The following is a 144,179-nucleotide window of genomic DNA, read 5'->3' on the forward strand; positions in this document are numbered from 1 at the left end:
AGCAGTGTTGGTTTTGACTGGAATGGGGACTCATTGCTCCGAAAGTCTAATGTATGATCTTCTGGGATTGGCGAAGAGGTGTTGGCTGCAGCAATGGCAGAGCAGGGACTCCTGGCTCTGGGTGGTCTAGAGCAGAGACTTGCAGAGACGTTGCATAAGTCCTGGAGCCATGTTTTGGACCTGGCTGATTCTTTTGTACTTCAAAATGGCGCCAGATTATAGTGATAGAACACTTTTCACTGTATCTCCCGAGAATTATGTGACAATAAATCATTCAAGCAAGTACTTGATTTACAAAATCAGATTTCATAAGGAGAATTAATCTTCATTTGACACATAATAAGATTCGATGCATGCCTTTTGACCATGGTAACATTAAAGGGTTTGAATGAACGGTGAATGGACTGTTCAAAGATGATCAGTCATGAGTAACAAATAATATTACTTGTTAAAGAGCAGACTTTCTGCCTAATGCTATCTGTGTACAATGCATTGTTGAAGTAGACATTAAGAAATTATTCAACCATTGGATATATAGCAGTACTTATGTTTCCTCTCTCTATATATATATAATATGTGTGTGTGTGTGTGTGTGTGTGTGTGTGTGTGTGTGTGTGTGAATATATTTGACATGAGCACATAAGACCACCCCATACTAGATGCTGGCACTGGACCAGGGCCCAGTCTTCTTGGTTTTTCTTCATTTTCAGCCAACTTGTGGATGTGCAATGTGACAGGTCTGCAATGGAAAGGCTGTACAGTTTTAAGGTCCCAACTGTTCCCACAAAAGCATGTTTGATAAGCTCAGTCCAGATGCAAACAAGCAGTTAATAAATCCTCAGGGTTTAGGATTCTCACAGCTTTGGCCATTAACAATCTCAACACTTTCCAAACAAGAGAAAACCAGCAGTAGGTGAGAATAATAGTCCCCATAGAAATTGGGAACAATATCATGCTTGGAGTTTCTTTAAATGTGTTCTCTGTTTACTGACATCCAATCACTGAAAGTACAAAAGCACTGCCTGCAACAGGGCAGGGAGATTCTCAGCCTATGACTCCTCACAAATTTACTCACTTCACCTTTTTAGTAATCACTTCCACCATGGGCAAAATATGGACCCATGAGAGACACTTAAATGCATCACTCCATGTAGATATTAAATGGTTAACTACTGTTAAGAGTAGATCTCAGAAGACATTACTGGGTGAAATTAAAAAAGTACATCAGTGGCAACTTTAGAAATCAGTTACATAGTATTTCAGATGTTATCTCAGACCCAGCTTTAAGGAGCTTAAGTGCCAGTCAAGTGATTAGAATCTGGAGCCAGAGGATTTGCTAAGATCTCTGTGCCATTCAGTTTAAAGGTGATTGTGGAAATTTGCTTCAAAGGCAATGCTGTCTGATTGTCTAGGAACTCGGTGTAGATAGTCTTGGGAAATCCACAGAGTAATTTAAAAAGTGAAAAGCAATTTCACATGCTGGAAATCTGAAATAAAAGCAGAAAATGACGGAAAACCTTTGCAGGCCGGACACTATTTGTGGAGGGAGACACAGAGTTCAGGTCAGTGAGCTTTTATCAGAACTAAGACAAGTTTATTTGACTTTAAACGAATGAAGGGGGAATGATGAAGAAAAAAGCTACAGGGGAGATTGTGATAACAGGAAGTGCAGGAGCAATGACAAAAGAGTTGGTGGTGCAACACCAAAGGGATTGTTAAATGGGCAAGGAAAGCAATAAGTGACGTTTCTAGAGGAGCAAATTAGCGTAGATGCTGGAATCTGTACAAAAACAAAAATGGTGGAAATCAGAGCAGATTAGGTAGCATCTGTGGAGAGAGAGCAAGCTAATGTTTCAAATTGAGATAACTCCTCATCCCACTTCTCTAGAGGAGGTGTGAATGGCAAAATGGTGGATAGCTACTATCCAAAACAGAAAACAGAAACAAGAGAGCATGACCACAACCAAAAAAGAAGAGAACATGGCAAGAGAGATTACATGTGATATAGTTGAACGCTGTGTTGAGTTCAGAAGAGTACCTCATCAAAGTAATTTACCTGCTGCATAAGAATGGAACAGAAATGCAATTTCATTAATTACTGAAGAGTGATTACAATACGTACATTGAATTAGAATTTTCTTTACGATTTCAAACAAGTATGCTGTTTTGAAAAATGTAGGAGGTGATGGATTCTCAGTGGAACATAGCACGGACAGCCAAGTTTCTGGTATTGAGACTGGCTCTAATGCAATGAGGGGTACGTCGGGTTCCAAGAGATCAATTGTGTTAGGGGATTCTCTAGTCCGAGGTACAGACAGACGTTTCTGTGGCCAGCAGCGAAAAACCAGAATGGTGTGTTGCTTCCTTGGTGCCAGGATCAACGATGTCTCAGCAAGGGTGCAGAATGTTCTCAAGGGGGAGAGGGGCCAGAAGGAAGTCATTGCACACATTCAAACCATTGATATAGGAAGGGGAAAAGGTTGAGATTCTGAAGGGAGAGTACAGAGACTTAGGCAGGAATTTAAAAAGGAGGTTCTCGAGAATATTAATATCTGGATTATTCCCGGTGCTATGAGCTAGTGAGGACAGGAATAGGAGGATAGAGCAGATGAATTCATGGTTGAGGAGCTGGTGTATGGGAGAAGGATTCACATTTTTGGATCATTGCAAGCACTTTGGATAGAAGTAACCTGTACAAGAAGGATGAATTGCACCTAAATTGGAAGGGAACTAATATACTGGCAGGGAGATTTGCTCGAGCTGCTCAAGAGGGTTTAGATTAGTAAGGCGGGTGTGGCGGCCCAGGGAGACAGTGAGGGAAGAGATCAATCTGAGACTGGTACAGTTGAGAACAAGGTGAGTCAAACAATCAGGGCAGGCAGGAACAAAGCAGAGAACAAGGTAGGACTGATAAATTAAACTGCCTTTATTAGAGGCCTAATAGGGAGGGCAGATGAACTCAGGGCATGGTTAAAAACATGGGACTGGAATATCAGAGCAATTACAGAAATATGGCTCAGGGATGGACAGGACTGGCAGCTTAATGTTCCAGGTTCCAAAGCTACAGGAAGGACAGAAAGGGAGGCAAGAGAGGAAGGGGAGTGGCATTTTTGATAAGGGATATTATTACCGCTGTGCTGAGGGAGGATATTCCCGGAAATAATTTCAGGGAAGTTATTTGGATGGAACTGAGAAATAAGAAAGAGATGATTACCTTATTGGAGTTGTATTATAGACCCCTAATAGTCAGAGGGAAATTGAGAAACAAACTTGCAAGGAGATCTCAGTTATCTGCAAGAATAATTGGGTGGTTATGGTAGGGGATTTTAACTTTTCAAACCTAAACTGGGACAGCCGTAGTGTTCAGGGTTTAGATGGAGAGGAATTTGTTAAGATTAGATTAGATTACTTACAGTGTGGAAACAGGCCCTTCGGTCCAACAAGTCCACACCGACCCTCCGAAGAGCAACCCACCCAGATCATTCCCCTACGTTAACCCCTGACTAATGTACCTAACACTACGGGTAATTTAGCATGGCCAATTCACCTACACTGCACATCTTTAGATTGTGGGAGGAAACCAGAGTGCCCAGAGGAAACCCACGCAGACACGGGGAGAATGTTCAAACTCCACACAGACAGTTGCCCGAGGCGGGAATTGAACCCGGGTCTCTGGCGCTGTGAGGCAGCAGTGCTAACCACTGTGTACAAGAACATTTTCTGATTCAGTATGTGGATGCACCAACTAGAGATGGTGCAAAACTTGACCTACTCTTGAGAAATCAGGCAGGGCAGTTGACTGAGATATCAGTGGGGGAGCACTTTGGGGCTCGCGACCATAATTCTATTAGTTTTTAAATAGTGATGGAAAGAGATGGACCAGATCTAAAAGTTGAAGTTCTAAATTGGAGAAAGGCTAATTTTGATGGTATTAGGCAAGAACTTTCAAAAGCTGAATGGGGGAAGATGTTTGCAGGTAAAGGAATGACTGAAAAATGGGAAGCCTTCAGAAATGAGATAACGAGAATCCAGAGACAGTATATTCCTGTTAGGATGAAAGGAAAGGCTGGTAGGTGTAGGGAATGCTGGATGACTAAAGAAATTGAGGGTTTGGTTAAGAAGAAGAAGAAAAAGAAGGAAGCATTTGTCAGGTATAGACAGGATAGATGAGTGAATCCTTAGAAGAGTATCAAGGAAGTAGGAATATACTTAAGAGAGCGAAATCAGGAGGGCAAAAAGGGGACATGAGATAGCTTTGGCAAATAGACTTAAGGAGAATCCAAAGGGATGTTACAAATAGATTAAGGACAAAAGTGTAACTAGGGAGAGAATAGGGCCCTTAAAGTTCAGCAAGACCGCCTTTGTGTGGAGCCAAAGGAAATGGGTGAGATACTAAGCGAGTATTTTGCATCAGTATTTACTATGGCAAAGGACATGGAAGATATAGAATTTAGGGAAATAGATGGTGACATCCTGAAAATTGTCCATATTACAGAGGAGGAAGTGTTGGATGTCTTGAAATGCATAAAAGTGAATAAATCCCCAGGTACCAAACAGGTGTATTCTAGAACTCTATTGGAAGCTAGGGAAGTGATTGCTGGGCTTCTTACTGAGATACATATATATATATGTATATATATATGTATGTATATATATATATATATGTATATCATCGATAGTCACAGGTGAGATGCCGGAAGACTGGAGGTTTGCTAACATGGTGCCACTGTTTAGGAAATGTGGTAAGTGAGCCTGATATCGGTGGTGGGCAAGTTGTTGGAGGGAATCTTGAGGGACAGGATGTACATGTATTTGGAAAGGCAAGGACTGATTAGGGATAGTCATCATGGCTTTGTGCATGGGAAATCATGTCTCACAAATGTGATTGAGTTTTTTGAAGAAGTAGCAAAGAGGATTGATGAATGGCAGTATGGACTTCAGTAAGGCATTTGACAAGGTTCCCCATGGGAGACTGGTTAGCAAGGTTAGATCTCATGGAATACAGGAAGAACTAGCCATTTGGATACAGAACTGGCTCAAAGATAGAAGACAGAGGATGGTGGTGGAGGGTTGGTTTTCAGACTGAAAGTCTGTGACCAGGAGAATCAGTGCTGGGTCCACTATTTGTCATCATTTATATAAACGATTTGGATGTGAACACAAGAGGTATAGTTAGTAAGTTTGCAGATGACACCAAAATTGGAGGTGTAGTGGACAGTGAAGAAAGTTACCTCAGATTACAACGGGATCTTGGTCAAATGGGTCAATGGGCTAAGACGTGGCAGATGGAGTTTAATTTAGATAAATGCGAGGTGCTGCATTTTGGGAAAGCAAATCTTAGCAGGACTTATACACTTAATGGTAAGGTCCTAGGGAGTGTTGCTGAACAAAGAAACCTTGGAGTGTAGGGTCATAGCTCCTTGAAAGTGGAGTTGCAGGTAGAAAGGATAGTGAAGAAGACATTTGGTATGCTTTCATTTATTGGTCAGAGTATTGAGTACAGGAGTTGGGAGGGTCATGTTGCGGCTGTACAGGACATTGGTTAGGCCACTGTTGGAATGTTGCGTGCAATTCTGTTTTCCTTCCTATTGGAAGGATGTTGTGAAACTTGAAAGGGTTCAGAAACAATTTACAAAGATGTTGCCAGGGTTGGAGGATTTGAGCTACAGGGAGAGGCTGAACAGGCTGGGGCTGTTTTCCCAGAAGCATCGGAGGCTGAGCGGTGACCTTATAGAGGTTTATAAAATCATGAGGGGCATGGATAGGATAAATAGACAAAGTCTTTTCCCTTGGGTAGGAGTGTCCAGAGCTAGAGCGCATAGGTTTATGGTGAAAGGGAGAAGATACAAGAGTGACCTAAGGGGCAATGCTTTCATGCAGAGGGTGGTATGTGTATGGAATGAACTGCCAAAGGAAGTGGTGGAGGCTGGTACAATTGCAACATTTAAAAGGCATCTGGATGGGTATATGAATAGGAAGGGTTTGGAGGGATTCGGGTTGGGTGCTGGCAGGTGGGACTAGATTGGGTTGGGATATCTGATCGGCATGGACAGGTTGGACGAAAGGTCTGTTTCTGTGCTGTACATCTCTATGACTCTATGACTCTATGTCTTCACTTTCTTGAACTGTCATGGATCACCAGTAAATCGAAGAGATTTCCCTCACTAAATGATTGAAGCAATTTCCAGGCTTGCTGTAATTTTGTTCTCTCATTTAGAAGTTGAAGCAGAGGTCAAATGCTCTCAATAGATGGGTACTTGAGCCTCAGTTATAGGCATAAGATATACACAGAGGAGCCTCGATTATCCGGCATTTGATTAACCAGGTTTTGGATTATCTGAACAAGATCGTGAGGCCCCGATGGTTGGCTAACTATGTTATCCATGGAGAATGTGAGGACTGCAGCTGCTGGAGATCAGAGTCGAGAATGTGGTGCTGGAAACGCACAGCCATTCAGGCAGCATCCGAGGAGTGGAAGAGTCGACGTTTCGGGCATAAGCTGTTCATCAGGAATGAGGCTTGTGGGTTGGGGCTGAGAGATAAAGTGGGATGGGGTGGGGTTGGGGGGAAGGTAGCTGGAATGAAAGTAAGGGAGAAGGTGACAGGTCAGAGGGGGCAATCATGAATGGATCTGGAGGGTGGTGCCGAGTTGGAGGCTTGGGATTGTGGGAGGGGGGGGGGAATGAGGAAGCTGCTGAAATCCATATTCCTCCTGTGTGGTTACAGGGTCCCAAGATGGAATATGAGGCCTTCCTCCTTCAGGCATCGAGTGGTAATGGTTTGGTGTGGAGGAGGCCCATGACCTTCCCCACATTATCCTAACCTCAAGCCTCCAACACGGCATCACCCTCCAGACATAGGTTCCTTTTTATACATTTAACAGAGGCAGAGGAGAAGCAAGAGGGCGGACAGCATAGAGACCCTGTGCAAACGACATAGGGGTTGTTAATAGTGGAGAAAGAAAACAAACATAAAAGGGGTGGGGAAGGGGTAAATTAAGGTGTGAAAGAGAGAGAATAGGCCCTTGCTTCTGAGCACAAAGTGAGCAAGATACAAACATGAGATTGGTGAGGGGCAAGTGGGACTGGGGGCTGGGAGAAATGAAGGGCATAAATAGTGGTCACGTTTAGAAGTTGTTAAATTCAAAGTTGACACCTCGAGGCTGTAGAGTCCCTCAACCGAAAATTGTTAAATCTCGACAGTGCAGGAAGCAGCTATTTGGTCCATTGAGTCTGCACTGAACCTCTGTGGAGCATTCCACCCTTCCCACTCTAGCCCCGTTTTTACTATGGCCAATCGACCTAACCTGCACATCTTTGGACAGTGGGAGGAAAGCGAAATACCCAGCAGACCGAATACAGGGAGGACGTGCAAGCTCCACACAGTCACCCAAGGCTGGAATCACACCCATGTCACTGGTGCTGTGAGGCAGCAGTGCTAATCACTGTATCACCCTGTGAAAATGTAGTATTCGCCCTTGTGTTTGAGTTGTGCTTTGTTGGAAAATTACAAGCTCTCATGCAAACACTTCTGTCTTGGGCATGTCCTGAGAGCTTTCGAATAAATAAACCAACACTAAAAGGGGCCTTGCTGAGGATAACAGAAGCAGCAGCGGAACTGAAGCAGGAGCCATGGAGTTAAGGAGGTAGAAGTGAACATTTCAGTAATGGTGCGAAAACAGAAATTGTTGGACAAACTCAGCAGGTCTGGCAGCACCTGAAGAAGGATCTTTGGACCTGAAATGTTAACTCTGCTTCTCTCTCCACAGATGCTGTCAAATCTGCTGAGGAAGTAAGCACAGAAATCGCTGGAGAGTGCATTTGGGACTGGAAGCTCATCTCAGCGACAAGTGCAACACCATGGTGGTGCACTGAAGTGAGAGTGAAATAATGCTGTGCTGTGATCGTAGCAATTATGCGAGGAGCCTCCACTGCTAACCCTGCTCCATTTTACGAGGTTGGAACACGGTTCTTGTGTTCAATTAGGACGCTGGTCACCTGCTCCACCATTGGCACAATTTGGATCTCAACTTGATTTAAAATTCTAGAATCCCTGGAGAAAGCTGTTGTATTGGTTCTCCCAAGAAAGAATCTTTGTAATGAACCATTGACAAAATCAGAAAGGGTCCAGATTGTAATTTGGCTTAATTCCTCAGTTACATCCCAAACATGTATCTCATCGCACTCACCAAACAGGCTACTAAGCTGCCATTTGCGAATTAAGAAATTGAGGATGTTGGTACTGTCAACACAAGGTTTGGTTTCACCTTAAATCCTCCAAAGCTATGGATCTTTAAGGGATAAGCAGATAATCCAGTATTGGTAAAGTCTATTAAATCACCAAACCTATGCCAAAATGTAATGTTTCTTGATTCTGGTCGGTTTCCCAGCCACTCTGTTACATTCCTGTTGGAGATGCAAATGGTTTGTGCTGGAATGGCCAGGAATTTGGGCTACAGTCTAATCTTGTTGAGGAATAATCCTTGAACCCAGTAGCAGCCATTTTTGTTTAAAGATAGCATGGAGCAGGACGGCCAACTCTGTACCTTTGGATATGTGCTGCTCCTCTCTCACTTGTTGTCATGACCATTTCCAATGTAGAAACTTTCTTATAGAGTCATAGAGATCTACAATATAGCAAAGGCTCTTCAATCCACAGTACTGATGGAAAACAACCAGCTAAATATTTTCATCTCATTTCCAGCACTTGGCCCATCACCTTGTATGCCTTGATGTCACATGTGTACATCTAAATACTTCTTAAATGTCATGAATTTAACATTTCTACCTCCATCATCCGTACAGGCAGTGAGTTCCAGATTCGCACTACCATCTGTTTGAAAAAGTTTTCTCACATACCCGGTCAGCCTTCTACCCGTTCCCTTATATCCATGTGTCCGGTCATTGACCCTCCTCCAAGGGGAAAGGTTACTTCTTGTTTCCTCAATCTAGTCCTCTCATAATTTTGTATAGACTTTGATGTTGGTTGGAGGCAGCGGTGAGGCACTGGAGGAGGAGTATCGGCCCAACGGTGAATGCTGGCACTTGAGGATGGACTATTTCAACGTTGGTTGTGTCTGACTGCGAGGCAGTGGAGGATGGATGGCAGTGCAGGCCCCCACTGATGTTGATGATCTGGCTCAGGACTAATGAACTGTCTTTAGGCTAATCTTTCCTTTTTTCCCTCACCCTCAAATTGTTCAAAATGGCACTGAACTGTGGTGACAAATGAAAGCTTTTCATTGCAAATGAAAGCTATTCTTATCAAAACATACATGTGATATTCAATCAGTCATTGGCTAATTGAGGCAAGAATTCCATATGATTTCTTAACCACTTTTTCTCTCTGTCCTGAGGGACCTGTGGATATGTAGCCCAAGGTCCCTTCGATCCTCCGTGCTTCTCAGGGTCCTACTGTTCATCATGTATTGCCTTGTTTGTCTTGCACAAATGCATCACCTCACATTTATCTGGTTGAACTCCATTTGCCACTGATCAGCCTGTCTGACCAGCCCCACATTCTCCCCATGCCTACGTAGGTTTCCATCAGGTGCTCCGGTTTCCTCCCACAGTCCAAAAAAATGTGCAGGTTAGGTGAATTGCCCAGAGTGTTAAGTGAAGGGGTGAATGTAGGGGAATAGTTTTGGGTGGGTTGCTCTTCAGAGGGTCGGTGTGGACTTGTTGGGCTGATGGGCCTGTTTCCACATTGTAAGTAATCTAATCTAATCTAACCTAATCTCCTGTCATTCTAGCCTATCCTCCTTACTATTTACCACTCCACCAATACTTGAATCATCCGCAAACTTAGTGATCAACCCCCCTATATTTGAGTTTCAACCATTTATATAGACCACACAAAGCCCCTAACACTGATCCCCAAGGAACTCCAGCAGGCACAGGCTTCCAGTCACAAAAGCACCTGTCAACCATCACCTTCTGCTTCCTGTCACCCAGCCAGTTCTGGTTCCAATTAGCCAAATCTCCTTGCATCAAATGGCTCTTACCTTCACCATTAGTCTTCTGTGAAGGGCCTTATCAAAAGCCGAGCTGAAGTCCAAGTAGACCACATCAAATGCATTGCCATTATCTACATATTTGGTTACTCTTTGAAAGATTCAATCAAGTTGGTCAGGTATGACTTCCCCTTAACAAAACCTTGCTGACTGTTCTTGATTAATCGCTGCGTCTCCGAGTGAAGAATAATTCTGTCCCTCAGAATTGCCTCCAATAGTTGCCCCAGTACCAAGGTTAGACTGACTGGCCTATAGATTCTGGGTTTATCCCTTGGTCCCTTCTTGAACAATGGTACCAGCCTTGCTGTCCACCAATCCTCTTCCTAAACAGTAATGTGTGTCATTAAGTATGAGCCTTAGACTGAAAGATATGACTGGGGTAATCTGTAAATTAATACCTAATACCCTTCTTGCTCAGCTAAGTGCTTAAAACGGGGCTGCTGCAACATTCCCTTACCCTTCTGCTCTTCTTGTTTCAGAATAGAAGCAACAGAAATAAAAATAGAAGTGTTAATCCAAGGGCTGAGCAGTATTTTGCGAGTGAACTGTGTGTGTAGAGGGGAAAGGGAGCTTCATGTGGAAGGAAGCAGAAAGTAATCATTGGTGTCCATGACATCGGTTGTGTTTACTTTGCTGCCTTTACTTACACCAGTACTTTTGAGTCATTTAGTAATCACTGGGTCAAACATCGGAACTCCCTTCCTAACACAGTGGGTGTATCTACATCAAAGTAGACTGCAGGGGTTCAAGAAGTTTTCTAACCACCTCCTTAATTAGGGATGGGCAACAAATGTTGGCTTTGTCACAGATGCTCATCTCCCATTGAATAAGCAACATTAATATAATTGCCCCTGAATCTACCCCAGTGATCTATGAGAATTCACATTGTATTACTATCTGGTATACCAGTAGATTAATAATGCTATTTTTCATGTTGCAATGTTGGTGCAACTCCTTTTTTTTATCACAATCAAATGTCAATCCTTTTGCTGCTTTGAAAAGCAGCTTTATAGATCTATGCTGTTTGATGGAAGTGGCTGGAATAAATACAAGGGACAGAGCCTCATTTTTTTTTTGGCTGAGTTTGAGCTATGTCAAGTTTTTTTTGTGAGGCCTTAGTGAGTTTTGTATCTGACCAAACCCACCTCTTTAAGTACTTACCCCATCCGTATAGCTTTTCCCACATCCAATTCCAGCTTCACTGTTTTACACGGCATACCCAGAATAGCTCTCCACTCAACAGATGTGCCATCTTTAAAAGCTGCTGTGTACGGTAAAGGAGGTAAATGAGGTTGCACAAGGCACAATGTCCCACACTTCTCTCTGCTTCCTCACACTCATTCTGAATCTGCTACTGCACCCACCTCCTACCAAGGCTCACATTCTGCCACTCTTACTGCAGCGTCTGACTCCACTTGCTCTCACCATCACCACTTGCTCTTGCACACCACTAATCCTGCATGCTCACCTTCTCACCTGTGCGCTGCCTTCTCACTCCCCCGGGACACACCACCCCAGCTTTCACCTGCCCCACCTCTCACTAACACCCACATTAATTACACTCAAATCACCTATGTCTTTCATTGAAGGAGAAGACAGTCCAAAGCAGAGTCCATAGGATCAGAAGGTGCCTGACATAAGGCTTCTTGCCTTTTGTCTTTGCTTTCATAGGATGAGGATGTCGCTGGCAGTCATTGCCCGTCCCTAATTGCCACCAAAGTATACACACTGGAGTGGGTGTGGAGTTCCCATGTGGGCCAGACCAGGTAAAGATGATCATCCCCTCAAGGCCATTAATGAACTAAATGGGTTTTCCAAACAGTCGGCAATGGATGCATTGATACCGTTAGACTCTTATTTCCAGAGTTTTATTGAATTCACACCATCTACCAAGGCACAATTCAATCCCAGAACTTCACTTGGGTCTCTGGATTATTAGGAGAAAGTGAGGACTGCAGGTGCTGGAGACATTCCTGATGATGCTTGAAATTTTGATTCTCCTGCACCTTGGAATCTGCCTGATCTTCTGTGTTTATCTGGCGCCCTACTTTTCACCTCTGAATTGATCGTTCAGTGGCAATACCACTGGGCCATCATGTCCACTGGAGAGAGAATCCTGGCTTTTGCAGGACAAGACTGAGATTATTCTTGTGGGCATGTAGAAGCATCCATGTACCTCCATGTGAGTAGGTGCCAACCAAGCACACCACCCCTACCTTCCCCCTGCCCATCCCCTCCCACCCTTGGCCATTCATTCCAAAGACGGTCAGCATAAGTTTTCCCTCTAGGCTCACCTAATCAAACATCCACGAGCAATGGGCTCCACTGCTGAGTAGGTTAACTCCACCCCAGCAGAACAGGGAGTAGACTGAGATATAATGAGGGGGGAGAGGAGAATGAAGGAGACTTTGGTGGCAGGGGTACGTAATTTTGCACTTTTTAAAAATAAATATCACTGACTTAATCTGTTACTCTCTCTGTAAGCCTGAGTGGCTTGGTGACAGCAACAGGCATGACCTTACAGCCACAGCTGAAGGTCCATGGATGGACATCTTTGCTGAGAGGTTGTTAGCACGAGGAAAAAAATGTATTCAAGACATTGGCTCATCCTTGGCTTATCAACGTATAACATCCCTATCCTTTCACTGCCTCTGTGTCCAGAAGTGGACCCGTCAATGAGTTGTTCAGCTATGTCTCTGGCAGAAAGGTACAGCACACAAAGCACACAAAGGTGCATCAGGACGTCCAAGGGATATGCAAGTCTGTGAAATGCACAGTAGATGGACCGGGTGCATGCTCCTTCCATTTAAAGGTTCTAGTAGTATTGTGTTCTGCAGCCCCCTCTCTCACAGGCCGAGTCACCCTGCCCACTCTCACTGTGGGTGTAATCACTTTCTTTCCCTTTGAGTCCTTTCGATTTGCTGCACAATGGAAGATGATGGCCAGTGCTTCCTGGTCAATGACTTGCAACCTCTACTGGAATGTGTGGGTGAGCTGCAGCGCATCCACATCCCTAGGTCTCTCGGCAACCCGGTTGCATGCACCTGCCCACCTTTCCCACTCAGTCCCTGGCATCTGTGGTGACAATGTCAGACTTGCCTATGTACTGCCTCCTTTTTGAAGCCACTGTGCTCCTGACTGTGAACAAAGTTCCTTCACACATGACCCCTTCCCATGATGCTTTACTGTATCCCTCTCTTGCTCTTGTCTCTCTTCATAATCGTCATCTGCCCTACCCCAGCCTGAAGACCCCAATCGTGTAAACTAATTTCCTGGGACACTTTCACACAGCAAGGGCTACTCTTTCTCCCACTTTCCCCTTGGATTTCATGGATAGAGAGATGGATTAACCCATGGCCTACTACCTAGAGCAATCTGACCAGATGGCCCTGGAGAAAAAGTGTCCAGTGTGTCTGGAAGGCTATGGGTGATCTCCCTGACTACCATAGCCCTAGCTGCTGGACTGGACAATATAGCTCTTCCACTTCTCGGATGCAAAGTCTCAGACTCTGTTACTGAGAACACTCCAAGTGGCCCCCTGTTCATAGTCAATTCCCTGCACTGATATTGGAGGTTTATCATGACTTACACTGCCAGGATCCCCTGACTGATGGGTCCCTCCATGGTCTTTGATGAGGACTACTCCCCTAAGAGTTTGAAACATAGGTGCTTGCTTGCTCCACGTGTAGTGTGTTGATCGCGTAAGTAGCTAGCACATGGTGAATGTGTGAGGTTGACATAGCACCCTGCCGTACAGCAATGTGTATGCCTCTTAGACTGAGGGATTGCTGACCAGCAAGGCAGACTGCCTGGTTATATGACTGCACTAATTAGCACAGCAAGGCGTGGCAAGGGAGGGATGCCATGAACAAGTGAGCAAGCTCTGAGAGAACAAGCCAGCATCCTGGAGACTCAGCCTAATCCAGCCTCTGAGATGAGCTCCTGTTCCTGTACACAAAAGAGTGCCTGCTCTAACCTTTCAAAGCTGGTTGCTGGTGCGCGCTGCAATGCAAATTTGTGCTTGCAGACTGCAACACCACTGTGTCAGGAGCAATGATGCTCATGTAGAATTGGCAAATATCAGATGCCAATGTCCGTGGATGGGGATTGCATGTCTCTAATGCCTGTGGATTGTGTCATTGACTTTAGCTGATTGAACGCAACATGGAAATCGTTTGGGGCAAATGGTGAGCTGATGTCGCCATTCTCTGGTTTGCATATCGAATTTTTTGACAATGAGCTTGTTTGATGAATTCAGTAAGATAGAAAGCAGAATATTCATAAGGTGAGTTGTGCTGTTAACAAGATATTTAGCAAATAGTAATCCTCCTTAATTGGCAACCCGCTGCGGCCGAGTGAGAAACTCACCACTCAAAAGCATAGAAGATGGAGTTCGCTGCTCCTGTTTTTGGGATGGGCCTCATCGAATTTCTCATCTGATTCTACACCATGTCTCGCTGTAGCCCAAGTGACACAGGCCCCTACAACATTCCACCCAAGGGTCTTGCCTTCTTGGAAATTAGATATAACAAATCAAGTTATGTCTATTTTATGTTATTAAGACCATAAGACCATAAGACATAGGAGTGGAAGTAAGGCCATTCGGCCCATCGAGTCCACTCGCCATTCAATCATGGCTGATTGGCATTTCAACTTCACTTACCAGCGTTCTCCCCGTAGCCCTTAATTCCTTGAGACAACAAGAATCTATCAATCTCGGCCTTGAAGACATTTAGCGTCCCGGCCTCCACTGCACTCCGTGGCAATGAATTCCACAGGCCCACCACCCTCTTGAGCATATTTATTTGCATACTTTTCTAATAGTGAAGTAATTGCCACCATCTACCCTGTGAGCTATTTTTGAAGGATTAATCCTGCACATTTACATGTCAGTCTGAATTATGGATCTTTTGCTTTCACCGTTCTAAGCTGCATTCAACATGAACATGAGACTCATTTGCTAGAGATGTTTACAAGTACAAAATTAACAGAAATAAGAACAAAAAGTGCTGGAGGAACTCAATGTGTCTGACAACATTTGTGGAGAGAGAAATATTTTTCATGTCTTGAGTCTGATTTGACTCTTCAAAGTCAGACTCAAAACATTAATTTTATTTCTCTCTGCACAGAGGCTGGCCGATCTACTGAGTTTCTCCAGCATTTCATGCATTTCTGTTAGATCACCAGCATTCGTGGTACTTTGGTTTTACGAAATTAACAGAATGTAGTTGGGTGTAAAAGAAATAGGGAGTTTGACAATAATGTTGTTTGAGGTATTATTTGGGAATAATTAAAATTATAAGAGTAGTTATAGTCAATCAAAATTATGGTAGTAATGATTAAGAGTGGAAGGGGCCAATCTTAGCAACTTTATTGTGTCAGATTTCAATGAATGCTGAAAGCATTTTAGGGATAGAGGATTTCACCCATCTGATTTGGGGTCAGCTATTCACTCTGTCACAAGCTAGAAGAGCTAATGTGTTAGCTCTGATTGTAGTGGAGTCACAAAAGATGGCAACTCAGTCTCCCACAGACAGTCATCCAGTGTCCAGTAGTTCAGGGAGGTTTCAGTTTTGTGAGCTCAACAGAAACAGAAGATTCATGTTATGGCACATGAGAAATATGTGATTTCTCACAAAGAAATGCAGCTTATGAAATGTGACCAAATAATCACCTTTTATTTTAGTTGTGGGATAATTATTAGCTAGAACGCAGGGGAAAAATAATCTCCATCCCTCGTCATAGTGTTACGATGGGATGTGTAATTTCCATCTGACTAAAAGTGAAACCTTATTTTATTTATTTGTATAACAGCAACTCTGACAATGCAGCACTCCCTCAACACTGCATTAACAAACCACCCTAAATTATTGGCCCAAGTCCTTGAGTGGGCTTGACTTTACCCACATACTCAAAAAGAGAGGCTGAGTCCAGTCTGAGAACGACAGCTAGGATTTTTAAAAAATTCTTGTAACACAATGAGCTTGTTTCATGCTTACTGTGTTTCTCTGTCTGGGTCTGTACATTGTAAAGGAAAATGACTAGTCCCAGCTAATGTCAAATGAAAGTATTTTAATTTTTAGGTTGATACAGAAATGCAACCTCACTTAATGTTGGAGATGTGAAAAAGACAATTTTAAGCAAATGTTAATTAATATGTGGATGTTAATGCATAAACTGTAGTTCAGTTCTGTTGGATTGTTCCACTCAGAAGAAAAAACAACATTTTCGTTACATTTACTGCCACTGCAATTGCAGTGTGTATACTGACCGCACAAGCAGTCTCATTGCCTGTGACTTTACATTCTATTAGAAACTGCTTTGATCACCCACATCATCACGAGTAACCTCACCCAAAATCCTACTGCCATCGCATTTTATAAAACTATGCTTCCAAATGAGCCTGTTGGACTATAACCTGGTGTTGTGCGATTTTAAACTTTGTACACCCCAGTCCAACACCAGCATCTCCAGCATTTTATAAATACAATGTTGCCCATTTCCATCAATACCCACAACTTGCGTCTTTGAGCAGTTTCTGATATATGTTAACTGCTGCCTCCTCCCTGACTCAGTTGCTGCCTTGCTTGTCTCCCTATTCACATCTTTCATCTTGTTAACCCTGCCACTGTCCTGCTCTAAACCTTTGAGCCCTCACAGCCTCGCTCACTACCAAGTGCATTGCCCCACTCCATAAACAAAATGGTGAGCCAGATGGCAAGCTGCACAGCAAGTAAAGCTCACTGTATTTGGTGTCCCCCAAGTAGTGTGGTGACTCACTGGTTAGCACTGCTGCCTCACAGCACCAGGGACGTGGGTTCAAATCCAGTCTTGGTTAACTGTCGGTGTGGAGTTTGCTTATTCTCCCTGCGTTTCCTCTGGGTGCTCTCACAGTCCAAAGCTGTGTACGTTAGGTGAATTGGCCATGCTAAATTGCTCTATAGTGTCCAGGGATGTGTAGGTTAGGTGTTTCAGTCATGGGAAATGTAGAGAAATAGGGTAGGGGAATGGGTCTGGGTGGGTACTGTTCAGAGGGTTGGTGTGGAATGGTTGGGCTATATGTCCTGTTTCCACATTGTAGGGATTCTATGATTCTTACAGACACTGGTTAGTCTTTTTGTGCTCATCTGTTCCTGCTTGCCTTTACCAAACACTCATTGTGACCAGGATCTCAAGGTTTGAATGATGAGACAGCAAGAGTACCTTTGGAGCAAAAGCACCTTTGAACAAGATCGTGGAAGTAAATTGGAGCGGTAGCAAAATGGAATGTGGGAGAAAGGGAAACCATTTTGATTTCGGAAACCATTTTCCCTAGCTAAGAGGGAACATACTCACAAAATCAGTGATGACTCAAGCTATACACAGGAATTGACTGTGAAAAAGCCACTTTCTAATTGTTAACTAAACAACCTGCTAATGGGATTCTCTCTCTGACAATGACACTTCACCTTCGCACCCATTGGCAGGAGCCCCAAGGGCTCTCTCTATGGGGAACCCTAGCTCAAACAATGCTCCCACAGACAAGGTGTCACCAAACTACGTCATATCGATGACCACAGACCATGAACCACTATGCCCAGGATGCGATTGATTGTTTTAATAATCGATGCTGTCAGACCTGTAGTATTGTTAGCCCTTTTCGATATTATTAAATTATCTGCTGTAGTTAGACCTGCATAGTCTTGTAATCAACTAAAAACAATTTGTAACCCTTTATAAACTGCATATGCCTGTAATGAATGGAGAGGTTACCACTCACCAGTGTGGAGCGAACATTCTGTACCTGATCGGTCATTGATCTCTTCCCACGATATCATGAAATAAACGATTGTGTCAATTTCACATGGTCTGCGTAAGAGCTTTATCTGAAATTGGACAATTCTCTGACACAGAAGATCAGTGAATAATTGAAAGCTTGGGGATGAGGTAAATTGGCCAGTGGCTTGAACCTTAATGAAGGATTGATGATTATTGAGGATTAAGTTTAGTTCTGTGTGTCAAGTGCCCCATATGTCATACAAATGCTACATGGCTGCATCATTTAATAAAGGAGTGAGCGTGAGGGAAATTGTAGTCTTAGAAAATCAAAAAAAGTAGGCCTCGAAAAAAAAGCTTTATGCCCTGGTTTGAGTAAAGGAGCAAGGAAGTATTTTTTAAATTCTGTAGCACACTGGTGAGATTGCACCTCAGGTATTAAGTGTAGTTCTGACCCCCTTGCCCAAGCAAGGATATACTTACCATAGAAGGAGTGCATTCGTCATGGTTTGGTAGGACTGTCCCATCAGGAGAGATGAGAAGATAAGGCCATATTCTCTGGAGTGTAGAAGAATGAGAAGTGATCTTGTAGAAACTTCTAAACTTCTTAGATGGATAGGCAGCGTAGATGCAGAGATGATTTTTTCATGTACTAATACACAACACCCCTCTCCTGACAGAGTTGGCCACACCCAATGAGATAAATGTGGAACTTGGCACTCCATTTTACCTAGATATGGTGTCCCACCAACACCCAAACATACCGGTTCCTCCAGGTTAAAATTCACCTCATTCTACCCTCTCCTAATTGTACATTCATCACTGGTCACAAAACCCAAGTTCCCAGTAGGCACTTCTAGTTGTAATGCTCTGTGTGCATTTCCAGCCACTTCTGGGCAATCCGTGCATCTGCGATCCGTACATCTGCCTGTCTAGCCAGGCATTTTCTCTGGAGGCAAAAAATCCATCTGCCATTCTCAAAACAACAATCACATTTACTATAATATGGCAGTCAAAACAAAGTTACACTTGTTCATTTCCTTTTACACAATTAGCTTGTTTTTTGCATATTATATTTGAACACTTAATCCCTTCAATTCTTGCTTTTATTTTTGGATATTTCAAGTATTGTTATCTTAAACATTATTTGATGCCACCCTTTTAAATTGTGCTTTATCTACAGAATTCATTCTTTTATGCAACTCTTTTCATTCACAGAAATGTATTTCTTTTGTACTCAGTATATCTTAAATGTGAACGACTGCTGATCTGCCAACCTAGTTGTTGACTTTTCTGTCGGATTTCTTTGAGTTTGGTTATTTCACAGACAGATTTTGTTTTGCAGTCCCCCCTGCAACCTTTATCTTTCACTGGCTGAAAGCCCGAAAGCTCCCAGAGGAAGCAACTTTGATTCTCCAGTTAATAATAACAGAAAATGCCTTTCTATTAGGAGTGGCCGAATCAATAGCAATAGCACAGTGAACTCAGATGAAAGTATAAATAGATTGTTCAGACAGCCTATGTGACACATTAAGCTTGCTGATTTTAATATTGTTCTCTGGTTCAAAACATTGCCTCAATTAAGTGGCTAAAATATGATGGAAAAATATACATCAGATATTTGTCCAATGTCAGGAGTTCTGATTCAAATCTATATTGGGGCTGAATAGTGTAGAAAGCATTAGAGACTTCACAGATGATTAATTCTCTGGTACCTACACATTCTCACTTGAGACGGTGTTTATCATGATGTAAGCTTACAATACGCATTGGTCTCCTAACCTGTATATTTGACATAAACATCTTCATGGTGGTCTGCTGGCAAACTTAAGACGTAAAGCTATATTTTCTCAATACAAAATACACACTGAACAATAATATCTTATTCTGGACAATGAGTATATAAAGGATAGATTATATTAGCATCTCTCCATGTATACTAAAATGCTAATATAGCAATGCCTGGTTTCTCAATGAAGATGAATGTTCTGATGCAATAAAATAAACTCCTTGAATTATTGTGTAACTATCTTAATTGAAGTGACACTGTTAATATAATATGATAGATCTCTGTCTCGGCCATCCAACAGGGGATTGACTGGAGTGTACAAATTGTATTTTGCAACAGGGTGGTTGAATAGCCTGCGAATACTGAATAGCTCACTGCTGAAGCCTTGCTAATTGAAGTATAAAAGTCTCCTAATATTTTAGCCAGGAGCTATTTATTTTAATGAGCACAGCTTAGAATAAAAGCTGATTCAACCTAAAAATATCCTTTGGAAATCACTTCCCATCTACAATCACTATTATCTTTATTGCTATTGTTGTGACTTTGGCTATTTTAGATTAAATCAATTTGGGCTATTTTCTGTATCACAGCATTAAAAAGCAAATTCTGTACTTTTCTGATCAATGTTTTTGTGTGAGTAACTTACAAAAGTAACTGAGAAATGATATATGCGTACCATACACATATATGTTGTATATACAACTTTAGCAGTCTGACTGCTGTGGTGTGAACAAAACCTGAGATAGACTGCTAAACCAAATGAACGCTGTGAATGAAGATGCATAATCTTAGTTAGCAATTTTCTCTGACTGCAGTTAAATTTTCAATATAATTCTTGCACTTCTTTTAATAATGTGGATCTTCTACAAGACTCTTGTCAGACAACTTGTGACAGATAACAACTAATGTGGAGGAATCTTCTGTTCCCAGACCAAAATTCCTCAAAATATGTCAAGGAGATAGCCTGGAACCTAACGTTTAAAGGCAAGTGTCAGGTGTTGCATTCTGGATGTAATTCAATTGGTCAGTCTACCAGGTTTGAAGCAAAGCACACTTTATTCATACACCATAGTTAAAATACAGTCTAAATAAAAACAAAAGAAAAGAATTGGCTGAACTGTAACACTATTGACATTCTAAGCAAAATAATAAACTACTCATTAACTGTTCCAATATAGTAACATCCCATAAGCACATCCTTGGCAAAGGCAAAGTCAGTAAAATAGATTGTTTCACATGCAGCAGAAAGAGGATCCAAGCTTTTAGCTGTAACACACCGAGAAAGGGAGAGATGTGTCAGCTTTCACCCCAACCATTCAGACTGCTTCTATTGTTAAAACATAAACCCAGGCCTCACAAACTGTTTACCTTATTGGCTCTGAGCAGACTGCTCTGTACTGCTGTCTCAACCTCTCTTCATAAAAAAAGGACAAAGTGCACCTCTTAAGGCCAGAGCATTGTTTTAAATATGATACCAACCATTGTAGGTATTTTTAATCAACCTACTCCGATCTGTCTTGATACATATCTGGGGCAGGTGGCACTTGAGCCTAACCCTTCTGATCCAGGGTTCAGATCCTTAACCACCCATTGTAATGGTAGAGAAAAGATCTAAATTTAGCTTTCTAAAGTGGTAAACTCAAATAATCATTATAAATCGGACTAGTGATCAATTTTTAAAAATTACTTTTCTTATTACTGTCTTTAATTGCAAATTTGATAGACGAAGGTGAACAAACCTGACTCTAATTACTAATAGAATGGGCTATTTTGGATTATTGGTACTTATAAAGCTAACTTTTTGCCATTTAATTTCTATGTTTAAAACATCGAAATTACACATTAATTGTTTCACACTGTTGAGCAAAAGTTACCTCATTTATCAATTACAGGCAATTCTTCTATAACAGGAAGGTTGCATTCTTGTGCATCCTCCATTATAGAAAAATCGTGCTTTAGAAACAGCACTTAAAGTGTTGGCAATGTAATCGCTTTACATTCAACACACATTTTAAAAGTTTGCACATTAGAAACAGCATCCCCAATTTGTCAGTTGCATTACAGCGAATTTGCATTAATGAAACACATGCTACAGCAGAACAACCTGTATAAGGATGAGTCCAAATGCATGTTAAAATGTTAAATACTGCAGATGTTGGAAGTCTGAATGAAAACCAGAAGGTGCTGGAAATACTCTAAGTGCTGCAGCATCTGTGGTCAGCAGCAGAGTTAATGTTTCACATTCCATATGGCTGTTCATTGGGACAACGCTGTGTGTGGGGTCAATGCCTGATGGAGAGACATGATGTTGAGAAGCTGGGGGTGCGGGGTGGGGACTGCTGACAATCTTTTCCTGCTCTTGTGTCTGATTCTCTTTCCCCAATCCTCTCCCACAACCGACACCCTATGACACCTCCCTCACCTTTGCCAACTTTCACCTCTGGCCTGGGATGCAGTGATGGTCCTAGGCTTCAGGTGGTGTATCTCAGATAGCACCCACCACCTCCCCATTTTGTCACTGATCAATGGAGCAGGTCAGCAGCAGCCACTGGTAAGAGGAACTTCTGCCCTTGATCTGGGGGTGGCCTGTTGATGACCAGAAAAGTGCCTGAGTGACCCATGGTTCAGCATACCTTCCTGAAAGACAATGTGCAAGTCTAGCTGGCTTTTCCACTGATGCCTGAGATTGCTATTGTCTCCACAAGGTTTCACAGATTGGCATTTTTCTAGGAGTCTTTTTTTAAATTGCTGATAGGGTGAGCTAGTCCACAAAGCCAGAATATATGGATTTGCATTAATTGTACAGATGTGGGTCAAGTTATTACTACTTGAAGGCCATTTATTGTATTAGAGTTGTAAAAGTTAATGTCTGGGACTATATGAATAGCACCTGCCATAATGCTGATATAAGAGACCACATGATTGAGTGACTTGAAGAGAGAATGCTCTTTCCTGCAGTACACATGAGCAGTACACAGTTATCTAAAGCTGTATACAGTGCCCGTTTGAAGATACCAACAACTTTGTCATTTCTCGAAGTTAGACTAACCAACATAATATGTGATGTCATGGACCCTAACACCTTGGAGATCATGAAGATTAGCATTCGGACACAGGAAAGTGGCACCACAACGGCAGAATGCAGTAAGAGAGAGTTGAGGAGTTCCAAAGCTGCCCCATAAATGAAGTGGAGGCAAGGCGAATTAGAAAATCAGCTTTCAAAACCATTCAAGGCTGTACTGAAACATGGCATTCTGGGAGACAAGTCCTAATCCAGGGATTGCAGGCTGTGTGGATTAGTTTAAAAATTAAAGGAAATTCACATGCAAAACTCCGGTATGAAGGGAATCAGATATTGAGAATATTGTATACTTAACAAATCAGAAATTCTCTCTTTAAATTTGAAGAGCTTGCAATTTTTTCAGGAAAATGGAAGAAGTTACTCAGAAATAATCCAGGATTGACTTCAGAAAATAATCCCCAAAATTATTTATTGGTTGAGGAAAATTTAAATGTGACCCTTCGAAAAAATCTATTCATTTCTTAGGGCATATAATTAATAGTAAGGGCATAATGACATTAATGAATTTCTATTTCTATTTCAATTCCAAATCTTCAATGATTTCTTGGGTAAGAAGCTGACAAAAGTTCTGCACAATTTAGCACAACTTATTTAATAAGTTGTGCTAAATTGTGCAGAACTTTTGTCAGCTTCTTACCCAATAAATCATTGAAGATTAAGTTGACTTATTAAATAAGAGGCAGATATTAAATCTAGAATGAGAGGTCACAGTTTTAGGATAAGGATGGAGATTTGAAACAGAGAGGGGGAGAAACTATTTCTCTCCAAGGGTCTGATACTGTGGGATTCACAACCCAGAGTGCAGAGCACGCCAGGATGGTAAATAAATTTATGGAGGAGATAGACAGACTTTTCATTAGAAATGGATTGAAAGACTATGGAAGCTGGCAGGAAGGTTGTGTTGAAACTGAGATGAGATCAGTCATAGTCATACCAAATCATGAAGCAGGCTTGAGGGGCTGAATAGCCTACTCCTGTTTTTAGTTCTTATGTTAAAGAAAGCCCAAATGTAATGGCAGAATGTAGTGACCTATCAAGAGCAGGAATTTTGAAAGAGGACTTTGGGAAATGCTGCTTCCAGCAGATAACTTAGCTCCCTATGATTGCTCACTAATGACCCCAATTGCTGCTCTCAGCTCAACTACAAGCTGGTGCATTCCTTTCTCAACTACAACCTGACAGGTGTTGTAGGCTGTATTATATACACCTTGGGTATTGTCTGACACTGAGACAAGGCATGTGGTCAAAGCAAGAGCGAGTCACAGTCAAACAGGTTTCTTAGATCATGCCATAAGCTTACAAATTATTATGGAAACACACTACAAACACCTAATGACCTTACTGTTGGAAAAGAACTCAGCAGAGTGTCTCTGGGAATCCTAAGATTCTGACTGAGATGAATGCACGTTGCCCATGAAATGACATATGCCCAGGTCAAGCTGCATATGACAGCAAATTTGACGTAAAATATGCAATGGGATGTCAACCTCTTGAATTACATTGAGGCATATTATCTGTTAGCTGCAGCACAATGGGTGGCCAGCTCAGAAAAACTGTAAGAAATTCATGTGCAGATGCCAGATGAGGAATACATTCACATCCACCAACATTACACACCAAATTGCACTGAGCAGTATTCCAGTGGAACAGTGATTCAGACAAACCTCTTTGAGCATAGGGAGCACTTTGCTGTTGTTGATAGTTTTCTAGTATATGACATGAGTCTGGTGATTCTGGTCTCACTCTGGGCTGAGATATTTGAGAAAATATCCCGACTCAGGCGACTGACTGTGTGGAGTTTGCACGTTCTCCCCGTGTCTGCGTGGGTTTCCTCCGGGTGCTCCGGTTTCCTCCGACAGTCCAAAGATGTGCGGGTCAGGTGAATTGGCCATGCTAAATTGCCCGTAGTGTTAGGTAAGGGGTAAAGGTAGGGGTCTGGGTGGGTTGCGCTTTGGTGGGTCAGTGTGGACTTGTTGGGCAGAAGGGCCTGTTTCCACACTGTAAGTAATCTAATCTAAAAATACACCAGGGTATAGGGGTATCACAAAATGCGGAGCAGGGGTTCAGTCATTTCAGCATGGCACATATTATATGACAGAAGTTAGAGGATTGCACCGTTTCTGTCTAAATACTATCATTGTGCTAGGTATGAATGATGAAGGTGTTAGATGATGTGTGAATTCAGCAGTCTGTTTTCTTCTGGATGTTGCTGAACCTCTTGTGTGTTATTGGAACTGCATTCATTCCAGGCAAGAGGAAATTACTCCATCACTTTCCTGACCTGTGCTTTGTGAAAGGTGGGCAGGCTTTGCAGAGTCAGGAGGTGAGCTACTCACCACAGAATTCCCAGCTTCTCCTCTGCTCTTCCAACCACAGTATAGCTGATCCAGTTCAGTTTCTGATCAATGATAATCACCAGGATATTGGGCGGATTCAGTAATGGTAATGCCACTGAATGTTGAGGCACTCAACCAGAGTCCTACACTTAGCGTAACTCTGTCATTGATCATCACAGGATCTGCTTTCCACATGCAAAAATAAAAACTACAATATTGATTTTGAAGGAAATTCATCAATCAAGCCTTGCCACATTGCATACCAAAATTAACTGATGACTACTGGCTGTTCCTCTTAGCACCTGCCTTCCATGTGTCTTTGCCTGCAGTATTACTCATGCACAATGGCTGTACAGTAGCTGTAGCAAAACTAGTGGAATGCTACTGACTTTCAGAAGATGAGATTGTTGATGAGCTTTCTGAACAGCTTTGGCTCTGGAAAGCTCAACTTCGGAGTGTTTCATTTCAAAGTGAGTGGTGGCAGTCTGGGCTGGTTAACCGACAGACAAGACAAGGGCATTGGCGATTGACGCTGGTGGGAGGATAAATGCCATCGTCTTGTTACAGATCTGGAGGTTCATGCTTTGTTGAGCCAATGCAAATCCCCTTAGTTGGCATCTCTGTAAACCTGGTAATCATGGAGGGCAGTCTGATGGACTGTTGTGTAATCCTATAAATCTATTGGAACATTGGTACCCGTGCCCATGATGGCAGATATCTGGTGCAGTAAGTAAAGCTTCTATATCTCTGTTCCAAGCTTCTATTTCAACACTTGGTACGGTTGCTACGGAAGCTGAGACATTGGCCATCATATTAGGATCTGAACTGGGCAGAAAGCCTTGGGTCATGTTGGTGCTGGCACTTTTCTGCGCATTTTAACGCTGGCCACAGATTTTTGACTCATCCCACCAATGCGCAAAATATTTCATAGTTTGTACCCATCAGTGTTCTTCTCTAGGCTACCCCATCAAAGGGTATAGATGACAGGAAGCAAGAGGTACATGTTTAAATACTTGCAGGTGACCAATCAGAAAAGAATGTGGGATGAATAACATGCTAGATGGGAGAAGGAGGATCAAATACAAGGACAGTGCAATCTTCGATAATTTCAGCTCTTCTACCGGCTATATGCTCAGGCCTGCACACTTGCTGATGCTAAGCACTGTCTCCTCATGATGATGAGGATATCCAACCTTGCCTGCCCTCCATTCTTTAGCTGTTGTTGCCCCAAATGAAATGGCTTGTACTTCAAGAGAGATAGATGCCTGTCAATGAGGGTGGTAAAATGCTTCTCATTGTATGTAAGTTATGAGTTCTCAGTGTCAGTTTAGAAATAATACTATGTATGTGACACTGGGGTGGAGCTAGGAATATAAGCCATTGACTATGATGATGGAGATAATTGGTAAGTGAATGATTGAGTTATGGTGCAATGTGGAGTATATCAAGCTACAATTGCAATTGATAGGAATGGCTGTTGCAGGTTCCAGGGTTTAAATGTTTTAGTAGGGTCAGAGGTGGGGGTAAAAGAGGGGAAGGTGTGGCATTGCTTGTCAAGGATAGTATTACAGTGGTGGAAAGGACGATGGATGAAGACTTGCCATCTGAGGTAGTTTGGGCTGAGGTTAGAAATAGGAAAGGTGAGGTCACCCTGTTAGGAGTTTTTACAGGCCTCCTAATAGTCCTAGAGACGTAGAAGAAAGGATTGCGAGGATGAGGATGATTCAGGAAAAGAGTGAAAGTAATAGGGTGGTTGTTAACTTTCCAGATATTGACTGGGAAAGCTATAGCTTGAGTACGTTAGATGGGTCGGTGTTTGTCCAATGTGTGCAGGAGGGTTTCCTGACACGATATGTAGACAGACCAACAAGATGTGGTGAGGCATGACTTAGGATGCGTGGCTTGGAAAAGTAGGCTTCAAGGGAAGGGCACAATCGATATGTGAAGCTTGTTCAAGGCGCAGCTATTGAGTGTCCTTGATAAGTATGTACCTGTCAGGCAGAGAGGAAAGAGTCGTGTGAGGGAGCCGTGGTTTAATAAGGAATTGGAATCCCTTGTTAAAGGGAAGAGGGCGGCCTATGTAAAGATGAGGCGTGAAGGTTCAACTGGGGCGATTGAGAGTTATAAGGTAGCCAGGAAGGATCTAAAGAGAGAGCTAAGAGCAGTGAGAAGGGGACATGAAAAGTCCTTGGTTGGTAGGATTAGGGAAAACCCAAATGCTTTCTATAGGTATGTCAGGAATAAAAGAATGACTAGGGTAGGAATAGGTCCAGTCAAGGATAGTAGTGGGAAGTTGTGCGTGGAGGCTGAAGAGATTGGGGAGACACTGAATGAATACTTTTGGTGAGTATTCACTCAGGAACAGGACATTGTTATTGGAAATTCTGGAAAGGGTGAAAAGAGATAAGTCCCCTGGGCCTGATGGCATTTATCCTAGGATTCTCTGGGAAGCAATGGAGGAGATTGCAGAGCCATTGGCCTTGATTTTTATGTCCTCGTTGTCTACAGGAATAGTGCCAGAAGACTGGAGAATAGCAAATGTGTTCCCTTGTTCAAGAAGGAGAGTAGGGATAACCCTAGTAACTATAGGCCGGTGAGTCTCACCTCTGTTGTGGGCAAAGTCTTAGAGAGAATTGTAAGGGATAGGATCTATGAACATCTGGATAGGAATAATGTGATCAAGGATAGTCAGCATGGTTTTGTGAAGGGCAGGTCGTGCCTCACAAACCTTATTGAATTCTTTGGGAAGGTGACTCAGGAGGTGGATGAGGGTAGAGCGGTAGATGTGGTGTATATGGATTTTAGTAAGGCGTTTGATAAGGTTCCCCATGGTAGGCTCCTGCAAAAAATACAGAGGTATGGCATTGAGGGTGAGTTGGAGGTTTGGATTAGGAATTGGCTGGCTGGAAGAAGACAGAGAGTAGTAGTTGATGGTAAAGGTACATCTTGGAGTGCAGTTACTAGCGGTGTTCCGCAAGGATCTGTTTTGGGACGATTGCTGTTTGTCATTTTTATAAATGACCTGGAGGAGGGGCTAGAAGGTTGGATGAGCAAGTTTGCGGATGATACGAAAGTCGGTGGAGTTGTTGACAATGAGGAAGGATGTGGCAGGTTACAGCGGGATATAGATAAGCTGCAGAGCTGGGCAGAAAGGTGGCAAATGGAGTTCAATGTAGGTAAGTGTGAAGTGATTCACTTTGGTAAGAGTAACAAGAAGATGGGGTACTGGGCTGATGGTCGGATACTTGGTAGTGTGGATGATCAGAGGGATCTTGGGGTCCATGTACACAGATCTCTGAAAGTTGCCATCCAGGTAAATAGTGCTGTGAAGAAGGCATATGGCGGACTGGCTTTTATTGGTAGAGGAATTGAGTTCCGGAGTCTTGAGGTCATGTTGCAGTTGTATAAGACTCTGGTGCGGCTGTATCTGGAGTATTGTGTGCAGTTTTGGTCACCATACTATAGGAAGGATGTGGAGGCACTGGAACTGGTGCAGAGGAGGTTTACCAGGATGTTGCCTGGTATGGTAGGAAGATTGTATGAGGAAAGGCTGAGGCACTAGGGGCTGTTTTCATTGGAGAAAAGAAGGTTTAGGGGTGACTTGACAGAGGTGTACAAGATGATTAGGGGTTTAGATGGGTATGACAATGAGAACCTTTTTCCACATATGGAGTCAGCTATTATTAGGGGGCATAGCTTTAAATTAAGGGGTGGTAGGTATAGGACAGATGTTGGGGGTAGATTCTTTACTCAGTGAGTCATAAGTTCATGGAATGCCCTGCCAGTAACAATGGTGGACTCTCCCTCTTTATGGGCATTTAAACGGGCATTGGATAGGCATATGGAGGAGAGTGGGCTAGTGCAGGTTAGGTGGGCTTGGGTCGGCGCAACATCGAGGGCCAAAGGGCCTGTACTGTGCTATATTTTTCTATGTTCTATGTTCTATGATAGTTTTTCCCAGGCCCTGACCACTCTTGTGAGATCATTGAACATTTTACAACACTTCCATCCAGTTCTGATGGACTAAATTCCAAGAATTACTGCCCGCATGACATAGTTGGTCTAGTCCCTTGTGAATAGGTGACATTTTTCATGGACTCTACTTCTTGCACTCAGGATAGCAGTACAAAATCCTGGAGTCCACTTATTGCCATGTTGTACCATTTCAATACGAAAATCATTTTGGGGATAAATTCCAACATCTATTCCAGCCAAAATGCACCAGCACTTTGAGGTGTGGGGTGATTTTATGTAGTATAGGCCAGTTTGAATTTGTGCCAATCTGATATGGTTTTGTGTCCCCTGCAGCCAACCAACAATGTGCTTAGCACTGACTGTACACTATAATCACTTATGTTAGTCGACAACACAAAGTTTGTATGCTTCCTGCATTGAAAACAACGTTGTCTGATTCACTGCATCTTTGTGATTTTGCAGACAGTCAAATTTTGTGGCTGTAAATCTATTCTTTGAACCAGCAAAGCGTGGGCAAACATTTAGAATTAGGATGTGAAGTATAAATTGAAGGTTATAAAAACATTTTTCACTGCGTTCCCAAATATGGAATTCATTATTGCCAGCCCTCACCACAGCCAAGTCAACCATAACAATTAAGTGGAGTTAAATTACACAAATCAGAAACAATATTGCCAGCATAGGATTGGAGTGGGTATGTGAAGATATATACAAATCTGATGTCGAGTTGATACAGCCACAGAGCTGATGGGTTGAATGGCTTTCATCTGAGTTCAAATTTCTTCAACACTGATTGTATATTTGTACAGCATACTTTACAAGCTTGATCTGTAAACTGCCTTGTCCATTTAAGCATTAAATCTAACTCCTGGCTTGAAACATGATGTGTTTGAAATTGAAATTTGTTGATCAGAAAATTCCATTTTCATCAAAAGTGGTGACAGGAAATTTCAGGTTTGTTCACTCTTGTGAGTTAGCTATATGCTAATAATGCTTTTTTTTGTTTACTCCATTTATTGAGCTTCTGGAGTACACAATACATTCACAACCTTTCCAAATTCAGACCCATTCTAGATATTTTCTTGGATTTAGTGGCATTGGACTAATATGCCCCTTACAAGCAGTTGTTTCATTTTTATTACCTAATATCCATTTTTTTCTGCGATTAGTGCAATAAAAGCTCCTGAAATTACTGGAAAGAAATACCAGGTAGTGTGTACTATTGGTTGCTCCCCTGTATCAACAAGTTTCCACTCTCATTAAAAGTGACAATTTCCCCAAATAATGTGGTAGCCATGAGAACGAATCAATGACCTTCGTTGTCTCAGTTTCGAGCAGTATGTGAGAAGCATTCATTCTGTAACTGGTTTATCGCTCTTCAAAACTCCAATTGCTGTCAATATCTTAAACCCTGATGAGTTAAATTATATTGAATTACTGTAATGTCAGTTGCACTAATCTCCTTCCATAGTCTTAGCCTAATGGTAAAAAATGATCAAACCTTCCTCGATTTGTCAGGCAGCTTGATGATACCAAACCACAAATTAAACAAGCAGGCAGGTCTGGAATTAAATAAAGCAATGTCTGGCAATTTTGTGTGTTAAGGCCATTATTGTGTTGGGATTTTGTACTTGTGGCACTTTCCAATGCTTTATAGGTGACATACACATGAAAGAAAAATAATTATTTCCCTAATCCAAAGCACGAGTAAATGCTACTTGCAGGTCATTACATTTATTTTCCATGAACCACAACACTAACATGAAGTCAATTGTAAACCTTTTCAAGTTACAGATTTTTAGATGTTCAATTGCATGCAAGTGGTTCTTTGATCACCTGCCCACCATGAAACCTATCAAAAGCATTTCTGTTCCATGACAATGCAGACAGTCTCTGAAGCCAAGACTACAATCACCAATGCGGTTGCCAGACTGCTCAGGCCCTTTTTGTGACTCAGATATTCTGGCTAACTTTGCAGTGACTGAAAAATCATGAATTATAACAAATTATGGGCAGGTTTGATAGAAGAGGTTACATATTTCACTTAATTTTCAAAGTGGTATATTCACGCACATTCTGTAATTAATGTGATTGGTGTGTCATACCCTTTTAAGGAGAAATTTAAGAACAATTTCTGCTGTGGAGGAGGCAGTGATATCACTGGGTTGGTACATCAGCAGCCAGACTGATGTTCTGATGAGGTGGGCTGAAATCCCACCATGACAAATGGTGAAATTTGGATTTAATAAAGAAGATAAATCCAAGATATAAGGATAGCAGTGCAGCAACTCTTTAGCACTAACTGGGCAATTGGGAGGGTCAGTGAATGCTGGCCTAGCCGCTAACACACATGAATGAATTAAAAAAGAGAATCAATGGCACAGAAACTTTCACAGAGAAAAAGCAGACTGCTACGCAATACATAACACACGGTTACAAGGAGTTTAATATTTTAAAGGTAATGTTCAATCTGATGATTAATGATAAAAGAAAATATGAATTGTGTTTGGTGGGCAATTTAACAATGATCTGGAAAGCTCCACAAAAATCCCCATCCTTAATGATAAGGGAGACCAGCACATCAGTGCAAAATGTAAGGCAGAATTATCTGGAACAATCTTCAGCAAGAAGTGAAAGCCCCATCTAAGTCTCTTCCCAAAATCCCAAGAAGGAAGACAAGTCTTTCAATAACTCATTTCATTCCCTGGGATGTAAAGAAACAGCTGAAGGCAAAAAATGCAGCAAAGGCTGTGGACCTTGACGATATCCTGGCAGTAGTACTGAAGACTGATGCTCCAGAACAAGCTATTGCTCCAGAATAGCTACAAAATTGGCATTGCCAAGGTAAGTCCTGACCACAAAAAGCAGAAAAAGTTCAATCCAGCCAATTACCACACCATCTTGTTATTTATTCACTTGTGAGATGTGGGCAACGCTGGCTGGCCAGCCATCGCTAGTTGCCCTTGAGAAGTTGGTGGAGAGCTGCCTTCTTGAACTGCTGACGTCCACCAACTGTAGTTTGACTCCAACAAAACTCAAGAATCTTGATATCATTCAAAACAAAAGCAATTCTCTTGACCGGCACCAAAATCAGCAACTTAAACATTCATCCCCTTCACCCCAATGCGCAGTGGCAGCAGAGTGTGCCATATACAAAATGCAAAGCAGCAATTTCCCAAAGTCAAGCCCTTTCAAGCCCATGAACCTGGCCACATAGAAGGACAAGGGCAGTAGATGCTTCGGAAAACTATCACCTGCATGTTCCTCCCCAAGTCACACAATATCCCAGATTGGAGGTAAATCCCTGTTCTTTCATTATCACTGGGTTAAAATCTTAGAACTCACTTCTTAACAATGCAACATATGGACTTTAGCACACACCTTCATTCTTTTAGTGGTCACTTAGTAGGATGGCTTGTGGACATGATAAGGGTGAGACAGTGTGATTGGTGAAGTTAGTACGGGATTATACAGAGAATGATACATCCTCAAACCCGATCAGATCATTATATTTTTATCTCACGTTAGCACTAGATCCAATTTTTCACATACTAGGTTTTCATTTTTATTTTCTGTTCTGGATGTCTGAAATTTTAATCTCTTTGATCTTTGTTATCCTTCATGAAAGAATGTTTTTAATAATATTAGATTATTTTCTCTCACTTGCCTTCTGATATTTGTGTATATGATTCAAATTATCTCCAACTAGTATTTGTACAGTGTTGATCAAGAATGGAATAACAACTCTGTAATGAACCAGTAAAACTACTTCTATGGAAAAATAATGCATTAGAGTATACCAAGAAATGTATGCTAATGAATATTATAGTTTCTGTAATTTTAAGATTTTATGTATATAGAATCCAAAGTATAACCAAAGTGACAAAGGAAGGTTAATCATACTTTCCACAGATTTACAAGGCTTTAATCAAAAGAAGAAATGGATGAAAAGTTGTTATAAATTTACTGAGGTGAAACCAATAATATATTTTGAATCACGACAAATTTGTCGTTTAGAGTCATGGTGATGTATAGCACGGAAAAAGACCCTTTGGTCCAACTCGTCCATGCCAACCAGATATCCCAACCCAATCTAGTCCCACCTGCCAGCACTTGGCCCATATTCCTTCAAACCCTACCTATTCATATGCCTATCCAGATGCCTTTTAAACATTGCAATCGACCTAGCCTCTACCACTTCCTCTGGCACCTCATTCCATACACGTACATCCCTTTGGATGGATAAGTTGACCCTTAGGTCTCTTTTACATCTTTCCCCTCTCACCCTAAAACTATGTCCTCTAGTTCTGGAGTCCCCCACCCCAGGGAAAAGACCTTGTCTATTTATCCTATCTATGTCCTTCATGTTTTTATAAACCTCTATAAGGTCACCACTCAGCCTCTGACATTCCAGGGAAAACAGTCCCAGCCTATTGAGCCTCTCCCTATAGCTCAAATCCTCCAACTCTGGCAATATCCTTGTGAATCTTTTCTGAACCCTTTCAAGTTTACAACATCTGTCCGAAAGGAAGGAGACCAGAATTGCACGCAATATTCCAAAAGTGGCCTAACCAATATCCTATACAGCCACATCATGACCTCCCAACTCCTATATTCAATGCTCTGACCACTATCCTACCTACCTACGACTCCACTTTCAAGGAGTTATGAACCTGCACTCCAAGGTCTCTTTGTTCAACAACACTGCCTAGGATCCTATTATTAAGTGTATAAGTCCTGCTAAGATTTGCTTTCCCAAAATGTAGCACCTCACAGTTTTTAAAATTAAACTCCATCTGCCACTTCTCAGCCCACTGGCCCATCTGATGTAACCTTCTTCACTGTCCACTACACCTCCAATTTTGGTGCCATCAGCAAACTTACTAACTGTACCTTTTATGCTCACATCCAAATCATTTATGTAAATGATGAAAAGTAGTGGACACAGCACTGATCCTTGTGGCACTCCACTGGTCACAGGCCTCCAGTCTGAAAAGCAACCCTCTACCACCATCCTCTGTCTTCTACTTCTGAGCCAGTTCTGTATCCAAATGGTAGTTCTCTCTGCATTCTATGAGATCTAACCTTGCAAATCAGTCTCCCATGGGGAACTTTGTTGTATGCCTTACTGAAGTCCATTTTGATCACATTGCCATCATCAATCCTCTTTGTCATTTCAAAAAATCTCAATCAAGTTTGTAAGATATGATTTCCCACACACAAAGCCATGTTGACTATATCTAATCAGTCCTTGCCTTTCCAAATATATATACATTCTGTCCCTCAGGATTCCCTCCAACAACTCTGTGAAAACATTTTCAACAGAAAACTTAATTGTTTTGTTTCAGTTGAAAAGAGGCTGCACACAATAAATAAAAGCTTGTTTGAAAATGCAAAATAACTCGTATGGACTACACTAAACCGATGAAGGGTCCTGCCCAAAACATCAACTCTCCTGCTGCTCTTGTTCCAGCTCCACATTTTAGATTAGATTACTTACAGTGTGGAAACAGGCCCTTCGGCCAACAAGTCCACACCGACCTGCCGAAGCACAATCCATCCCCCTACATCTAACACTAGTTAGTGTAATTTAGCATGGCCAAATCACCTAACCTGTACATTTTTTGGACTGTGGGAGGAAACCAGAACACCCGGAGGAAACCCACACAGACACAGGGAGAATGTGCAAACTTCACACAGTCAGTTGACTGAAGCGGGAATTGAACCCAGGTCTCTGGTGCTGTGAGGCAGCAGTGCTAACCACTGTACCACTGTGCTGCCCATGGTAAGAATCATTTTATTGATTCTTACACTAAACTAACACCACTGAAATTACCATTTATCCAAAGATAATGAAACCAGGCAACTTAATCAGCATCAAGAAATTTTCAGTCCTGCTTAATTCTCACTTGTATGATACTTTAACATATTGGGAGATGAATAGTTGCATGCAGAGTATTCAGATGGAAGGACAATGGAGTTAGATCCATGAAAGTACAATTGAACAATATGTTAAACTAACTGGCCTACTGAGACAAAATGAACTGCTAACTACAGGCCAATTATCTTAACATCTGCCATTGGGAAGATGTTAAGCCTAATAATAGGATGTAATGTAAGAAAAAAATCAAGCAGAGTCAGTATGGCCTCAGAAAGGGGAGCGCATGCCTGACAAATTTATTAGAGTCTTTGAAGAGTTAATATGCAGGATAGATAAAAGAAAAGCAGTAGCTGTAATATATTTGAATTCCAAAAACATACTTGATATGGTACTGCACACAAGACTACTTCACAAAGTAAGAGCCCATAGAGTTGGGATTACTTCATTAGCATGGATAGAGAATTGTCTAATTAATAGAAGACAGAGAGTTTGGGCAAAGGAGATATTTTCAGGATTGCAACCTGCACTTAGTGGAGTGTGTTGAGATCAATGGAGCCACATAGTAGTGACTTGGATAATGAAACTAAAAGTACTATTGCCAAGTTTACAGATGCCATGAAAGTAGGTGGGTAGGCAAGTAGTGAAGATGGCACAAAGAGGGATATAAGCAAGTTAAATGAATGAGCAAAAATTTGACATGTGTTTCTTCTCTAGTGCTTCACTACAGTGCAGGTGTATTAATTCTCCATGTTCTGTCATCGTAATGGGACCACACTGACATCAAGTGATATTTTTGTGATTAAACTGAAAGCAAAGTATGTGAAAAGTTAAAGTATTGGCAATTATCTGAATTTGTGGTTGTTGAAATTCTTGAATATCTTAAACTCCATCTGCCAGGTTTTTGCCAAGCCACTCGTAACATACTTATATTTGTCTGCAACTTCCTTATGTCTTCTCCACAACATACCTTTCTACCTTTTCTGTTGTTGCCTGTGATTTTAGATCCCATTATCTAAGTCATTGATGCAAATTCTGAAAGGTTGAGGCCCTAGCAGAGACTCCATTTATCATATTTTATCAATCAAAGACTCACTTATGCATAATCTCTACTTTCGGCCAGCCAGCCAATCATATATCCACGCTATTGTGCTATCCTCTACATCAAGAGCTTTTATTTTCTGCACTAATGTTTGATGTGGCATTTTACAAATGCCATCTGGAAAGGTTGTGTCTGCTGACACCTAACAGCATGCTCAGTAGAAAAGATAACTGTCAAACAAATGATAATAAAACAGTGTTTAAAGGCTAGCAAGCACTGAAAAATTAATCATGACCTTTTTTTCTGGCATCCTTACAAGCCACTTCCTTTGATCTAACACAATCTTTAACTTCTTTTGTTGGTCATGGTGGCTAAGGTGTGAAATAATTCTTTCATCGTGTATAATAGGACCACCCTGACATCGAGTGATGTTTATAGGATTAGAAAAAAATGATGCATAAAAGCAATATTATTGGCAATTAACTGAATTTGTGGCTGTTCAGATTGTTGAAAATTCACAAGATTTGAAATGTGTTTGAACAGTAAGTACTATTGTTGCAAATAAAATACATTACAGACACATGTGGAATGGGAGCACTGTGGACACTGTCCAGTATTACCAAGGTGTTCTTTGCAGAGTGGACACCATAGGGGCTATGGTGGCTATTAACCCCCCAAAATCACATTTTGATTTGAATTGTTGATTTCATTTGAGAGTTTCTTTAGTTATAGTGCTATTTAAAGAGATGTCATTTTGAATTATTTGCTTCGAATGTTCCTTTGCAAGTATAGTTCTTAACATCTAGCTCTGACCTGATCTCATGAAGTACTCAGGAAGGTACATTGTGTCCTGACTGGAGGAGGAGGATTGTCTCCCACTGCTATGCAGCGCTGGATTGAAGTGTATCTTTTCCAAGAGAACAAACTGTCTTCAAAACAGTAGCTTGCCATAATCATTCTTACAGAATCATATCTTACAGATAATGTCCCAGCATTTGGGTATTCCTGTACCATCTACAGCCCAAAACAAACAGAGATGGTAGCTCAGTTGTGTACAGTCAGGATGCAGCTGCATTGGGAATCCTCAACATTAACTCTGAATCTCATGGTATCTCTTGGCATCAAGTCAAACATTGGCAAGGAAACAGCCTGTCTCCCACTTTCAACTGATGAATCAGTTCTTCCCTATTTTGAACACCACTGGAAGAATGTGGTGGCAAAGATATGGACTGTACTCAGGGTGCAAGACTTCAATGTCCATCACCAACAGGGCTCAGCAGCATCCTTGTTGACTGAGCTGGTCAAGCCCTAAAGGATGTAGCTGCTAGATTAGCTCTGTGGCAGGTTCGGTGGAAACAACAAAGGAATAAAGTTAGATTAGAATCATTCTGACCATTGTGGCACAGACAACTTCACACAGGGAAGCTAACACCTTCAATATATTAGGCAAAAGTGAGGACTGCAGATGCTGGAAACCAGAGTTTAGATCAGAGTGGTGCTGGAAAAGCACAGCAGGTCAGGCAGCATACTTTTCCAGCACCACTCTGATCTAAAACTTTCAATACATTATCTGGGCCGCTATGACACCAATTGTTAACGCTCACTTGAGAATATAACTTTTAAAAAAGTTTTGCGATGGAAGAACTGAAACCAACATGGTCATTCAAATAGATGAGCGACTTAACAAATAATCCAGGTCTTTGTCAATGTATAATTTCAATTACATCACACTGTAAAGTTTTTCTATAAATTTTGTATCTTAGAATCTTATTCTCCCTAACCACCTGATGAAGGAACAGTGCTTGGAAAGTGCTTCAAAAAAACCTGTTGGACTATGACCTGGTGTTTTGTGACTTTTAACTTCATCAGAGAAGAACATATATTAATATTTGACACTCTCAACTTTATGTATTTGTTATGTAAGTAAATCCGATAATGATCTCCCTCAAAAGAGTTGTCATAACTGTTGACTATGCAATTTGTTTTTTAAATATTATATATTTTGCTTTGAAAACCTAGAGAAAATAGATTCTTATTTATTTCAAACTGTTTTCCTGTAAACTTCAACAGCTAAATATTTTTATTAATTATAATTGGAGCAACCTGTAAAGTGATCAACACTTGCATGTGATTTACTGAGTAAATAAATTGTCTCTGAGTACATTTTATCTTGTTGTTTCAAGAATTTTACGCGTAAGACATAAAATATTACAATTTTAACAAGGCAGCTGCAACTTGCAGGAAGCACCCTCCTGGAGTTGTTTTTATGTTTAAATTCCAGATGAGTTTTGTCAGACTATATCTAATTAGAGAAGAAAAGTAAATCCCCTGTGGAGTTTACCCTCAAAATAATGATAGCCAATGATGTCATGATCTTGATAGCCAATGATGTTATTATCTAGCAGCTTTATTCCATTACTTTTCTGAAACCAGTCATGATGAAAATAAAACAGAAAATGCTGGATAAACGCAGCAGGTCTGGCAGCATCTGTGGAGAGAGAAACGAAGTTAATGTTTCTAGTCTAGTATGACTTCTTGGCAAACTGGTAGAAATGACTCCCTATTTCCACTCACCACATACGAAAAGGAAAATCTAATTATCTAGCAGTATTAAGCATCTCTTATGAAATCCCTACCATCCTCAAATAAATGGGAGTTATGGACAGGAATATCCAGAGCATTTTGTTGCTAAGGATAAATTAACTGATTGATCTCATTTTTCATTGACTTAAAGACATGTTATAAAAGAGTTGAAGGCGAAGTCTAGTTTTAATCATCCCTAGTAATTTCCTGGAATGCTGTACGGGGTGCTCTGAACTCAGTAATAGGATGTATCAGTGTGCCTGTCTTAAATATCGAAAAAAATGGATTTATTTCACAAACATTAATAACAGGGCTATGATGTTGACTCATGAGCTGGCAATAGCCATTCATCAAAAACAATTACTATGACCTAACTGCCATAAAGTGTCAGCTTACATCTCACAGGCTTTGCGTGAGCCAGCATATGTCAACATTGTAAAAGTAGTCAATGTTCAAAGAATCACTTTAAAGTCAGAGTATTCCTAACACATCTCTTTGAAGTCCACTGTGATTGATCTGTATAGTAAAAATGATAAGATAGTAGCAGCCCTTTTCATTCTTCTTGGAGAGATGTTCTACTCACATTCATTACCATCCAAACCAAACACTTTTAAGTTTTCATTTCAATCCTTTATTTGAATAAGAATGCAATTGGGATTTAAGTTGTGGTCAGCAATTCTCTGCTTTCAATCTCCATCTTGGAGCACATCAAACCAGAATGGAAACAAGTCATCCTTGATCCCAGGACACTGTCTAAGAAGAATATGAGGCAGCTTTCAATCTGGTAGGACATGATAAAACAAAAATAAAAATGGGTCTGGAACAGAGAAGGGAGACAATTACTGGTCAGTTATTATATACTAGAAACATAGAACAGTCAAGAACTGCCCTAGCCACATGAGCAGTGAGGCAAGACTTTTTTGTAGACTATTGCCCACCTTAAATGACAGTTTATGGGACTCTCATAGTGTCAACCAGAAACATATATAGAGTCAGTCAGGCATTCAGCAACATGCAGGCTTCCTTAAGCTAACTGTTTGGATGAAGATATAATTTTTATAGCTGTCTGTTAAGGAATTGCAATCCCTTCCTTGGAAGTACAAATAAAGTGTTGTATAGGAAGCAAAATAATCATATAACATATTTCATCTTTCACTGAAACTACCACACTGTGCTTTATAATTCCTAATGACAACAATCAATCCTGCCAATTACTTCCTGTTCAATCATGTGCCACAATTTTAGTTATTAAATAAAAAGTCTAACTTTGTATTAGAATTAGGGGTTTTGAATGCAGAATGACATGAATGCAACAAAATGTTAACTAGCCACATGTTTGTGATCAGTTATTAGCATTGAACAAAGCTATGTTCCAACATTTTCAAACTACAAATGACTGTTGCGTCATTACTGGCAATTGGACACAATAAGCATCATTTTGTTGGTATCAATTTAATCTAAAACATAAGTGAATAGAGTACACCCCATACAGGCAAATCCACACTCTCTGGCACTGTCTCCCACAAAGAAATATCCAGTCCCTATTTTTTTAGGGTAAGTTTACTGTGTGAGATGGGAGATGGCTTTATTTAATTTGTCAACATTGGAAGTTGTAACACAGATCTCCAAATGATTGCACTCACAGCAATACAGCAGGCCAGGCAGCATCTGAGGAGCAGGGAGAATTGATGTTTCAGGCATAAGCCCTTCTTCAGGCATGAGGCTGGTGTGCCAAGCGGGCTGAGATAAAGGGTAGGGGGGAGGGAATTTGGGGGCGGGGCGCTGGAAATGCAATAGGTGGAAGGAGGTGAGGGTGAGGGTGATGGGTCGGAGAGGGGGGTGGGGACGGAGAGGTCGGGAAGAAGATTACAGGACAAGAGGGCGGTGCTGAATCCGGGGGGTTGGGACTGAGATAAGGTGGGGGGAGGGGAAATGAGGAAGCTGAAGAAATCTACATTCATCCCGTGTGGTTGGAGGGTTCCTAGGCAGAAGATGAGGCGCTCTTCCTCCAGGCGTCGTGTGGTCAGGGTCTGGCGGTGGAGGAGGCCAAGACCTGCATGTCCTTGGCGGAGTGGGAGGGAAAGTTAAAATGTTCAGCCATGGGGCGGTTGAGTTGGTTGGTGTCCCAGAGGTGTTCCCTGAAACATTCAGCAAGTAGGCGGCCTATCTCCCCAATGTAGAGGAGATCACATCGGGTGCAACGGATACAGTAAATGATGTGTGTGGAGTTGCAGGTGAATTTGCGATGGATATAGAAGGATCCATTGGGGCCTTGGAGGGAGGTGAGGGGGAAGGGGTGGGCGCAAGTGTTGCAATTCTTGCGGTTGCAGGGGAAGGTGCCGGGAGTGGAGGTTAGGTTGGTGTGGCTTGTGGACCTGATGAGGGGGTCACGGAGGGAGTGGTCTCTCCAGAACGCTGATAGGAATGGGGAGGGAAATATATCCCTGGCGGTGGGGTCTGTTTGGAGGTAGCGGAAATGACGGAGGATGATACGAAGTATCCAGAGGTTGGTGGGGTGGAAGGTGAGGACCAGTGAGGTTCTGTCCTGGTGGCAATTGTAGGAGCGGTGTTCAAGGGTGGAGGTGCAGGAAGTGGAGGAGATGGGGTGGAGAGCACCATCGACAACGTTGGAGGGGAAATTGCGGTCTTTGAAGAAGGAGGCCATTTGGGTTGTTCGGTACCCCCTGCTGTCAGATGTTGAATATGAGGCATGTTGGTTGTTTTATTTAACACACCAAAGTTTAGGCCTAAAATATATAGTTCATGAAGGCATTAAGTAACAATTACTGTATTTAGAGGAAGTGAAAGATGAACATGAAGCTGCAGGAAGAGAAAATGTACTGATTTTGGACTTGACAACATCTTCAAGGACTTAGAAGAGGAAAGCATGGTTGGAGATGAGCTAGTGACTTGTAAGAACTGAACTGTCAGGATTTTGTGAAAGGAAGGTATTTGACAGAAGAATTGAAAGAGGCAAATAAAACCAGATGATGGAAAGCATTGGCAATATCACCAATCATGGTGGGCCGAAGCTGGGAAATTGGCTGGTCAGTCATTTTAGTGGAAAATGACCAAGAGAGCAGATGGTGGGTCTCTAGATGATCTGTGAAGGGATATGAGGGGTAATAAACAGAAAGATGCAAGAAACAAGAGCAAGGACAGAACTGCACTTTTGGGAAAAGGTTGAAATGGACATTAAGGAGAAATGCATGGAGCAGATGCAGCCTAACAGATGTTCTCAATCTTAGTGGGCAAACAGTTCATATGTTTCTCTGTGTTTTTAGACAACATATATGCCATTTCTTCTTAGATCACAGTTTCTTGCAATTTAACATTGGGGCTACCAAAACTGTCATTTTTCATTTCTGTAATACTGAACAACTCCATCGTGTTTCAGATCGTCAGCTGCTGAAACCGTCACCCATGCTTTTGTCATCTTCAGAATCAACAATCCTAATGATGTCCTGGTCTGACCGTTTGCCATTCAACCTGCATAAAAGAGCATTCGTACAAACATCGGCTGTTCATACACTCACCCACAACAAGGCCCATTCACTGATTATCCCTGCATTCACTGGTTTAGATTGACTTTTTGCCTCCAATGCCTTGGTTTTAAAATTCTTTTCATATGTTCAAATCCCTCCAAGGCCATGCACCCCACCTTACCTTCTTTCAGTGCTATCGCCAGCCTGACAGCATTCTGAAGACTTCTGAAGAATTGTCACAGATAAAGGGTGTGGAGCAAAATTAGAGGCAATCTAAGGCAGTCACCAAGAAATCAAATAGGAAATTCAGCAGACAGTGATGAGAATATGCAGCAGTCCTGAGGAAGGGTCACTCGACCTGAAACGTTAACTCTGATTTCTCTCCACAGATGCTGCCAGACCTGCTGAGCTTTTCCAGTAATTTCTGTTCTTGTCGTTGATTGACAGCATCCGTAGTTAGTTTTTATTTACTTGCCACAGGCAGTAGATAAGGCAAATAGTATTGATATATACAAAGAGCATAAAGATATGAGGGAGACTGATTGAGTTAGATGAGGAAGGATAAGAATGGCTGAAGTGTGACATATACTCAGGCATGGATTGGGTAGGAGAAAGTAGAAAAGCACAGCAGGTCAGGCAGCATCTGAGGGGCAGGAGAATCGACATTTCGGGCATAAGCCCTTCATCAGGAATGAGGCTTGAGGGTCTCTGCACTGTGCATGGATGCAGTATTTCCCTCAGTACTGTGCAGGGACACAGCATTCCCTCAATGAGGGTTGAGAGATAAATGGGAAGGGATGGGGCTTGGTGGAAGGAAGCTGAGAAAGCGATAGGTGGATGAATGTGAGAGAGAAGGTGATAGTTCGGAGGGGGGTGGGGGTGGGGAGGGGGGTGGTGATGGACAGGTCCGGAGGGCGGTTCCGAGTTAGGGGCTTGGGACTGGGATATGGTGGGGGGAGGGGAAATGAGGAAGCTGTTGTAATCCATGTTTATCCCGTGTGGTTGCAGGGTCCCAAGGTGGAATATGAGGTGTTCCCCCTCCAGGCGTCAGGTGGTAATGGTTTGGCAGTGGAGGAGGCCCAGGACCTGCGTGTCCTTGACAGAGTGGGAGGGGGAGTTGAAGTGTTCAGCCATAGGCCGGTGGGGTTGGTGGGTGCGGGTGTGTCCCAGGGATGATCCCTGAAACAATCCGGAAGAAGGCGTCTTGTCTCCCCAATACAGAGGAGACCACACCGGGTGCAACGAATGCAGTAGGTGACATTGGTAGAGGAACAGGTAAATTTCTGATGGATATGGAAGGATTCTTTGGGGCCTTGGATGGAGGTGAGGGGAGTGGTGTGGGTGCAGGTTTTGCACTTCCTGCGGTGGCGGGGAAAGGTGCCAGGAGTGGTGTGTGGGCTGGTGGTGGGTGTGGACCTGACGAGGGAGTTGCAGAGGGAATGGTCTTTCAGAACACTGATAGGGGTGGGGAGGGAAATATATCTCTGGTGGTGGGATCTATTTGTAGATTGCAGAGGTGGCAGAGGATGATGCATTGTATGCGGGGGTTGGTGGGGTGGAAGGTGAGGACCTGTCCGTGTTGCATTGGGAGGGGTGGGACTCAAGGGCAGTGGTGTGTGAAGTGGAGGAGAAGCGCTGGAGGGTATCATCAAACACATGGGAAGTGAAGTTGCGTTTGTGGAAAAAGGAGGCCATGTGGAATTTTCTGAGGTTGAATTGGTCATCCTGGGAACAGATGTGGCAGAGGCAGAGGAATTGGGAATAAGGGATGGCGTTTTTGCAGGTGGTAGGATGGGAGGAGATGTAGTCTAGGTAGCTGTGGAAGTCGGTGGGCTTGTAGTATATCTATGTGGTTAGTCGGTTGCCAGAGGCGGTGATGCTGAGCTCCAGGAAGGGGAAGGAGGTTGCTGAGATGGTTCAGGTGATTTTGAGGTCAGGATGGAAGGTACTGGTAAAGTTGATGAGCTGTTCAACCTCCTCACGGGAGACAAGGTGGCGCCAATACAGTCATCGATGTAATGGAGGAACAAGTGGGGGGTGATGCTGGTGTAACTGTGGAATCTAGTATATGTCTGTGGTTAGTCGGTTGCCAGAGACAGTGATGGAGACGTCCAAGACTGGGTAGGCAGAATGGCCATTTCTATGTTGTACGTTTTTTGTGTTTCTATTTAATGCAAGTTGCTCTTTTAAAAACTCTTTAATACTGCTTTATTATACCAATTTAAAACCTTATTATTGGTAAAAATGTAACTTTTGCAATAATAAATTAATACTTTTGCTTGGAGAATGCATTGGATTGTACTAGACCCAAAGTATTGCCAATATTTTTCACTTAATAGTTTCTTTGGTAAATATCTCTTGGCAAAATTCAACAAAAATCAACAATAAAATGTCCAATTAAATATTTAGTTAGTCTCTATTGTCTTGAGTCAAATCATATCATAACTGGGTGAACGCTAATGGTGTAATGTGAAATCCTACATTAGGTACCTGATCTGAAAAGTAAGTAAAAATACATGCAGAGTAAGTTATTCATGTACAAGAAGCTCAACAGAAAAAAACTCCCAAGTTTATATTCACAAGGGAGGCAGTCGATGGCAGATATCATTTGGGTGTGTACGGACTTTGAGCAGCTCCGTGTCTCTCTCCTTCCCCTTAGTAATTAACCTTCCTAGGTGAGAGGCCAAGGTTTATTTGGGGCATTGCCATTAGTTAGCACAAACTCTCGAACGCACTATAGTTCCACAAAATCTTCCTGTCAAAATCAAGTTAATGAAATAATGTTTAAAATTTGTTTTAAAAATGTATGTGTCATTTTGAATCATTCAATCATGCTAATGCTAAGAATGGGGGACCAATTTACTGTGTCTCCAAGTGGACCACGATAACATTTTTCACCACGTTCAAGGTTAGAATTTTCCAATGTCATTCACATCACAGTGGTGTCAGTATCAGATATGGAAAAGTTTAAACTGTGCTACACCCACACTTAATTTCAAGGATTATTTTGATTAAAGCATACACTGACCTTGTCAGCTTCACATTCAACACCGACAACATCATAAATTAAGTTTAATTGGTAAAATATACAGATCCTTACAGCCTTAGATGTTTGATGCTGCTTGTTCTCCTTATAGTAAGCCGAAGGTTAGGAATGAAGTATGAAATTTTCACTCTAGAGAGTGAAATATCCCACACCAGGTGATTACACTGGAGGATTTATGGGTACAGTGGTGGTTATGATGCTGGACTAGTAACGTTCAAATCTCACCAAGGCATCTGAGGAACTTAAATGCAACTATTTAAATAAATCTGGAATAGCAAACTAATTAATTTTAACCATGAAACTGCTGGATTGTCATAAAAACACATCAGGCTTGATTAAGCCATTTAAAGAAGTAAATTGTCTGCTCTTGACTGCTCTGACCCGAATGTGACTCCAGATAAACACTGATAGACAGTATAACTTTCCCCTCCCTGAAGTGGTGAAAATAATGGGGCGCATGGTATCTTAATTGAGCAGATTCCCAAATGCAGTTTGTTATTGTTTGGAAAATCTGCTGGAATAAAGTTCTGCCTCCTTATTTAGCAAGATAAAATGGGGAAAGGCATCAGAAATCTAAAGCACAAAGGGATTTTTGAGGGTCGTAGTTCAGGATTCTCCTAAGGTGAACATGGAGGTTCAGTTGACAGTTAAGAAAGACTGTGCAATATTAGCATTCATTTCAAGAGGGCTAAAATACGAGCATAGAGATTTAATATTGAGCCTGTATAAGGCTCTGGTCAGACTGCATTTGGAACATTATGAACAGTTTTAGACCCCTGTCTGAGGAAAGATGTGCTAATGTTGAAGGGGTCCAGAGGAGATTTATAAGAATGATCCCAGGAATGAAGGGCTTGTTATATAAGGAGTAGTTGAGGACTCTGGTTCTGTAGTCGATGGACTTTAGAAGGATTAGGTGGGATCTCATTGAAATTTACAGAATATTGAGAGGCCTAGATAGAGTGCAGCTGGAGAAGATGTTTCCACTGGTCGGAGAGGCCAGGAACCTGAGGGCACAGCCTCAGAGTGAAGGGACAACCTTCACTCTGAGATGAGGTTGAATTTCTTCAGATGGTGATTAATCTGTGGAACTCACTACTCTAGAAGGCTGTGGAGGACAAGTCATTGAGTGTCTTTAAGTCAGGGATAGATAGGTTCTTGATCAGTAAGGGGATCAAAGGTTATATTTGAGAAACATATCAGCCATGATCAAATAACAGAACTGACTCAATTGGCCAAATGGTCTAATTATTTATCTTATGGTCTTATGATGGACTGATGTATGAGGAGAGATTGACAAGGTTAGGATTGTTTTCACTGGAATTCAGATGAGTGAGGGGGGATCTCATAGAGACTTATCAAATTCTAACAAGACTGGGCAGGGTAGGTGCAGGGAGGATATCCCTGATGGTAGGTGTGTCCAGAACCAGGAGTTACAATCTGAGGATCCTGGGTAGACCATTTAGGTCGGAGACGAGGAGACATTTCTTCACCCAAAGAGTGGTGAGCCTGTGGAATTCATTCCCACATTACCACGAAAGTAGTTGATGGAAAACCATTGAACATATGCAAGAGTTGGCTGGATATAGCATTTGGGGGTAAATGGGATCTAAGGTTATGGGGAAAAAGCAGGATTAGGCTATTGAGTTGGATGATCAACCATGAGCACATGGCAGAGCAAACTCAAAGGGCTAAATGGCCTCCATCTGGTGCCATTGTTTAAGAAGGGTGGCAAGGACAAGCCAGGGAACTATAGACCTGTGAGCCTGATGTCGGTGGTGGGTAAGTTGTTGGAGATAATCCTGAGGGATAGGATGTACATGTATTTGGAAAAGCAAGGACTGATTAGGGAACATGGCTTTGTGCATGGGAAATCATGTCTCACAAATTTGATTGAGTTTTTGAAGAAGTAACAAAAAGGATTGATGAAGCCAGAGCTGTAGATGTGATCTATTTGGACTTCAGTAAGGCGTTCGACAAAGTTCCCCATCGGAGACTGGTTAGCAAGGTTAGATCACACGGAATAAAGGGAGAACTAGCCATTTGGATATGAAACTGGCTCAAAGGTAGAAGACAGAGAGTGGTGGTGGAGAGTTGTTTTTCAGACTGGATGCCTGTGAGCAGTGGAGTGCCACAAGGATTGGTGCTGGGTGCTCTACATTTTGTCATTTACATAAATGATTTGGATGCGAGCAGAAGAGGTACAGTTAGTAAGTTTGCAGATGACACCAAAATTGGAGGTATAGTGGACAGCGAAGAAGGTTACTTCAGATTACAACAGAATCTTGATCAGATGGGCCAATGGGCTGAGAAGTGGCAGATGGAGTCACAGGTAGATAGGATAGTGAAGAAGGCATTTGTATGCTTTCTTTTCTTGGTCAGAGTATTGAGTACAGGAGTTGGGAGGTCATTTTGCGGCTGAACCGGACATTGGTTAGGCCACTGTTGGAATATTGCATGCAATTCTGGTCTCCTTCTTATCGGAAAGATGTTGTGAAACTTGAAAGGGTTCAGAAGAGATTTACAAGGATGTTGCGAGGGTTGGAGGATTTGAGCTACAGGAAGAGGCTGAACAGGCTGGGGCTGTTTTCCCTGGAGGGTTGGAGGGTGAGGGTTGACCTTATAGAGGTTTACAAAATTATGAGGGGCGTAGATAGGATAAATACATCAAAAACATTTCTGAACTGACAGACAGGCTACTGCAACCACTAGGACTCATAACAGCACACTCTCAGACAACAACTCACCAGGATGAAGGACCCATACCCAGCATGAGCAAAACCAATGTAGTGCACAAAATCCCATGCAAGGACTGCACAAAACATTTCATAGGACAAACAGGAAGACAGCTAATGGTCCGCATCCATGAACACCAATTAGCCACGAAACGACATGACCAGCTATCCTTAGTAGCCACACACTCAGATGACAAGCAACATGAGTTCGACTAGGACAACACTACTATTATAGGACAAGCCAAACAGAGAACAGCCAGGGAATTCCTAGAGGCATGGCACTCATCCACAGATTCAATCAATAAGCACATCGACCTGGACCCAATATACCGACCACTGCAGCGGACAGCTGGAACTGACAACCGGAAGCGGCAGATACAAATCACTTTAAATGCCGGAAGAAACATCACAGAAGCGCTTCACAGGAGGCTCCCAAGCACTGAGGATGTCACCTAGACAGGGGACGAAACGTCTGCAACACAAATTCCCAGCTCGGCGAACAGAACCACAACAACGAGCACCCGAGCTACAAATCTTCTCCCAAACTTTGAAGATATGATAAATAGACAAAGTCTTTTCCCTGGGGTGGGAGTGTCCAGAACTAGATGGCATAGGTTTAGGGTGAGAGGGGAAATATATAAATGGACCTAAGTGGCTACGTTTTCACACAGAGGGTGGTACGTGTATGGAATGAGCTGCCAGAGGAAGTGGTGGAGGCTGGTACAATTCCAACATTTAAAAGGCATTTGGATGGGTATATAAATAGGAAGGGTTTGGAGGGATATGGGCCTGGTGCTGGCAGGTGGAACTAGATTGGGCTGGAATATCTGGTCGGCATTGACGGGTTGGACCGAAGAGTCTGTTTCCATGCTGTACATCTCTATGAGTCTATGCTCCTATCTTCTATGTTTCTCTGTTTCTATGATCTTATTACTGCTTTGCAAGAGGTTGTTTCAGAGAGTAACTGGGGACTTGTATGACATTTCACAGTCCTCTCCTCATAAGTACATTTGGGATGACACTGTGAAGTTTGCTAGAGCCCATCTATTCACCTAATTTCCCTTTGACACAGTCAATCAAACAATGAGGCTGTTAGGATTCCTATCCATTACTTTGAGAGCTCCCTATCGCCAACCAGCAGCATTCGTGAACAGAAAAGGATTTCACTCCCTTAAGGCATGACTCATTGATGGCCATAACAGGTGGATTTTGCAGATCTGTGTTTGGTGTCCAGGGGAAGATGCCATGCCCTATATGCATGGGTACATTCACAGGCACCAACCTTGTTCCAGGATCCTTGTCAAGGTGACAACATGACTATTCCAAATGTAACTTACGACATCTCAAAGAAATCCTTAGACTGCCACAGAACAAAGGTACAATGCTGTTACACTTCAACCAGGGTTATTGCAGAACAAATGGTAGACTAGAGAAATGTCAAAACAGATTTTCCATAAACAGAATACATTTTCCCATTAGCCTTGTTTGATGCTGGAGTGCAAAGGTTACATTACCAGGTTAGTCAGGTGCAGGCTGTCAAAATGAAAATGAAGTTATTGAATTGTGAGTGGAAAACTATCTGGTGAAAGCAATGACTCTTCAAGAGAGAAAAAAAAAATCTGCTGTCCTTTTGTGGTCGTGTGTACATGTGATTTCAGTCCTGCACAAATATGAATTACTCTGAAGTAACAAATTACTGCAGATGCTGGAATCGTACTAAAACCAACAAATGCTGGAGATCACAGCAGATCAGGCAGTGTCCATGGAGAGATCGCTTGAGATGAATCTTCATCAGAGCTGACGTGAAATATGGAGGGGACAACATTTATGTTATACTTGTGTTTTGGGGAGTGGGGAGTGCAGAGCGCTGGGGAAGAAAGAATGTTGGGGTAGGTAAAATACTGGTGGTACTTGGGCAGCACCTGTCTTAGATTGGCTTGATTGAAGTTGCCAGTCACCAATAAACAGGACTTCAGGGTGTTCCATCTCCAGGGTGTTAGTGGTGGAGTACAGTACATCCAGAGCTTCCTCAACCTTTGCTCGTGGTGGTATGTGCACAGTAGTTAGTATAGCAGTGGTAAATTTTGTGGTAGATAGAAGGGTGGTATTTGATGGTGAGGAATTCAGGGTTTGGGGAGCATGGCTGCCCGGGGTTGCAATGTCCGTGCACCACAAGTTGTTGATTAAAAAGTCAACTCCTCTACCCTCTGTCTTACCCGATGATGCTGTGTGTTCCATACAATGGATAGAAAAACCATCAGCCTGAAATGCGCAGTTGGGAATGGATGGGTTGAGCCAGGTTTCTGTGAAGCAGAGTGCGCAGCAGTCACGCAGTTCATGCTGGAAATTGAGTTGCGAGGGGAGTTGGTTCACAAGTCAAAGGTGTTGAACTCAATATTAATTACCCTGAGCTGCCCTCTGCAGTTGCTCTATTAATCATTCAACAATAATCAGGGTTGGACAGTAAATACCAGAATTGCTGGAAATGCTTACACCCTGAGAAGTGAATGCAGTAAATGAAATACATCTTCTTTTCCTTTATCTGTTTTTGTCCCTGACTAAGGCATTAAATGCCCCAATAGCTTTCTAACAACATTTTTCCTAATAGTGTCAAAGAACCGTAAAGTTATACAGCATGGAAACAAATCCTTCAATCCAACTCTCCATGCCGACCAGATATCCTGAACTAATTTAGTCCCGTTTGCCAGAATGTGGCCCATATCTTCATATTCATATACCCATCTAGATGCCTTTTAAATGTTGTAACAGTACCAGCCTCCACCACTTTCTCTGGTAGTTCATTCCATACTCCCACTGTCCTCTGTGTGAAAAACTCACCCCTTAAGTCATTTTTAAGCCTTTTCCCTCTCACCTTAAACCTATGCCCTCTAGGCTTGGAGTCCCCTACCCTGGGAAAAAGACCTTGGCTATCCACCATTTCATGTCCCTTATGATTTTATAAACTTCTTCAGGTCACTCCTCAGCCTCCAACACTCCTGGGAAAATAGCCCCAGCCTATTCAGACTTTCCATATAGCTCAAACCCTCCAACCTTGACAATATCCTTGTAAGTTTTTCCAAGTTTCACAACATCCTTCCCATGGCAGAGAGACCATAATTGAACACACAATTCCAAAGTGGCCGAACCAATGTCCTAAAGGCATAACATGACCTCCCAACTGCTACACTCAATGCACTGAATAATAAAGGCAAACATATCAAATGCCTTTTCACTATCCTGTTGACCTGCGACTCCACTTTCAAGGAGCTATGAACCTGCACTCCAAGGTCTCCTGTTCAGCAACATTCCCCAGGACCTTACCATTAAGTGTATAAATCCTGCCCTGATTTGCCTTTCCAAAATGCAGCACCTCACCTTTACCTAAATTAAACTCCGCCTGCCACTCCTTGGCCCATTATTGTACTCCAAGGTAACCTTCTTGGCTGTCCACTACATCACCAATTTTGGTGTCATCTGCAAACTTACTAACTATACCTCCTGTGTTCACATCCAAATCATTTATATAAATGATGAAAAGTAGTGGACACAGCACCGATCTTGTGGCACATCACTGGTCACAGGTTAGATTACTTACAGTGTGGAAACAGGCCCTTCGGCCCAACAAGTCCACACCAACCCGCTGAAGCGCAACCCACCCATATCCCTACATTTACCCTTTTACCTAACACTACAGGCAATTTAGCATGGCCAATTCACCTGACCCACACATCTTTGGACTGTGGGAGGAAACCCACGCAGACACGGGGAGAACGTGCAAACTCCACACAGTCGCCTGAGTCGGGAAATGAACCCGGGTCTCAGGCGCTGTGAGGCAGCAGTGCTAACCACTGTGCCACCGTGCCTTCAGTCTGAAGCAACTCTCAACCACCACCCTTTGTCTCCTCCTTTTGAACTAGTTCTGTATCTAAATAACTGGTTCTCCCTGTATTCTATATGATTGAACCTTGCTAACCAGTCTACCATGCGGAACCTTGTCGAATGCCTTACTGAAGTACGTATAGATGATCTTTAAATGACAATTGTAAATTAATGACCCCCTTGCAACTGACTTATCAATCAGAGGATAATTGTTTTTATTCTCCCTTCCAATATTCACAAAAATTTCATTTAAGTCTTTCATCTTTTCCAGATCTCGTAAAAATAGATACAACCCAGCTACTTGCTACTCAAATACCCTCAAGCATTTTCAAAGAAGAGAATGCATGTTGTATGTCTACCTATAGATCAGAGCTATTTCAGGCATAGCATAATTGTATCATATTTCTACGCATCCATAGGATTAACTGCAGTGTACTCAAGTAATCATTTATTTCTTCAATCAATGTCAGAGGTCTATTAAATAATAATAACATTTTACTTCAAATATTTTTCACCTTAAGAAGCTAATTGTATCTAAAAAATAAAATCTTATTGTAACACGGTATAAGAATAGATTCTTTTGTCTTTTTAATCAGCATTTCCTTTCTCTTTGAATCTCCCAACTTAGTTTAAATCGGGCCTTTCACAGTGATTGGTTGGAGTTGAACCATAAAACTGTGGTTGAACCTTTGATACAGCATTACTTCACTGTCTTCATTGTTGGTAACCACAAATTTACAAAATCCTGAGAGGGCTGATATTGAAGATAAACTTTCTGTTTTCCTGCCCGTTGTTAACGTGATTAGTTCTATCTCCCGAACCACAGGCTAAGATAACATTTACAGCAACTGTTTCCTGACAGGAAGTGCTGTTTTGACGAATCTATTGCCCTCTCTCTTTCAGGTTTTCAGGCCAAATTAGAAGGAATAACAGTTAACTTGATGGTATGCACCATGTAAACAATCACGAGGCTTTCATCCAAATAATTTCGACAAAATCACAAAATCGTTGTATTTCATATCAGCCCTGTACCCTGTAGGAAAGAAATCATTTATTCACAACCAGAAGAAAGCCTGGGTGGTTCATAGATCTTTGGAATTGGCTTCAAATCTGTATGCTTTCTGAATAAGAATTGTTGTGATCCAATTACTTGTGATAAAAGATGAGTCTTCTGCTGGTGATTTTAAACAGTCTGTGACCCTTCTGTATGTCTAATATAAATGTAAGAAGTTAAAAATCACACAACATCAGGTTATAGTCCACTGGTTTATTTGAAAGCACTAGCTTTTGGAGTGTTGCTCCTTCAAAATAAACCTGTTGGACTATAACCTAGTGTTTTGTGATGTTTAACTTTGTTCACCCTGGTCCAACACCAGATGAACACTACTGTTTCCCCATCTGGTCAGGCAAATTACATGATATATCTATTTAACTGGGATTTAAAATGACACAAACTCATTTTTACCTTTCAGTATATTCCAAAGTATTCAGTAATTAATACAGAAATGTAGCTTTACATTGACTTTTCACAATGAGACTGCACATTGATTATACCAGCTATGGTCAAAAAAGGTTGTGTTACATTTTTATTGTTAGATCCCATTCGGATTGCTTATTCAACATTGAGTGCTTCCCTCTTTTCACAGTTACTGGAGGTTATTCTCTTCTGTGCTATTGATTGAGTGGCAGGCAAATATCCTGGAACTCCTTTTGGCTACTGTCTTGTATCTGGCAGTGCGATATTATAGAACATAGTTGAATTACTGTAATAATGGTAACAGAACAAAATAATGATTTACATTAATGTTAGATTATTGGCCTTATCAGAAACAAAATGAAGCTAACCCATAATTGGATCCTTTTGCCAGATTTTTAAACTTTGAACTATGCAAACACTTGCAGTGGAGAAGTGAGACACAAGTGTTTTTATTTCTAGTGTCTGCATTTGTTCTCTTCTGCATGTAGAGAAGCTGGAATCCAAATATCTCAGCTAACCTTGCATTGGGCAAAGACCTTGGTCTGTCAGGACCATGTGGTGGTCAGTGTGCAAAGACCACTCATTGCTGAAAGATCCCAGGTGCTCAAACATCTTCCAGCTCCACAAAATGAAGTTTGGGATCTGGCTTATCAGGACTCTCACAGACATCCTGAATAGTGACAGACCTGATCGTCATACTGTTATCGTAGCCTGGGAACTCACTGGCACTATGACAGTGGCGCTACTGTGATCCTGAGTGAGACATGGAAGCAAGACGAAGGTCAGCTCCAAGAGCAAGTTGACAGATGCAACTTCTTCGGGAAGAGTAAATCTGAGAACAGCAATTCAATGGTTTTAACTTATCTACCAAAAGATGAGATAGTTGACTGATTTAGTCAGCAAACCCTCCCTCAGGGGATAAAAGGATGCTACATGAACCCTTTGATTCACCCTAATCCACAAGCACCACAGTCATTAATTCATAGGTCCCTACCCTATAAGCAATGGATGAGGCTCATTTGCAATTCTCCAGCCCTCATTAGTTGTCACCCTGATTCCAAAAGGGAGACAGATTGCTTCTCTGGGTCCAAGAGTTGGGAGGAACTTAAACCTGAGAAAGGTGTGGCTTGCGAAGGACATACGGGGAAGGCAAAAACTAATGGAGTCCTTTTCCTGTTGTACTGATGGCCTGGCAATAAGGATCACCCATTTTCATCAGAGAGACAAGTACATTCCTGACAATGGCAGCTGTTTGATGTTGCCATCATCCATGCGAGGGACAGTAACGATTGTCACATCAGCCACACCATGATAGAAGCTGAGACTGCTGGAGCGACCATCACCTAATCCACTCTAGCATCTACAATACCAGGGCCCAAAAACAGCAACGGCACTAGAAAAGCCTCAGTCGTGACTCAGTCAGGGCCTTACAGCTAACCTGACAATGCCAGGGACTGAACGGGAATCATAGAATGTCCACAGTCCTTGGTCTATCCCTCGATCCATGATAAACAGCACTTGAGAGGAGACTCTCAGCTACTCTACCAGGAAATATGGAAACTGGTTTGATGAGAATGACAAGAAAATCTAGAAACTACAAAATTTCAAAGTGAAGTGGAGATCTGATAAATAGTTTTTTCCACCCAGAACATGGTAGAAGTATGGAAGATGCTGTCTTCAAGTATGGTGGAGTCAGGCATTCTGGCAATGTTTGAGGATCATTTGGATGAGTACTTATAAGAGAGGGCATTTTGGACAAAGTGCAGAAAAATGGAATTAGTGTAGGTTGTTGGTGTATACATGGTGGACTGAAGGACCTGTTTTCATGCAGTATGGTATTATGACTCAAAGAATTTATAAAAAACAATTTGATGTAATAACCCTACATCAAAGACAACTAAACCTTTAGTAACCATTTGCAGCTGCCAATTAAGACATGAAGCTATAACTCACACTCTTCGTTGTGATAAAGACAATGATGAAAGCGGTCAAGTAGCAGTTGTGTTATGTCTCGTAGTCAGTATAGTTTTAAGAGACATGCTCATGATAATCACGACAACAGCATAGCATGTGGCCTGAGGGGATAAAGATCTCGGATGCCACATTACTGGGTATTGCCTGAAACATGACACATTATTAAAAGCATGCTGCTCTGTTGTAATCTATCAACTTATTACCCGTTCAGACACTTTGTGACTGTGAAAGTAATGTTTGAGCTATAATAAATATCTGTGGGATTCTTCAGCATTATGTTATGCGTGTCCGGTTTCTAATGTTATGGGAGATATCAAAAGCATTGCCACATCAGGTAAAATACCTAGCTAGGGGCAAAACTCACCTCGATGGTTTTGTCAATAAAATTGAAACTAAAAGCAAAGAAATTTTCAACTTGCAGACACAAGCAGGTTTGTTCTTCCCAAGTTTTAAAAAGGCCAGATGATTTTATTTGACTCAACAACTTGATATTTCCACAGACCTTACCCGCCCTTTATGAGTATTTATATTGATTGTAAAAAAAAACATGTGATTCACTATGGCATAAGGCCTTTGTCCCACCAAAAATTGAGTCTGTTTGAACACAGTGTTCAAATGACCCTGCTGAAGCAGGGTTTCTCCCATTTGTCAGTCACATTTCATCCATGACCCCTCCGCCCTTTCACCTCCTGGCAAAATAGTATCTCTTGAAGATGGAGATAAGACTTCTGGATATAGGCTCTAAGCACCATTTTGGATAAGTCACCAGTACTCTGCAAAAATCTGGACGTATATTTAAGGTGGACTCTCCATCACATTCTCTTTGAACAAAATATTGTTCCAGTTTGTGGAAATCGGTAAAATTCTGAATCCCCCTACATGTTGAAGTACCTGTGTATAAGCACATGGAAAATAGCTGGTTTATAGATGGCAATGGATTAACTGCAAAATAGATTGATTGCTGCAGAGACACACACTATTCTCAACTGCATAATCTGCACTGTTGAGTCCTGAAGTTTCTATTTTTAAATTCTCTGAAACTCAATCCCAAACCAGTTTGGAAACAATCTAAATCTAAAGAGATCTTTATTTCTCTGCTTTATGCCAATTACATGCACTAGAACTATGGTATGATTATATAGAACATAGCATTTGTGTTCTGTCACTTTTAATGTGGAAAAGATGTAGCATAACAAGTAAATCAAACATGCCCTTTATTCAAAGACAAAGTACTCTTATTGCTGGATGTATGAAATTAGAATTGGAAATGTTGGAAATCCTCAGCAGATTGGGCAGCATCTATGGAGAGGAACAAACAGCAGAAATTCATGAACGTGTCAGGGGTAGGAAAGCTGGTGAGTGTACCTGTCAGTTAGGATGTCGTGCTATTAGCAACATGCTTATCGCTGGCCCACATGTCCCTATACCCTTTTACAGCAGCCCAGCCTTGGCCCAATTGAGACCCTTAAGAGGGCAAATAATGTCCAGTAGGGACTTTCTCTCACTGTCACTTTTATTTAATGGCCAGTAAGAGAGGCCTGAACCCAATGTGTAGTCAATTTGGTTTTGGTTATACTATTTATTCTATTCTATATTCAAAACAGCATAAAATAATTCATGTCAGAAAGACCATTCAATATAGTAATTCAACGAAAGGTTCAGCAGACCATTATTTTTATGAGAGATATTTTTTCCATATTAGTAATTGTTCATTTTGGGATAAATAGTGAATTCCTTTCTTACTGTGTGTTACATTCCGATGTTACAACAGTGAGTGCACTTGACAAGTATTCTTTTACACCATAAAGTGCTTTGGTACATACTACATGTGGAAACTTCCTTGCAGGCTGTGCTGAACATCATGTAAAATATTGATTGATGAAGGCTCATCGACCTAAAACATTAACTGCGTTTCTCTTGACAGGTCCTGCCTGAACAGCTGAATATTTTGTTCATTTTCTTAATTAACAAATTAACAAAATCACCTACAGAAGTATCTTTTGTCTTTATCTTCTAACGAAAGAGTAACTACAAATATGGATGAAAGAGAGATGTTTCTTGTCAATTGTGTATTAATATTTGAGAAATGAATAGCAGATTTGATAGAATGACTTTGAAGAAGTTATGAAGCTAGCAATACATGACATTGACTGTGTTTCCTTAATGCACGGCATTGAATTGATTTGCATGCCTTTGTATTACCCACTGACATGAAACACAAACAAAAAGAACTTGCAGTTATAAAGAATCTTTCCTCAGGGTGTCCCCGAGCATGGTAAGCCAATGGCATAACATATAAAGTGGAGGCACTGTTTTAATGCAGGTGACACAGCAGCTAATTCTATAAGCAAGTTCCTGCAAACAACAGCGAGATAGTCGTTGGATAATTTGAAGAATGAGTATTGATGACGACACCCCAGCTCTTTTCCTAACAGCATGCTACCTTTCATGTGCACTTGAGAAGACAGATTGGGTTCTTGCTTACGCATGTCATCTGAAAGACAGCACCTCCTGTCAGTGCAGTGTTCCCTCAGTACTTGCATTTGCCTTTTTCCACAAGCTACAAGGCTGCTAACATGAAGTAATCGAGTCAGCAGAGGCTCGGGCTAATTCCTAAGTAAACCTAGATTTCTTTGGGCTGGATTCAACAATGAATTTATTGAGAGCCAGCTGTGATTTCTCATCTACTGAAGAGCATAACTGACATCTGAAGCACAACACCATTCTATTAGGAGCTCCATAAACATCCCTCCACTATTTCCTCTGTGATAAATGTCTGTGTGATTAATAAAACTGATATTGCAAGCTGCCAGGGCCAGGAGGTTTATGTTGATAGAAAATCCCTTGAGACATTATTGTGTTTGTCTTTTTAACTAATCCAGTTCAACCAGAACTTTCAAATCATCAGAGTATCTGGTCAGACAAAATAATGATTTCAAAGACTTTCTCTTAAATGTTTCCAGTTTTGAATTTAAATGCAAACTTGTAAATATGTTATAAATATTTCATAAAAGTCAATGAAAATAATGTTAGTTATTTGGTAATTTACTGTTATATATAAACATGAGTATGATAACATATAGCCCAATAAAAGTAATTTAAGCCCCAAATAAAAATATTTGGTTTTAAAGAACGTAAGTGATCATTGGCTAAAGAATGTCTTGCTTGAATAGTTATTTAAATAATAATGAAGGGAGATGAATCATTAAGTGATATAGGATCTTGTGAGGCCTGAGTAGGAGCTGTCTGACCAGTGGGGTTGTCAGGTACTGAACAGTCAGGACCTACTCAGTATGCACAGCCCAATTTGTCTTATTTGCAAAATTATAATTCATTAATGAATAGGCACAATTGGCCTGGACATTTTAACTGAGCCAGAAATGGAGTAGAGTTTAACTCGTGCCTGCTCCACATAACGCATGTTGCTCTGTTACAGTTTCTGCGGCCAGTTTCACTCTAATCACTTGAAAGAATGCCAAGCCTTAGGAATGCCTCTAATTAGGAGCTTGTTTGCTGCAAAATGGGGATTAGAGTGCGGAACTACAGGGGTAGAAGTTCAAGCATGAACTGCTGCAGGTGAATGGCAAGGATAGAAATAAACACGGAATGATTTCATTTGAGTGGTGAGCTGTATGTGCCCCTGATTAGGCCTCAGAATTGATTTTAATGGAACTGATGTGGGATGAACCACCTGCCATCAAAATAGGAGCCAAGATCCTGCCACCATCCAATGAATTGAGTTATGGTAGGGTGGTTGAGTATCATCTTGGATTTGGTACTGCAGGGATTGGAAAAAGGCTTTTTGTTCTCCCATGCATGTGCAAATGTTGCTACCCATGCTGCTGCTCTTGAGCTGGCAATTCTTCTGTTTTGGTCTCATTGCACCATGATCTTTGGACTTCTTAATTCTCTTCTTGGGACTTCTAAACATTTACTGATCTTCCACTAACATAGCCATGAAGCACACAATGCAGGAGCTCTGTGATGCGTGCTTTGATAGCCACATGCAACTTACAAATGGCAGCTGTATGGAATGGAATGGAAAACCTTCCAGTTCACACAGATGATGAATGAATACCATATAACTTTCATTGACAAAGCTATTCATTCCCTGGGGAAGACAGCATCTCTGCAAAAATAAAGATCTATATTCTGATTTCTAAATGTATGTAAAGTGCAAAAGTCTTTTGAAGTGGCAAATATGAAATAAGTGACTTGATATGGGTGCACTGATCCACATATGTTCTAAACAAAGTTACCTGCATCAGTTATAAGAATCCTGTGATGTGGAAATTCATAGCAGTTGGGACTTACACAGTGAGAGGCTCATGGAGGAGGATTGAGGCCCTGGCCATCGGAGGTACCACTGTCCCAAATAGCTTCCAGTGAAGTGTTAATGGTGGAGATTCAGCAACTTCGAATTGTCCAATTGATTCCTGTGTTAATTTGCTATTGCACTCATTACAGTCCATATCCTGAGAGCTGCCATTTGTTGCATGTCAGAGGGTAAAGATGTAATTTGTACTTTTCACATATTTTCCCCAAGAAAACAACCTGCAATAATTAAAATGGGAAATAGTCTGATGGAAACAAACACTTCAAACTTCTGATCCTCAATTAACAAAAGGAACTTCAAACCATTAGCATGGAGTTCATTGAGGGTGTCAAAGTTGAACAGTTAATATTTGCTGCTTTTCTTTCCATTGTGCCCTGCATACAGTGTTCAAGAATTGCTATACATTTTGCTGCCTTTGCAAAATAATAGTATTAGGATGTTGAAATGGGCGGACGTTCAGAACTCCTGCTAGTTTTCAATTCCATGTTTCCTTGTTTCCACCAGGGTAATGGGCAGCAAGCTTTGTACAATCCAAACTACTTATTTCTGGCAAATCAGAAGTGACTGATTTCTATTTCTATTCCAAAGGGTGGTACAATAGTTAGTACTGCTCCCTCATGTTATCAGGAACCCAGGTTTGATTCCTTCCTGGCTGAATAGAGTTTGCATGTTCTTCCCATATCTGTGTGGGCTTCTGCCACGTGCTTTGGTTTCCTCCAACAGTCCAAATATGTGCAGGTTAGGTGGATTGCCCTTGGTAATGTGAAGTTACGGGGATAGGGTGGGTGCTATTCAAGGGTCAGTGCAGACTCAATGGGCCAAGTTGCCTCTTTCCTCACTGTAGGGATTCTATGACTATAGCATATTTAATTAGCAGGTACATTAAGCATAATATAATAAGTTTTGAAGAATATCAAACAACCAAAATGAGTCCTAAGTCTGAGTATACTGTTAAAATTATTGCTCTTTGTCACATACTCCATTTATTTAAAAAAAGACCATAATCCAAACTCAATACATCACTCATAATATCTATGAAGTCTAACGACCAACTTGAAAAGTTGCGTGTGAGTAACAGGTATGTGTGGATTTGTGCAAATCTCAGTTCAGTTTTAACTGCTGCAGGCTCATTTAGATTGACTGTATAACCATGTTTTCTTTATAAGATTCCAATAACAGAAATAAAAAGCATTCAGTTTAATTTATTATATACTATATTATTTGAGAACTGTCATTTGTGCAAATGAACTGGGTTATAAATAAACTTTCAAATTGAGTATTTCTGAGACAGATTGAGATTCTTGGTATTGCCACTTAACAGACAATCATCATTTTTCTTTGTTGGTATAAACCTTGTGTTGGCAAATAAATATTAAAGAGTTTTTTGGCGATGCTTTTGTGACATATTTGTATTTCAATTAAACAGTGCTACTGTTTACATTTCTGTAAAATGTTGAAATAAAACTTTGTACTTCAGGGTGGGCAAAAGAATTGTAGAGGTAAAAACAATGACTGCAGATGCTGGAAACCAGATTCTGGATCAGTGGTGCTGGAAGAGCACAGCAGTTCAGGCAGCATCCAAAGTGCACCGCTGCACTTTGGATGCTGCCTGAACTGCTGTGCTCTTCCACCTGAACTGCTGTGCTCTTCCACCTGAACTGCTGTGCTCTTCCAGCATCACTGATCCAGAAAAGAATTGTAGACTATGAGTGCAGTTCCCTACAGTCCTAATTTTTCGACCAAGAGTTTTGGCAGTTCTGTTTGTCCCTAGCTTGAAAAATCAACCAAACCAGAACCACTATTGTCATAAGTGTACAGGCTGGATATCAAATGTGAAAAAATAGCTTTGTTACTTCGGATGGGTGGAGAACGATTTGGACTAAGCATAAGCAGCTTACAGTTGCGTGCAAAATGTATGAAGAGTAGGATGGTGTGAAAATATAATTTTAATAAAGACCAAAAATAATTCATTTGCATTTACCTAATACCCTATTATGTTTGTCAGCTCTTCATATGAAATTATTTATTCGGAAGTGTGCAATATTACTTTATAATAAAGACAAATAATACAGTTGTTGGATCTGATAAATAACAATGAGGTGAATGATCAGTTTTTTTTGCAATGAATGATTTGAACAGGGCATATAGAAAACAATCTTATCTTTGGAAAATGGCACAGAATCTTTATTTAAACACACAGCCATGGGTTAGGGACACAGAACCTTAATTTACCTCTCGGAATTAGTTACATATTAAAGCAGCATCCAAAATAATTTTCTATTGAACATGGGCAGAATTTTCATGCTAGCTGTGCATTTGGGGAATTTGAATGCACTCCATACTTGTCCTGTGATATTCTAACCATCCACTAAAAAGATTGGACGAAAATCACGCCTGTAATATTATGGTCTGTTCCACTGGCAGCTGTGGCTCCATACCAGCAGAACAATAACTCTGAGTTCTCGATATGGCAATGATAAAATTGAGAACCCAAATTCAAATTTCCCATCGATCAAGTTATTAAAGTGGGCTAGAGAAAGGGCCACTGGATTTGAAACATTAACTCTGCTTTCCCTCCACAGATGCTACCAGACCTGCTGAGTTTCTCCAGCAATTACTGTTTTTGCTTCAGATTTCCAGCATGTGCAATTCTTTATTTTATATCTTCAAAAGGTATCATGGTTTGTTTCTTATACAAAGCTACTTTCTGGTCTCAAATGGAGGTCTGATGGCAAATCTAGGAACAGGTTTCGTTGGAACCAGAAAACATTGCCAAAGGAAATACAATGTTAGGCTATTCTCATAATTGCCTCATTAAAATGAATATTATTGCAAGGCCACTTTTATTCACATAGAGTTATAAAATAGTTAAGACAGTTAGATAGTTAAAATTATATAAGCAGTTGTGTTATTAATGATAAGGAATCTGAGTCAGTCTCAGTTATGAACAAAGTTGTTCAAGGTTCTCTAGTGGACCAAATGGCTTAATCCATGGGCACATGTTTAGTGCTTATTAATTGGGAATAAATGGACAAGTTGATTAAATGAGCAAATGTCAGTAGATATTATTTAATGTGGTTAAGTGCAATCTAGACATATTTATACTTTGCTGAGATACTTGCAAACAGTAATGTATCGGAAAATAAACCAATGCAGAAAATGTTACATCTCAGAAAATGCTATGAGCCAGTAGTTTAAAGGAGCAGGACAGGAAATGCAATTGTGTTTTAAATTCCATTTACAAAGATGGTTAAACAGTAGGTTACAAAAGCAGTGACTTGGATTTCAGTCATCAGTCAGCTCACCATTTACTGCACTTACATGTTCACACAGACTTTTCCAGGCTTTTGATTCGCAACATACTGTCATTGGGAAACTTACCAATTGAGTAAGTTACCAATCCTCCACAGAGGATCTATAACATGCTGCAATATGGTAAAAAAACAGCATGCCTTTTTAACCATTCAATTTCAAGAAATCTCAGTCTGCCATCTAAACCAGGAAGTATAAATTACAATATTCATTCTTTGTAAAATCAAGCATTGAAAATACATAAAGTATGTGCTTGTGTGCGTGTATGTGACAAGGGTTTGGAGGCGGTGGTGGAGTTAAGAGAAAAATATGTGTAAGATTGAGCAAAAATCCACATATTCTGAAATCCCAAATCCCTGGACTTGAAAAGTAAAAAAGCAGCTGGTCTATGCTTTGGGAAAATACATAAATACAGAGATATCTGCCTGGAACCGAAAAGAACAAATGCTGGAAATCACAGCAGGTCATACAGCACCTATGGAAGGAGAGCAAACTAACATTTTGAATCTAGATAACTCATCATCAGATCTGAAGTGAATGGTGGAGGGAGTAAAAAATGAGGTCTGCAGATGCTGGAGATCACAGCTGCAAATGTGTTGCTGGTCAAAGCACAGCAGGCCAGGCAGCATCTCAGGAATAGAGAATTCGACGTTTCGAATGGTGGAGGGGACAGCATTTATGCTATAGTTGGAGATGTGGGGCGGAGTGGGGAGAGGGTGGGGTTATTGGGTGCAGGGTGCTGATGGAGAAAAAAATATTGGTAGGTCAGATTAAGTGATCAGAATGTGAGAATGGCAGAACAATAGCGTGTCTTCTACCAGACTTGAAAGGACAGTAAGTAGAATGCGGGGAGGGGAGGACATGATAACAAGCTAAAAGAAAGGGAAGAAATGGGAGTTGGTTCACAACTTAAAGGTGTTGAACTCAGTATTAAATCCAGAAGGATGTGAAGTGCCTTGTCTGAAGAGGAGATGTTGTTCCTCCAGTTTGCACTATGCCTCACTGGAACACTGCAGCATGATGAGGACAGAATGTGAGCAGGATGTTGTGTTAAAATGACCAACTACAGGAAGGTTGGGGTCATGCTTGTGCATTGACTGAAGGTGTTCCATAAAGCAGTCACCCAGTCTATGTTTGGTTTCTTCAATGTAGAGTAGGTCACATTGAGTGTATCAAGTGCAATACACAAGATCAGAGGAGGTGCAGGTGAAATGCTACCTCACCTGGAAAGAAAGTTTCGGCTCTTGGATAGTGAGCAGCGAGGAGGTGACGGTGCAGGTGCTGTAACTTCTGCCATTACATGGGAAGGTCCTTGGAGAGGAGAGGATGGTGTTGGTGCTTGCAGAATGCATTAGGGTGTCCTGGAGGGAATGATGCCTGCGAAATGCAGATGGAAGAGTGAGGGGAAGATGAGTTTGGTGGTGGAGTTGTCTGATATGGCAGAGAACGATCCTTTGAAAGCGGAGGCTGGTGGGATCAAAGGTGAGAACAAAGGGGACCCGATCACGCTGTTGTGTGTGATGGGAAGGGGCAAGGGCAGAAGCACAGGTGATAGTTTGGATGAGGTTGAGAGGCCTGTCAACCACAGTGGGTAGGAAACACAGTGGGCTATGGAAGAAGGAAACCATTTCAGCAGCGCTGTTTGGGAAGGCGGCATCATCTGAACAGATGTGACATAGGCAAAGGAACTGGGAGATGAAGTCTTGCAGAAGGTGGATGTGATCAGCTGGAATAAAGGTGGCTATGAGAGTCAGTGGCTTTGGCAATGCACAGATTATTCCTCGAAATGGACACACAGTGATCAAGGAAAGGAAGGGAAGTGTCATAAATGGACAATGTAAAAGTTACAGAGGGGTGGAAACTGGAGCAAAATGAATGAAGGTTTGCAGGGTACCCCAAGGCTAGGCAAGTGCCTGTGATTAAAATTTTTGTTTAGCTTCTAAAAGTGTTTTAACCTGTGTTTAAATTGATCATGTATTTAATTACTGTCCTCTCTGTAATTACATTAATTTCATTGTTTTATTGCATTTTCCTTTTTTCTTATATTATATTTACCTCTTTTTTAAACTTAATAAATATAGAGATTCTTTTGTCCTGAAACACCTGTCTTCTGCCTTTCTCATTACTAACTAAGGCCAGTGTCAGAACCAGGGATCTGGGGTGATGCAAACCACCTAAAAATCAGCAAATCACTGATCACAAATCAGAGACCCTACATTAGGAAAAAATGAGAAAAAGAAAAAGTAATTTTTAAAAACCTTTTGGTAGTTTGAACAATAATTAAATTTTGAAGGGATGAGTCTCCACATGCATAAAATTAAAATGTTCATGGCCAATGTGATTGTTTGGCAGTAATTAAGACTTATTGCACTATTAAATAAGAATCATTTACACCTGAATACACCACACCTACCCTGCCCTGGCATGCTTGAAGAGTAACTTGTAGATAACTATAGTTACATTAATTTCAGTGATACATTGAGGGTGGCAAGGTGGCTCAGTGGTTAGCATTGCTGCCTCATAGCACCAGCAGCCAGGTTTGATTCGATCCTCGGTCTTTCTGGCGTTTGCATGTTCTCCCCATGTCTGCATTGGTTTCTGCCAGGTGATTCAGTTTCCTCCCACAGTCCAACGCTGTATAGGTTTGATGGATTGCCTACATTGTCCAGGGAAGTATGGGCTATATTGGCTAGTCATGGTAAATGCAGGGATAGGAATTGGGGGGGAGGGGGTACTGCATCTTCAGAGAGCCTGTGCTGACTTAATGGGCTGAATGGCCTCTTTTCGCACTGTAGGATTTTATAAAAAAATCTATTGAGTTGCCTGTGAGGCATAGCTATATTCCTACTTATTTTTATTGCAAATGTCAGCCCTTCAGTCTATTTAAGGCTAACTGTGGTTACTAAAATACTGTAAAAAAGTTTGAATGTGCTTTTATTAAAATTGGAACTATGAGTGATACTACTATCTGTGCCCAAGAATGTGCATATATGTGTAGCCTGTGTTTACAATGTGTTGGTTGTACTCTGTAACCTGTGTTTACAATGTGTTGGTTGGCCCCATATCAAAATGTTTCTGTGGTGATAATAGCCTGACAGTTGTCTCCCAGCAACTAACTCTGCATTCAGCAACATAGCCAGAAAGACGCACGTACCAAACAGCTGCTAGGTTGCTTGAGTGTATTGCATGATGACTTGCTAAAACTGCAATAATTTCCATCTTGCGCCAATTTTTGTGCACATACTGTACAGGCTGTTTTGGTAACCTTCATAAGTCCTTCAAAGATTTCTCTGCTTTGTTTACGGATGTGAGAAGCTGCATTGCTTCTGATTTGACGGATTGCTACAGCTCTTGAAGGGAAAGCGTAGAAAATGAATCACCAAATTTGGAATTGTTGCATTGTCCAATGTATCTTCTGACTGAATGCAAGAACCATATCTGAAAGAGCTTCTAGCTCCCCAGAAATTCCTTTATATTTTGTGTAGCTAGACCGTTGGACATAATCAGTGTATAATGAACTGATTTCATACTCCAGCAAGGCTCGTTTGCCATGCCGTTTACACAATGCAATGCAGTCCCTCTGCTGGAATGTCAACCTGAAGCAATGGTCCAATATTTGGTATGTAAGTCCAGCTCTTTGATTAGGCAACATCACTTGTTGGGTTGTATATTATAAACTTTAAAAAAAAACGTCTTAGTCACAATATCAACATTGGAAAGGTCTGAGACGAGCCACAGATCAGTTTCTACTCTTGGATTTTGAGCTTTGCAATCAGTTAAAATCCAAATCTTCTCCATCTGGAAAGAAAGGCAATGATAAGGGAATATGAAATGACTCCACAAAGGCTGGTATCCATTCACCAAGTCATCCTTTATTTACACATGCACATTATACATACCCAGCTAGCTCAGAGCCTGGCTCTTAGAATGAGCAGAATCCCTGATGCTCCTATTTATAACTGTCAGCCAGAGCTCCTTGATTGGACCAGGTTAACAGCCCCAGTCAGGGAACTTATAATCTATGAGATCCACCGAGGCTGACCTTGCTCCAGTCTTTACATCTCTCCTGCTCTTAAATCCTCAGATGTAAATCTGTTCTTTATCCTGTAGATTTTCTGAGTGTTTTCGTACCAATTCCAGTTCCTGGAGAAATTTTTAAAATGCAACAAAGCTGACTTTATTTTGTGGTTGCTGCCTTGTGCAGCAGTTGTGGAATATTCCTGAAGCAGAGTAGGTTTGAGGTCTAATCTATCAACTGACAGTTCTAGTTGTGATGGGGCTGTAACAAAAGAAGCCAGGAATTTCTGGCGTATTATCTTTTTTGCTATAACATTTTTCCAACTGATCCCTTTGTAGTGGGTAAGCTAGGTAAACATTGCTGCCGGCATATTGTGAGATGGTGTGTTTAAAGTTATCTTTACCAGCTTGCTATACTCATTAGTACCGGGTTCTTGTTATTCAATCATAACTCTTTACTTACCCATTATTTACTATAACTTGGTTTCATTTACTATATTTTATTATCATAAGATAGACCAAATTTAAAACAATTCTTTCTAATCAAAATAACGCTTTCAAACCCATGACTGCATTTTCACACCTTATCAGCACTTGCTACAAGTGTATCATACAGAACAATACCATCTCCATCAAGTCTCCATGAAAATTATAATATTAATAAACTCTTACCAACCATCTCTTGGACCTGAATAGATTCCCCAATTAGTATGTACCTGTCAAATACCTTTTAACTGGGCCATTATCCCTTTAAAAAAACTAATGAAATAGTGCTTCCATGAAATTCAATAGGAGAACAAAGAACAGAGAGAATTTACAGCCCAGGAACAGGCCCTTCGGCCCTCCAAGCCTGAGCCAATCCAAATCCACTGCCTAAATCTATCGCTCAATTCCTAAGCATCCGGATCCCTCTGCTCCCCATCTACTCATGCATCTGTCCAGACGCACCTTAAATGAATCTACCGTGCCTGCCTCTACTACCTCTGCTGGCAACGCATTCCAGGCACCTACAACTTCTGTTTAAAGTACTTGCCGCATATATCCCCCTTAAACTTTTCACCTCTCGCCTTGAACGCATGATCTCTCTTAGTGAATCCCTCACCCCGGGAAAAAAGCTTATCTCTATCTGCCTTGTCTATACTCTTCTTAATTTGGAGACTTCAATCAGGCCCCCCCTCAATCTCCTTTTTTCTAATGAAAATAATCCAAACCTACTCAGCCTCTCTTCATAGCTAACACCTTCCATACCAGGCAACATCCTTGTAAGCCTTCTCTGCACCCTCTCGAAAGCATTCACATCCTTTTGGTAATGTGGTGAACAGAACTGTACAGTGTTCTAAATGTGGCCGAACCAATGTCTTGTACAATTTTAACATGACCTGCCAACTCTTATACTCAATAACCCGTCCAATGTGGGCAAGCATACTATACGCCTTTTTGACCATTCTGTCCACCTGTGTAGCAACCTTCAGGGTACAATGGACCTGAACTCCCAGATCTCTCTGCTCATCAACTTTTCCCAATGCTCTCCCTTTCCTTGTATAATTCACTCTAGAATTAGACTTCCCAAAATTCATCACCTCACATTTTCCTGTATTGAACTCCATCTGCCACTTCTCTGCCCAACTCTCCAGTCTATCTATATTCTCCTGTATTCTTTGACAGTCCCCTATGCTTTCTGTTACTCCACCAATCTTCGTGTCATCTGCAAACTTACTGACCAGATCAACAATGCCCTCTTCCAGATCATTTATGTATATTACAAACAACAGTGGCCCCAGCACTGATCCCTGTGGAACACCACTGGTCACCTTTCTCCATTTTGAGAAACTCCCTTCAACTACTACTCTCTGTCTCCTGTTGTTCAACCAGTTCTTTATCCACCTAGCTAGAAAACTCTGCTCATCATGTGACTTTATTTTCTCCATTAGTTTGCCACGGGAACCTTGTCAAATGTTCATATATATGACATCTTCAGCCCTTCCTTCATCTATCAACTTGGTCACTTCCTCAAAGAACTCTACTAAGTTGGTAAGGCACGATCTATCCCGCACAAAATCATGTTGCCTATCACTGATAAGTCCATTCTTTTCCAAATATAAATAGATTTTATCCCTCAGTATCTTCTTCAGCAACTTTTCCACCACTAATGTCAGGTTCACTGGTCTGTAGTTACCTGGAATATCCCTACTACCCTTCTTGTACAGGGGGACAACATGACAACCCTCCAATCCTCTGGCACTTCACCTGTGTTTAAGGATGCCACAAGGAAATCTGTCAGGGCCCCAGCTGTTTCTCTCTCGCCTCCATCAGCAACCTGGGACAGATCCCATCCGGTCCTGTGGATTTGTCCACTATAATATCTTTTAGCCTACTCAACACATCTTCCCTCCTTATGTCAGCATGAGACAGAGTAAGCAAACTTCTATCTCTAATCTCAGCATTCATCACCTCCCGTTCCTCAGTGAACACTGATGCAAAGCAATCGTTGAGAATCTCACCCATTTTCTCAGGTTCAACACACAACCTTCCTTTCTTATCCTTTAGTGGACCAACCCTTTCTCTAGTTCCCTCTTGCTTCTTATAAATGAATAAAAGGCCTTGGGATTCTCCCTAAGTCTGCTTGGTAAAGATATTTCATGACCCCCTTTAGCCTGCTTGATTGCTCATTTAAGATTGGTCTTACTTGCTCGATATTCCTCCAAGGCCTGTTCTGTTCTTAACTGCCTGGACCTTACGTATGCTTCCCTTTTCCACTTGGCTAGTCGCACAATTTCTCCTGTCATCCATGGTTCTCGAATCTTGCCTTTCCTATCCCTTGTTTTCAGTGGGACATGCCTATCCTGCACTAGCTTCAACCTATCTTTGAAAGCCTCCGACATATCAAATGTGGACTTTCCTTCAAATAGCTGTGTCCCATCCACATTTCCCAGCTCCTTCCTAATTTTGATATAATTGGCCTTGGCCCTAGCACTTGTCCCTTATGAATGAATGAAACTCACACTGGCAAAGAGTAAATAAATCTCACAACCCAGCTGTAGTAATTAGTTTAATATCCTTTATTCTTTTTTAAGTACAGGTATAATTTCTAACTTATTAAGAGCACATAGGCTTAGTATTTTTTACTAGCATTTACTAACTCAAAAGATAAAAGAACTAACACCTCTTAATTATACACACAGAATGGACAAACACATTTAATCCCATCAGAAGTAGCAGTCAGCATTTAGCACATTAAACCTATCTCCTGCTTCCCAGGACAGAACCCCTTCAAACTTTTGTGTATTATAGATAAAAAACTGTAACACCATAGTAATGGAATTTTAGTATATGTAAGAACTGCATATAAAGGGGGAGTTGTAAGAATTGTATTTCGGGATTCTATTGCTGCCTTGAACTTGTGCTGCGGTTGCTGATTAAAAGGGGCTATTTTCACCACACACTGATTACGGTCATTATTTGAACACAATCCCACAAAATGGACAAGAGTTTTTGATAATGGCCATTACTAATGCTTTCAATTGTGTGCTTACAGTCATTTTATGAATTAAATAAATGGTATTGGATTGATAAATAAAGTATTAGTAGCAGCTTTGTTGAGTTCCTTCCAGAAAGCTTTCTTTTTTGTGACATAAACATAAACCATACTAACTGGGGAACATACTTTCCATGTTTCAATCATTAAAGTTGCCATTTTTCTCTAAAGTTTATCGTCTGTTCGTGGGTTTTAAAAAAGTTCACTTTGAAAACGTGACATGAGAAGTTAAATCAATCACAAGGTGTTGGGAGAAGTTGGACCTCACTTTGGGTGCCTTTCAGATAAAAATTGTATCCTTTTGTTGCAAAAACAAAATACTGCCATGTTGGAAATCATAAACAAAAACAGAATACGCTGGAAATATTCTGCTAGTCTGGCAGGGTCTGTATGGAGATAAAAGTAGAGTTAAAATTACAGGCCCATGTACCTTGTTTATTTTCTCTACAATGAAAGTGCCTTCAAATGTATTTAACACTTTTGATAGATATACAGTTTTTTTCATTATAATAATTCTTTTCAGCAGTTGCTCTTGGAACTGTCTGGCTGCTTCTGCCACTGGGCTGAAGGTCACGCATCTCTGAAATTCAGCATTTCAAATACTTACTTTATAAGTCAAATCATTTTAAAATAGTTGTGTATCCAACCTTTGGAATTCTCCTCTGCTTCTGCCTCATTTACCATCTTGCACGTCTGCTAATACGTTCTCCATATGTTATTTTATGTAAAACGTCATTCATTATGTTACTGCATAAGTAATAAATAATCATTCAAATGCATTAAGTACTCAATATATATTGATTTACACCTAATTTTAATCCATATTTTTTCAATTCTGTTCATATAAAATAGATTTGTCTCCAACTTTTATTATTTTAAGGAAACACTAACTTCATATGTAGATGTTTTGATGAATTAGTCCCGAAACAAAACATAACAGCTTGCTACTTGGAAGAGTTATCAGGGAATTGAGGACTATGTTGAACTAGTAAAAAATGAGGTCTGCAGATGCTGGAGATCACAGCTGCAAATGTGTTGCTGGTCAAAGCACAGCAGGCCAGGCAGCATCTCAGGAATAGAGAATTCGACGTTTCGAGCATAAGCCCTTCATCAGGAATAAGAGAGAGAGAGCCAAGCAGGCTGAGATAAAAGGTAGGGAGGAGGGACTAGGGGGAGGGGCGATGGAGGTGGGGATAGGTGGAAGGAGGTCAAGGTGAGGGTGATAGGCCGGAGTGGGGTGGGGGCGGAGAGGTCAGGAAGAGGATTGCAGGTTAGGAGGGCGGTGCTGAGTTGAGGGAACCGACTGAGACAAGGTGGGGGGAGGGGAAATGAGGAAGCTGGAGAAATCTGAATTCATACCTTGTGGTTGGAGGGTTCCCAGGCGGAAGATGAGGCGCTCCTCCTCCAGCCGTCGTGTAGTTGTGTTCTGCCGGTGGAGGAGTCCAAGGACCTGCATGTCCTCGGTGGAGTGGGAGGGGGAGTTAAAGTGTTGAGCCACGGGGTGATTGGGTTGATTGGTTCGGGCGGCCCAGAGGTGTTCTCTGAAGCGTTCCGCAAGTAAGCGGCCTGTCTCACCAATATAGAGGAGGCCACATCGGGTGCAGCGGATGCAATAGATGATGTGTGTGGAGGTACAGGTGAACTTGTGGCGGATATGGAAGGATCCCTTGGGGCCTTGGAGGGAAGTGAGTGTGGAGGTGTGGGCGCAAGTTTTACATTTCCTGCGGTTGCAGGGGAAGGTGCCGGGGGTGGAGGTTGGGTTGGTGGGGGGTGTGGATCTGACAAGGGAGTCACGAAGGGAGTGGTCCTTGCGGAACGCTGATAGGGGAGGGGAGGGAAATATATCCTTGGTGGTGGGGTCCGTTTGGAGGTGGCGGAAATGGCGGCGGATAATACGTTGTATGCGCAGGTTGGTGGGGTGGTAGGTGAGAACCAGTGGGGTTCTGTCTTGGTGGCGGTTGGAGGAGCGGGGCTCAAGGGCGGAGGAGCGGGAAGTGGAGGAGATGCGGTGGAGGGCATCGTCGATCACGTCTGGGGGGAATCTGCGGTCCTTGAAGAAGGAGGCCATCTGGGTTGTGCGGTGTTGGAATTGGTCCTCCTGGGAGCAGATGCGGCGGAGACGAAGGAATTGGGAATATGGGATGGTGTTTTTACAGGGGGCAGGGTGGGAGGAGGTGTAGTCCAGGTAGCTGTGGGAGTCAGTCGGTTTATAATAGATGTCTGTGTTGAGTCGGTCGCCCGAGATAGAAATGGAAAGGTCTAGGAAGGGGAGGGAGGAGTCTGAGACATTGAACTGGCATGTAAGAGGAGTTGAGACCTGTGGCAGGTCGGCTGTGAATGGTAGAGCAGGCTTGAAGGGCCGAACAGCCTGTCTGGTTCCTATTTCTTATATTTGTTGCAGTCGGAATTATCTTTGCTTCCGTAGATCTTTGAAGGTTTTCTTGTCCATTTTCACCCCTGCTAAATGATACACATAAACTAAAACATCAAACATCAGTTTCTATTCACCTCTGAGAGTTTAACTGACAAAAGTTAAAGGAGGTGCCCCATTTCCGATGAATTCTCATTTATCCATAGTTTTATCAAGAATACTCACACCATGCGTAAAATTGTCTAGAATTCAATATCTCAAAGTCTGGTTTGAGACTTTAGCCTCATATTTAAATAATGACAACAGTTTTGAGATTCTGCACAATTGTTGTACCTATAGTTCATTTTATTAGGCTTATAAAATGTAAGCAGTCTACATAATGACTCACGAAACCATAGAACTTCATAATGTATATCTTTTTCAGGGATCATTTGGGTTTTGATGTCAAACTCATAAAACTAGTCTGATGAACTGTCAAAACTCTGCAGGATAAAGAATTTAGACCCTGGGAAACTATTACTGGAAAGAATAAAATTTCAACTCTGTGGCTATTTCTTGTAATACAAAAGCACCCTTTAATCTTTTTTTGTAGTTCTGATTACCAGATATGCAAGCACCTGCTTGGAGTGCAGAAGCAGATGTAAGTGCACTGACTGACCCAACTCTTTCTCTGCTACACATTTTATATCTTAGGGTTTCATGTTTTATTACTTGTTCATATTTCAATTACATTCTAATTTAGATAATACTTTTAAATCATGAAAATTTTTATGTACTTTCTACGTAATTTATTGTAACCACTTACACTGAATCGCATTGATCTTGAGTAAAAAGCCATGTGTTCATGTTGAAGGCATCTTTAAAAATTATGCACCCAATTGGCAAGTCTACTTTTGAGATGTCTTCAAACTTCCAGATGTCATGTTGAAACTGTACAGTACTCAGATAAGGTCACATCTATAATTCTGGTGACATACCACAGACAGAGATGGTACAAAGGGGTGCAACAAGTTAAACAATCAAAATCTGGGTGAAACAAGAATGAGGAGGAAAAACATTAGGCTTAGCTAATCCCTTCATTCTTCAGTCATATGTGAGATTCCTAGATTCCAAAACTGAAACTCGGTACAATAAATTTACATATGGCAGCACAATAGGACAAGGTGGCATGGTTCAGGATTGCAAGGGGAAATTGAGATCAGATCTCAGGAATTATTCCTTGGCAAAGAGGGTTGTGGGTCCTGGTGTGGTGTGCAATCACTAGAACAGATTGCTTTAGAAGCTGGTTGGTAGTCAGGCCAGAATGATGGATTGATCTGAGAAACAGAAAGGATCTTTATTAGAAAATTGAGATGCTGGTACTTTACAGATGAATGGATGTGTGCCACAAGGATTGGTGCTGGGCCATCTACTTTTTTGTCATTTACATAAATGATTTGGATGCGAGCATAAGAGGTACAGTTAGTAAGTTTGCAGATGACACCAAAATTGGAAGTGTAGTGGACAGCGAAGAGGGTTACCTCAGATTACAACAGGATCTGGACCAGATGGGCCAATGGGCTGAGAAGTGGCAGATGGAGTTTAATTCAGATAAATGCGAGGTGCTGCATTTTGGGAAAGCAAATCTTAGCAGGACTTACACACTTAATGGTAAGGTCCTAGAGAGTGTTGCTGAACAAAGAGACTTTGGAGTGCAGGTTCATAGCTCCTTGAAAGTGGAGTCACAGGTTGATAGAATAGTCAATGTGGCATTTGGTATGTTTTCCTTTATTGGTCAGAGTATTGAGTACAGGAGTTGGGAGGTCATGTTGCAGCTGTACAGGACATTGGTTAGGCCACTGTTCGAATATTGCATGCAATTCTGATCTCCTCCCTATCGGAAAGATATTGTGAAACTTGAAAGGGTTCAGAAAAGATTTACAGGGATGTTGCCAGGGTTGGAGGATGTGACCCAAATGGAGGAGCTGAACAAGCTAGGGCTGATTTCCCTGGAGCATTGGAAGCTGAGGGGTGACCTTGTAGAGTTTTACAAAATTATGAGGGTATGGATAGGGTAAATAGGCAAAGTCTTTTCCCTAGGGTCAGTGAGTCCAGTTTTCTGAAGACACCCACATGCCTCCTGGTACTCACCGACACTCCTTCCTGTTGCTCTTCTGCTCCACCCCCTGCCCCATAAGCCCACTCACCATCCAGTTGCTCAGCCACAGGATGCGGTGGGAACTGGTACAATTGCACCATTTAAGAGGCATTTGGATGGGTATATGAATAGGAAGGGTTTGGAGGGATATGGGCTGGGTGCTGGCAGGTGGGACTAGATTGGGTTGGGATATATGGTCGGCATGGCAGGTTGGACCGTAGGGTCTGTTTCCATGTTGTACATTTCTATGACTCTGTGACTCTACTCACTGATCACAATATGGTCTCCTTTGCAATGAGGAGATGAAACACAAACTGGGTGACTACTTTGCCAAACACCCACACTCTGTCCATAAAAATCATCCTGTGCTTCCAGTTGCCTGCCACTTCAACACACCACCATGTTCCCATGCCAACGTTTCTGTCTCAGGCCTGCCATAGTGCTGCAGAGTAGAGCAATGCAAACTGTCTTCCTCCTATCTACCTTGCAGCCTTCAGGACTCAATATTGAATTTAACTATTTCAGAAAGTGGACATTCTCCTGTTTGTTCATTCCAGTTGCCCATGCCCCAGGTCTGAGTTTGTATGGGTTGCTCCCAGCATAATCAACAAATGTCAACCATTTACGCTTCTCATTAGCATTTATCTCTCTCTCAGTTTATCATCAGCAATCTCTTTGTTTGCCTATCCCTTTTCTCTCTCTTTCTCATCACCCCACCCTCCTGACCAAACCATCAGCAACATTAATACCAACATTTCCCAAGTTGCTTTCTGTTCTGCCTAAGGATCACCGGACTCGAAATGTTAATTCTATTTTTGTCTCTACAGATGCTGCCAGATTTGCCAAGTTTCTCCACTAAATAAATCAGGTTTCCCTCAGACGCCATCTCTTTTCTTCAGTTTTAAAATTTTGAACTATTGACTGAAAGTGTGTAATATACTGAAACATTACAATATTAAAACTTGTTTCTGTGGAGCCAACTGGAGCAGGTGTATTCCTTTGACTCCACAGTACTCAAGATCCAGCCCCAGCTTTGCTTCTACAATGTTCTCATGTACCTTCAGGTATTGGGAGAGTAGAAGCTACCCAACCTTCAATTAATGATGGGAAATAGCCTTTGAACCCTCTCAATCTCTTGATTCAAGAACACAACAGTTTTATGTGGTCTTTCTCCTACTAGGACCTGGAGGGATTATCATCAAATTAAGTCCAAATGAATATAAATCTATGGCATCAGCCGTCCTTCACTGTCAGGCCCAGATGACCGTTGCTCATATGTGCTCTTGGTCAGTGAGGGTTAACAAGATATTGAGGGCAGGACAGTTGAGTGGAGCCCATTCCTGTCCTAGTAAGGTGTCAGCAGGAATTAGAGAATGTTCATCATGAGTAAACCCCCTTGCTATTTGCCTACATATTCTCAGAGGTTGTGAAGGGCAGTTGTAGGACCTTACTGAGATTCACTAACACAGCATAAATTGCATTTGAAATTTGAAATTTCTGAATTATATAATTTGGTAATATTCCAAAAAAATGCCTTTAGCAATTAAGTCAGTAGAGAACGCCATTGGTAGCAACAAATAGCAGTAGGTATCATCAGGGACAAGTGTTTGGCCATTTATCTCCTGGGCATTGACATGCTGCTTTCTGATTAGAGTCGATGACCTACAGTATGGAAACAGGCCCTTTGGCCCACACCGACCCTCCGAAGAGTAACCCACCCAGACCCTAACTAATGCACCTAACACTATGGGCAATTTAGCATGGCCAATTTACCTGACCTGCACATCTTTGGATTGTAGGAGGAAACCAGAGCAACTGGAGGAAACCTACGCAGACACAGGGAGAATGTGCAAACTCCACACAGACAGTCGCCCGAGACTGGAATTGAACCCGGGGCCCTAGTGCTGTGAGGCAACAGTGCTAACCACTGAGCCACCTTACCAATGTTAACTGGATGTTAGCTGGGACCCCATAGGAGTAAGCAAATTGCAATTATTATACTTCTTTCCTTATATAACATTTGCTTCAATAGAAGCTAAAGGACAGTCAGCGGTTATAATACTCACTGTAATCATGAGTGACTTTGATGATGGAATAGAAAACTATATATCTAAACTTAGTGAGTTTATCTAAACACAGCTCTGTAAGCAATCCAGATGGAAGCATAAAATTAGAAAGAACAGCTAATAGGTTAAGTGAATGGGCTCAATTGTGAGAAATGGAATTTCATGAACGGTTGCTCAGTATGGATCTTAAAGGGACAGAACATAGAACGGAATAGTTTCTGAATGTTGAAATTTGAAAAACAATTCAAAAGGACTTGGAAGAATGGGCGTAAACATCATAAAGAGTTCCAGGCTGCTGGCTGTTATGAAAAATGTAATGCCACGCTGCAGGATTCGCATCCTGAAGGCATCCTGCCATTCTGCAATCATGCAGAAGACTGATGAGCACTGAAATGGATCAACAGCCCGGCCGCTATCTTTAATAAGCGAAGACCAACTCAGCTTGTCAACAAGAAAATCGACTCTGATTTTACACAGCCTACTCCACAATTTTCTAGATTCACAGGTAAAATGTTGGGAACGAGTCACATCAAATCTGAAGATGAGGAGTGGGAGCCATATCAGCCAGGAACAGAACCTGACTGTGGATGAATGTAAAGGTTTAATTAGGAATGTGGAACTTGCTGTAGATTAATATTGTTTCCATGCTCACCCCTTCTTGGCACTTAGCATGTATCAGCACCAAGGCCTACGACACGTGCCAACGGTGAGGTTTAAGATGAGGTGATTCAGAGTGGCACATATGAACAAAAACTCACCTGACAGCCATTCAACCTAGGATAAAGCACACCGGAAACACCAATGAAGCCAGAACAGCAAGAACACACAATGCTAACATTGTGAGTCCTCACTAAAAATTGTAGCTGTCATCCTAAAAATTGCAACTTTAAGTGAAACGACTTTAAGTGAATGACATTTCCCATTAAAACAAATGTAAAAGCTGCAGTTAGGTTCTGGATGAGCTTCCTTAGAAGAAACAAATATTAAAATACTATGCACTGAAAGTCAAAATATTTACTTGGCTAAATTCCTAAATTGGTAAATGAAATTACTTCATGTAAATATATGTGTACTAATGCTTCAAACTTATAATCTGCTTGTAGGTTTTTCACAGACTGTCTCACACTCTCTGTGTCACTGCCAAACTCTCACACTAACAGTGTCACCGCCAGAATCCCACACTCACAGTGTCACTGCCAGACTCTCATACTCACAATGTCACTGTCAGACTCTCACACTCACAGTGTCTCTGCCAGACTCTCACACTCACAGTCTCACTGTCAGACTCTCACACTCACAGGGTCACTGCCAGAGTATTAAGCCCTCGACAATTATTACTAAATTTAATGACCTCGGACTAAGCCCCAGTCTTTGCAACTGGATCCTCAGTTTCCTAACCCACAGGCCACCTTCAGTGAAGGTTGGGGACAATATTTCACCTTTACTAACACTCAACACTGGAGCCCCCCGTGTGTGTGTACTCAACCCATATTGTACTCACTGTATACCCATGACTGCGTCGCCAAATACCAGACTAATGACATTCACAAGTTCACTGATGACACCACCGTAGTCGGTCGAATGTCAGATGGCGACAAAACAGACGACAGATGGGAGGTGGAAAACCTGGCAAAATGGTCCACTGAGACCAATCTAGCTCTCAATGCCGTCAAAACCAAGGGACTCATTATTGATTTTCAGCGGGATGTTACTTATGCCCCCCCTATACATTAACGGCACAGAGGTGGAACGAGAGGAGAGTGTTAAGCTCCCGGGAGAAGTCATCCACAGCAAGCTTCCTTGGACTCTTCCTGTGGATGCACTGGTTCCAAAGGCCCAACAACACCTCTTCTTCCTCAGGCAGCTGAGGAAATTTGGCATGACGGTGATTACCCTTACCAATTTTCACAGGTGCGCCATCGAGAGCATTCTGCCTGGATGTATCACTACCTGGCATGGCAACTGTACCATTGAAGATCAGAGACGGTTACAGAGAGTGGTGAACTCGGCCTGGACAACCTCCTATCTACAGAATCCATCTACCTGGCCCGCTGTCAAGGAAAGGCTGCTAGCATTCTCAAAGATCTATCCCACCCTGGCAATGTTTTTCTACAACCTCTACCATCGGGGAGAATGTACAGAAGCCTGAACACACACACCAGCCGGCTTTGTAACAATTTCTACCCTACTGTTGTTAGAATACTGAATGGACTCACAAACTCTTAATATTTGCCTGTACCTGTGTTTTTGTTTTCCTGATATTTACTAACTATGCTTCTTAACTCTGTGATCTGCCTGTATTGCTCGCAAGACAAAGCTTTTCATTGTGCCTCAGTATACGTGACAATAAATTCCAATCCATTCCATTCCATTGCATTCCATTCCAATCTGTTCCCAGACTCTCACACTCGCAGTGTTACTGCCAGACTCTCACACTCACAGTGTCACTGCCAGACTTTTACACTCACAGAGTCACTGCCAGACTCTCACACTCACAGTGTCACTGCAAGAATCCCACACTCGCAGTGGAGAGCAGGAGGATTGGGTAGTGTTGTGTTAACTAGGAGAGTCGTACAGAAGGCAGTAACTAGATAAGTGTTGGGTAGGAGGACAGGTTACTCCAACATGTTTTCATTGGATCATGGATCAGATCAGATCTAAATTAAACAGGCCAACATACAATAGGGAATTTATGTTGTGCCAATACTTGCAGATGCATCAAAATGTGATGCAAGAGATAAATCAGAGCAACTTAATGTGAGGACTCGTGATTCATAAAAGAAGTAAAGCTATTTCAATCAAAAGTGATGACAATATCATGCTGTGAATGCATGTCTGACTAAGGTGTTCCTTTCATTCTTTTCCAAGCTTTGTGCTGTGGTTCCTCTTTCTTTCTTCCAGTTGCACTGCAGGCTGCCTGCTAGACACCAGGGCTTTTTTGCCTATAGTGGATTTGGCAGTTGTTTTCTGATTGGCTGAGCCCTTGAGGGCCTTGGCACAGTGGCAGGAGGCTTGTCTGTGAGTGTGGCATCTTGAGGTAACAGTGTCAATGGTAGAGAGGTAGAGTGGAGGTGCCTTTATCAGAAACACCAGGAGAAGTGTTCCCCATTTGGGGCAGCAACACTTATTCACCATCCTGAAGGGTAATTGATGCTCCCTGCCTTCCCTTAAGAATCTGGAATTGACTGCAACAGCAGGGGCCTTTCCCCTTCTCACTTTGCCTCTGGGGACTGGAGGTCGTGGCGTTGTGTTACAGTGCACGGCATCCCTATTATCTGATCAGTGAGCTGCTGTCCGTGACAGTGTATCAATGGAAGAAGCCCTGGTTTCTCAAGCCTTACAGCATTGAGCGATGTAACAGGTATTCCTTGAGTGGACAATCGCTGAAGGCCACTTGGAAAATAATTGTGGGAACTTTATACCAAAAAACAACCTTGACTGCTTTAGATCCACATGAGGCCCTTATGATTGTTGCTCCCTTCTCTCTCATACTGATTGCTGCACTGCATTGACTCCTTCGCTGTCTGTGCCAGTACAGCCTACCTCGCTGGAACCTCTATCACACTGCACATTCAAGATCTATCACTTGATGGAAGCCACAAGAAACTCTCCATCAGCCTAAAGTTCAACTTTTAAGGTGACCTCCAGCCTCATTTGGCTGACAGAGACCTGCTCATTCTCAAGATCTGACAACTAGTCTTGTGAATGTAATGTCCTCTCAAATTGTGTTTGGATCAAATAACTCATGCACAACTGAGGTATGCTTTACTGCATTGATGCTGGTGGTGGTGGTGGTGGGGGGGAACGACAATTCATCCTCTGAAAGTCCTTCCTTCCAGCATTTTCCTCAGCAGTTAACATTGGGCCTTAAGGCCCTCAACTCCTGCATTTCATTTTTGGGGAAAATATCTTCCTCTGTGTCATCAAAGAACTTTCCGGAGAAGATCAGAAGTTATGATGTTCGCTGATGATTGCATTAGGTCCAGCATCATTCACGACTCTTCGGGTCCTGAAGCAGTCTGTGTCCATTTGCAGCAAGACCTGGACAATGAATGGGTTTGTTCTGATGTGGGAAGTAACATTCATATCACATTGGTGTCAGACAATGACAGTCTCCAACAAGAGAGAATCTAAGCATCATCACTTGAAGTCTGGTGGTGTTTCCATCACTGATTAACAATTAAACAGGTAGGGACTCTATAACTGTTGATTAGAATATTATCAGGCAAGATGTGGAAAGAAAACAAAGTTAAAAGGGTGGAATAATACTTTTTCTGAAGAGGTCTTATTCAGAAGGAACGTGGGACAGGTATGTTCATGTGTCCTTTAACTCTGTCAAGAAATAAGATACTGTTGGCATAAGAGTTCCCAAAATAGAAAACCATGTTCTAACCTAATAGCATGCCAATACTTCAATCAATTTAATAGTTGTTCTTCAAAGCATTGTCTTTTATAAGGTGCATTTCCTCTGCAGCTGCCACCAACCTGTGCTAGGATATCTTTACATGTGAGGTAGAAAATGACAACATGACCTTTGCCCTGAGACGTCTTCTCCCTGAAAGGCCTAATTGTGGGCATCCCTTCCCTGAGCTAGTTGGCCACCTCACCACATGGCAAACACTAATTGACAAAACAGGCTTGATAATGTGTGAGGAAATAGAGTGGAGAGGTGTGAACACACCACCTCCTTCACCCCATCATGTGGAACACTATCAAGTTCTTTACTTCGATGAATGCACTGGGGACACTCTATTTAGTTGCTTACGCCACTGAGTGAGTTAACAGGCATTTCTTGAGGGGACCACTGCTGAAAGCCACCGGAAAATAGTGGTGTAAATTTTAAACCTATGCAAAAAAAAATCTTGAGTGCTCCTGATCCACATGAGACCCTTATGATTGTTTCCTCCTTCTCTCTCAGCACGGGAGCCATGCTGATTTCCTGCTATGCCATAAATGGCAAATGGATTTATGGTAAACGTTTGTCACTTTTAACTCTCCAGCAGTGTTTAATGAACAGAAATACTTCAGGGCCATCTGATATAGATTTTGGACGGGCAGTTTCCTGACTTCATACTAAGCAGAGTCATAGAAACCCTTAAGTCCAACTCATCCACGCCGACCAGATATCCTAAATTAATCTAGTCCCATTTGCCAACACTTGGCCTATATCCCTCTAAACCCTTTCTATTCATGTATCCATCCGAATGCCTTTTGAAGTTTGTAATTGTACTTGCCTCTACTACTTCCTCTGGCAGCTCATTCCATACACGCACCACCCTCTGTATGAAAAAACTGCCCCTTAAGTCCCTTTTAAATCTTTCCCCTCTCACCCTAAACCTATGCCCTCTAGTTCTAGGCTCCCCAACCCATGGAAAATACCTTGTCTATTTACCCTATCCATGATCCTCATAATTTTGTAAACCTCTATAAGGTCACCCCTCAGCCTCTGATGCTCCAGGGAAAACAGCCCCAGCCTATTCAGCCTCTCCCTATAGCTCAAATCCTCCAACCCTGGCAACATCCTTGTAAATCCTTTCTGAACTCTTTTGAGTTTCACAACATCTTTCTGACAGGAAGTAGACCAGAATTGCATACAATATTCCAACAGTGGCCTAACCAATATCCTGTACAGCTGCAACATGACCTCCCAACTCCTGTACTCAATACTCTGACCAAAGAAGGAAAGCATACTAAACGCCTTCTTCACTATCCTATCTACCTGAGACTTCACTTACAAGGAACTATGAACCTGCACGCCAAGGTCTCTTTGTTCAGCAACACTCCCTAGGACCTTACCATTAAATGTATAAGTCCTGCTTTGATTTGCCTTTCCAAAATGCAGTACCTCACATTGATCAAAATTAAACACACTCCTTGGCCCATTGACCCATTGGTCCATCTGATCAAAATCCCATTGTAATCTGACATACACTTCTTCACTGTCCACTACACCTCCAATTTTGGTGTCATCTGCAAATTTACTAACTATACCTCCTATGTTCACATCCAAATTGTTTATATACTTGTCGAAGAGCAGTGAGTAATTGTGAGTAAAGTTTGTTGAAAGTTGTCAAAGTTTGTCCCAATTTAGCTGCCAAATGGGTATTTTGAATGAATCTAACATATTTTATCTTCAATATATATATTTGATTCTTGAAAACTTCTTTTTGAATAGTTACGTGTGTATATATAATATATATATTCAGTCCATGAGAGTTCTTTCATTTTATTTGAAGTGAAGCTAATTTGTGTGGGTGACGAAAAAAGCACTTCTTATTCTCTAGGTATGTTGACAAAACAATTAATGCACATCTCAGGGACTTTATGTATCTTTCAAGATAAATAGCACTTAATAACAAAAATACTGGAGTATTCTCTATTGGTTACAATCTTGGTAGAGATCAGTAGCTTTCTCTTTAAAGATGAACACTCTAAAATCTCAGATGTTTTACTGATAGCAAAAAGCCGCGATGTTTCACCGTTTGAAATGGGATGATTTTTATTATTGATAAACTTAAAACAAAGCAAGCACGCAGTATTATTGAAAGTAAGATCCTACACTTAATAGAATAGAATCCACACAGTGTGGAAACTTCGGCCCAACAAGTCCACACTGACCCGTTGAAGAGTATCCCACCCGGACCTATTCCCCTGACTCATGCACATAACCTACACATCCCTGAACACTCTGGGCAATTTCCCATGGCCAATTCACCTAACTTGCACATCTTTGCACTGTGGGAGGAAACTGAAGCACCTGGAGGAAACCCACACAGACATAGGGAGAATGTGCAAGCTCCACACAGACAGTTGCCTGAGGCTGGAGTTGAACCCAGGTCCCTGGTGCTATGAGACTGCAGCACTAACCACTGAGCCACTGAGTTCTGTGATTCTAAGTTACATAATCAAAAATAAGTTGAAAAAAGAAGTAAGAGGCTAAGTGTGGTTGATTGTAGTCTGTAAGTTACTCATTAAATGGCAGATACAACTGAGATAAGGGTTTTGAATTGGTTTGATTTTCCAGTCAGCATGTATGTGGATATCAGCATATGTGAAATGAGTGGACTGCCTTCTGAGGAAAGGCTAGACAGACCCGACCATATCTTCTAGAGTTTAGAAGAGTCAGAAGTGACTTAATTGAAACATACAAGATCCTGAGGGGACTTAACTGGGTAAATGTTCAAAGGATGCTTCCTCTATGAGAGAATCTAGAACTCAAGGTCATAGTTTAAAAATAAAATAGCACCCATTTAAAACTAAGATCAGGCAACAGTTTATTCTCTCAGAGAGTTTGGAATTCCCTTCCTCAAAAGTCACAGGTGGATAGATTCTTGATTGCCAAGGGGGTGAATGATTATTGCAGATATGCAGGATTGTAGAGTTGAGATTAAAATTGGATCAGTCATGATCTTTTTGATTAGCAGTGTAGTCAGGTAGGGCGAAGTGGCTTTCTCATGTTCCTTGTTCATATGGCCATCAGCAATGTCAGACACAATGTCCTTCAAGACTCTGTCTTCCTCATGAAGTGTTTCAGCTCGCTTTCTCCTCGATACCCAACCGATAGCAGCAGATAACCGCCATAGGTTTCAGGAGCAAAGTCTTTATGAAAAATAACACATCTGTAGAATATGTCCAGTTCTGCTAATGGTGTTTTGGACAGCATAGATCCACAAATACTATATCTGAATATCATAAAAACCTGTAATGTCTGTATTTTTGCTTCCGTAACTAGCTCTTTCTTGTTCAGCCTGTTGAAATCATATAACTACTGAGATTGGATCGCTGTGTGCTCTTTTCTTGCTTCAGCCAGTTCCAGTCTCCCGAGAAGTTTGCATTGCAGTTGTACTTTCAGAAGTCATTTCCTTAGAAAGTGATTTTTTGTTTGTTTTCATTTTCAGTTTCCCTTTTCAGTTACAGTCAGCCTCGAAAGGTACACTTTTTCAAACCACAATTTTAACTCTTACTGTTAATTGCTATTCAATAAAACGTGTTATTATCACTTAGCATTTTCCAGTTTTCCTTCTCCAAAAGAAAAACCTTTAAACAGCATCAAACAAAACAACAGTATTATCAGTACTCCAGTCAAATCCAGATCATTGCCCACAATCTCTGCCATCTGAAAACAATTTTAAACTAAATAAGATGCTTTGAAATTCTTTTATTAAAGGACAGAATGTTTCCTGACTGTTTGAGTACAGCATATATGAAAAAATATGTGGCATTGAATGAATAGCAATTAAATCTGTTATTTGTTAAGATCTCTTTATTCAATAAATTCTTCCCAGTAAGATATTATTTTCTAATAAGAAACTTAGTTTCTTTGTCAAAATCTTTTCTTAAAATATAGTGAAACTGTCCACACGAAAATAATGCAGCATGCAGAACACTGGGAAAATTACATGATTTGAATGTACATTTAATAAATGCACCTCACTTTTAATGTATTTACTTCTTATATTGTTACTTGAAACTTTTCAAAAATCATTCACAGTTGTGGGTATTGCTGGCTAGACCAGCATTTCTTGCCCATCCTAACTGACAAATCCCCCAGAGGGTATTTAGGAGTCAACCACATTGTGGTGGGTCTGGAGTCACATGTAGGCCAGACCTGCTAATGATGGCAGATTCATCTTCTGAACCAGATGGGTTTTTCCCCAACAATTGAGATTGGATTCATGGTCATCATTAGACTGTGAATTCCAGACTTTTTACTTTATTGAATTCAAATTCCAACATCTGTCACGGTAGGCTTTGAACCTTGTCTCTGGATGAACGTTCAGTGATAATACCACAAGGCTGTTGCCTCACCATTAAAAATAAAATTCTTGTATACTGGTGAACCCCACTAGTTTTGATTTACAACACTATAATATGAAATCAACTTCATACCTTCCAGATAAATGAGTGAAACAGTTATTGTCAAAGCATACCCATTTATAAAGAAAATACATCTTGGCATAACAGTACATTGTATCTTTGAGATCAAAGGAATTATATCTCCTGGTCTGTGCCTCATAGTGGATTGCTAAAGTACTTTTGATGGAAAAGATTGTAGTTCACCATAATGATGCAAACAAACATATGAGTGAAAAAACAAAGTATCTGTTGTGCATTTAAAGTGACTGGAGGGATAAGCACTTAGGGCATGAAATTCAGCTCTGCAGCATGGCAGGGATGAGCACTATGGAAACACAGGCCCTCTGTACACATGTACATTATCCCTGCTGCTTCTGGTAGGTCCTGTGCATGCTGGGAAGGGTGCATGTGTAACTGAATTATGTTTGCGGGAAGTTTTCCAACTGACTCCATGTTAAGCTTTTCAAGTTGACTTGCTGCTCGGTGCTGGAATTATACAATATAGATCCACTAAATGTTTTTATTGTCAGTTGTACTACAAACTCATAGTCAGTATGTCAATATATAATTAAGAGGTACAGTATATCCACATATCTATAATATGCACATGATATCGTTACTGAATCATAACCTGTGATCTGATGACATAAAAATTTCAGATTCCATCTTAACTTGGATCATGTGTGAATGGAAGCACACTGTTCTTTGTAACCAAATAGTTTAACATGAAACCAGAAACTGATATGCTATAAATGTACCATTGACGTACATTTTAGCTGTGATAAATGTCTGTTAGATCGTTCAATACCATTTTATCCTTACCCGGTTTGTTATGTTATTACAACATATGGAATGTAAAAATATTCTGCTGGAGGGACAACCTGCATCACATTTCACTTGCAAAAGAGCTTGCATTCAACTGCAAAAGAAAAATCCCAAAATACTATTTTAACGTTCTCTTGTCACTTTTCAGTTAAAGTAAGATGCACTAACTTCTGTTCTAGAGTGGGCATATATCATGTGAAATACTGGGGAGTTGCTAGACTTGACCGGGAATATTGATGTCCTCACAAGGAAGACACATAATTTAGTGTCTTACCCAACAAAAGTTGCAACAGGCGTGTGTCAACTTCTGCACCTCCTGATTCTGCCTGGCTTGTTGTGTTCTGCTAGCCTCCTGCCTGTCTAGTGTGGGTCTGCAACAAGACAAGGCTGAGAAGATGGGAAGCCCTGTGTAAGGAAAGGGGAAGAAGTACTAGCAGAGGAAGTAGGGAAGACATATCTAAGACTGCTTCACCTTGGGTGAACGTCATGAGTATCTCACTGTGAACATGTGAGTTCATATTAAAACAGACTGTTAAGAGAGGACTGTCTCATAGAGCTCAGTAGAGGAAGAGGAGAGACATGTGGTTGCTTTTTTGTAAACAAAGCAGCTGATTAGTGAGTAGGATTGGGAGTATTTCTAGTCTCTAAAGTCAAAATAAGATCTTCAGTTTAGGTTTAGGTCTCTCATCATTTTTCTCTCTTTTTCTTAAAAATAGCCTCTTCATTATGAGGTTGACACTGGTACAAAAGGAAAATAAGCACCATGAAGTCTAAAAGGTGGGAATTTTTCAAGTGGGCAGAGTAAGGACTCTAGAATGATTAATTCATAACAAATAACATATGCTCAGAAATGGCAGGTTCGGTGATGCATTCCAGCTGCAGCATATGGGAGCAGTTGGACATCAATGTTACCCTGTGTGAATGAATCTGTAGCAACTGTTTTTAGTTCAAGTAATGGTTAAGGAATTGCAGAGCAAGATTTACCTGGATACTTTATTCTAGGAAGAGGTCACATGCCTTAGATTAGCTAATTCGAACACGGTTTGTGAAGAAGGGCGTGAGGGTGTGATATGGGTGAGGCAGGTATGGAGACCCAAGATTTGCTCTCAAGGAGCCTCTTTCAATGCAATTGTCTAACAGTTATGAGATTCTTGCAAACTGTGGATGAGAATGAGAAATGCCAGGAGGATGTCAGAACCGACTACAAAACTTGGAGGTCGGGGCATTCAAGTAAGGCTGGGCAGAGGAAATAGGAATGTTATAGTGGTAGAGGACAGTATAATTCAAGGGACAGATACTGATCCCAGCAACCCTGCGCATGAGTCCTGAAAGCTGTGTTGCTCACATGGGGTCAAGGTTAAAGTCATCACTTTGGGGCTAAGGACGGACGTGGAGAAGAAGGGGAGGGATCCTCAATTTGTCCTCCATGTCGATATGAACACAACTGATAGATCTAGAAAGGAGCTTCTGCTGAAAGATTTTGTATTGTTAGGGCTTAAACTAAAAAGCAGAACCACTAAGCTTTAATCTCAGGATTATTACCTGAGCCATGGAAAAGCTTCATAAGGAGTAAAATGTGCACCTCAAAGATTGGAAGAAACAGGTTTCAATTCATGGGGCACTGGCACCAGTTCTGCATTAAATGGGAAATGTTCTGGTGAGATGGGCTCCACTTGAACTACACTGGGAGCAGTGTCATGGTGAATCAAATAACTAGGGCATTTGAAAGGACTTCAAACTAAATGGGGGTTGGAGGTGAAGGGTTCAAGAGAGGGGAATACAAAGGTTTATAATGCAAAAGGCTATAGTAGTATTGCAGTGCAGTTACTGAGCTAATGATATGCAGAGTAGGACAGGAAAGAACACAGTGCATTATCATTAAAAAAGCAGCAGATCAGGTCAAAGGGGGAAATGGTAAAAAAAAAAGGCTAAATGAATGGTTCATTATTGAGACGTGCAAAGTTTTCACAAATGAACTAATAGCACAAATAGATTAATGGGTATGATCTTAAGCAATTATTCAGATATGGTCATGAGGTGATCATGGCAGGGATTTGTGATTTTTTTTTGAAAGGACAGGCAGAAAATGGAGTTTGGTGGACCAGCTTTGTTATAGATAAGATTAGATTATTTACAGTGTGGAAACAGGCCTTTCGGCCCAACAAGTCCACACCGACCTGCCGAAGCGCAATCCACCCAGAGCCATTTCCCTATATTTACCCCTTCACCTAATACTACTGGCAATTTAGCATGGCCAATTAACTTAACCTGCACATTTTTGGACTGTGGGAGGAAACCAGACTCAGGGAGAATGTGCAATAATGTAGAATGTATAACGTATAATAAATGGATCAGATGATTTTGAATTGTGCAATTGGAAGTCAAAAATAACAAGGGAGAAAAGGTTAGGACAGAGTTAGTTGGAGTGGGCTGAGAAAGGAGTTTAGCTGTAAAGATCATTGAGGGAAAATAGAACATGTTTAAGAAAAGATGTCATGCCTAATACAAAGAAAATGAAGAAGAATGATTCTAGGAAGCACGTAAACCAACCATGGTTAATGAAGGAGGCTAAGGATAATATCAAACTGAAAGAAGAAAAAAATACAATGTGACAAAGATTAGTGGTAAACCAGAGGATTGCGCAAGTTATGAGTCAACACATGATGACCAAAGAAAAGATAGAAAATAAACTGTAAGAGAGGGCTAACAAACAATATAGATACAGACAATAAGAGCTTCTTTAAACACATAAAAAAAAGAGGAACAAGGTCAAAATGAACAGTGGTCCCTTCGAGAATGAAGCTAAGTAAATAATAATGGAGTACCAGAAAATGGCAGCAGTTATGAATAAGTACCTTGTATCAGTTTTCATGGTAGAACACACTAATAGCATTCCAAAAATACTGTAAAATTAAAGTTCAAAGTGAGGAATGGTGGAAATAAATACAAAAGGTATCATTAGACAAAAATGACAAGAGACACGAATGGGGCTACAGGCTGAAGGGTTCCCAAGGAATTGCATCCTAAGGTTTTATAGGACGTAGCTCCTCAGATAGTGGACAGTAATCTTGTAATAAAACTTAGATGCTGGAAAAGTCCCAGAGGAATGGAAAACTGTCAATGTATCACTTTTATGCAAAATGGGAGGGAGACAAAAATGGGTAACTGTTGGTCAGATAGCTTAACATCTGGAATTGGGAAAATTTTAGATGCTGTTACCAAGACTGTAATAGCAGAACATGTAAAATATAGAATATAGTCAAGCTGAGTCAGCATCCCTAATGAAGGAGAAATCAAGTCTAACAAAATTAAAGAGATACAAATCAGGTATTAAAGGGAACCAGTGGGTGTAAATGTTTTGCTTTTCTAAAAGGTGTTCAGTAAGATACCACCACACATAAGATCATTTAATAACATCAGTGCCCATGATGTTGGGCTAGTACATTAGCAAACATAGAGAATTGGCTAATTAATAAAGGACAGAGAATTGTGATGGGGGCATTTTTAGTTTTGCAACCTGTAAATAGCAGAGTGCTGCAGAGATAGGTTCTGGGGCCACAATTATTTACAACATATGATTTAGATGAAGGAAGTGAATATACAATTGGCAAGTTTACAGAGGACACAAAAAATGTGTAGGAAGTCAATTGATGAGTGATGACACAAAGAGTCTATTGAGAAATATGGACAGATTAAGTGAATGGACAAAAACATGGCAAATGGAATACTGTATGGAAGAAAAATGTAAGTTTATGATCTTTGGCAGGAAGAATAGAAGAGTTGAATATTAGTTAAATGTAGAGAGACTGCAGAAAGCTGCAACACAGCTAGAAATGAAAGTGAATTATTCACCTCTGTACATTTCCAGGTACCATTGCCTGTCCAAATGCTCCAATCTCAGTGGATGTAGCAGAGCTGGTAAAAGGATGGTAAAAAGGAATTCCTGATGAAGGGCTTTTGCACGAAATGTCGATTTTCTTGCTCCTCAGATGCTGCCTGACTTATTGTGCTTTTCCAGCACCACTCTGATCTAAACTCTGGTTTCCAGCATCTGCAGTCCTCACTTTTGCCTGGTAAAAGGATAGTCAAGTCCACCAGAGAGACAACAGATGGCCATGTAGAATGACTTAAACTGTGGGCCATACGGATCTGATTTCAGACTGTGGCATGGTGTCAGCAGCCTGGTCTGGCCAGTTGATGGTGTGAAGTGGCAGTAGTAGGAGGACAAATGCTGCAATCTTGAAAGAGCACAGCAGGTTATGCTGCATGAAATCCCAGCCAGTTTCTGGGAATGTGCCTTAGCAATCTTTACAAGGGGTAAGAGCGTAAAATGTTGGACTGAGACATAAGCCTTCAAATACCTTGCATAAAGCAAGTGTGGCAGCAAGAATCAACGACTTCTGTCTGAAGTTTCTTTTTCGCCGTCAGAGATTGGGGTCCCTTTTGACTGCATGTATCAGCTTCCATTGCAACCCATTGCAATTGTAGTTTAATTTAGATACATGCAAGGTATGCATTTTGGTAGTCAAACTAGGGCAGGACTCACACAGTCAATGGTAGGGCCTTGGGGAGTGTTATAGAACAAAGAGATCTAGGATAGAGGTTCATAGTTCCTTGAAAGTGGAGTCACAGATAGACAGGATGGTGAAGAAGTTTTTTGGCATTCTTTCTTTCATCAGTTCAAGCAATGAGTATCAGACTTAGGGCATCTTGTTGCAGCTATACAAGACATTGGTGAGGCCATTCTTTGAGTACTGCACGCAGTTCTGGTCACCTTCTTATAGAAAAGATATTATTAAACTAGAAAGAATGCAGAAAAGATTTATTAGAATGATACCTGGCCTGGAAGGCTTGAGTTATATGAAGAGGCTGGATATAATCATAGTGTCATACTGCACAAAAACAGACCCTTTAGTCCAACCAGTCCACCCTGAACATAATCCCAAACTGAACTAGTCCCACCGCCTGAGGGGTAACTTTATAGTGGTTTAGAAAACCATGAGAGGCACAAATAATGCCAACAGCATTTCCCATGATAGGGGAGTCTAAAACCAGAGGGCCTTGGTGCAAGGTGAGAAGGGAGAGATACTAAAAGGTCCAGAGGAGCAATTTGTTTTGCACAGAGGGCAGTGAATGTCTGGAACCAATTGCCAGAGGTAGTGGTGGAGGCAAGTACAGTTTTGTCATTGAAGAAACATTTAGACAGGTATGTGGATTGGATAGACATGAATGGATATGGACCAAACACAGACAAATGGGATGAGTTTAATTGTGAAAACTGGGTAGCATGGATAAGTTGGGCTGAAAGGCCTGTTCCCATGCTGTAAACCTCCATGACTCTATGACTCAGTCAGAATTGCAGTTGGATCAGTAAATGATCTCACAGAGTTAGCCACAAGAGTCACAGTCCAAAGCACAGGCTCCAAGTCCTGTCTGCTGCCATGTGCCACATAAGAGCTGGACCCTTGCATGCTTTGTGACAGTGACAAAGGGTTGTGTGCAGGTCTGCCAGTGTACCAACCTCATCAGTACACATAACCGTCAATGATTTTCTCCATATCAATGTTGGCATATGAGTCACTTGGAGCAGAATCATACAAATATGCTGGAATAGGCACTATCCTTTTCCATTGAGGTGCCTGAAGCCCACTGGGCTTGGGTTTCACCAAGTGCATATTCCTGATTCTATACTCATCTGGAAAATTCATATAGTACTGTAACTAATTAATGAATGGAAGGAATTGAAACAGAAGCAGCTCGTAAAGGCCCTTGAGCCTTCTCTGCTATTCAATGATATCATGGTTGATCCAAACTTGGCTTCAGGTCTACTTGCATGCTCATTCGTTGTACTCCTCTATAGTTCAAAAATCTATCTTATCCTTAAATACATTCAATGACTCAGCTTCCGCATTTCACTGAAATAGAGAATTCCAAAGATTTATGACCTTCTGACAGGAGCAACTCAGGAACTGATTGCTGCCTCCATGGGTGATGTCTTATTTTGAAACTCTGCCCTCTAGTTCCTCCCAAAACAGGAAACAACCTCTCAGCATGTAACCTTCAATCCTCTTGTGAGTTTCCCTAAGATCACCTCTCATTTATCTGAAATCCAATTAGTATAGGCACAACCTACTCAACCTTTTTTTATAAGGCAACTCTTTGATCCAAGAATTAAACTAGTGAACCTTTCCTGGATGCCTCAAATGCAAATATATCCATCCTTATATAAGAAGACAAAAACAATATAAATACTCTAGGCATGGTCTTACCCAAATTATATACAGTTGCAACAAGACTTTCCCACTTGTATGCTCCATCTACCTTGTAATCAAGGTCAGAATTTTATTTACCTTCCTACTTACTTGCTGCACCTGTATCTTAACTTTTGATGTTTTACAAATGAGGAAAACTCAGATATCTTTATTTGAATAATAGCCTGCATTTCCATTCTTCCTATTACACTTCACATTGTTCTGATTAATTTCATCTGCCAACCTGTGGAAATTTACAACCCATGCATCCACAACTTTTCTGCTATCCTTTTAAGATTTAGGGATGGAGGCCATCAGGTCCAATAGCTGAGCTGATGTTTACAAGTGTCAGATCAAGTGATGGTGCTTCTGCACCGGAGGAGTGCTACACCTCTCTCTCTCTAACCCCTGTGCTACTATGGCCAGTGATGTGGCAGTTCTTAGATTTCTGAAAGCGTGAATTCAGAAGGGAGAGGTTCATTTGAGGGAGGGGTGGAGGATTGGAAAGCAATTGGTTCATGGCCACACCATCAATAGTTTACATATCATGCTAGCTGGCAAGATGGGGATGAGTGGGAGCTTAGAAGGCCAATAAGGAGTCACATATACTGAATGCTGTCCATGACAAAGTCTTTCCCCTGGGGTCAGGGAGTCCAGAACTAGAGGGCATAGGTTAAGGGTGAGAGGGGAAAGATATAAAAGAGACCTAAGGGGCAACTTTTTCGTACACAGGGTGGTGCGTGTATGGAATGAGCTGCCAGAGGATGTGGTGGAGGCTGGTACAATTGCAACATTTAAGAGGCATTTGGATGGGTATATGAATAGGAAGTGTTTGGAGGCATATAGGCTTGGTGCTGGCAGGTGGGACTAGATTGGGTTGGGATATCTGGTCGACGTGGACGGGTTGGACTGAAGGATCTGTTTCCATACTGTACATCTCTATGACTCTATGACATTGGGAGCTTTGATACAGCTAGGTTTTATCAAATGCAGCATCAACTCCTCTGTCAAGTCCAGGAGATGAAAGTTGTCCACATTGCACTTTTATTTCTTCTCATGTTTAGTAACCAATAAACACAGTCTTTTTGATAATTTAAGATAGTCTGGTTACTTTGGTAACTTTTAAGCATGAGTTCATTTCGGTCTGGGAGAAAGGTACTCACAAGAGAAGGGATCTTCTTTAAACTAAACCTCGTTGTGATCAACTGAGGAGGCAGGTACTAAGAAAGGCAGCAGTTCATCCATCCTCATCTGGGAACTTCATGGTTTGAGATATTCCACCGGGAACAGTACAAAAGAGGAAACATTTCTAACAATTTGTGTTCTAACAATGGATGACTGGTCAAGGGGAACCCAAGGACTAGATTTGCTTTCAGGCTTCAACTTTCTTATCACACTTTTTAAAAAATATGTTCAGATTAAATACTATAATAGATAGCATTCATGAATATACAACCACTCATCTTACCTTACTGAAAATCCGTTCCATAAACTCTACTGCCAAATGCCAGTCAATCTACTCTCTATATTTCTCTGCATGTATTTCTAGCATGCCCACATGGCTAGATTTCAGGCTTCAGCTTAGCTTTCTGTGCGTTTCTCTCTCCCCTTGTAACATTGCTCATGCTGTGCTTTTTATACTGAAAGAGGAGCAGCTCCACAATATCATTACAAGGTTGCTCCAGCGTCCTAGACAATATGCCCAAGGCTGCCATCTTTGGAAAGTATGTGAGGCTGAGGTGAAGCATTTGATAGCCAGACCTGAGTCCTGATTGCGAATGGGTGAATGATGGATGCATTGAACAATCTGAATAACTGGTTGCATGGTGGGTAAGAGATGTCTTTTTAAGGCGCATTCATAAGCTTTGATCACCTACGTAAGATTGAATGATTGAAGTTAGATGAGGGGGAATGCCATAAAGACTGGGGAGGGAGTTAATGATGCCTGTGTGGCAAGATGTGGGAAACAAACTCACTGGGCTTGGTGGAGAGAAGCCCTCCGAACCACAATGAAATTGACATTTTACCAAAAAATATGTAAGATTCTACCCTTAGTCTTCTTTCCATTGAATTTCAGTATCTCTTCTAGGACGTTGTTGGATTCCCATCTGACAATAACGTATAACTAACTAAGTTCTGTGGGCATACTCTTCACCAAAATGGCTCTAACTTGCAGACCCTGGTCAACTCCGTAGGGGCACAGTGACTCAGTGGTTAGAACTACTGCCTCACAGTGGCAGGGACCTGGGGTTGATTCTAGCCTCAGTTGCCTGTCTGTGTGGAGTTCGCTCATTCTCCTTGTGTCTGTGTGGGTTTGTTCCGATTCCCTCCCACAATTCAAAGATGTGCAAGTTAGGTGGATTGGCCATGTTAAATTGTCCAGGGACTTGCAGGCTAGGTGGATTAGCCATGGAGAATGCACAGTTTTAGGGATGGGATGCTCTTTGGAGGGTCAGTGTGGACTCATTGGCAGAATGGCCTGCCTTCACACTGGAGGGATTCTGTTTATGAGTAGTGGATCGTCTGATATTGCAATTTTGTCATCAAGTTCTGGAAACAGTTGCATCAACTGCATATTTGTCTATTTCCAGTTCTTGGAGCTCACCTTCATCTCTTTTAGCTTGCCTATACTGCGTCACTGGGATCAGCATCTGATTACTGATATCTCTTAATAACCTTTCATATGGTTTCAAGTTTCAGTCTCTCCAGAAGTTTTGGTTTCCAATCGAAATTTCAGTCTTAATTTCTTTAAAGCCTGTAAGGGCATTAGTTTTTCTTTCCAATTAGTGCTTGTCTCAAAAAAAAACATGCTCTGAAACCACAGATTTAATCATACATGTTTCTCAGACTTTATGTAGACAAATACACAACTGACTAGTACTTTAACAAGAGAAACTGTTTGATTGTAAAAGAGGATTGCTCCTTTTCCACTTTCTGATGACTGATCTTAGGGTGCAGGAAATGACTAGTTCAATATTTTGTCAAAAATATGTGAATTGTGAGGTTTGCTGGAAGATCAATTGCAAATTAATACTTGTTTTTCTCATCTATTAGAATCCAAGGAAACAACAACAGCTCTGGACAATATCATAGTTAAGTGCACGGCCTCAACTCAGCACCTCTCATAGTCACAAGGTTAAGATTGGGAATGTAATAGCCGAAGGAAGTCATGTGTCTCAGCCTTCATAGAACTGCATGTTGCTGTTTCAACATATTACCATACGACTGTAATCTTCACTTGTGGGGATGGGGGGGTGGAGTTACTCAAAGCATTATCAAATACAGATAAATGTTTTTGGCTCTCCCTCTTCCTTTCAACGAACTAGAAAGAGTGGAGAGCTTGTAGGTTAAAAGTCAAAATTTGAGCTTTACACATGTGTAGCAGTGAAAAACAACAGAAAGAAAAGCATTGGGTTGCATTATCCTCTATTTTATCTACTATATTCATACAAGTCAGTTTAAGCTGCTGGGAATCCTCAACATTTTGCATTTCAGCTTAGAAAGAAAACAATTTGAGTCGCCTCCCAGTATTGGAATTTGCTCTCAAATTGACCCAAATTCACAGTCCAAATGTTGGTCAAAACAACTGAGCATTGCATGACTCTGGGTGTGCCATAAAAAAATGTTTTTTTGCTGAAAATGTGAGTAGACAAGGTCTGGGAAGCTGGCTGAAGTCCAACGTTTGTATTTGATATGGGCTCTGCTTTTCTCCGTGGCATTGATTCTACTGGCAGGCCCTTCCTCTAGCTTTGATGAAGTTACGACTATTTGGTTCACATATTTGGCAGTAAGAATTTGAGAGGTTTGTTCAGTAAGTTGTCCCACTTCATGTCGCACAACGTTCTGTGGTTAACTGACAAATATCACAAACAGGCAAACATTTGGTTAAGAGTTCAGTAATTAAAGCCAAATGCTATGATGTTATAATCAGCTGATAATGATTTAACATAAAGTGCAGCAGCAGTAGGCTGGGTAAATGGTGTTGGCAAACCTCACTGCTTAGGCAGCAACTTTCAGATGTTCCTTTTTAAAATCTTTTATTTGCTTAACTTCATTTGCATTTTTGCATTATTTCAGCATGTTTTTCATCGAGCTCTTGATAACACAAACACTGCTTGTAAAGTGAACATGATGGCTGTGAAACAAGAGAAAAAATCTAAACACGACTTATTTTTAAAATATACACAGATTAGTTAACTAATTCCAACATTCCCAATGAATTATTTCTTGTTTCTCCAATAACTTATGCACTTGGATGTGATACAAACAGTAACAGACTGATGACAAAAAAAGTTGTGAGAGTAGGAAAAGTGAAATAAATACAGATACATGTTTTCAAAACCAGATGCTTTAGAATGTGTCTGACATCATTTATTTTAATCTTATTCAATGAAAATGAACTTACCTGGTCAATTCAATTCAAAGCTATATGGTGTTGGATTTGTATCTGTTTTGTTGCTTGCACGCTGTTCTATTCCCATGCGTTTCGTATTCCACCCATCCCAGATTGGTCTTGAACCACCCAAGATAAGACATCCAAGGCCATGGCATATTAGGGTCAGGGCCAAATTGTATCAGGATAAATCATTTTTTATTGGGGGTGGACAAAGAAAACTGCAGATGCTGGAATCCAAAGTAGACAAAGGAGGCTGGAAGAATATAGCAAGCCAGGCAGCATCAGGAGGTGGAGAAGTCAACATTTCAGACATAACCCCCCTGAAGAAGGGTTATACCTGAAATGTTGACCTCTCCATCTTCACCTCCACCTCCTGATGTTGCTTGACTTGCTGTGTACTTCCAGGTGGTTGTTTGTGACTGTGCAGACTTCATGAGCAGAAGAGCCTTATTCTGTGCAGCAGACCTGTATGATTCTATGACCTAAAGTGCCTGGGCCAAAATCCATCAATATAAATAAAATCCAACAAAGCTTCGGTACTGGAGTGCCGGTTTTGAGATGGTGTACCAGAAGATTGTTAATCAGATCAGTTAGCATCTAAGGAAAATCAAAGCTGCAAGTGCCCTTGTGAAGGGCCAGTCCATAGCTTTAAACTATCCTTTTGTGCTGCTTTGCTAGATTACACGCTGGTAAATGACTGAAAAAAGTAATCTACGTCATTGGCAAAGTAAACATATGTTAAAGTGCAAAAGAAACTGATGCTCTAATATTGTGTAAATCAATTTTGGAGGAGAAAAAACTCAGAGTCAATTGGATAATGAAGGGTTGAGTGGGGGCTTCTCGTAAGGCTTGCAATCATATTGAAATAAAGCTTCCATAGGCAACCTCCCCCTTGTGAACAGTGGAAAATTGGTGGAAAGTCCAAGAAAACAGCATAAGTAACTGTCTATAACATTTGATGCATACCCCACATCCTTCCCCAAGGTGGGCTTGTGGGAAGGGGAAAGATAGCATGTGAGTGAGAGGAAAGGTACAAGGTAGAGATCCCACCACGTTTCCAACTCTTTCTTAGTAGAATGAATCAGGAAGGTTCAAGGACAGGCTTCCTATCCAGAGACCTTGCAAGGAGGAAACAGGCCTATTGCCTGAAATATGCTGGTATTTAGCCTTGGTGTGGGAACCCCTTCCTTGCTTGGCACTCAGTAGAGTTCAATGGTGGCACCTACCAGTTGGATCTGGAGGAGGGCCCTTCTTTGACTTTCAAATCAAAAATCCTCACTGCTGTAACAGGAATCTCTCAGGTCTTGAAAAACCTGGGCCTCAGACTCATCTCTGGTGTAAGCCCCAGTGTAGTATTGTCAGCAGTCCCTGTTTCTTGTGTTACTGCTGGTACTGGATAACAGCTAAACCTCTGGGAAAATACCCCTCAGAAAATCTGGGAATACCAACGTGGAAAGATAAGTGACTGCTTGACACCTAATCTCATCTGGCATCCTGAAAAAGGGATGCCACTGGTTTTCCAGTTGGTGGACAAGCCATCTATTTATGATCATTAAATTCCACCCTTTTTTCGGAATGTTTACTGATCCTCTGGCCAAGTTACTGTGAGAGATTGGCTGAATCCCTTCACCACCAGTTATAGCAAAATCTTAGACCAAGCCCATGTTACTACAATACTGTGAAGATTGTTGCTATAGCGTAGGAACTTAGGAATTTGTTAACACTACAGGAACTTCCCCTCCACTGTCCTGGCAATCATGTGGCGTAACAATACAACTCTTACTGTATCCGTGCTAATATGCTTGAAGGGAGCCGAACACCGTGCATTGAATATGCCAGCTCCAACCACATATGGCTAATTGCTATTCTGATTAGCAAATAAAAATGAGTTATAGACCCCCTGATTTATATGAGAAAGTGAGGACTGCAGATGCTGGGAGACCAGAGTTGAATAATGTGGTGCTGGAAAAACACAGCAGACCAGGCAGCATCTGAGGAGCAGGAGAATTGATGTTTCGAGCATGGGGACTGCAGATGCTGGAGACCAGAGTTGAAAAGTGAGGACTGCAGATGCTGGAGACCAGAGTTGAAACGTCGATTCTCCTGCTCCTCGGATCATGCCTGGCCTGCTGTGTTTTTCCAGCACCACATTTTTCACCCTGATTTCTATGTCTATTTTGCTTGGTGATTTATGTGCACTTTAGTTTTCTTACATAATAGTTGCTACGTAAGACAAAAAAGAAGGCATATGAATGTTTTTGCTCAGTGAGTACAGGCTGTATTCCCTTGTTTGCCTGATACTAATAATTAAATTCATGTGATTTGCATTTAACTGTATTGTCTTATAAACATACAATATATAGGTAGACACATTTCTCACGTGTATATTGACACAGCAAATATTTATTAGCATTTATATATCAAAGAACAAAGAAGAACAGAGAACAAAGAACAATACAGTGCAGGAATAGGCCCTTCAGCCCTTCAAGCCTGAGCCTCTACTTTTTGCCCTTCCATACTAAAACTGTCTTCACTTACACGCTCTGTATTCCTCAATTCTCTTCGGACTCATGTATTCACCCAAGTGTTTCTTGAATGCTGCTAATGTGTCTGCTTCCACAACCCCCTCTGATGATGTATTCCAGGCACTCAGAGTCATCGAGATGTACAGCATGGAAACAGACCTTTTGGTCCAACTCGTCCATACTGACCAGATACCCTAAACTAATCTAGTCCCATTTTCCAGCATTGGGCTCATATCCCTCTAAACCCTTCCGATTCATATACCCATTCAGATGCCTTTTAAATGCTGCAATTGTACCAGCCTCCACCATTTCCTCTGGCAGTTCATTCCATTCACCCACCACCCTCTGTATGAAAAAGTTGTCCCTTAGGTCCCTTTTGTACCTTTCCCCTCTCACTCTAAAACTATGCTCTCTAGTTCTGGACTCCCTGATCCCAGGGAAAAGACTTTGTCTATTTATCCTATCCATGCCCCTCATAATTTTGTAAACCTCTATAAGGTCACCCCTCAGCCTCCGACGCTCCAGGGAAAACAGCCCCAGCCTGTTCAGCCGCTCCCTACAGCTCAAATAATCCAACGCTGGCAACATCCTTGTAAATCTTTTCTGAACCTTCCAAGTTTCACAACATCTTTCCAACAGGAAGGAGACCAGAATTGCATGCAGTATTCCAATAGTGGCCTAACCAATGTCCTGTTCAGCCTCAACATGACTTCCCAACTCCTACACTCAATGCTCTGACCAATAAAGGAAAGCATACTAAACACCTCCTACTATATGCAATTCTCTTTCAAGGAGCAATGAACATGCACTCCAAGGTCTCTTGTTCTGCAGCACTCCCTAGGACCTTACCATTAAGTGTACAAGTCCTGCTCTGATCTGCTTTTCCTAAATGCAGCACCTCGCATTTATCTAAATTAAACTCCATCTGTCACTTTTCACCCCAATGGCCCATCTGATCAAGCTCCTGTTGTAATCTGAGGTAACTTTCTTGGCTGTCCACTACACTTCCAATTTTGGTGTCATCTACTAACTTACTATCTACACCTCCTTTGTTCACATCCAAATCATTTATATGAATGATTCACCCTTTGTGTGAAAAACTTGCCTTGCACATCTCTTTTAAACTTCTTCCTTCGCACGTTGAACCTGTGTTCCCTAGTAATTGACACTCCACCTGGGAAAAAGCCTCATGCTTTCCATTCTGTCCATGACATTCATAATCTTATAAACTTCCATTGTGTGGCACTTCAACCTCTCGCGTTCCAGTGAGAGCAAACCCAATCTAGCCAACCTTTCTTCATTGCTAAAACCCTCTATACAAGCCAACATCCTGGTAAACCTTTTCTGTACCCTTTCCAAAGCATCTGCATTCTTCAGGTAATATGAGGATCAGAACTATAAGCAATATTCCAAGTATGGCCTAACTAAAGTTCTATAAAGCTATAGTATAATTTGTCTTTCCTTATACTCAATGCTTCTTCCAATGAACATAGAACGTTATAGTGCAGTATAGGCACTTTGGCCCTCGATTAAGGCAAGCAGGCCATAAGTCTTTTTTACTACTTTATCTACCTTCACTGTCACCTTCAGTGGTCTATGGAGCTGCACACCCAGATTCCTCTGAATATCAATACTCCCGATGGTTCTGCCATTCACTGTATAAATTCCACCCATACTTGACCTTCCAAAATGCGCCATCTCACATTTGTCGGCATTAACTCTATCTGCCATTTTTCTGCCCATGCTTCCAACTGAACTACATCTTGCTGTATCCTCTGATGATCCTCCTCACTTTCTGCAAATCTAATATTCTTTGTATCATCTGCAAAGTTACTAACTAGACCAGCTATGTTTTCCTCCAAATCATTTATATCGATCACAAACTGATCACTGTGGAGTACCATTAGTCACAATCCTCCACTCCATTAAGCATCCTGCCACTGCTACCCTCTGTCTGCTATGACTAAACCAGTTCTGTAACCATCTTGCCAGCTCATACCTGATACCATGTGACTTCATCTTTTGTACCAGTTTGCTTTGAGGGACTTTGTCAAAGGCTATACTGAAGTCCATGTAGACCATGTCAATCACTTTTCCCTCATCAAAAATCTTTGCCACCTCCTCAAAAACTTCGATGAAGTTAGTGAAGGACGACCTCCCCTGCACAAAACCATGCTGTTGCATTTCTATCAAGGAAGCAAAGCATTCACAACAATCAAAAAGTAAATCAATGTAACCTGGTGTTAGCAAGTTCTGTTGGATAAAGTAGTCCATGTTACAAAGTTAATTTTTTTATATACCAAGTGGCACATCTGAGCGTGGGGCTCCTTCATTCTATCCGCTATTCTTTTCGTTTCTTTTCTCTCTTACCTTGTTTTTTTCTCTTCTGTTTTATTTTACACACCTTTTGGTGAAGAGCTCAATAACGATGGTAGTGAGTGGGCCCAGCTATGTGGACCCGAGTGGGCCCAGCAATGTGGACTCAAGTGGGCCCAGCAACATAGACCCAAATGATCCCAGTAACGTGGATTAGAGTGGGCCCAGCTACATGGACTCGAGTGGGCCCAACAACGTGAACTCAAGTGGACCCAACAATGTGGACTCAAGTGGGCCCAGCAATGTGGACTCGAGTAGGCCCAGCAGTGTGGACCTGTGCACAGGTATTGGAAGCGAGTTTGAGTTTCCGGTGGCATCTGCTTCCAGCACAGATACATGGAAGCGAGTTTGGGTCCAGTATGAGACCCGGTGACATCAGCAGCAGCTGCATTGGCGAGGTGGGCCTGAAGGGGACTCATCGTGGCAGTGGAGCAGAGTTGGATCGATTCAGTAGCTGGCAGCATTGGTGGTGTCAGAGAGTGGTGACACTATACAACACTTTTTACTGTATTTTGTAACAAGATCCAAGTGACAGGAAATCAAATCAAGGCTTTGTTTGTACTTTATTCGATGTGAATGTGTAATTATTCAGAAGCAGTAGAATCCTGATGATTTGTTACTGAGAGATAAAATGAGCATTACAAAATACAGCCAGGAGCTCCACAGGAGTGGCAGTTTTGAATTGTAGAGAAGTATAAATTTCATTTGAAAATCTCAGAAGAGACAGGTTAATAGTCCAGTGAGAATCGATTGTGTTGATTTAAAACTCAGTTAGAAAGGATTACTTTAGTTCTTGTCTTTGCATCTGTCACTATTTTGTCAACGAGAGGAATTAGATAATGATATTTTACAGTAACAATACGTAACAATATTATGTCACTGCAAGATTATTCACTTTTTGTTCATCGATTCATTTCACTATTTTACATTCCAAATGTGACACAATATAACATTATGCTTTCAAACAAAGACAAGGTGAAATGGAAACTTATCACAAGAATGCAACATAAAACATTCTGGAAAGCACAGATCATTTGCCCCTTTTAAGCATACTCCACCATTCACTAAGAACAGAGCCGGTTTGATTGTTGCTTTCACTCCACTTTCCTGTCTGTCTCCCATAATTCCCTGTTGAACAAACATCTGTAAAACCCAGTCTTGAATATTCAATAATTCAGCCTCCATTGCCTTCCATGATAGCAAATCATAAAATTGAATAACCTTCTAAGAAAACAAATTCCTGCTTATCTCCAAATTAAATGGGCTGATCCTTTAATCTGAACTCCCTGGGAGGAGGCATTTACCCTGTTAACTTCCCTCAGAATCTGAAATGTTCCTCTTCCTCTAACTCCAATCACTAGAAGTCCACCCTTCTCAACCTTCCTCATAAAACAACTGTTTCATTTCAGGCACCAAACTAGGGAATCTCCTCTGAACTGCCTCCAATATAAGTATATCCTTCCTTAAATAAAGGGACCCAAGTTCTGTAAAGAAATCTGGGCCTGGTCTCATCAATGCCCTCTACAGTGTCAGTAAAACTTCCCTACTTCTATACTCTGTGGCTAACTGACATATGTTCAGATAACTGGTCTACATATTCCTGTTGTCTATTTCCCTTCTTTCTTGAAAGGAAGAGTTACATTAGCCATTTTCCAATTCACTGGCACCTTTCCAGTATCTAGGGAATTTTGAAAAATTACATTGATTGCATCCACTATCTCTGCTGCCACTTCTTTTTTAGATCTTAGGATGTAGACCACAAGGTCCAGGGGACATGTTAACCTTTCTCATATACATACTTTCAAACACATGGCAAGATGGGACTCCCCCAAATTACAACAGGCAAAATAGTCTAGAATGCAATGTTTGAAAACCGTCCCAGAGCATAGCTTACTCTGTTTCTTTATTGAAGTTTTTGAAAGTGGCCACTTCATGCCTGTGTGTGCGCATCTGTATGTGTGTGTACACCTCATGGTAGAAATCATATGACTACAGCAAGCCATTTGTACGAGGTTGGCATTTCAATCCAAACACTGGTGCCACTGTGTAAGAAGGGTGGTAAGGACAAGCCAGGGTACTATAGACCAGTGAGCCTGACGTCGATGGTGGGCAAGTTGTTGGAGAGAATCCCGAGGGAGAGGATGTACATGTACATGGAAAGGCAAGGACTGATTAGAGATAGTCAACATGGATTTGGGCGTTGGAAATCATGTCTCACAAACTTGATTGAGTTTTTGAAGAAGTAACAAAGAGGATTGATGAGGGCAGAGTGGTAGATGTGATCTATATGGACTTCAGTAAGGCTTTTGACAAGGTTCCCGAGGTTAGCAAGGTTAGGTCTCATGGGATAAAGGGAGAACTAGCCATTTAGATACAGAACTGGCTTAAAAGTAGAGGCCAGAGAGTGGTGGTTGAGGGTTGTTTTTCAGACTGAAGGACTGTGACCAGTGGAGTGCCACAAGGATCCGTGCCGGGTCCTCTACTTTTTATCATTTACATAAATGATTTGGATGCGAGCATAAGAGGTACAGTTAGTAAGTTTAGATGACACCAAAATTGAAGGAGTAGTGGACAGGGAAGAGAGTTACCTCAGATTACAACAGGATCTGGAACAGATGGGCCAATGGGCTGAGAAGGGACAGATGGAGGTTAACTCAGATAAATGTAAGGTGCTGCATTTTGGGAAAGCTAATCTTAGCAGGACTTATACACTTAATGGGAAGGTCCTAGAGAGTGTTGCTGAACAAAAAGACCTTGGAGTGCAGGTTCATAGCTCCTTGAAAGTGGAGTTGCAGGTAGATCGGATAGTGAAGGTGGCGTTGGTTATGTTTTCCTTTATTGGTCAGAGCATTGTGTACAGGAGTTGTGTGGTCATGTTGTGGCTGTACAGGACATTGGTTAGGCCACTGTTGGAATATTGTGTGCAATTCTGGTCTCCTTCCTATCAGAAGGGTGTTGTGAAACTTGAAAGGGTTCAGAAAAGATTTACAAAGATGTTGCCAGGGTTGGAGGATTTGAGCTATAGGGAGAGGCTGAACAGGTTGAGGCTGTTTTCCCTGGAGCATTGGAGGCTGAGGGTTGACCTTTTAAAGGTTTACAAAATTATGAGGGGCATGAATAGGATAAATAGGCAAAGTCTTTTCCCTAGGGTCAGGGAATCCACAACTGGAGGGCATAGGTTTAGGGTGAGAGGGGAAAGATATAAAAGTGACCTAACGGGCTGAGTTTTCATGCAGAGGGTGGTACGTGTATGGAATGAGCTGCCAGAGGAATTGGTGGAGGCTGGTACAATTGCAACATTTAAAAAGCACTTGGATGGGTATATGAATAGGAAGGGTTTGGAGGAATATGGGCCAGGTGCTGGCAGGTGGGACTAGACTGGGTTGGGATATGTGGTCGGCATGGACGAGTTGGATCGAAGGGTCTGTTTCCATGCTGTATATCTCTATGACTCTATGTAAACTCTCTCTAACCTCCCACATCTGACAAGAAGAGCATATCACTTTACTAAGAGCCATTTTTGCTTCTTCCAATCTGCAATCTTATTCCTCTACAAAACACTGCTCCAAACTAACTTAATACTTATGGCTTATATTTTTAAGCTTAATCAAGAGATATATCTCAATAAAATATATAATCAAGAAAGAACCCACTCTACTCACTTTTGTAGATTTACAGAAGGCTATACTTAAAACTATTTACTTATCTGTTTCTGTGCTGTAACTTCTCTCAAACTGTTCCCTCTCAGATCATTTGTGAATTTTGCTGTTTGTTAAGTTTTCCTAGACTCCGATGTCCAGCAATACATGAATTCAAACAGCTAAGGCAGTAACTACGCAGATTCACTGCTGTGTCAGTTAGCAGTGTGGGTCTCTCTCTCTCTCTCTTTCCTGCACTGACCTGACTATGTGCTGCCTACATTCCATCTCTTTCCCTTTTAAAAGTGACGTTGTTTTGAATTTTTTTCTCTAAAAGTTCCAAAGCAATGCAACAGCATAAAAAAAAATTCTGTTCTTGGAATTCAAGGAAATCATCTCCAACACCAAAATACCTCAACAAAGGAGCAGCCTGTTACAGCCAGAAATTTTTCCCATCCTCCATCTTGGATTACCCAACATCCCTAGTTCATGGAAGTCTTAAGTATTGAAGTCAGATTGTGAAAATTGAATATTTATAGCTTATTTCACAACCAGAATAAGTTACAAGCATGCATTCTGAAGATTTTCCATGCAGCAATCTCACATTAGAGGGAGTGGATAAGGGATCCTAGTGTGGAGGGTGTGGCCAAGTGATTTGATTTATTTTGGATACTGTTGAGCATCTTCAGTGTTGTTGCAACAGTGGCCATCCAGGTGACTAGTGGATATTCTATTACACTCTTCACTTGAACTCTGAATAAAAATGTTGCATGGGGTAGAAGCTTCTGCTTGTTCTTATTGCCACTTTGTTCACAGCTGGTTCAGTCAAGTTTCTGGACAATGATGGAGAAAACTATGCAGATAGGAAGATGTACCGAAAGCAAAAAAATCTAGAAACCAAAGTAGGTCTGTCAGCATATGCGGAGAGAGAACAATCTAATATTTCGAGTCTCGATGACTCTTCATCAGATTCTGCCTGTTAGCTTGCTATCTGTCTGTGGGTGTTGCCTGACCCACTGTGATTGCCAACAAATTTTGTTTTCAGTTCTGGTCAATGATGACTCTTTCAGACAATGCTTCACAAACAATTTCACAATATGACCTCATATTGAAATTGTTGTAATCCCTTGGTAACCGTTTTGAGTGCAGGGGCTTATGCGCTGAGAGAGCAGGGTTATGACCCCTCTTGCAGTCCCATCCCCTACATTGGGAAGGTCTGTCTAAGAATTTAGTAGAGGTTTAAATGTTAGTGGTGGTGTTGCTGGAGGTTAGTGGGAGATGGTTAGATTTTGTCTTGTCCAAGATGACAATTGTGTGAAATTTACATTGTAAGAAAGTTAGCAACAACTCGTCAGCATGAACCTTGATTGTTTTCACATGGTGTTGTGCACTAGCATGAATTAGCTAATTATCAATCCAATATACATTCTGTCCATACTAAGACTACTGAGGCCAAAGAGGCGGCATTTTTGTCACAGATGTTCCAAATTAAGAAGTCTCCAAAATATTATTCAGGTAGGGTCTGGTAAGGAACATTACAGAAGTTCCCATGCATTTACTTACATGTAATACATTGGATATATGGTGATGAATTGTGCGATTGAATTTATAATCCATGAAAGGGTTGATCTGGTCAGAGCAAAATCACGATTGACTCATGACTACACAATTGGCAAGTTATTAATTTCGATACAGCACAATATTTATAGTAAATTGTGAATTTCATATAATAGATTACACATACCAGATTGTAAACATGTACAAACAAAAGCAAAGTTCTGCAGATTAGACTAGATTAGACTAAATTCCCTACAGTGTGGAAAGAGGTCCTTCGGCCCAACCAGTCCACACCGACCCTCCAAAGAGTAACCCACCCAGACCCATTTCCCTCTGACTAATGCACCTAACACTATGGGCAATTTTGCATGGCCAATTCACCTGACGTGCACATCTTTGGACTGTGGGAGGAAACCGGAGCACCCGATGCTAGAGATCAGGAATAAATAGGAGGTGTTGGGGAAACTTGGCAGTTCTGGCAGCATTTGTGAAAAAAGAAACAGAATTAACATTTCGTGTCCCATAACACTTCTTACAAAGAGTTTTGTTCTGACTCATTTGCAAAAAAAGTTGCTGTGTAAGGAGGGATACGGTTCTGAATTTTGAGCAGAAACATGTTGATAGGCTGTGGCTTTTCTTTGCATCTAACCATGTTTGACTTCATCTGCTACTGACACTGAATTTCCCCAAACAAGGTAATATGCCTCCCTCTAGCAAACAATATTCATCCTTTTAATGAATGCAAATGCTGTTTTGGGATGTGTTTCCTGAGGCATTAGTGCATCAGATATTTTTCTGCATGGTAATGTTTGTCTAGACTTGTGAGTAATCTTCACAAAATAGATGTAACATCTAATGCAATATGCTGGGATGTGTAATATAAAGATTGTCAAAGTATGATCATTCCGGAGTATAAATGTGGGTATATTGTGGCAGAGAGCAAACTATTTCAAAACATACAAACACAGACAGTGAAGACAAGTTCTTAGCTAGGAACATGATGAATTGTTAGCTGCTTGAGTTGCCTAGTTGATAAAAGCTTCAAAAATTTTAGTCTCAACACAACTGAGTTTATCATATTACTTGGGTCTAATAGATATAAAACTAAAGATTAAATCAATTTTCTCAGAATGAGGGGATTAAAAACCACTTGTCACTAAATAGGGCAGCAAACAGTAATCTTAGTGAACATTTATGATAACCTGCATCAAAACTAAGACTGTATAGTTGAGAAAACTCTACATTCGCATCATTACCAATTATGATTATGCCATGTAAGCTTAAATATAGCCTGCTAAACTAGTTTTGTGTTGCTTAACAGCCCCAACTCTTTTTGCATCAATAATTTTTTATTGAACTACCCTTCAATCACATTAGTTGAAATTTAGTTGAAGGTGAATATGAAATGTTGGCCCAAAGCAGATGGAAAACTTTCAAACACGAAGGAATAAGAACAGGAAAGGAAAACTGACGCCCTGAAAATACTGCAGCTTATTACTTTTACATATTGAACATATTTGCATAAGCATTTTTTTTGTGCTCCAGAAAGACATACTATTGGTTGCTGAGTTGCTATTTTTGTTGCAGTGACTTGCTCCTTCAGAGCTGGACCTAATAAATTGCATTTTTGTCATTTACTTCATGTAGGAATAAACTGCATTAACCTTGATACTCTTTTATGTGGAGAATATATTTTCTGGGGTTGAAATAACATATTTAAATGGTTTGAACATAAATTTGTGTTACTCTGCTAAATTCTGTTGATAACACATTACAGGATTCGGTAATTCAGTCACTGAAGCCTACCTGACCACTCAATGAGATCTTGACTGATTGGTGTCATATCTCCATTCATTCAACCTGGTTCTGTAATATTTTGTTTAACAAAAATCTATTAATCTCAAATCAACATTTGTCAATTGATCCAGCCTTAACAGCCTTTTGAGGAAAAAGTTTCAGCTTTTCTCTGTTAAAACATCAGAAGAGGTTCTTCCTGCTGTCACCCATGAACAGCCTCATCTTAAAATAGTGTTTTGTTGCAAACTGAGTAAAAATGCTTCATCTTTGCTTGAGGATATTTCTATGTGACATCCACACCACGGAACAACTCCCCAGCAATAGTCCCTGATCACATTTTGCCGAAATGGTTTTTGTTCTAAAATTCTGACTTTTATTTGTCAGAGGAAAGAGTGAATGTTGCTGCTTATCAAAGTAAGGGATGTCACTGTTGTGGAAAATAGCATTTTTATAGTTTTGGCAGGCGTTGTCAGCATCAAACATTGCTGGAGCGAGATATGTTGCAGGCTTGCTGTAGAGTAAAGGTCCCTCTATTCTGTGCCAACAATAAACTGTGATTTAACCCTAAACTCGGCACAGCACCTCTGACTGGCAGCAATGTGATGTTTCTATTTCCCAGAGCAGCCACCCCATGGCCTCTTTTTGAGTGACAATTGCCAATTTCATGGAAATCATCAGTAATTATTGGCTGTGACCTGACACCCAGCAAGAATTCGACTGAGAATGCCCAGACTAATTTCCCCTGAGCTCCTTCCCACTAAAGGACACTTTTGTCCTAAAGGTCTGAGCTGGAATGAATCCTAATGTTATATGTAAAAATAGTGTTCCTTCATGCTGTGCCACCAATTCCGAATGCAGCCAAGGGTGCAGTCAGAGTTGTCCTGTCTGCTTTTTGTTTCCACGGATTTGAGTACTGGTGTGAGAATTGAAACAAAGATTCACATATATTTACTGACAGTCCTATTCAGCTCCTTGAATAGCTGTAAGTTTGGCATCAACCAATGGCACCAATTAGATCGCATTTCGGGTGACTGTGTTAATATCCTCATTGTGTTTGCACCAAAAGTACAGGCCAATGCTGCCAGTTAGAGTTTAGCAAGATTAGTTTGACAAATAGTGACATTGAATCCTGATTGGTCACGGTAGATTCCAGTCACTGCCACTAAGCAACACTTAGACTGAAAGAGTGTGTCAAACAGCATCATTCTTTTTAAATACTCATGGAGAAACTTTACCTAATATAGGGGATTTTTTCTTTTACTTTCTGCTTTTGTGGCCTTTATCATGTTGTTTTCAGCAGCACAGTGGCTCAATGGTTGGCACTGCTGCCTCACAGGGCTAGGGACCCAGGTTCAATTCCAGTGTTGGGTGATGCATGGGTTTTCTCCGTGCCTGTGTGGGTTTCAGTCCAAAGTCCAAAGTCCAAAGATGTGCAGGTGAGGGGGATTGGCCATGCTGAAATTATCTGTAGTGTTCAGGGATGTGTACTGCTGAAAATGTGTTGGTGGAAAAGCGCAGCAGGTCAGGCAGCATCCAAGGAACAGGAAATTTGACGTTTTGGGCATAAGCCCTTCATCAGGAATCTCTCTTCAGGGATGTGTAGGCTAGGTAGATTTGCAATGGTAAATGTGGCGTTATGGAGATGTGGTAAGAGTCTGGGTTGGGATTCTCTTTGTTGTGTTGGTGCAGTCACGACGGACCAAATGGTCTCCTTCTGCACTGTAGGGGTTTTATGATTCTATTAATACAGTAGGTACAACTGTTTAAGAGAATTCTGGAAATGCCAATCCTTTCCTTCCTTCCTTTCTCAGTTGAATTATTATTCTTTTACATTAACACCTGTTATTATCCTGTCACTCTCCTTTATCCGGACTTCCTGCTTTTTATCTTGTGATATGCAATGTTCCATCTGTTGAATACCATTCTTTTATTTAAGGGTGATCTCTGGCATTGATAATGAACTACTTTTCATGTTTCATGCCGTTTCCAACATGAATCTTTGGTAAAGATGTGATCTGCCATACCTGATGTACCTGAACAATGCTGTGGATATTATACCAGTGCAGTAAGCGCATTCTTAGCTTTATGTTTTCTCAGAGAACAAGCAGTGGCATCCAGACTCCAGACGAATCTCACAGTACACCATGAACACTCACGCTAGTTCCTGATCAACTGGCAATAATTGTAAAGGACAAAGCCATGTATTTCTCCAGTCTAATGAGTCATCACCAGGGAACACTCACAAGAGGGTGGTGGGAGTAGGATGTCCCCTGCCTGAAAATACATCGCAGAGGTCAGTGTGATTGCACAGAGACCCTCGAGTTAAATCCAACAAAGAACCGTGAGCCACAGGAACAGGCCCTTCAGCCCTCCAAGGCTGTGTTGATACATAATGCCTTTTTAAATTAAAACCTTTCGACTCCATATGGTCCATATCCCTCTATTCCCTGTCTATTCATATATCTGTCAAGATCCCTCTTCAACATTGCTATTGTATCCACCTCCAATGGGAGCACATTCCAAGCACTTACCACCCACTATGCAAAAAATTGCCTCTAATATTTCCTTTAAACTTACCCCCTTTTACTTTAAACCTGTCTCCACTAGAGAACTTTGACTATCAATTGTGTGCCTCTCATAATTTTGTCAACTTCTATAAGGTCGCATTCTCCCGCACCACCCCCCCCCCCCCCACTCCCCTCACCCCAGCCAGATCCTTCAACATACAAGTGAAAACAAACCTAATTTGTTCAATCTCTCCTCACAGCTAATACCCTCCAAATCAGACACCACCTTGGTATACTATTTCTCTACCCTCTCCAAAGCCTCCACATTCTTCAGGTTGTGTGGTGACCAGAACAGTATACAATATTCCAAATGTGGCCCAAGGAAAGTTCCATACAGCTGCAACATGAACTCTATACCCTAACTGATGATGGCAAGCATGCCACATGCCTTCTTGACCACCTTATCCTCTAGTTTTGCCATTTTCAGGGAAAATGTGGACCTCTACATCCAGATGCCTCTGCGTGTTGGTGCTACTAAAGACTCTGCCAATTACTGCATACTTCCATCCTGCATTGGACCCTCCAAAACGCATCACCTCACATCTGTCTGAATTTAAACTCCATCTGCCAAAGTCTCCAACCGATCCATATCTTACTGTATCCTATGGTAATCCTCCTTTAAATCTGCAGACCTCCCAATCTCTGTGTCATTTTCATATTTACTAATCAAGCCACCTACACCACTGGTCATAGATGTCCAGTCAGAAAAAACACCCTTTCACCTCTCCTCTCTGTCTTCTTAGATTTAGTGGTGATGATGTGGAGGTGCCGGTGTTGGACTGGGGTGAACAAAGTTAAAAATCCCACAACACCAGGTAATAGTCCAACAGGTCTATTTGGAACTACAAGCTTTTGGAGCAACACTCCTTCATCAGGTAGCTCGTGAAGACCTCTTCGAACTGAGGGTACTGAAATATTTGCATTGTGTTCTCAAAATGGTAGAAGGGTTGAAAACCTTAGAGGCCTCTAAACCAAATAAACCAAGCTTTGTTTTAACCAGCACTTTATGAATTGTCTATCTTGATAAACCAGCCAAAGTTACATACCTGCAATACTGGAAGTTTATTGTATTATTGCAATCTCTGCAATGTCCAAGCAGTCATTAAGGGTGCAAAATGGAAGGCTGTCTGCTGGTAAGTTTGTTTGATTTGATTTACCGTTGTCACATATACCAAAGTACCGTGAAAAGTTTCATTTTGTGTGCAGTGTAGGCAGATCATAACATACAAGGACATAGGGTGATTCGAACAGAGCAAGGCATACAAGATTGCGGTGGCTCAGGAGGTATACAAAAACAAGATCAACATTAAATTTGACATTAGAGAGGTCCATTCAGCAGACTAACAACATCAAGGAAGAAACTGCTCTTGAACCTGTTGGTGTGTGTGTTTGAGCTGCCTGACGGGAGAGGTTGGAAGAGATTATAACTGAGGTGGAAGGAGTCTTTGATGATATTGGCTGTCTGTCTGCGGCAACAAGAAGAGTAGATGGAGTCAATGGATGGAAGGTTGACTTGCATGATGGATTGGGCTGTGCTCACAACTTTTCATAGTTTCTTGTGGTCCTGGGCAGAGCAGTTGCCATACCAATCCATGATGCACCCAGATGGAATGCTTTCTATGGTGCATCTGTAAACATTGGTGAGGGTCCTTATAAACATACTGAATTTTCTTAGCCTCCTGAGGAAGAAGAGGCATTGTTGTGCCTTCTTGACCATCACATCGACATGGGAAATCCAAGATAGATCATTGGTGATCATCACTCCCATGAATTTGATGCTCTCAACCCTCTCTCCCTCAGCTCCATTGGTGCAGATAGGGGCGTGTCCTCCTCCTTTCCCCCTAAAGTCAATGATCAGCTCTTTAATTTTGCTGACATTGAAGGAGAGATTGTTACCTTTGCACCATGACACCAAGCATTCTATCCTCTTTCTGTATACTGTCTCATCATTCTTTGATATCCGGCCTACAATGCTGTTATAATCAGTGAACTTGTAGATGCTGTTTGGATGAAATTTGGCCTTCAGTCATGAGGATACAGGGAGTACAGTAGGGGGCTGAGTACACTTCCTTGCGGGGCACTGGTGCTGAGGATTATTGTGGAGGATGTGTTGTCTAAAGCAAAGTTGCATTATTATTTAAGAGATTTGTGCTGTAAGTAAAGTATGACAGTGACGTGTATATCCTCACATTATGTTTCGATTACTTGTATGGTTTTACATTGATCATGTGGATCTCTTTATCAACTGGAATATTTGATCAACTCACACGTTGATATAAAGTTTGCTGTACTTTCATCTCCGACAGGGTACCTCAATTTCTGACATCCATAATGTTTTGCGCCATAAAGGACTTGAAAGAGAAATGTTTTAAAATGGAATTTGAGCAATACATGGCAGTGTGGCCCAATGCTCTGTTCCTCTTGTTACGTGAACTGCTGGAGAAGTCAAATGCTTCTGATTCAGCTTGAAGAAAGAATACAGTTAAACAAAAGAGAGAAATGTTCATGTCCTCCACTGTCAGATCAGGTAAAGCCAAGAGAAATTATTCATAACTTACATAAAGCTCCCCACTAGAGGGTGGTATCCTTGATGTCATGAAGATCTGACCGCGTTGTTCCTCGGGTCCCTTTAGAAGAGAAGGGTCACTCTGTTATTGTGCAATCAGGAACCTTGCTGATCCCTTCACTATCCTCAAGATGATCTGAAGGTCCACAATCATGATAGTCATCATTTCTACTCATGATAGTGCTGTCACACAGGCACATAAACAACTATAACCCAGTACTTCTATATTGAAAAACATATAAATATAAAACAGAGTCTGAATGGAGATACACTACTTGCCTATAAAATATTATTAGCTTACTTGTTTGATTTTCATTATTGATTAGACAACTGTTAATTTAACATTGAGAACAGTTATTATAACCAAAGAAAAAGACATGCTTAGCTGTAGCTGGAGAACTATTGTGTCCTATATGTAAGTCCTTTATAAAAATGTGTGCTAACTGGACATTTTACAATATCTGTGAGTTTTCAAACTCTAGCATAATTATCCTTCTGTGGTAGAAAAGGAACAACTTGTACTTATGCAACATTTTTCAAGACTCCACACTTCCAAAATAGTACCGTTGGTTGTGTTGTTTCATCAAAGAAGCTGTGTTCCCCTTGCAATAATTAATGTGAAATGAGTTGCTAATTCAAAAAATGTCTCTATCTTCTTGTAGCTGCCAAAGTGGCAGCACAGGAACATTTGCATATTTATTTATATTTTCCAAACTTATTTTAGTATTTAGTATTACTATTCTTTCCTCATCTGATGCATCTTTCTCACTTTTCCTGCTACGACATTTCCTAATGTTATTAAAATTATGTTTTATATTTATGATGAGGTAGTTTTTGGGGTTCAATGATACTTCTATAAATTAAAAATACTGCAGTTATGAGGTTTACATGATTACTATTATTGGGATTGTGAGCAGAATTTTTTAGTCCGAGAGGTGGTGAGAAGAACGGCAAGTGGATCACATTCTCACCCTTGAGTTAAATTTTAATAATTCTGGTCTTCCACCCCCTCAGCTGGTACATTAACTTGCTCACAAGCTTCATTGTAGATGCATATTAACATCTCACTAGCAGCACAATTCATTGGAATTGACTTCACCTCCTCAACTATTATCTGCCCAATCCCAAATCATTGCATCGGAAACTTGACGAAAAACAGTAGGCACATCCATGGTGATTGTCATTTCTTTGTCAACTTTGCAGTAATTTTACAGTACAGTGTTTTTCTGTTAATGATGCAATTGTAAATGATGCTGGCAGTCAAGTATAGGCAATAGATCTGAGTGGAGCAAAATTGCCTGTCTCTCTGGAGGGGTCATCTCCAAACATAACTGGCACATGGCAAACAGAGGAGGCAGATTCGGTTGGAAGTCAGACTTCCATACACAGCAAAGGGGTGTTGCTGGCTGAAGGGTGTGGAATTGAGAGAGCAGTAAACAGGGAGTGGCAGTGTCTGCCTTGTAAAGAACTAGGGGAGTGGTACTAGAGAGGGTGACTGTGGCTGAAGGGCATGGATCCAGGAAAGTAGTGAAGGAAAGGAGGAATAATTTAGGCAAGGGTGTGCTCCAGTCAGTGCAGGAGGTCTTCGCCTGCAGTTACTCCAGATGTGGTGAAGGGCAGTATCCTGGCTGAGGCCAATTAATATCTGTGGATCAGTCGGGGTATCTTGTGAAATGGTGAGAACAGTCACAGGAATGAGGGACATTTGGATGAGGTAGGATTGAAATTGAAGGCTAATGGTCAGGGAGTGTATGGTCTTGTAGTGGAGATTATTGAGGAATGTAAGGGTACAGTTTTCTTAAATCAGGAGAGGGGTGAATTCAACAGGGGCAGCGGGACCTTGATTGTGAGGAGCACCAACAGAGGATTGTGGACCTTGATTGTTACAATGACAGGCACCATAGTATGGGATGTATGAGGTCCTGGAGAAAGATGCAGTGAGATCCATAAGGCCAACAAGGATCATAAACCAGTGAGAATGGAAGACAATGTGGAGAGAGGGAGAATGGTGGGTGACAGAGCAGTGTTGATCCAACTCACTGACTGAATCTCACCAAAACAGCCAAATGAAAGATCATTCAATCTGGCCAACGTTCCTCAGGGCCTGAAATCCTTCTGTATGAAAAGTACCTTGAACTTCTGTCTGCATCAAGACTGACAGCTGTGCATGAACACACACCAGACTGTTGAGGTTCCGTGATGTGAAGCTTGAAAATGGCTTTCTTGCCCTGCTTAGCCAATAATATGCTCCTCCTAAAGGTGAACCAGGGATGAATTGGAAGTCAGTAGGTTCCGAATTCCTTCTTCACCCCTCCACACCATCCTCACCTTGAAGATTACAGCGCCACCCAGAGGCACCAGGATACTGACAAACCATTTGAATACAGTACTACATTCCAGGCATGGTAACTTTTGTTTCAGTTCCCAGTGACCATACAAAACACTGGTCTTAGTTTCGAGCAGGAGTCACTGGAGAATAACCAAAATGGAAATCCTGGCTGATTTGTCCCCTTCCTAGGTCGTGGAAACCAGGGTCAACTGAAGGCACCCATCTTCAGTTGAGCTAGAAGTGGGAAATGTCAACTAAGGCAAGACTGACTAAGGATGATATCTGCATTTTTTTTACATGGCTTTAAACAATACTGGATAACATAGAATAGTTTAGAATATAAATTTATTGTCATGTGTAATTTAACATGAAAAATTCAATTAAAAGTTTTATAAGTCGCCCCATCATGGCTCCTACATCAGTGACAGCAGTCATACATAATAATAAAAAAAGAGTAAAATTGAGGCAAAGTTCATCACAACTCAGTTAATGGCTCCCGGGCTCGGGGCAAGCTGATTAAGGAAAGATGGAATACCCTGAAGATGTAGCCGGGATAAGACCATCATGCTAGGCTGCTGGAATACTGGGCCAGAAGCCTGTGCCAAAGAAGATTTCCATTCTGGTTGAGACTACCACTCCTGGATGAGACTACCAGGCTGGGCTGCTGGAATATCGTATTTCACTAAATATAATTTCATTAAATTTGAAAGAATTAGAAGTAAGAAATGGTTTTTGTGATTTAGGAATCCTTAGGTTGAACTTGGATTTTAAACTGTAAGTATACACATTCATATTGTTTCAAAAATGGTAATTATGGATTAGCAAATTTTAACTTCCATCATTTGATTGTTATAACTAAGCCATTACAAAGAAATAAATATTGATCTAAAATGGCTGCAGTATACACTTCATCATAGACTGAGGTAGGTCTTGTGAAATTCATGAGGAATAAGCTAAATGACCAGCACTGAAATTCTCATTTTTGTCTTCAGACATCTAAGCCAAGGAACTGAGTCAGCATCAAAAAAATTGCATCTCCAGTTTAATTCACGTATCTATGATTAAAAACTCACTTGCTAGTTAAACAGTTTGGAAAGAAAATGGAGCCATACTTCAGAATACATGTTGAGCTATATTGCAACAGCTGCATTTGCACAGTACAGGAGAGAGAAGGAAAAATGAATTGGTGACAAGATCTGGAATCCTTTCTCTCCCTGGACAATACATTTGCTGAATGAAAATTTGCAGATATACTAGCCTTTTTTATCAATTATCCAATGACAGCTTCAACATTAATGAAGTGGAGTTTGCGCTTATTTAGGCAGTGCTTAACTCCTCATTATTCAATAATGTCTGAGGTGTAAGTGACTTCATCATCTTCTATGGGTCCTCTAATGAATGAACGCAATATTCCCCAGGATGTCCACCGAACTGGCTGTTCACATTGTCATTGTTGGTGCTTGGGGGAACTTCTGCAGCAGCATGCTTCCTCTGGGAATTTGGCAGTTAAGTAAACCACCATAGCAAACAACAATGAATTTGAGATGGTTGCATAAACAGGGAATGAGAAAATGTCAACCATACAGATTAAGCTCTGCAAGGCAACAAAAGGAGATTCAGCAGCTAGCAAAAAATGAAAGATTTAATGCAAAAAGTCGCACTGCAGGTTTTAGTTCATCTAAATATAACTTATGAATTATTACAACTGATGGAAGTGACTAATATGGCAAACAATACAAAAAGCAATTTAGTAAAAATCTGATCTTTATAAATATTTTTTAGTGTCAAGCATTTCGAAAAGCAAATAGTAAAGTTGTGTGAAGGTTGTGATAGATTCAATGAATCGTGGCAATTCTATTTATTTCTGATCTGTATACAACTCGCGGACTTGATTTTCACAGTGATTTTGTGTACTTTACAGTATTATTTCCTATAGAGAGGCCTAAAATAATAAAAAAAACACTTTCCATTGCTGTATGAATAAACCATAAAGTGACTTCATTTTATTTTCCTTTCATCCAACTTGGTCAGTTTTTAGTATATATAACCAAAACACACTTGGAAAATATCGCAAAGTCAGAACTTATTTTACACCATTAACATCAAGAAAAAAAATTACGTTGCATACAAAGTTCAAATTTGTGAACCAGACAGTGGAGCAGACAGGAGAAAGTGAGGACTGCAGTTGCTGGAGATCAGAGCTGAAAATGTGTTGCTGGAAAAGCGCAGCAGGTCAGGCAGCATCCAAGGAGCAGGAGAATCGACGTTTCGGGCATGAGCCCTTCTTCAGGAATGAGGAGAGTATGCCAAGCTGGTTAAGATAAAAGGTAGGGAGGAGGGACTTGGGAGAAGGGCGTTGGAAATGCGATAGGTAGAAGGAGGTTAAGGTAAGGGTGATAAGGTGAGGGTGATAGGCTGGAGTGTGGGTGGGGGCGGAGAGGTCAGGAAGAAGATTGCAGGTTAGGAAGGTGGTGCTGAGTTCGAGGGTTGGGACTGAGACAAGGTGGGGGGAGGGGATATGAGGAAACTGGAGAAGTCTGAGTTCATCCCTTATGGTTGGAGGGGTTCTAGGCGGAAGATGAGGCACTCTTCCTCCAGCCGTAGTGTTGCTGTGGTCTGGCGATGGAGGAGTCCAAGGACCTGCGTGTCCTTGGTGGAGTGGGAGGGGGAGTTGAAGTGTTGAGCCACGGGGTGGTTGGGTTGGTTGGTCCGGGTGTCCCACAGGTGTTCTCTGAAACGTTCTGCAAGTAGGCGGCCTGTCTCCCCAATATAGAGGAGGCCAAATCGGGTGCAGCGGATGCAGTAAATGTGGAGGTGCAGGTGAATTTGTGAGGGATATGGAAAGATCCCTTGGGGCCTTGGAGGGAAGTAAGGGGGGAGGTGTGGGCGCAAGTTTTGCATTTCTTGCGGTTGCAGGGGAAGGTGCCGGGAGTAGAGGTTGGGTTGGTGGGGGGTGTGGACGTGACGAGGGAGTCACAGGGGAGTGGTCTTTTCAGAACGCTGATAGGGGAGGGGAGGGAAATATATCCGTGGTGGTGGGGTCCGTTTGGAGGTGGCGGAAATGGCGACGGATGATACGATGTATATGGAGGTTGGTGGGGTGGGAGGTGAGGACCAGTGGGGTTCTGTCCTAGTAGTGATTGGAGGGGCGGGGCTCAAGGGCGGAGGAGCGGGAAGTGGAGGAGATGCGGTGGAGGGCATCGTCAACCACGTCTGGGGGGAAATTGCGGTCTTTGAAGAAAGAGGCCATCTGGGTTGTTCAGTATTGTAACTGGTCCTCCTGGGAGCAGACAGCCTGATTTAAAAAGACACTTTCAATGCCTGAAGAATATAATTTGCATAAAAAATGACAAGACAGTAACACTTAATTTCATGAATGTAAGATTACAAATAACACACAGTACTGTACTTGGAGATAAATAAATACATTTGCTCCTGATTAACTTAGTTTGTATGCAAACAGCATCCACTGTAAGCAAATATAGGAAGGAAATATCAGTACCTGCAACAATATGCTTCATCATTAAACAATGATGTTAAATAATAGGTGTCAAAAATGCTTGCAATCTAACAGTGACACAAGTGCATATTTTATTGATTAATAGTTTGCCAGATATTGCAATGGAACAAAAATCCGACAGTAAGACTGATAAAATTACCTCATATTGCACCGTATTGTGATTACTATAACTTATTTGAATGTTGTAAAGTTAAAAATACACTGAGAAGTGGAAATTTGAAGTATTTACTTGTGGAGATGGAGGGGGTTGGAATATGGGGGAAATTGGACGTTTAATTTAAAACCCGAGGTCAGGCCTTAAGCATCTGTAGGAATTCTTCCTGGAAACTAATGATCATTGGAAACTGGCAGTCAAAACTAATTTATATTGCTCTTCCAGAGTGAAATTCCTTCCATCTTAGGAGTGCATTTCAAGAGATTATCACTTTGCAGAACCAACATCAGTGTGACACAAAAACAAAGAATATTACTATACATAAACACGTTAAACAGTATTCACATATTATATTGTTTAAAACTTCTGTCAACACTTGCTCATAATCAACACATACACAGAGACACAGAGATACATACGTGCATACGCACACATACATGGAGTATCAACAATATTTTGAGTCATCTTTCTGGTACAGTGCCATCCATTATGTGCTGGAGTTTTTACAAGGAAGGTAATACTTTTAAGAGTGGAAACAGAAAACAGTTCAGTTTCCAATTGTGAGCTAATGCCTAGGTCACCATCAAAAGCTGAAAAGGGAGTTGATCCAAAATAAACAATGGCTGCATTTTTTTTGTATAAAAAAAGCTCTCTTTGATGGCTTCCAGTTATGTGCAAAAGAATGCAATGGTATTGACCTAAATGCTTAACAAAGAACTTACTACCCGAACATTACTTCTTCAAATGATGATAATTCCCATATCGCATTCCGCCTTGGTAATTCGTACATTTTACATGAAGCTGTCTGTACAGCAAGTTAACTAAATGAAAAGACACAAAATACATAAAACCTTAGAATTAAACCAAACCTTTTAATCTTTCAATTTAATGTGAACATAATAAAATGCACATTTCATAATTTTTTCCACTAAAATACTGAGTAGCCTAATGGTTCAAATCAAGCAACAAAAGCAACACAGTTGTGTGGAAATGTATTAAAACACTTTGAATCATCTGAAGATTTAAGAATACAAGCAGTCTAAACGGTAGATATTATAATTTTATCACTTAATCAGTCATCAGTATTCCTGTGTGATGAACAATTTCTTCTGTCATGTTAAATTTTATCAATTCGGATTGAGTTCAATCTCTTTGCACCTTTACACCTAAAGCAGAAATCAGAAATGATCTGTATCACGTAGCTCTGTAAAGAGAACAGGAGTAGTGTTGGCGATGTACAGAAATGTAGGAACTGCGTGCATTTACAATCCTGAGTTTACATTGTTATAAGTAAAACTGGATGAATGGACCATTGCTCTCATTCCACTATCCCACAGGTCACAGCATAAAATAAATGTAACGTTTCCAGTTATCACAATGGTCAACTAAACACCTTTTCTATATCAGGTTTTAAATTTTTAAAAAGTCTGACAAAGAGGTTTCTTTATAAACACTAGTATTTGTTCATTATCAAAAGAAAACTTATTCAATTAAGATACAATAATGGATGAACACTCACGGTCAGTAATAAAGAAGCATAAATACTTATCACACACACACACACACACACACACACACACACACACACACACACACACACACACACACACACACACACACACACACACACACACACACACACACACACACCAGCAAAGATTGAAAACAACCAGATTCCTCTGCAGAGATTGGCTTTTTGGAAAAAAACTTTGATCATCAGCTATTCTTGAAGGCAAAAGCATAGAATGTTCTTAAATCTGTTGGTCTGGAGTTTTTGTTCATGTGGCAAAGTTCTGGTTGTATCTGCAGTCTTCATGCACAGCTTGCTACAGGAAATGCAATATTGAAATGTCTTCTCAATCATTCTTTCAGAAGAACACATAGGATTCATCATGAAACGAGAGAGTTACTTTTATGAATAGGAGAGATTGGCTGGGCAGCTCTTCCTAGCAGGCTTTTTGTTTCCCAGCTGAGACCAGATAAATACAAGAAACTCTCCAAGTCAGTCATTGATCAAATATTCCCAATCGGGGTCTTTAGCAAAGCAAGCAGTGATTTTTCCTTAAACTTGTCTAGAAAAAACTCCAGTGTCCACAGTGACCTTTTAGTCACTGCTTTCAAAGAACACACTCCAAATAATTCAACCATACTTAAAATGAATCAATTTTACACATTCATTCAAAAATTAAGTGCTTCAAAAATATTAGATATGAAGCATGTTTGTAAAACCCCTAAACTTGGAAATGTTAAACATCATTTTTAAAATCAAAATGGTTTTCAACTTAGCAAAGGATGCCACCCGTTGCCTGACCACAGGTTTGAACAGATCTCCCTCAGCAATCCACCTTGAGTGAAAAACTGGGTTAACCTCTCAACCACCATCTTAGCAGGAATTGTTCTCAAGATCATGGCAGCTGTGAATATAAAGATATAGTGGTGTTTTGCTTTTGCACTTGGTTAAGGGCCCACTAAATCTAACAATACCGTACTAAATGATCCCTCAAAAAAGAATTAAAGGTGCTTGCCTCTTATGAAGTATCTTTTGAAGGCCTGACCAGTAAATCTGTTGACCTCTATGTTTTAGATTGTCTGAATTCCCACATACCTTGGTATACAGTTTTCATGGGCCATCTTGAATATTTCTTGGATGTACAGGTTGCACGGTGGCTCAGTGGTTAGCACTGCTGCCTCACAACGTCAATGTCCCAGGTTTGATTCCAGCTTTCGGTGACTGTCTGTGTGGAGTTTGCACATTCTCCCTGTGTCTGCGTGGGTTTCCTCTGGGTACTCCAGTTTCCTCCCACATTCCAAAGATGTGCAGGTGAATTGGCTATGCTGAATTGTCCATAGTGTTAGGTGCATTAGTCAGAGGGGGGAATGGGTTATCCTTCGGAGGGTTGGTGTAGACTTGTTGGGCTGAAGGGCCTGTTTCCACACTGTCGGAAATCTAGTCTAATCAATTTGGGTGTTACCACCATCCAAAGAATGGCTTTCACAGATCTGTGAGAAGGTCTCCACTTCTGCACTAGCTTCCCACATCTCACATTGTAACATTCCTAACTGCCTTGGCTTCAACTTCAGTTTGAGTCAATTGGGCTATTTCACCCTGGGTTGACTTTCTGGGCCTTCTTGAATGCTTCCTTCAGAATATCTAAATCACCAAATAATGTTTTAGATAACTATCTGGCCACGGTACCAGTTTGACATTCAGTTATGGACTTTATTTAACCAGTCACTTGGTCACTACACGTAAAGGAAATATTCTTGGAAGCTTCTCTTGTAACTACTCTACTCCTTGACCTCACTGACTTTTCGGTGATGAGTGGAGAATCTAGTACCTTCTCAACTGCCAAATCCTTCCCTTGAAGTAAGTGCACTCTGTTTTTGAGTAAACACTGGACAACCCCTACAGTTACTATTTAAAATATTAGATCACAGTTTAGGTCTATCAATATCAAGGTACGGGTAGATACTCCCCACTAATATGGTTTGAGAAAACCGTGGCATTGATGTCACTCTCTAGGGGAAAGCTATGGTTTTTCCCAACAAAAGGACTTGAGAAGCTCCTGTATCTCTAAGTATGACAACAGCTTTACTTGCCTCAGTGAAACATTAATGAATTCCTTTTCCTTTTTGACAAGCATTCCATGTAAATCTCAGGTATCTTATTTACTTCCCCTGTGTTTACAGCACTGTTTGGACTTGATCAACTACCCTTAGAGTTACAAACCAATCTGTTGCACTTCAGTCAGGGCTTTTCATTACCTTGATCCTGTGCAACATGATAATCCACAACTTCCAGCAATCTGCATGAAGCCGCCCAACCCTGTGATAATGGAAACGATTAGGCCTGCCAACATTAATTCCACCTTCAGCAAATTCTGAAGGTTGTGGGGCAATCCCAGCTGTTCCTTCTCATCTCAGGCAAGTTGCTTTTCTTTCAACTTCCAACCTTCTGACCTAACTCGATTCATGGGGCTGTGAAAAGAAAACATGTGGATTTGTGGACTAATAATTATCAAGCATTTCTAATGCTTGTCTTGCAGTTGCAACGTTTTGGTTTTCTATATGAGTTCTTATTAATGTAGGGAGCGAATTTTTAAATTCTTCCAAGAGATTGGTTACCCTAAGTGCACCACACATAGCTTCTATTTTTAATGTACATAGTATATGTTCCCATTCATCCCTCCATTAAGATCAATGGAGAACTCTTTCCCACCATGGACCATTTCCCCTGCCTGGGAAGCTACCTCTCATCTAAGGCTGACATCATTGTGGAAATTCAAAATCGTATCCAGAACTTTTCAGTAATGTGCGAGATCCACTGGGCAGCACTTCCTCATTGACTTCTTGTTCCCCAACTGAAAGACCAGATAAAAGCAATGTCCAGGGCTGTGCTGTTCAAACAGCCTTAAAGTGGATGCACAGCAAACGAACAGTCATCACCAATAATGTGATTTCTAGGAAGACTTGTTAAAAAATCTCCAATATCTAAAATGACCTTCCACTTTCTCTCTTAAAGAACCTACTCCAGGTACTTCTATACATCTTAAAAGAAATTGATTTTGTCACAATCCTTCAAAGTTTAAGGACTCCAAGTAATGTTAAATATAAAGCATCTGTGTAAGAGCATCAGAACTGATTTTGAACAAATATCTGAAGAAGGAACTTTATTCTGAAGGATAACATTGCAGTAAATAAAAATTATACCACTTACAAATAAAAATGGAGAGCCATCATTATGTAGCGGTTACAGAATCAAGTAATAATCGTAGGATAATGATAGTCTAGATGGTCAGAGGCATTATCACTTTCATGAAGTTATTCAGCTTGAGGGGCAACTTGTGCTCTGAGCAGAACCAAGTGTGATAACTCAACAGGTCATAGAGTCATAGAGATGGACAGCATAGAAACAGACCTTTTGGTCCAACTTGTCCATGCCAACCAGATATCCCAACTCAATCTAGTCCCACATGCCAACATCTGGCCCATATCACTCCAAACTGTTCCTATTCATAAACCCATTCAGATGCTTTTTAAATGTTGCAATTGTACTAGCCACCACCACTTCCTTTGGCAGCCAACTCCACACATGCATCACCCTCCACGTGAAAGAATTGTCCCTTAGGTCTCTTTTATCTCTTTCCCCTCTGACTCTAAACCTATGCTCTCTAGTTCTGGACTCCCCCACCCCAGGGCAAACACCTTGTCTACTTACCCTAACCATGTCCCTCATGATTTTATAAACCTCTACAAGGTCAGCCCTCAGCCTCCGATGCTCCAGGTCTTGAGAAATGCCAGGGGCTGCTGTTCCATAGAGGTTCCTTCACATCTTTACAGTAGAGTGAGTTGTTGAAATGGAGGAAATAGAGGTAAAATATAGAGTCCATCTCATTCATGTAAATGGAAAATGTTTGTGGAATTCCCAAGCCACCCTAAGGACTCTGATACTCAATATTACTTCTCCAACACATTGTTTGATGGTACAACAACTTCTACTCATCTGATATCAAATCTCTTTTGAAACAAGTAGCTAAAGTCATTATTTTCAGAGCCCTGCATAAAAATAACTGTTCCTCTAATTACTTGAAACCTGTGACATCTTGCTTGGTAAATGCACTATGCAAGTTGTTTTAATTGATTTTATTTTCTATTTATCTGTTTGTTTTTAATGTGATTTAATTCTCTGAGAAGGGTATGATGTAATTATAAAAACATCCATTTACTACACTAGCTGGCGAATGTCCCTGATACTCAGCAGAATACTGGAAACTGTTACCTTCACTTTTAAATAAAGTGCGAGTGAGGCAAACAAGTGAAAACTGTAATGCCCAATGTTTCAATTTGAAATTATTTGTTCTATGATAACAAAAAAAATGCAACAACAGGCACACTGGATTTCTATTGTGATAGTTTTCATAGAATTATTGATTTATAGCTTGCTGTTTTCTTCATTTGTCCTCCATTTTTCAGTACTGTTATGGTAGAAGCTGCTTTTGTCGAGAATCTCGCACAAACACCTATGCAGAGGTCTTACTGATCATTTAGAGTAGTGCATTACATCATTTTGGCTAGCAGCCTGTCAGTGAGGAATTGCCAGCACTCTGGGCCTGTGCAAAAGGTGTGTGTGTGTGTATATACATTATGTAAAGCAGCACGGAGGGGAAGCTGTAGCAAATGTAACTTTAGTGAAAACTGCACGGAGCCTGTTAGCCGTATACTTGTGCATGTTCTAGAAGCATCTTTCTGTCACCAGTGCTTTAAAAATACTTAAGGAGTCAGGTTTATTGTAACAACAGTGTCTATTTATTTCTGTTGGAACTTTGAATGTTTTTGTTTGAACTATGAGAACTGAAAGACATCATTGGAAATTGTCTGAGAGAAGATGTTGAATTCCAATGCATTAGGAATCTGAATCAATAGACAATGCTTAAGTTGCAGAAATGCCAGAAGATAATGATTACATTGTATCTCCCATAGATTTTAATACATCTATTAAGATCAGTAACTCCACCTAACCAGTTTTAAATGAAGTAATCAGATATCAAAGTCTGCTTTGTTTCTTTTCATAAGTAATAGTGGATCTCCTATGGCTTTGATTACAGGTTGTCTGGCATCTGGAGCACAGATGTGTTGTTTGGCTATTAACCTGATCTGTACCTTTAAGATCATTGCTTAGGCATTTTGTCGGGATGTCAGATAAGCGCACCTCAACATCTATCAGAATTTAACCATTGTCTGGAGAGAGAGAGAGAGCTTACAGGTTGTCAGGTGCTTACAAGTGTCTGACTCAAGGTCAGAATTAATGTATATTTCTTTTTAAAATACACTTTTCAGGTTTTGAAACGTGATGGTTGAAATGCCATGCTTGAGACATGACAGGCATTCATTCACAAAGAGTATATCTGTTGATCTCTCAGGATGTTGCACATGGAGAATCAAGATCTAGATAGTGTTGAAACATTTTATATCAATATTCTAAAATAAAATGATGAGAGAACATGATATAACAAAAGAGCACTGAAACCTGTAACAGCATGGATTTTTTTTATAAATGGAGAGATAAGACAAAAGATGTGTTTTAATTCTTGACACAACATAATTGTAGCAAGAATAATCAGTTAGGTACTGGCTGTGTTTTAGCTAATTGCACACTTGCACTTAAAATAGTAAATCTAAGTCAAATTCTCAGTGGTACTTATAGGATCTGTCTCTCAAAGAGATGTCGCTGTCTCAGGTAGTTGTAAACCACCCCATTTCTATTTCAAAGAAGAATAAGAAGCCCTCATCATGAGTATGATGCAAACAATCATGGAATTGGGTGTGTTCAAGTCACGAAAGGTGCTATATGGATGCAAGTCTGTCCTTTCAGCTCTGAAATAACAGCAGAAATGACATGCATTTTAACTCATACAATTAATCACAGTAAATATTGAAGTACAATTAAAAAGGGGCCAATGATCAACTCCAGAACTATCTAAGCTCCTGGCCAAGGTGTTGCAGTACAGCTGCAGCATCTGCAAATTGGTCAGCTATGTCCTATGCGTACAAAATAGAACATTTTATCAACAAACATTTCACGTCTGACCTTGTGATGGAAGGAAGTTTATTGACAAAGCAGTTGAAGACAGTTAGGCCTAGGGAACTACCCTGAGAAACTCTTACAGCGATACAGAAGGCTGTCCTCTGACAACCACAATCGTCTGCATGCTGGGTTTGGCTCTAACCTCCAGAACGCTTTTCCTGATGTTTGTTGACTACAATTTTTCTAGGACTCTTTGATGGCACATTTAGTCAAATCTGGCTTTGATACCAAGGACAGTCACTCTCCTTTCACCTCTGGTAGTCAGCTGTTTTGTTCCCTGCTTGGACTAAGGCTATAAGTGATGACAAGTGAACCTGGCAGAAACCAGGCAGAGTATCAGTGAGAAGGTTATTGCTGTGCAAATGACACTTCATAGCAGTACTGAATGACTCTCTTCATCACTTTACTGATGATGAAGTGTAGACTGACAGGACAATAATTGGCTAGGTTGGATTTGTCCTGACGTTTTGTGTACAGGGCTAACGTATTGTCGAGTTGACGCCAGTGTTGTAGCTGTACAGGAACAGCTTGGCCAGATGCACAGATGGCCCAGAAGCACAGGATTTCAGTACTACTGCCAGTAGTGGTACTATCTGCATTATTAGGCATTTCAGAACCATTCATAACTTCACAGATACTGAAGCAGTTACGTCCATTTGCAGCAAGATCGAGGCAACATTCTGGTTTAGCTCAATAATGGCATTTAACACTGATGCCCCACAAATGCCAGGCAATGATCATCTCCGACAAGAATCCAACCATCTCCCCATGATGTTCAACAACATTAGCAACACTGAAGCCTGACTATTAATGTCCTATGGATCACCATTGACCAGAAACTTACCTGGACCAGCTAAATGCAAAAGCAGGTCAAAAACTGTGAACTCTGTAGTGGGTAACCCACCTCTTGGCTCCCTTAAGCCTGTCAACCAGCTACAAGGCACAAGTCTGGAGTATGTTGGAATACTAGCCTGGATGAGTTTAATCTAACAAAACTCATGATTTGGAAATATATTGTGATTCCTTCACTGCCATTATGTAAAATAAAACCTGTGACTCCGTTCCCACTACGGATGGATCCACAAGAGATTGAACGCAGCAGTTCAAAAAAGAGGCTTTCTATAACCTTTCCAAGAGCAATTACAGTTAAGGAACAAATGTTGACCATTCCGGTGATCACGTCCCAGAAAATAATATTTTGAAAAAAAAAAGCTAATACAATAAATAACAACAAATTCAGCCGTGACATACCTTTTAGATCAATAAATTATTAAGGAGCAGGTGCGATTGAACTAACAGCAGAGGGAACAGCAACAAATCTATCAACTAATAGAGATACAGGAACAATTGATGAGTGCATTCAAAAGCCAGTGGGCATGGCAATGTATCAATTGATAATGAATATGATAATAGATAATGTAGCTTGTAGCTCCATTAAGAGATAATGATTATCAGTGAATTATTAAACTCAAGAGAGCATTAGACAAATACAAATCAATACATTAATGTATAGGGTTACCTGGAACAGTAAACATTGGCAAATTCATAAATCAGCTCAGAATAAGAGATCGGTCAAATAAAATTTCTCCCTTCAAAGCATTGTAAGTCTTTAGAATTTCAACCCCAGGGAAACCCCAATGACACTCAGTCATTGATAAAATGAAAAACAGACACAGATGGATACTGAGAGAATCAACTGAAATGAGGACAAGATAGGAAAGTGAAATTGAGATAGATTCATCACATTTGCATTGAATGGCAGAGTAATTTTGAAGGGTTGAAGGACTCAACGACTTACTTCAGACTCGGATGCAGTTGTAATGCATTTTAATTCACTTTGAAAAGCAATGCAATGATTAAAACTTTTAAAAACAATTTTATTGCACCTTTTGTTGAGGATTACTATTGATTTCTTCCTTTAATTTGCAGTCAAAGAAAATCTCCAGGAGTTTTTCCCCTTTTCAGCTTTGACTTATTCTGAATATCAGTCCATACCCACAGGCTGTATAACGAAAAATACATTTACCATTTACTCAACTTCAGATGCAAGTCTGGCTATATCACTCAATTTCAAAGGAGCTACAAGCTACATAAGACCCAAAGCTGACATGGTCTCTTAGCTGCTTCATTCAACGATTCTCATCTACAGGTTATGTGTTAACTCAAGTCACAGAGTTAAATGCAACAATAAATAATCTCATCAGACTCCACTCATCTCTCTGGCACTGTGATGCTCGGGGCTTGTTCCCAGGTAGAAAAACAAATTAACTATCTTTTTATTTCTAAAGCTTTCTTTAATTTTGGAGATCTACACAAATAATTGATCATATATTAGAATAACTGCAAATTTCATATTTTCTATTCTTTAGCGAAGTAAGCTCACCTGCTGTTTCATGATCTTACTTTTCAAGCTGGTAAACTCTCAAGTCAACACAAACCCAAATGTTTCAGTGTACAAAACTCCAACCTTGTCTGAAATACATTTCCTTCCACATTTCTTGATAGGATTTTCCATTAATATCACATTGGATACTTTAACATCCAAACTAAAAGTTCTATTCCTAAATAGTACAGTTAAATTCTGATACACATGAATCAATGAAATTGATATTAGTAAAAAATATTGTGTCATATTTCAGGTTCTTTTAATTGTTTTTCCACAATAAGGTGGAAGGAACTTATTTTTTACTTTTGTGACTTTAATAAACTGTGGACTGTAAAGCGAAAGAACTTTTTTCCCCCCAGAAAACAGGGATTTACTATGACGGCTACATAACTTCACAGCAAAGAATTTGATACCCAATGTAAACTTTTTTTTGTAGCTATAGCCTCCTGCAATTTGCAAACAATCAGGAGCTGAGAAGTTGTTTACAGGTGAAGCTGATTGGTTCTCACCTAACTGAGCAGATTGGAACTGGAAACAAGTTATAAAGACACAAACACATAACAGTGAATAGGACACAGAAGAATGTGCTGTTGTTCTCCCAAAGAAATGTTGCCTGATCTCTGCAGTAAAAAAATTCTCAGTTTAAACTTGGAAAAAAAATCCTTATCTTTCTTGTAGAATTCGTTGTGAGGTGTGTTTTTTGAATTGATAAACCAGAAACGTTTTTTCAAGTGACTGAGTTGCTCTTTTCTTCTTATAAACCAATGGAACTTTCCAGAAGAAAGGCATCTGAACACCCAAGGGCTTTGCTAGCCGAAGTATTATCATCTCAATATTGGAACTGGGAAGCACAGATCACTGAACTGCACCAATAATCTTTTATCCCCATTTATCGTCTGCATGTATGCAATGGGGGGTTTATAAATCAATTAGAATTTTAGTCAGTGGTGTTATATTCCAATGGTCTATCTCTGTTTCCTTGTCACTATAATCTAATTACATATAATAAATAATGTTTCTTGTTTAGTAAAGAAACTTTATTTATGCTTTTTATCAACCTTGTTCTGAAAGTCGGGTACATTGGGATACTGTGTGTATCTTAAAAAAGCCTTAACATTTGGTACGGCGCCAGGAATAGCAGATCTCAACTTATGGAGGTGCTTTCCCAGTGGGTTGTAACAAAGGATTAGTAAAAAAGTGACTTTTAAGGCAGAGTTTATTGTTGCAACTCAAAAAGACATCTGAGGATGGAAAGTTTGTAATGATAATGAGTTAGACTTACTGTTATTGCTTCATAGGTTGTAAATTACAAGTGGTTCAGCAGCTTGTATTTGCAACTGAGAAATACCCACCTCCACGGTCCCTTCATTCTTTCTATTTTACTATGAGTATAGGCATAAGAACAAGAACAAGGAGCATGAGTAGACAATTCACCCCTTGAGCCTATTTTGCTACTTGATACAATGATGAGTAATCTCATCTCCACCTCATCTGCACTTTCCAGCCCACTTTCCATAACCCTTCATACTATTGCTGATTAAAAATCAGTTTATCTTCTCCTTGAATTTACTCAATAAACTAGCATCCACTGCACTCCAGCATAACGAATTCCGCAGATTAATGACTCTTTGAGGGACGTAATTTCTCCTCATTTCTGTTTTAAAATCTGTTACTTCTTATTCTAAAACTATGACTTTGTATTCTAAAGGCATAGAGTACAAATGTCAGTCATCGAACAAAAGTCTACTTTTTGCAAGAATGTCAGTTGAGGTAAATTGATCCCAAGAGAAAAGGCCTCAAAAGTCATGGTGCCACAAAATTGATCAGCTTGTGTGAGGAGAGATGATCCACAGATAGTTAGCACCTTTATTACTTCTCTGTTTATAAAAGAGGGTTACATTACATTTCTTCCAAGGTGTTCACAGGAAGAGTGGAGACAGGGGAAGGCCCAAAATAACCAGAGATTTACGAAGTGTTCGGTTAATCATATGATTAAAAGATTAACAGGGTTTTTTTGACATTAATAATCCCATTTTGTGAATCAAAATTACTTAATTTCTGTAATTTCATGATTATTTGCATTAAATTCTTAACTAATGAAGAAAGAAATGAATAATAGAGCCATTTTAAAGATAAACTTGTATCATGTGATTGTTCCATTTATAATAGTTGGTACATGGAAATATTTTGTAAAATGACACTGGTGAGACCACTTTTGGAGAACAGTGTACAGTTCTGGTCACCCTGCCATAGGAAGAATATATTAAATTGGAGAGGGCACAGATTAGATTTATCAGGATGTTGCTGGGACTGGAGGGTTTGAGTTATAAGGAGAGGCTGGATAGGCTGGGACTTCTTTCACTGGATCATAGGACGTTGATGTAAACCTTAAAGGGGTTTACAAAATCATGAGAGGCATAAATAAGGCAAATAACAAAGGTCTTTTCCCTAAGGTGGAAGAATTCAAACTGGGGGCATATTTTTAAGGTCAGAGGAGAAAGATTTAAAAGAGATCTGAGGGACAACTTTTCCACTTAGCGTGTGGTTCGTATGTGTAATGAACTGGCCGAAGAAGTGATAGATATTAGTACAGTTACAACATTTAAAATACATTTGAATAGGAACGTGAATAGGAAATGTTTAGAGGGATATGGTCCCAACCAAGGCAAGCTGACGAGTTTAGTTTGGGAAACTTAGTTGGCATGGACTGAGTTGGCCCATGGGTCTGTTTACTCTATGCTGTATTACTCTATAATTTACTTGCTTAATTTCTTTTCCTGCTCGTTAATTCAATTGTGTTCATTTTAAATTATTAACATGATAATTATCCTTTTGAAATAAAGGATTTGGGAAAATCAACACTGTCTTTAAAGATGTAAAGTATGATTCAGAGAATTGTCAACAGAATGAAGAGCTGTCATATGCTAAGTTGTAGTGGTATGTGGTGACTGCCTGACCATTTCTGTCACCTGCCTTTGTCTACCTTTATGCATTCTGTCTTCATGAACTCAATAACTAAAGCTGTTTGTTCATCTCTCACTCTTACTTTAAGTTTAATCTTTAAACCTATCTCTTCAATGAAGCTGTTAATCACCTGACTTAATATTTCCTGATTTCTGAGGAAGGATCACTTGACCCAAAACATTAACTCTGATTTCATTCCACAGATGCTGCCAGATCTGCTGAGCTTTTCCAGCAATTTCTATTTTTGTCTTTAATATCTCCTTCTTTGGCTTAGAATCAATTTTGTCAGTGATCCCCGTGATTCATCTTTAACCTCCTCTCTTAAATATTGTTGGGATCCGCTACCATGGACTTTGGTCTTCCATGTAGGTTTCCCATCTAAAACAACTTCTACTTCTATAATGCTCATAAACAGTGAGATGTTTTACAGGGCTGTGGTAAAGAGTGTGTATCACATAGAAAGGATTAAAGGAAAATGCTTGTGGTGGAAATATTTGAGGCATTGAGTTAAAACATAATCAAGGAGAAGATTCTTGGGAGGTTTTTGAAAGCAGGTGATGGAGAAAATTACAATGAGTAGGGTCTTAGTGGCTGAAGCAACAACTGGCAAAAAGTAAACTAATCTTAGAAGAATGAAGAATGAACACATATGGCTGAATAAGATCACCACACCAGAGTAATGGAGTGATTTAAAGGTGCAGGGGAAAAAATCTTTAAGTCAAGACTCTGAGGCTCAGGGAGCCACTGGATTTTGCATGAAATTTGGCTGGGGATAAAGGTAAATACAATTCTTCCAGCATAGAAACAATTTATTCTGAAAATGCTTGCGGGGCAAAATTTGCAAAATAAATATTATAATTATATGACATGTTGGTTTTATCATTGTACACTTCTTAAATGAATATGATGAAATGTTTTAAAATGTATTTTACCATATTAATGCGGCTTCATTAAATTGAAACACAATTTTTCATATGTTTTTCTTAGTTGGTAGAGCATACCCTAAAAACTTAAACTTGCTAACCGACCTCCACAGTACAGTTGTTATCAGCTTTCATCATGCTCAATTGACTGTTACAGCAAGTTTTGAAAAGATTTCAGGTTTTCTTCTCTTTATTTTCAAGTGTTTAGTCTTACACATCAGTGCTGGTGAAAATACTTATTGAATTTCAGAAGCCAATTATTTCACAGGCTTTCTGGTGTGTTTTGAAGTGTCCTCAAGTAAAAATGCACTGTGGTGCACCACATTCATTCTCTGCAAGCAGTAGCTACAGCAATAAAAAAAAGCTTACACAATAGCAGCACTGTTAAAATACATCTGGGTCACTTGTAATGGCAGGGTGCATAAAAACTAAAATACATCAAGATAACAGGAATATTGATCAGTAATCATAATAAGGTTGAAGGTCTCATTCTAAACGCCTTTATCACCTTTGCACAGCATGTTAGAATCTACAGCAATATTTTACTGTAATGTTCTATACAGGTTTTCTATGAGCAAAACAATTATTAAAAACAATTGCACTATGTAATAGTTCACAATGTTCCAGAAAGCCATTTCAAGATTGTGGGTTTCGATTGACTTCTATGAAGGTCTAATTTTCATAGGATCCCCACTATTTGGAAGCAGGCCATTTGGCCCGTCGAGTCTCAAATCATAGAATCCGAAGAGTAATCCACCCAGACCCATTTTCCTACCCTACTACCCTATTGAAGTGGTTGGCCACAGGGCGGTGGGGTTGTTTGTACGTTTCAGGGAACATCTCTGGGACATAAGCACCAAACAGCCCTACAGCCCTGTTGCTGACCACTTCAATTTCTTCTCCCAGTCCATCAAGGACATGCAAGTCCTGGGCCTCCTCCACCATCAAATCCAAGTCACCCGACACCTGGAGGACGAATGCCTCATCTTCATGGGGCCCTCCAACCACATGGCCTCAACTTCACTGGTTTCCAAATCTCCCCTTCCACCAACTCATCCCAGATCCAACCCTCCAAATCCACTTGAACTGTCCCACTTATCTGCTCCATCCCCCCTTCCGATCTATTGCCATCTGCATTTACCTATCGCCTTCCCAGCTACCTTTCCTGCAGCCCACCTCCCCCGCCAATTTAACTCTCAGCCCCCTTTCCCACCTCCACATTCCTGATGAAGGGTTTATGCCTGAAATGTCGACTCTCCTGCTTCTCAGATGCTGCCTGACCTGCTGTGCTTTTCCAGTTCCACACTTTTCAACTCTGATCTCCAGCATCTGCAGTCCCCACTCTCTCCCAGGAGAAGAATTGTTGCTTATATACTTCCTGTTCCACTATATAATACTGTCTGTACCTCCTAGTGAGATGATGGGAGATTGGATGTTAAATGCTACCTGCAACATCTGAAAGACATCATAGAACAAAACACCATTCATATTATCACTTGCATCTCTAAAAATATTTTCATAAGCTGTGGTAAAAATTGATACATCTGCATAAAATACTACTCAAAAAAAACTTATGCTACAGTACGTTTCACATCAGCAAATGTTAAAGTGTGAACTTTCCGGGTAAGTAATTTAAAAAAATAATTACAAAGTGGATCTCAAATTTAATCAAAGAGGTAGATTTTAATAACGGCCAAATGAGAAGAGAGTGATTTTGGTGGGGAATTGAAGAGCTTAGCACTTGAACAAATAAACATATGCAGGAGAAAAGGACTGGAAAAGATTCATTTGACTGAATCCTAGGATGAACGGGCTATCTTATAAGGAATGGTTGGGCCTACAGCCAATGGTGTTTAGAAGAATGAGAGGTGATCTTTTTCATCTTTATGGTAATGGTCTAATGATCAATTGCTCATCAAATATTAATTAGCTCATTTAATGCAGTAAACCATACTACGAGTTGGTAAACATGCAACATCCTCCTCCCTTCTGAGACAAAGTTTAATTATTTACAATAACATGCGGCCCATGTGTCTCTATAATACATAGGGAAATTGTTGATACTCCCATGTCCAGTGGTAGTGATACTGTCTGACATTCTTGTTTGTGTCTGGGATTTTTTACACAACAGTCCGGGAGGCAGTTTAGAAACTGGAACAGACCTGATTTGTGCTCAGTTTTGTCTCACAGTTGGCCATCTTGTGGATGAACCGTCTAAACTCTCGGTTCTGATGGTATTCTAGCCACTCCGACTGGTTGCCATGTTGCTTCTGTGAGATCCTGGATGCAGACTTGTTATCCCACTTGTAACTCTGGAATGTATAGCACCTGCAGTTTTAACATGCATGTTGATCTTCTCTTGCAGAATTGCAAGCTGTTGTCGAGCTTAATAATGAATCTTTTGGTTATGAATCAAAATGTTCATTATTCATGGTGATTGAATAACTGCAACTCTTGGTGGTGGACATTGAAAGCCCCCACCTACAGTACATACTGTGCCCTTGCCACCCTCAGTGCTCCCTCCAAGTATTGTTCAATAAGGAGTAGAACTGATACATCAACAGGGGTTGGAGTTGGGGGCAAGTTTTGCGGTAATCAGCAGAAGGCTTCCTTGCCTGTCTTTGACCTGGTAACATGAGACTTCGTGGCATCCAAATTTAATATCGACGTGTCCAGAGCAACTCCCTCCTAAAAAGGCTATTTTTGCTGTTGTTGGTTCTGTTTCCTAGGTCGATACCAAGTGTTCTGTTGGATTTCATTTATTTTTTGAGACTGTCTGAAGATTGTTATAAGTAAGTGGTTTGCTAAACCACTTCAGAGAGCAGTTAAGAATCAATCACTATGCTATGGGTTTGAAGTCACATGCACCAAATAAGGATGATAATTGCCTTCCCGAAAGGACACTAGTGACCAGATGGGTTTTTTTGGTTTCATCATCATCATTACACTCGTAATTCCAGATTTTGTGAAATTGAATTCAGATTCCATAATCTGCCAAGGTGGATTCACCTTCCACATGTCTTGCAACATATGCGTGTTCTCGTGGTTGCATTAACCATTTAGGATTGTACTGATGACCTGTAAGCTTCATCAACCTGTGAGAATCACTTCAATCTTAAATGTAAGGAAAAACCTGCAGGCCCTAGATATCTAAAATAAAAACAGAAAGTGCTAGAGAGTGCCATGTTGGCCCAGATAATGCATTGAAGGTGTGAGGTGCCCTGTGTGAGGCTGTCTGTCTGTGCCACAATGTTCAGACTGATTCTAATCTAAAAAAGGGATTTCGTTAAAGTTCACTTGAGAATGTAACTTTAAGAAAGTTCTGAGATTTACATATGAAAGTACTGAAATTAACATGCCCATTCTAAAAGATGAGGGACTTAACAAACAATCCGGGTCTTTTTTAATATATAATTTCAGTTACATCTCATTGTAAATTTTTGCTATAATCCTATGATCTTGTACTCCACAACCACATGATGAAGGAGCAGTACTCCGAAAGTCAGGGCTTTCAAATAAACCTGTTGGACTATAACCTGGTGTTGTGTGATTTTTAACTTTGTACACAACACATGGGGTACTTAAAAGTAAATTACCTTGAAAACAAGGTACACTTATCGAAACATATAAGATTCAAGAAGGTACTTAGTGTTCAAAAATGCATCTCCAATTTAAGACTGAGATAAGGAGATTTTATTTTCATTAAGAAGGTCATCAGAGTGTGGCATTCTCACCTCTAACAGGCAGCAGAGGTTGGATCTTCAAATGTATATTAAAGGCTGAGATTAATGGATATTTGATTAAATAAGGGATTCAAAAACTATGATGGGGGGGGGAAGAGGGGGAAATGTTGATGGTGTGTGGCACAGAAAAGTGAAATTAAGGCTCAATAAAATCAAATTGTATGTTGGAGCAGGCTCAAGGGGCTAAATGGCCTACTGCTGCTTCACAGTCTTGTATTCTAATGGGGAGGAGATGCAGAAGACACTTAGATTAGATTAGACTTACAGTGTGGAAACAGGCCCTTCGGCCCAACAAGTCCACACCGACCCGCCGAAGCGCAACCCACCCATACCCCTACATTTACCCCTTACCTAACACTACGGGCAATTTAGCTTGGCCAATTCACCTGACCCGCACATCTTTGGACTGTGGGAGGAAACCGGAGCACCCGGAGGAAACCCACGCAGACACGGGGAGAACGTGCAAACTCCACACAGTCAGTCGCCTGAGTCGGGAATTGAACCCGGGTCTACAGGCGCTGTGAGGCAGCAGTGCTAACCACTGTGCCACCGTGCCGCCCAACTTGTGTTGGAAGAACACCAATTTCCCATGGTGCTATTGGATTGGTGGAGGATTTAGAAATAGGAGAGGATGAGGCTGTGGAAGGATTTCACAAAAGGACATGAATCTTAAAAAGGAGATACCATTGGATCTGGACTCAATGTAGATCAGAAATCATAGGGATGAAAAGGTGAATGAAAATTGGTAAAGCTTATGTATAACTAGATGAGGACAATTCAAACCTCTGATGTCCAGAGTTCTCCTACAACTTCTTGCTACTCTTCTTCTAGAGCTTACACATGAATTTACTTCCACTATTTTCTCAAGCTGCGCATAACAACTTATTCAGAATTGGCAATTCAACTAATTTGCTTCTGCCTTTTTTGTCAATTATTTTGAATGTTTTTCTTCTGGTTAGTGGCCTTCCCGACAGTAGAAAAAGTGGATGAGATTTCAAAAGCAAGCCAGGTTGGGATTGGAGATGAACAAGCTGTAATTTCATGTGACTGGCAATTGTGTAGGTTTGGGACCACACAGTTGACCTGAGCCATGTTTGGAGAGCACAGGTTTAGGTAGGAACAGGCACGCCCCTCAACCCATATATAGCTAATTATGGGAAATTAGAGCCAATGTAGGCAAGAAACCTCTGTAGTAAGGCCAAAAACAATGTTGAAATCACATCAAGAAAGTGTTGTTCTTCACTATGCAAACAACATCCTGAAACCACACTAATCACGACCACTGGGCCATGTTGAGGTGGCCTGTCTTTCTCTATATCACAAGTCAATAACTTCCACCTTGGCCAGTGGAGTTGTTGATGTGCAAGTGCTGAAGGACTTCCAATTGTCTCTCCAGTTTCTGGAGCTGTCCTCATTGGGACCACAAGCAAGGCCCTGTTATTAATTGGCCTGACCTTTCAAAAACCCAGGTAGGTGTGTCCACTATACATCAAAGCCCAAAACAGGTAACAACTCTGGGTTCCTGATCCCAGACTAAAAATGCAGCCTAATTTCTCTGTAAAAACTCTACCAAACCTGCTCATGGTTTTGAATACCTTCACTGAATTTTCCTTTAACCTTCTTCGTTCTGTGGAAAATAATTCCAGTTTCTCTAATTTGGATACAATCAGAGTAATCACAACTCTTCCGATTGAGTATTATGAACCAGGATGTAAAAAAAGAGAAAGGGTGTACGTATTTAAACCATGAACTGATCTGGATTATTTAACTATTTTGCTAAAATTCCCTAGAGTACATGAATCATGGACTTTTAAAAGACCAAAGACAATGAATGATTTCATGTTGTGTCTAGTTATTTGGAGCCACCTGGCACTCGGCTGCATTCTGATTTGTACATTTGTATAAAAGAGAAGTTTACAAAAGAGTTATTTCCTTTCCAGTTCTCGTTTAACACAGAATAATGAGGTACATACAGGTTCTCAAACCTAAAATAGTGAAGAATAATTTTGCAGATGTGAGATGAATGTTCTGTAATTTCCTGAAGCAATGCCTTACAAACTTTTTTCCATGTCACACAAGAATGTATACAGAGGCTGTTTAACCACATAATAGTGGATCAAGTTAATATATTTTCAAACGGATGCATGCAATTTAAGGCTTATGCTACTGTATCATGTTTAGCTTTGTGACATGTACAGTAATTTAGTGGTCTGGTAACAAAAGAAGCAAGGATTATGGAGCATTTTGATCAGTTAATAGTAGTTAGCAGTAATTTATGAAACCAAAGTGTTAAATACACATTGATGTGTTGTAACAAAAATGCCTGAATGCAGTATAATTTTAGTGACATATTCTTGTTTTTATGTCTGAACCTGAAAATTAGTTTCTGTGGTTAATTTAACAGGCATGGTAGTAGACTATTTTGATTTTAAAATACATAAATGCTGCAATTATTTGTCAAGTAATTATGCAAACCTTACCTGTAACATTGCCTCTGAGGGATGTTGTTATAAAATGTTAATAATGAAAATACCTGTACTGGATTACAGTCATAATTGTCGTGTATATTTATTCAATATCACACATGAAAGAATAATCAGAAAAGAGAGTGTATTTAAACAGAACAGTATATTTATATAACACGTGGAAAGTAAAATTGCTATCATGATTATTATAGATGTTAATAATTGGGCAGGAACGTGGAATATCAAAACAATTTTTCCCACATTTGTTTTTGTGCATTTGCAGATTTCCACATCAGCGCAGACATTGTTTAATTACTCACAGACTAGAAACTGAGCAGCTACATTTTCCAACTATCTTCGAAGTATAATTCCTTATGAAGTACATTTGCTTCTGAATCTGGAATGTACTTAAGTCCAAAAATGCATTTTAACAACACTTATGGCTTACTTTATGACCAGCAGAACTAATTCCATATTTCTTCAAGGCTGCAGCATTGATATAAGACATTTCAATCTTTAGAATTTGATTCCTGCACCATCCCCATTACGGACTGTTGGAATGTAAGTAATACTTATCATGTTCCAAAGAATACTTAAAACCTAAAAAAGTGAACTTACGTCATTAGCTGAACAAAAAAAACCTTAAAATGTTTGAGTCCTACCTATTTTGTAGCACATAAGAACAGCGTTAAAAACTTGCATTCTGGGTTGTTCTGGGAATGGTGTGTGGTTAGATGGGGTGGAACTCAGATGTGACAGTTGCCATGAGGTATAATGGGTAATTAGTGAGGTGAGCATGGTTAGAGAAGTCAAGAGAAACCATTAAACTCGTGTCAACAAACCCTCCAAAAAAACTGGATACAACTCAGACTTTGCCACAAAAAGTAAGATTTGGCCCACTGTCTTTGGCCTTTAGCACAAACTTCATTTCATCTCATGGTTTCTATTCCTGCCAACTCTTAAGCTGAGCAAGTTGCACCTTGATGTTGCATTTTACCATGAGTCACAAATTTGCTCTTTCACCAAGACAGCCTACGGCCTTCTCCACAACTGTAATGATGAGACAAGGAGGAGACACGTCTCACCTTGATTTTTTAACATCATCTTTGCCAAATGCAATAAATTTCTTCTTAATATTTTTCAGTACATAGGTATTACACTTAAAATAAACCTAGTTAACTAGAACAAAAATGGGCAATCAATTCCAAGGTTTATGAGTTTAAAGAGTGCCATTTTAATACCTACCACTACCAAAAGTAATATAATGTGACAGCAAATGGACATACACACAAAAAATAGCTAACAAAGAGAAGGGGGTGAGGTGGCCAGCAAGGTAAGGCATGTGCAATTATAAATCTTAAGAGACTCTTAGATTGGATAATGAAGAAATAAATCCCACTCTTGACTTATTATTCTATTGTCTTAGCAATGGCAAATTTCGCAGAACATGAGTTCTCATTGATCAATGGTTTTTCCAAGTTGATTTTCAAAGATGCAGGTTTCTCCAAATGAGACTGAGACTGGCAGAAAGAGAGGAGCTTCTAGTATTCTTTCTGTTTTCAGTCCACATTGCCTTTCATACCCTTTTCAATCAAAGACTGCTGTTGATATATGGTCAATTTGCAGATTCTGTTGTCTGTGTCATTATTTCATTTCATGCCGGATATTTGCAGGCAACCTTTCATTTTTCAATATGTGCATTTATTATGCAAGAGTGAGTAAAACAAAATACGTGAATTTCTTAACCCCCCACTGAGTTTAATTGATTCTTGATTAAAATTGCACTTTGGAGCTCATATTGATCTAACATTGCAGTGCTGCTACCTGGCTGCTTTGTGCATACAGACAGGCACCTATCTCATGAATCAGAATTGCACGCATATCAAGGGGGTCTAACTTTGTTCTCTTAACACTTACACACTTTGCACCCTTTGTGAATGCTCACGGCAATTCTGCCTTGCCTCCTCATTAAGAACTTACAGACTTACAACACTTCTATGTTGTCAAGCTTTCTGGTGCAGACATAGAGCTAAGCAACCAGTCACATGTGCCAGTGATGAAAAGTCAAGTAGATGGACATATTGCTACATGGCACCCTTCAATGTTAACGTCACACCTATATCATGTACCAGCAAACAGACTGAATGTGCTTCAATAAAGTCATCTTATTTCACAGTCTAAGGGAAGTAATCCTCAATGCTGCAATAGGGAAGTGGAGAAGTCAGTTTTGAGAATTGGAGGTGATATTTTAAAATGCAGAGGCGACAATAATTGGGAATGCAGCAATTCAATGTATAAGGCTGAGAGACAACATAGCATTAATTACTGTGGATGGGGTGGGGTCATCGATGGTCACAACCACTGTGGTCTTGACACAGATAGCATTAACTGTGACTTCTTCGTGTGGATGCTCTTCAGCAGCTGCTGGAGGTTGATGCAGATCCAGGGTGCGCTGGCACATTTGTTCCTCTTCAGTTTTGCTGAGGGAAAGGTGCTGTTTCTCCAGCTCAATGTCCTCACCTTTCTCCTCGGAAGACTGCTGCTGCTTTGTCAGCTGTTTGGCATCCATCACAGCCTTTCCTTTCCTGCAAATCACAACATCCTAAGATAATAAACACATTTTGTGTGGAGTTTCCTGTCAGGTCACTTCAGACTGATGCAAGAATCTTGAGATAATTCACTGTCTGCACCATAATGGCCCTGGTAGAAGAAAGGGCAGGATTGTACCTATGCTCAGTTTCAGTCAGTGAGTTATTCATCCCCTATTGTAGAGGTTTGGCTTTTGTCTACTAGCAACCTCCTTATCAGGATTTCACCCCTTGAAATGAAGCAGAAACCTGAGAGCTATCAAGACATCTTGGTAGTTTCCAAGGGCAGCTTACACAGATTTCCAAGATATGAGTCCAAAGATCACACTTATATTGAACACTGACCCTTTTCTGTTGATCAAATATCTATCGCAATGATATGCTCTCAATGTTATCTGTGCAGTCAGAAGTCCCCTGAAGCACAAATATGTTGGCAGGGCCTACTGCCCAGATTGCAGCATTGATCTTGTCACAGGGAAATGAGATGAAGCAGCACAAATTATGTTGGGAACAATGTTGAAATATTTGTGGGTTGAAAATTCAGAGATATCACACGGGCCCCCAGTAGCTTGGATGGAGCCAGTCACATAAAGTTTGGAGCAGTGTAACCTCTCAAAGCATAGATATGCATTAAAAAAAATCTTTTAATCTTAAAACTGGCAACCTATAAAACTGGTTTCAGTTGGCTTCAGTCTGCCCCTAGATTTCTTCTCTTTAGTTCGGTATTTGGGTATTTGTTATTAAATCTGATCTTTCCAATCATTTATTGTCCAGCTGCGCCTAGGCTGGTTGGCACTTCGTCAATAGTGTGCCACAGTTGCTTTCTCCCTTCTTGGCCTTTTCTATGTGATTACGATTAAAATTTGAAGTAACGGTGACTTTCAATTAAGAGGTTTTTCATTGGTAAGACCTGCCATAATTTGAAAATCTGTATCTACAGACGGCCTGTGAAGAGTCTCCTTGTCAAAGAGGGAGACTGTGCAACATGGCTGCCACTTCCCTGCCCAATTCAATTTCCATTAACAGTGGACAACATAACTTGTAGCACCAAATGGCATAGATGTTTCTCACACTGGAATTTCACTTGTTAATCTTTCAAACTATATTGGTTTGACTTTATTCATGAGTGCATCAACATTATTTCTTGACACTAGCTCAGTCAGAGAGCCAACTGTACCAGTACACCTCATGGTTGGCTTGCACTGATGGTTGCAGGGGAATTAGGGCTTTTCCTTTAATGTGGAAGAAATGTGTTATGTTTTGGCATTCAGTTTTTACTGAATGTTTATATTATTGTTCAAAGTTGTTCTTGTCACTCTGTTGGACTTGGTCGAACTACCAGGTTCAGC

The sequence above is a fragment of the Hemiscyllium ocellatum genome, chromosome 10, assembly GCF_020745735.1.
Source record: "Hemiscyllium ocellatum isolate sHemOce1 chromosome 10, sHemOce1.pat.X.cur, whole genome shotgun sequence".
Lineage (NCBI taxonomy): Eukaryota > Metazoa > Chordata > Chondrichthyes > Orectolobiformes > Hemiscylliidae > Hemiscyllium > Hemiscyllium ocellatum.